The sequence below is a fragment of the Xiphophorus hellerii genome, chromosome 17 (assembly GCF_003331165.1).
Source record: "Xiphophorus hellerii strain 12219 chromosome 17, Xiphophorus_hellerii-4.1, whole genome shotgun sequence".
In the NCBI taxonomy this organism is placed as follows: Eukaryota; Metazoa; Chordata; class Actinopteri; order Cyprinodontiformes; family Poeciliidae; genus Xiphophorus; species Xiphophorus hellerii.
This window is the reverse complement of record NC_045688.1, coordinates 13,040,342-13,184,520: the sequence shown is the minus strand read 5'-3', so window position 1 is coordinate 13,184,520 and position 144,179 is coordinate 13,040,342. Positions and strand designations below refer to the sequence as shown.

General features: G+C 38.2%; 5 protein-coding genes across 16 annotated transcripts in view; 2 read left to right on the top strand and 3 right to left on the bottom strand.

The window, feature by feature from the left end:
- smkr1 (small lysine rich protein 1) overlaps positions 1-53 on the top strand; it is a 795-nt gene extending 742 nt beyond the window's left edge. Inside the window, exon 2 of the mRNA XM_032589144.1 lies at positions 1-53. This exon is cut by the window's left edge and continues 443 nt beyond it. The gene's annotated coding sequence lies outside the window, so the exon portion shown is untranslated.
- stmp1 (short transmembrane mitochondrial protein 1) overlaps positions 1-1,621 on the bottom strand; it is a 1,734-nt gene extending 113 nt beyond the window's left edge. Inside the window, exons 1-3 of the mRNA XM_032589145.1 lie at positions 1,453-1,621; positions 767-820; positions 1-426 (exon numbers count right to left, since the gene is read on the bottom strand). The exon at positions 1-426 is cut by the window's left edge and continues 113 nt beyond it. Of these exons, the coding sequence (XP_032445036.1) occupies positions 355-426; positions 767-820; positions 1,453-1,467 (141 nt within the window). The 5' untranslated portion in view covers positions 1,468-1,621 and the 3' untranslated portion in view covers positions 1-354. The remainder of the gene's footprint in view (positions 427-766; positions 821-1,452) is intronic.
- Positions 1,622-1,673: 52 nt separating this feature from the next.
- On the top strand, positions 1,674-12,807 carry LOC116736594 (dynamin-1-like protein). 3 transcript variants are annotated; one of them, XR_004342624.1, is made up of 20 exons: positions 1,674-1,896; positions 2,249-2,390; positions 3,008-3,048; positions 3,138-3,209; positions 4,980-5,066; positions 5,169-5,331; positions 5,409-5,529; positions 5,963-6,094; positions 7,043-7,249; positions 8,360-8,480; positions 9,055-9,210; positions 9,291-9,380; positions 9,454-9,546; positions 9,632-9,685; positions 9,989-10,069; positions 11,421-11,552; positions 11,653-11,762; positions 12,051-12,210; positions 12,296-12,491; positions 12,526-12,807. XR_004342624.1 is itself a non-coding variant. In XM_032589142.1 (19 exons), exons 1-19 carry the CDS (start codon positions 1,795-1,797, stop codon positions 12,350-12,352), a joined length of 2,121 nt encoding a protein of 706 aa, XP_032445033.1. In that variant the 5' UTR covers positions 1,674-1,794; the 3' UTR covers positions 12,353-12,807. The 3 variants fall into 3 exon arrangements, 2 of the variants coding, with proteins under 2 accessions (XP_032445033.1, XP_032445034.1); XM_032589142.1 differs by having other exon boundaries at positions 12,296-12,807; XM_032589143.1 differs by lacking the exon at positions 9,989-10,069 and having other exon boundaries at positions 1,675-1,896; positions 12,296-12,807.
- Positions 12,808-34,917: 22,110 nt separating this feature from the next.
- On the bottom strand, positions 34,918-47,250 carry tnnt2e (troponin T2e, cardiac). 2 transcript variants are annotated; one of them, XM_032590114.1, is made up of 17 exons: positions 47,118-47,250; positions 43,711-43,811; positions 43,603-43,610; positions 42,736-42,759; positions 42,223-42,246; positions 40,732-40,746; positions 40,227-40,247; positions 39,489-39,509; positions 39,021-39,042; positions 38,863-38,923; positions 38,574-38,690; positions 38,383-38,460; positions 37,466-37,576; positions 37,262-37,374; positions 37,063-37,153; positions 35,659-35,696; positions 34,918-35,049 (listed from the first exon to the last, which is right to left on the bottom strand). In XM_032590114.1, exons 2-17 carry the CDS (start codon positions 43,794-43,796, stop codon positions 35,010-35,012), a joined length of 870 nt encoding a protein of 289 aa, XP_032446005.1. In that variant the 5' UTR covers positions 43,797-43,811; positions 47,118-47,250; the 3' UTR covers positions 34,918-35,009. The 2 variants fall into 2 exon arrangements, with proteins under 2 accessions (XP_032446005.1, XP_032446006.1); XM_032590115.1 differs by lacking the exon at positions 40,732-40,746 and having other exon boundaries at positions 34,920-35,049.
- Positions 47,251-49,009: 1,759 nt separating this feature from the next.
- On the bottom strand, positions 49,010-111,592 carry cald1a (caldesmon 1a). Of its 9 annotated transcripts, none has more exons than XR_004342611.1 (18): positions 82,172-82,308; positions 81,061-81,146; positions 70,311-70,448; positions 68,119-68,524; positions 67,896-67,937; positions 67,712-67,744; positions 67,493-67,603; positions 66,859-66,962; positions 63,401-63,668; positions 61,362-61,499; positions 57,805-57,848; positions 57,613-57,688; positions 57,328-57,465; positions 56,482-56,577; positions 55,175-55,243; positions 54,781-54,832; positions 53,832-53,879; positions 49,010-51,232 (listed from the first exon to the last, which is right to left on the bottom strand). XR_004342611.1 is itself a non-coding variant. In XM_032589065.1 (17 exons), exons 2-17 carry the CDS (start codon positions 81,135-81,137, stop codon positions 51,219-51,221), a joined length of 1,791 nt encoding a protein of 596 aa, XP_032444956.1. In that variant the 5' UTR covers positions 81,138-81,146; positions 111,437-111,592; the 3' UTR covers positions 49,010-51,218. The 9 variants fall into 9 exon arrangements, 7 of the variants coding, with proteins under 7 accessions (XP_032444956.1, XP_032444951.1, XP_032444950.1 ...); XR_004342610.1 differs by having other exon boundaries at positions 53,843-53,879; XM_032589065.1 differs by lacking the exons at positions 54,781-54,832; positions 82,172-82,308 and adding an exon at positions 111,437-111,592 and having other exon boundaries at positions 53,843-53,879.
- Between the last annotated feature and the right edge of the window lie 32,587 nt (positions 111,593-144,179).

Genomic DNA, 144,179 nt, shown 5'->3' with positions numbered 1-144,179 from the left:
TACATCTCAATGCACTTTAAACATTATCATCACACTGCATTATAAAAAAAAAACAAACAAAAAAACCAGACGACCAGTGCCAGTAAACTTTAAAGTGATCCCACCAGTTAGCTGCATTATTTGTTAAATCGAGTTTCTAGGCAATTTACCCAAGGAGGAAAACTCCAATGGAAACAAGGATTTATTACAGAGAAGGGAAACGAATACTGCTCCTGGATCTGCTTATGCTTTTACTCATGTCAAATAATCCTGTAGCGAATGCACACCCCCGTCCCCTTGAGGCAACATAACCCTGTGGATAAATAATCTCTGCAGAAGATGTCTCCTCTTCCTTGAAGCACAGTCCAGCTTTGCTCACTCAGGGGGCTTCTTCTTGGCCTCCACGTCCTTTTTAAAAGCTTCAATTTTCTTGGCTATGTTGGGTACCTAACCGGGTCAGAATCTAGGTTAATATTGGCAACAGAACATTTAAATAGAAATAGCAATTGGCAAATAAGAGAAACAGCATTTGTCCTTTTTCTTTCAGTATGAGCAGGGTTTCACATTTATAGGGCAGGGGTGTCAAACTCTTAAAGAGCTGCTTGTGCCAGAATGTATTTATAAACCCGTTAAAAATATTACTGAATTCTTATAATTAAATAAAGGCCCACGTAAAAAGCTATGGCGGGCCAGATTTGGCCCTCGGGCCTTGAGTTTGACACATGTGGGATAGGGAATAAAGTCTAGAAATATTACACTTTTAATGAAACAAATAAACAAAACTTACTTCATAATTTTGAGCAAGGTACATTCCCACTACATTCCCCAAAGTGAAGCCAGCCTGCAAACAAAGAAGTAGAGCTGTTATTCATCCCACATCTTTTTGGAGGGTCTCTGCTCACTTTACTGTGTACAGCAGAAAAATAAAAGGTATGACAGAAAACTGTTTTTACACAGAAACACTTTGTTACAGAGCAAACTGTCTTGTAATTGTAGCTTTCTTTTCTTTAGATCAAGGACATTCACCCAGCGTTGACAAAATTACCAACTGATTAATAAACTGACAATATATCCACTCAACTAGACCTTATTCACAAATCATAATTTATCTTCAAACGAAAATTAAGTTGTATTAATGGGGTGTCAATTTTTCACATTTTCAATGTTTTTTGCTCTTAATCTTTTACAATACATACCTAACTTGCTGCCATCTTAGTTAATTTACTTTCAGATTAAATTGTTTATCTAATCTAAATATGGCATAAATATTGCTAGTAGCATACATATTTTGATGTGCCAAAAAATTGTAACAAACTCATTCAATCCTATAAAGACAGAATCTCTCAGGTATTTTCTCATGATTAACTTTTAACAGATATTTTATCAGCATGTAGCGCTAACAGTTAGCATTTAAGCTACTCCGGACTTGGCAAAACTACGGCTGTCAGGCGTCGACGTGGAAGAATAACTCACCAAAAACTGCAACATGACGACGTAAATAAACTTATCAAAGTTCTGCTCCTGTTACATAAACTTTGTAGCTAAAAGCAGGTCGGTGCGTCAAAGTTAAATGATCCAAACCAGCTAGCTAACGAAGCTAGCCGTCCACCAATACGCATGCGCGTGACAGCGAGCTGTTTCCGTCCTGAGCGTCTGACTTGTAGTCTTTTTCCTTTCAGCTGCTCCCGGTGGAAGAAACTGCAACTCCCAGCTCCACGCGGTCTCCGTTGTCGCAATGGTGGTTCCGGGGGGACATTGAATGACTTTGGCTCCATCTCGACATAGAGCCTCTTTAAAACCCGTTGACCAGCAAACATGGAGGCTCTTATCCCCGTGATAAACAAGCTGCAGGATGTGTTCAACACCGTGGGGGCCGATATCATCCAGCTGCCGCAGATTGCAGTGGTGGGGACTCAGGTAAAAAGCTGCGCCTGTGAGCATTTTGGTGATAGCAGCTGTCATGCTAGTCCTATAACCTTGCTTCAAACATGCACGAATGAAGCGGAAGCACTAATATTACAGTGTTTGATTTAATTGCACTTTATTATATCCTTGAAATAAGTGAGATTTGACCAAATAGTTATGACGAAACAGTTTTTACTGGAGCTGATGCACATGATAAAATCTGCACACTGGTGAATGTTATCAGCCCACATTCTTAAATTAGCCCCAGTTGTCTAAAAGCAGGTCGGTTCCTGAGTGCAAACACCCCAGCTGGCTGAATATGTTTCCATATCAGGCTGTGTTTATATTGTCTTCGTGCCTCCAGAGCAGTGGAAAGAGCTCTGTGCTGGAGAGCCTGGTGGGCAGGGACCTGCTGCCCCGTGGGACTGGCATTGTAACCAGGCGGCCCCTCATCCTTCAGCTGGTCCACGTAGATCCTGGAGACCGCCGGAAAAATGAGGACGGAGGTGGGTGCCTGCAAGAAATTCACTTCTTTCCTTGACATATGTGGTGTTCGGTCAATAGAAAAAAATATCCAATGCAGTAATGAACATGAATAAACACACCATTTTGAATTTTATAGAGATTTATATATCAGGATGCACTTTACTGCTACTTTTTCCATTAAATCCAACAAATACAGTAAGGATACACAATAAATGTGGAATCCTGATCCTGTAGAATTAAATAGGGTGGACTTTTTTTTAAATTATCTTTACCTTTAGATAGTTTCCCACATGATTGGAGTAAAGCAATCAGTTTTCTCTCTGTCTGTCACTCTTTTCCGAACCACATGCAGAAGCAAAGCAGAGCGCCTCAGAGTTACAGCGTTCCAGGTGTCTGTATTTTTAATAGCTGAATTTAGCGTCTTGTAGCTCGGCCATGATTCCTCCTCCTCTCCCATATTCTTAGCTGCTTAGATAAACCACAACATTACCTGTGGCCAGATGCTGATCCTTGCATTAGTTGTGTTTGATTTGCCTCTTGTACACAGCAGTTTCTTTCTAGCTTTAATAAGTTGTTACTGTTTTGTTTTTTTAAAAAAATATATGTTTATGACTCAATTTCTCACTGTGTCTCACAGATGTGGAGGAGTGGGGGAAGTTTCTACACACTAAAAATAAGGTATTCCTCCACATAATCCTGAACAGTGTGGTTATCTTGGTCATGACTTGTTGTGAAGCTTTCCTCCTCTTTTTCTTTTCATTTTGCAGATCTACTCAGATTTTGATGAAATCCGACAGGAAATTGAAAACGAAACGGAGCGAGTGTCGGGGAATAACAAGGTGAGATGGAGAGCTACGAGCGAGGTGGTGTGTTTGTGTGTTTCCTGACGGCCAAAAAGTTACTGCGATTGGAAAAACAAAATGAAAAGCAAAATGTTTTAGCCTTTTGTTTGGGTTTAATAAATCCTTGGCTTTGTGATCTTGTACTATTCTACCACGAAGCCTCATTCATCAAAACTTAAATACACCAAACCCTCAGTCTCTTGTGAATTGTTTGTTGTGTCCATCTGTATTTATTAAGTGAGAGAGTAACTTCTTCTCTATGTCGTCAGCATGAATATTGCCATTTGGGGCAACAAAATTAGTGATTTTTGAATCAGTTGTTTAGTCATTATTTTTTGTGAGTCAGGGGGGGAAAAAAAAGATGCTTTAAGTTTCAGGATTAAAACTATAACAGTGAGTGTTTCTCCGCAGGTAGACGTTATAACTCCTGTAAAGTCAGTCCAAACTCTGCAAAGGTTTAACTGTGACCCTTCGTACGTCATGGACGCAGACTCTCGTCTTTACTGGATTTATACCTGAGACGCTAATTTCTGATCGCCAGCTCTTACATTTTGAAATAGAGTTAGAGTTCCTCCTAGCTCCAACAAAATAGGGCATTGACGTAGCAAGCTAGGACTGTGCTAATAATAATAAATAAAACAACAGTATTTTATAACCGGCAAGGGTCGGGAACATGGCAACAAAAAAAAAAGAAAAAATGCAGAGGTACGAAAGATTGAAATAACGACGACGGGGGTGACGGCACCTTTTAGCAAACAAACAGCTAACAAGCCGTATAATTAGTTTTGTTAAATATAAATTTCTTGTCTTATTTATTATTTATGTTTCCACTGTTTTTAAATATTATTTTCTGTTTACATTTCCCACAGTATTTTAAAGGGCATTAATTTGATTTATTTATTTATTTTTTACAAACTAACCTATGGTGTTCATTTTTTTTAATCACATAGGCAAAAAGCATCTATTTAAGAGTACTCATAGGCCAAAGAATTGTTTTTATTTTAAATTATAAAATTTTAAATCCTTAATTCTATTGATTTATTTATTTTTTTTACATATTTTCAACTGCTTAGTAGATGTTTGTTATTAATATTGTTGGACAGGGTGTAGCTCTCTAGCCTTAACAGAAGAAAGAACGGTTTTAAACAGTTTTGGGCTCGGTTGAAAAATGTACTTTGTCCGCCGCAATAATAACAGGATGTGGATCATTTACTATTTTTAACAAAGTCTCTAAAAGCCGCCTTGGCTGCACCAAAGTGCTGCTGTGTAAAAGTCACTGGGTTGTTAAAATACTGAATACTTTGCTTTCTGTGTCGCATTTTGCCCGGTAAAAATATTATTTGTCAGTAATGATTAAATTAACTGATTAAAAGAAGTAAAAGTCCCCATCCGAATTAACCACTGCTTGCTTATGTATCATTCTTGAGTCGCTGTCTGGAGTTTTGTGTCTAAAGTTGATTCTGACGTTTATTTAGTTATTTTAGAGCTGATTAATCTCAGGCATCTCAATGATACGACTGTTTGGGATGTTGTCAGGAGCTGGCTGTCTTTTGGAAATCCATTATTCAAGTGCAGACTCAAATTATTAAGTTATAAATATACTGCTGGAGAGAAAAACAAAGATCTTCTAGAGAGTGGTATCTGCTGCCTGGCGAACAGCAATATACTCCTCATCTGATCGCAGCCTGCAGGAGAATCTAAACGTATCTCGCTGCTTCTGATTCTGTGACGGACGACGCGCTGAGCTAACTTCCTGTTCCTCTGCAGGGAATCAGCGACGATCCCATTCACCTGAAGATCTTCTCCCCTCACGTCGTCAACCTCACACTGGTGGATCTGCCAGGAATCACCAAGGTAACCCATCCCGTTTCCGTCTCCCGCAGGACGAGCCTTTCGAGTGCTCTGTGAAGAAATCTGACACCAGCTCCTCTACCTTCTGGACCCGCTCCTCTCCAGGTGCCTGTGGGTGATCAGCCCAAAGACATCGAGATCCAGATAAGAGATCTGATCCTTAAGCACATCTCCAACCCCAACTGCATCATCCTGGCGGTCACGGCGGCCAACACGGACATGGCCACCTCGGAAGCCCTTAAGGTGGCCCGGGAGGTGGATCCAGACGGTACGAAAGCAAAACCTGATCTTTAAATGGCAGCGATCTTCGCCGAGCTTTCGTTTTGAATGGATGTGAATCTTCAGGCAGGAGGACGCTGGCCGTGGTGACCAAGTTGGACCTGATGGACGCCGGTACGGACGCTATGGACGTGCTGATGGGCAGAGTCATTCCTGTTAAGCTGGGGATCATTGGAGTTGTGAACAGGTGTGAGCAGCATTTTATTATCAAACATGAAAGTGGCCATGATGCCTCGTAGTTATGGGTAGGCATTAGGGCAAAAAAAGAGAAATTTATAAGTTTTCTTTTTTTCTCATAAAATCCCGATTTGATAAAAAATAATATTTGTTTGTGTAATTTTACTAACTTGAGTCAAACACAACTGAGGTTTAAAAAACGTGACTAAATGAAAAATTGTGTATGATGATTATCATATTCATTATTTAACTTCAGCTTCAGATGATGCATATCAGAAGTGACGTGTTTAATGTACAATCAAAACAACTCCAACCTTTTATCACTGCGGCAACTAAATATGGCTTTAATGTTAATTATATATTAAGAGTTGAATGCCAACTAAATAATAGTAACTGTTTATGGTTTTATCATTAAAGTAAATGTTTCTGGTCTGAACCCTCAGGAGTCAGCTGGACATCAACAATAAGAAGTCTGTGGCCGACGCCATCCGCGACGAGTACGCCTTCCTGCAGAAGAAATACCCGTCGCTGGCCAACAGAAACGGAACCAAATACCTGGCCCGGACCCTTAACAGGCGAGCTCACCTCTGGGGGAAATGGTTCAGCAATAATGCAGTGCATGAAATGATAAAAGTCCGTTTTTAAAAGTTCATAGCAGTAAAAAGATCAGAATTTGAATTCCCACATCAAGCTGCTCCCACTGCCGTGCTTTATGTCTGTTAACCTTTTGCCCACTGTGCCTTTACTGCTATTCTTCAAATATAACGACGAAATAAACACACATTTCATCAAACCAAAGACATTTAAAAAAAAAAGAGCTTAAACTGCAGATATTTTTGCTATTTTAAAACTTTGATTTTTTTTTTTTTTTAAGACATTAGTTCTATAATCTAGGAAATATTCTAAGGTGATGGAAGTCTGACTTTGTAACTGCTCCTTTGTGTCTCTGACCGAGGTAAAAAAAATATGTTTACATAAATTAAGTATTTTTTTTCCAAGCTAAACATCAATTACAAAACAACAATGCAGTTTTTTTTCTTCATTTCTGATATACAAAATATTGACTTATTATCTGCACCTCCTATGACGTTTCTAGCTCTGAAGCAGCTGATGGTGCTGCAGGCAGCTCTGAGTCACCTCAGTGAAAATAAATTCTCATAATTTCAGCTCAATTTTTTCAATTTCTTCAAGCGTGCAGCAGCCTCTCACATCCCCCACAACAACAAATTACACCCAGGCAGGAGTCCTGCTGAATGATGTTTGTTGTTTTGTTCGTATTATGTGGCTCTCCTTTTTTTATTTATTTACTTTTTATAGACCAAAGAACTTGTAAAACAACTCTCTGACATTCAGCTCTCATATTTTGTATTTGTGCTTGCGCTCCCATATTTACCGTCCCTGTTATCAGAGGACATGATGTAAAGCCGCGTCGCTCCTCCTGGAGCAGCAGGCGTCTTCCCGGAGAATTGCTAATGTCTGTCATTTAAAGCCAAGCGCTCTGCCCTTTCCTCTGCTAATGTCAGGCTACTGATGCATCACATCCGAGACTGCCTCCCGGAGCTGAAGACGCGGATCAACGTCCTGGCGGCCCAGTACCAGTCCCTGCTCAGCAGCTACGGCGAGCCCGTGGAAGACCAGAGCGCCACCTTGCTGCAGCTTATCACCAAGTTCGCCACGGAGTACTGCAACACCATCGAGGGCACGGCCAAGTACATCGAGACGGCAGAGCTGTAAGTAGCGGCTCCGCCACACGGTGGCGCTGTTGAGCCGGTGAGGAAAGAGGAGCGGATCAGCCGCTCTCGGTTTCTGATTTAATGTATTTATTTAACCTTTAAGACAAGATAAGATGACTGAGAACAAATTCTTATTTTGAACAATGACCTGTTCAGAAAACGTTAAAATGTCACACAGCTGAAAACTGAAGAATGTCATGAAATGGAGAAAAAACAACAACAACTGAATACACATGAGTGAGCAGTTTTTAAAAATAGCTACGTTTAGGCCTGTCACCATTACACATTTTTCTGGTCGATCATTTTTGTTCCAGAAGTTACTATGACAAACGAGTAATGTTGTTGTTTTGAGGCCATTTTTTAAAGTAATATAATGGTAATGGCAAAATAAAGAACACATTCTCAAAGATCAGTCAGCTTTAAATTCTGATGAATATTTAACACTACAACTGGAAGAGATTTTAAATATCCAAAGTAAATGAATAAGACAACAAATAAAATGAATTTTGAAGGCTTTGTAAGCAAAATTGTTGAGACCAAAACACCAAACTGAAGACTGTTATCATCCAGTTTTTGGTAGAAAGAGAGGGGAAAAAAGAGAAACAATAAATCATGTTAATGGAAATTATTGAGTTTGTTTTAATTGATTTATTGATTATAGTGACAGGCCTACGTAAGGTACTATGATTTTTATTAAGTTGATAAATGTCAATATTGAACGTATTTGAGCTTTAGTGTTTGGGGTTTTTTGCAAGTTGTTTCCATCATTGCTAGCAGCAAAATGAAATGAGGATTGGTCTAATGATGTCCGTCTGGGACCATCAGAGTGATGAACTTATTACAGCGAAAAGTGCAAGTACTGTTGGAAATGCTGAGTGAGTGATATCTATAGTTTTATAAATGAATTTGTACCAATTTATTAATCTGTGTGATGGCCAGTTTACAAGGCACCAGTAGCAAAACGGACTGCAGAGCAAACAGATGACATCTAGCTCATGGAGTTGAGTTGTGGACAGATTTTTCATCTTTTAACATGCTGGAAGTTGTGAGTCGGATGCCGCAGCGTTGACATGACGACCGTCTCCATCTCCGGCCGCTGCGTTTCAGGTGCGGCGGGGCCCGGATCTGCTACATATTCCACGAGACGTTCGGCCGGACGCTGGAGTCCGTGGATCCCCTCGGAGGACTCAGCACCATCGACATCCTGACGGCCATCAGGAACGCGACGGTGCGTTCACGTCCTTCCGTTCAAACAGGAAATAACAAATAATAATAATAAACGGGGCCGAAAGCACGAATCGCCATCGATTATTGGAGTAATCACCTCAATTAGTAATCGATTAATCATCAACTGGAGTATACAGACTCTGAAACATGCAGTTTGCAGAGCTGTAATTAAGCAAAAACTGTCTTTAAAAAAACAACTCCTTTGTCTATAAATATATTCTAATCAAAACTCAAGTGGCAGTTTCTGCTGCCACTTCTTAAATTCTTTTTATTCCTGCCATTTTTCCTTTCCAATTATTAATCGCTTAATAAAAAAAAAAGTTTTTAAAAATCAACAGATCAGCTCCACACTGTCGATAAGTAAAGCTAAAGGAATCCTATGCTGTTTGCATTTTAGACAATAAAATTAATTAGTTGTTTATTTGCATTTTTATACTGCATAAAAAAGACTGAAGTGGTTGAATGAAAAATCTACAGAATGCGCCACTTTTTAAAAAAAATGTTTATTTAATTAATCTTCAGAGTAGTTGACTTATTAGTCGTAGCCCTGATAATAAAGCCGTCCCCTCCACCAGGGCCCGCGGCCGTCCCTGTTCGTGCCTGAGGTTTCCTTCGAGCTGCTGGTGAAGAAGCAGGTGAAGCGTTTGGAGGAGCCCAGCCTGCGCTGCGTGGAGCTGGTTCACGAGGAGATGCAGCGGATCATCCAGCACTGCAGCAACTACAGCACCCAGGTAGAAAAAAAACACTCATTCTGTGTCCTCATCTTCTCCAGACACACACACGTTCATGGTCACACCGTTTTATCTGTCAGGAGCTGCAGAGATTCCCAAAGCTTCATGAAGCCATCGTTGAAGTGGTCACCTCCCTCCTGAGGAAGAGACTCCCCATCACCAACGAGATGGTACAAACGTCTAGCCGCACGCCTGCGTCTGATTGGCCGCAGAGTTTAGGACGAGTTATTCTCCTCGTTGCAGGTTCACAACTTGGTTGCAATCGAGCTGGCCTACATCAACACCAAGCACCCAGACTTTGCCGACGCCTGCGGAGTCATGAATAACAACATAGAGGTGCGCGCCCGCTTCACTAATTTCATCTGACCGGAAATTTATTTTTACCGTTTCATTTATTTATTTTTATTATTTTAATTTCTAGGAGCAGAGGAGAAACAGGATGAGAGAGCTGCCCGCCGCAGTACCGAGGGATAAGGTAAACGTTTGAGTCGGGTTTCTGAAGTCTCAGTCTCATTTGCTCTAATATTGGAGTTGGAATCTGCAGCGTCTGCTCACAGCGAGACGACCGGCAAACGCAAACTGCTCCGGATAGTTTCCGTCCAGGAATCTAATCCTAAATCTCCAGGCTCATTCTCTGAGAGTCTTCTCAACTTTCCACTGCCAGCCTCGCCTTTTTTTTTTTTTTTTTTTTCTTCTGTCTTCTCAGAGCCTTTTTTTTTTTTTTTCCTCCCTCCCCCTCCTCTCCTCTTCCACATTTCTGCCCTCATATTCCTGCTAGTCTGTTGGCAAAGGCCCGGCAGGCCCAGCTGCGGTTTCTGGCGAGCCCTCTGCGTCCGGAACAGACGTGGACAGTGCCAAGGTGGGCACAAACTGCAGCCTGCTGGCTCCGCGCCCAGCCGGCTGTGGGTCTGATGGTGCTGCACGGACGGACGGACGGATGGATGGATGGATGGATGGATGCTTAGATGGATGGATGTGCATGAGCTGCTGGCATGCACTGTGATCTTTGTCCTCTGATGTGTTGCTGTCCCTCAGACTGATGGAACTTGCTCTAACAGCTGTGTGCGCGTTTTTCTTCAACCAAAGCTCGTCCCACAGGAATCCCTCCAAAAATAATAATCTCCCTCTCTTCCCTGTTTCTCCAACTCAACACTTTTCAATGCTTCTTTGATCTTAGGAAGATCTTGCGAGGTTCAGATCCCGTTTCGGGTTTTATTGGTGAATTTGAACAGTTTTGTTTTTTCTAATAGGGACGCACAGATCTGATTTTGATATCTGACGTTTCGTATCGGCCGATGCCGATCGGATACACGATCGGAAAAACGTTTCTTTTGTTTACATGCAGACTTTATTACAAATTTCACTAATAACTGCACCAGTACGTCACTGGCATGTGCATCACAGATATCAATATCAGATTGGTGCATCTCTAATGAAAATTACAGACTTCCCCATTCTTTGTAAAAGGGAAAACTTGAAAAGTCGACTGTGCATCAAATGCAAATTTTACCCCACTGTTCCTTCTGGATTTCAACCTACATGTCTCTCGGATCAGGAACCTGTGGTACTGATGAAACTTTTTAACTTCAAACGCCAGACTTCTACAGTTGAAGGACAAACGTTGGGTTTCGTTTGCTTTTCTTTAAAACCCATTTCGAGTCGGGTTTATGTGGCTCCCAGCTGTTATTTTAGCTTTGCTTACAAATGTCAGAAAGCTGCTTGGATTCCTTTTTATAATCTCTCAGCAGTAAATTTGATCCCCATTTAAAGCAGCCAGGTTCCCCCACAGCATGACTTTGCTATTGCCCTGCTTCACACCTTTTAGTAGTTTTGACTTCCAGTGCTGGATTGCCCAGTTTCATTTCACTTAAAGACTTTTTGATCTCTGTACTTTTATCTCAAGCGTTTGTGCAGTAGATCCCCACGTCGTGGCTGTGGTGCTGCTTTGCTTCACACCATTTAATCTTTGGTTCATTCTTGAGAGTGTTTTAATGCATAAATTCAAACCTGCAACAAAGCGTCCCACATCATGAACCTGCCACTGCACCAACCACAAACCAATATGATATGTAGGATTAAATCAGAGACAAATAAATTAGATGCAGGCCAACTTGTTTATCTGCTTGTTCCACCAGAAACAATTTTTGTGAATCCTTGTTATCCTAACTATTTTGCTTTTAACCCTTGGTTTGTGTGTGTGTGTGTGTTAGGGAGCGGCTGCAGGGCCTCAAGGTGAGCAGGACGGCACCGGGAACTGGAGAGGGATGCTGAAGAAGGGGGAGGAAACGGCCGGCTCCGGACCAGGAAGTCCACTGAAAGGAGTTGTTAACTTGCTTGACGTGGTAACCAAACCTCACCCTGCAAAGTGCATTGTTGGATTTCTTTCAACTTTTTATAAATGAACTCCTTTCATTGTCTGGACCTTTTGGTTTGCTTCCCCAGCCCGTCCCGGTTGCCAGGAAGCTGTCGTCACGGGAGCAGAGGGACTGCGAGGTCATCGAGCGCCTCATCAAGTCGTATTTCCTCATCGTCCGAAAGAACATCCAGGACAGGTGGGCCCAGGGGTCTCCTGCTAAACCTTTATACCCTGATAAAAATCCACAGTGTGCTTCTAGAAGTTTATTTCAATGGCATGCTCTCCTGGCCTTCTGATTTTGAAAAGTGGTGTACAAAATGGAGCCTTTTGACATGTCAAACAGGAATTGCTTAACTTTTTATACTCAAAAGTGAAGCATAAAAAAAACAAAGCTTTCTACTGTTATAGGATTTTTTAAGGGTGACACCGATGACGTCATGTTGGTTGAGGATCTCCATCCGTTTACTTTGCCCCCCTTCCGCAGTGTGCCAAAGGCGGTGATGCACTTCCTGGTGAACCACGTGAAGGACAGCCTGCAGAGCGAACTCGTCGGACAGCTGTACAAGTCAGGCCTCCTCAACGACTTGCTGACGGAGTCTGAAGACATGGCCCAGCGGCGCAAGGAGGCTGCCGACATGCTGCAGGTAACATGCGCCGCCCCTCCAGTGTAGGAATCTAGTTCTTCCTATTTTGACTTTTATTATTAATTAGTACATTTTTATCCTACAGGCATTACAGAGGGCCAGTCAGGTGATCGCTGAGATCAGGGAAACACATCTTTGGTGAAAAAGTCACGGTATGACCAGAGGATAATTGTTCAATTCATCATCTCTGAACTTGATCAAATTGTACAATAGTTAGCATACAAACATCTAAGAAATGCTTTTTAAAAAACCCCAGAAAGCTTGCACTGAATTTGTGGGACATTGTAAGGAAGGTTACCCAGAATGCTACTGGACATGTGTGTGATGGTGTTCCCACTGAAAGTTAGAAAATAATCATTTCCAGCCTTTTTCCTTTAAGAAGTAGCACTTGTCAAATAAGAACACTGAACTTCTGTTTATTTTGTTTTTTTGCACTATTGTCAAACTGTATTGTAAAGCAGGTCACAGTTACCATCAGGTTTATTTATTGTGTCATTTAAGTTTACATTTGCTGCCTAGATGTGAAATTTCTGTAAGGCTTCTAAAACGATGAATAAATAAGTATTTTATTGCCATTAAATGCAACGAAACAAGGTATTCTAAAATGTGTTTGATTTCTGTCGACTTGTTTTTTGGTGCAACTCGTGCAAGCCTTTCCTATACTAAGAAAGGCTTGCAGGTGAAAATGAGCTGGTTAATTTATCTACTGCCTTTTTTTTTTTTTTTTTTTTTACACACATGATCAAATTCTTAATCGTATTTATAGATTCTAGGGCCAGGTTGACTTGAACAGCTTTTTTCCCCTAATAAAAGGGGAAACTCCTGTTTAGGATTTTAAATCTGTATTAATTAAATACAGATTTGTTTTTTGTCCAGCGTGACAAAAAAGCGAAACAAGAAAATTACAGGGCTATTTCTTCATTTTCTCCTTTTTTCACATTTAGGAGCTACATTTCACATTTAACTACATGAAAATCAGGACAGAAAAAAGCAAACACCAGACTATTAGTAAAGGATGCTGCTGGCAGACCATCACTTTTGCACTGATGTGCAAAAGCTTTTTTTTTTTAGCTTTTTCAGGAGTCGAGTGTTATTTGTTATATTGATGGATGTCTAAATAATTCTTCACTGAGCTCCGTCATCAAGAAAAATCAGACAGGAAAAGGCAACATGATCTCAGAAAAGAAATGCCGCTACAGCTGAGGAATAAAGCGCCGTCTGACAAAATGATTTCACCTCAAAGCCTGCATGTCGAAATGGCAGAATGTTTCCAAAATATAAAGGTGAACAAAAGTAGTAACTTAAAAGTTGCCATGACGTGTCAGAGACATTTTCGACGTCATAGTATAGTATGTCATTTTTTTGGACATTTTCGACGTCATAGTATAGTATGTCTTTTTTTTTAAATTTTCGACATCATAGTATAGTATGTCATTTTTTGGACATTTTTGACATAGTATACTATGTCAAAAATGACATACTATAGTATGTCATTTTGTGCCCATTTTCGACGTCATAGTATACATGTCATTTTTTTTTACATTTTCGACGTCATAGTATAGTATGTCATTTTTTTGGACATTTTCGACGTCATAGTATAGTATGTCATTTTTTTGGATATTTTCGACGTCATAGTATAGTATGTCATTTTTTGGACATTTTCGACGACATAGTATAGTATGTCATTTTTTTGGATATTTTCGACATAGTATAGTATGTCATTTTTTTGACATTTTCGACGTCATACGTATGTCATTTTTTTTTTACATTTTCGACGTCATAGTATAGTATGTCATTTTCTTGGATATTTTCGACGTCATACTATAGTATGTAATTTTTTTGGATATTTTCGAAGTCATAGTATAGTATGTCATTTTTTTGGATATTTTCGACGTCATAGTATAGTATGTCATTTTTTTTTACATTTTCGAAGTCATAGTATAGTATGTCATTTTTCTGACATTTTCGACGTCATACTATAGTATGTCATTTTTTTGGATATTTTCGACGTCATAGTATAGTATGTGATTTTTTGGATATTTTCGACGTCATAGTATAGTATGTCATTTTGTTTGACATTTTCGACATAGTATAGTATGTCATTTTTTTGGATATTTTCGACGTCATACTATAGTACGTCATTTTTTTGGATATTTTCGAAGTCATAGTATAGTATGTCATTTTTTTTTACATTTTCGACGTCATAGTATAGTATGTCATTTTCTTGGATATTTTCGACGTCATAGTATAGCATGTCATTTTGTTTGACATTTTCGACGTCATAGTATAGTATGTCATTTTTTTGACATTTTCGACGTCATACTATAGTATGTCATTTTTTTGGATATTTTCGACGTCATAGTATAGTATGTCATTTTTTTGACATTTTCGACGTCATACTATAGTATGTGATTTTTTGGACATTTTCGACGTCATACTATATATGTCATTTTTTTGGATATTTTCGAAGTCATAGTATAGTATGTCATTTTTTTTACATTTTCGACGTCATAGTATACTATGTCATTTTTTTGGATATTTTCGACGTCATACTATAGTATGTCATTTTTTTGGATATTTTCGAAGTCATAGTAAGTATGTCATTTTTTTTGGATATTTTCGACGTCATAGTATACTTTGTCATTTTTTGGACATTTTCGACGTCATACTATAGTATTTCATTTTTTTGGATATTTTCGACGTCATAGTATAGTATGTCATTTTCTTTTTACATTTTCGACATAGTATAGTATGTCATTTTTTGGATATTTTCGAAGTCAAAGTATAGTATGTCATTTTGTTTGACATTTTCGACATCATAGTATAGTATGTCATTTTTTTGACATTTTCGACGTCATAGTATAGTATGTCATTTTTTTACATTTACAAAGTCATAGTATAGTATGTCATTTTTTTTTACATTTTCGACGTCATACTATAGTATGTCATTTTTTGGACATTTTCGACATCATACTATAGTATGTCATTTTTTTGGATATTTTCGACGTCATACTATAGTACGTCATTTTTTTGGATATTTTCGAAGTCATAGTATAGTATGTCATTTTTTTTTTACATTTTCGACGTCAGTGTAGTATGTCATTTTCTTGGATATTTTCGACGTCATAGTATAGCATGTCATTTTGTTTGACATTTTCGACGTCATAGTATAGTATGTCATTTTTTTGACATTTTCGACGTCATACTATAGTATGTCATTTTTTTGGATATTTTCGACGTCATAGTATAGTATGTGATTTTTTGGACATTTTCGACGTCATACTATATATGTCATTTTTTTGGATATTTTCGAAGTCATAGTATAGTATGTCATTTTTTTTACATTTTCGACGTCATAGTATACTATGTCATTTTTCTGACATTTTCGACGTCATACTATAGTATGTCATTTTTTTGGATATTTTCGACGTCATACTATAGTATGTCATTTTTTTGGATATTTTCGAAGTCATAGTAAGTATGTCATTTTTTTTGGATATTTTCGACGTCATAGTATACTTTGTCATTTTTTTGGATATTTTCGACGTCAAAGTATAGTATGTCATTTTGTTTGACATTTTCGACATCATAGTATAGTATGTCATTTTTTTGACATTTTCGACGTCATAGTATAGTATGTCATTTTTTTACATTTACAAAGTCATAGTATAGTATGTCAAAAAGAAAATGACATACTATAGTATGTCATTTTCTTTTTACATTTTCGACATAGTATAGTATGTCATTTTTTGGATATTTTCGAAGTCAAAGTATAGTATGTCATTTTGTTTGACATTTTCGACATCATAGTATAGTATGTCATTTTTTTGACATTTTCGACGTCATAGTATAGTATGTCATTTTTTTACATTTACAAAGTCATAGTATAGTATGTCATTTTTTTTTACATTTTCGACGTCATACTATAGTATGTCATTTTTCTGACATTTGCGACGACATACTATAGTATGTCATTTTTACGACATTTTCGGCGTCATAGTATAGTATGTCATTTTTTGGACATTTTTGACATAGTATACTATGTCAAAAATGACATACTATAGTATGTCATTTTGTGCCCATTTTCGACGTCATAGTATACATGTCATTTTTTTTTACATTTTCGACGTCATAGTATAGTATGTCATTTTTTGGACATTTTCGACGTCATAGTATAGTACGTCATTTTTTTGGATATTTTCGAAGTCATAGTATAGTATGTCATTTTTTTTTACATTTTCGACGTCATAGTATAGTATGTCATTTTCTTGGATATTTTCGACGTCATAGTATAGTATGTCATTTTGTTTGACATTTTCGACGTCATACTATAGTATGTCATTTTTTTGACATTTTCGACGTCATAGTATAGTATGTCATTTTTTTGACATTTTCGACGTCATAGTATAGTATGTCATTTTTTGGACATTTTCGACATCATACTATGTCATTTTTCTGACATTTTCGACGTCATAGTATAGTATGTCATTTTTTGGACATTTTCGACGTCATACTATAGTAAGTCATTTTTTTGGATATTTTCGACGTCATACTATAGTATGTCATTTTTTTGACATTTTCGACGTCATAGTATAGTATGTCATTTTTTGGACATTTTCGACATCATACTATGTCATTTTTCTGACATTTTCGACGTCATAGTATAGTATGTCATTTTTTGGACATTTTTGACATAGTATACTATGTCAAAAATGACATACTATAGTATGTCATTTTGTGCCCATTTTCGACGTCATAGTATACATGTCATTTTTTTTTACATTTTCGACGTCATAGTATAGTATGTCATTTTTCTGACATTTTCGACGTCATACTATAGTAAGTCATTTTTTTGGATATTTTCGACGTCATACTATAGTATGTCATTTTTTTAGATATTTTCGAAGTCATAGTAAGTATGTCATTTTTTTTGGATATTTTCGACGTCATAGTATAATACTTTGTCATTTTTTGGACATTTTCGACGTCATACTATAGTATGTCATTTTTTTGGATATTTTCGAAGTCATAGTATAGTATGTCATTTTTTTTTACATTTTCGACGTCATAGTATAGTATGTCATTTTCTTGGATATTTTCGACGTCATAGTATAGTATGTCATTTTGTTTGACATTTTCGACGTCATACTATAGTATGTCATTTTTTTGACATTTTCGACGTCATAGTATAGTATGTCATTTTTTTGACATTTTCGACGTCATAGTATAGTATGTCATTTTTTGGACATTTTCGACATCATACTATGTCATTTTTCTGACATTTTCGACGTCATAGTATAGTATGTCATTTTTTGGACATTTTCGACGTCATACTATAGTAAGTCATTTTTTTGGATATTTTCGACGTCATACTATAGTATGTCATTTTTTTGACATTTTCGACGTCATAGTATAGTATGTCATTTTTTGGACATTTTCGACATCATACTATGTCATTTTTCTGACATTTTCGACGTCATAGTATAGTATGTCATTTTTTGGACATTTTTGACATAGTATACTATGTCAAAAATGACATACTATAGTATGTCATTTTGTGCCCATTTTCGACGTCATAGTATACATGTCATTTTTTTTTACATTTTCGACGTCATAGTATAGTATGTCATTTTTCTGACATTTTCGACGTCATACTATAGTAAGTCATTTTTTTGGATATTTTCGACGTCATACTATAGTATGTCATTTTTTTAGATATTTTCGAAGTCATAGTAAGTATGTCATTTTTTTTGGATATTTTCGACGTCATAGTATAATACTTTGTCATTTTTTGGACATTTTCGACGTCATACTATAGTATGTCATTTTTTTGGATATTTTCGACGTCAAAGTATAGTATGTCATTTTTTGGACATTTTCGACATCATACTATGTCATTTTTCTGACATTTTCGACGTCATAGTATAGTATGTCATTTTTTGGACATTTTTGACATAGTATACTATGTCAAAAATGACATACTATAGTATGTCATTTTGTGCCCATTTTCGACGTCATAGTATACATGTCATTTTTTTTTACATTTTCGACGTCATAGTATAGTATGTCATTTTTCTGACATTTTCGACGTCATACTATAGTAAGTCATTTTTTTGGATATTTTCGACGTCATACTATAGTATGTCATTTTTTTAGATATTTTCGAAGTCATAGTAAGTATGTCATTTTTTTTGGATATTTTCGACGTCATAGTATAATACTTTGTCATTTTTTGGACATTTTCGACGTCATACTATAGTATGTCATTTTTTTGGATATTTTCGACGTCAAAGTATAGTATGTCATTTTGTTTGACATTTTCGACATCATAGTATAGTATGTCATTTTCTTTTTACATTTTCGACATAGTATAGTATGTCATTTTTTGGATATTTTCGAAGTCAAAGTATAGTATGTCATTTTGTTTGACATTTTCGACATCATAGTATAGTATGTCATTTTTTTACATTTACAAAGTCATAGTATAGTATGTCATTTTTTTTTACATTTTCGACGTCATACTATAGTATGTCATTTTTCTGACATTCTCGACGACATACTATAGTATGTCATTTTTACGACATTTTCGGCGTCATAGTATAGTATGTCATTTTTTGGACATTTTTGACATAGTATACTATGTCAAAAATGACATACTATAGTATGTCATTTTGTGCCCATTTTCGACGTCATAGTATACATGTCATTTTTTTTTACATTTTCGACGTCATAGTATAGTATGTCATTTTTTGGACATTTTCGACGTCATAGTATAGTACGTCATTTTTTTGGATATTTTCGAAGTCATACTATAGTATGTCATTTTTTTTTACATTTTCGACATAGTATAGTATGTCATTTTTTGGATATTTTCGAAGTCAAAGTATAGTATGTCATTTTGTTTGACATTTTCGACATCATAGTATAGTATGACATTTTTTGGACATTTTCGACGTCATAGTATAGTATGTCATTTTTTTACATTTACAAAGTCATAGTATAGTATGTCTTTTTTTTTTACATTTTCGACGTCATAGTATACTATGTCATTTTTTGGACATTTTCGACGTCATACTATAGTATGTCATTTTTCTGACATTTTCGACGACATACTATAGTATGTCATTTTTACGACATTTTCGGCGTCATAGTATATAGTATGTCTTTTTTTTTACATTTTCGACATAGTATAGTATGTCATTTTTTGGACATTTTTGACATAGTATACTATGTCAAAAATGACATACTATAGTATGTCATTTTGTGCCCATTTTCGACGTCATAGTATACATGTCATTTTTTTTTACATTTTCGACGTCATAGTATAGTATGTCATTTTTTGGACATTTTCGACGTCATACTATAGTATGTGATTTTTTGGATATTTTCGACGTCATACTATAGTATGTCATTTTTTGGACATTTTCGACGAAATAGTATAGTATGTCATTTTTTGGACATTTTCGACGTCATACTATAGTATGTCATTTTTTTGACATTTTCGACGTCATAGTATAGTATGTCATTTTTTTGGATATTTTCGACGTCATAGTATAGTATGTCATTTTTTTTTACATTTTCGAAGTCATAGTATAGTATGTCATTTTTCTGACATTTTCGACGTCATACTATAGTATGTCATTTTTTTGGATATTTTCGACGTCATAGTATAGTATGTGATTTTTTGGATATTTTCGACGTCATAGTATAGTATGTCATTTTGTTTGACATTTTCGACATAGTATAGTATGTCATTTTTTTTACATTTTCGACGTCATAGTATAGTATGTCATTTTTTGGACATTTTCGACATCATACTATGTCATTTTTCTGACATTTTCGACGTCATAGTATAGTATGTCATTTTTTGGACATTTTCGACGTCATACTATAGTATGTCATTTTTTTGGATATTTTCGACGTCATAGTATAGTATTTCATTTCGTTTGACATTTTCGACGTCATACTATAGTATGTCATTTTTTTGGATATTTTCGACGTCATAGTATAGTATGTGATTTTTTGGACATTTTCGACGTCATACTATAGTATGTCATTTTTTTGGATATTTTCGAAGTCATAGTAAGTATGTCATTTTTTGGATATTTTCGAAGTCAAAGTATAGTATGTCATTTTGTTTGACATTTTCGACATAGTATGACGTCGAAAATGTCCAAAAAATGACATAGTATACTATGACTTTGTAAATGTAAAAAAAAATGACATACTATACTATGACGTCGAAAATGTCAAAAAAATGACATACTATACTTTGACTTCGAAAATATCCAAAAAATGACATACTATACTATGTCGAAAATGTCAGAAAAATGACATACTATAGTATGTCGAAATGACGTCGAAAATGTCCAAAAAATGACGTTTTCGACTTCATTTTTGGACGTCGAAAATGTAAAAAAAAATGACATACTATATACTATGACTTCGTAAATGTAAAAAAATGACATACTATACTATGACTTCGAAAATATCCAAAAAAATGACATACTATACTATGACATCGAAAATGTCCAAAAAATGACATAGTATACTATGACGTCGAAAATGTCCAAAAAATGACATACTATAGTATGATGTCGAAAATGTCCAAAAAAAGACATACTATAGTATGACGTCGAAAATATCCAAAAAATGACATAGTACTATGACGTCGAAAATGTCAAACAAAATGACATACTATACTATGACTTCGAAAATGTCCAAAAAAATGACATACTATACTATGACATCGAAAATGTCCAAAAAATGACATAGTATACTATGACGTCGAAAATGTCCAAAAAATGACATACTATAGTATGTCGAAATGACGTCGAAAATGTCCAAAAAATGACGTTTTCGACTTCATTTTTGGACGTCGAAAATGTAAAAAAAAATGACATACTATACTATGACTTCGTAAATGTAAAAAAATGACATACTATACTATGACTTCGAAAATATCCAAAAAAATGACATACTATACTATGACATCGAAAATGTCCAAAAAATGACATAGTATACTATGACGTCGAAAATGTCCAAAAAATGACATACTATAGTATGATGTCGAAAATGTCCAAAAAAAGACATACTATAGTATGACGTCGAAAATATCCAAAAAAATGACATACTATACTATGACGTCGAAAATGTCAAAAAAAATGACATACTATACTATGACGTCGAAAATGTAAAAAAAAATGACATGTATACTATGACGTCGAAAATGGGCACAAAATGACATACTATAGTATGTCATTTTTGACATAGTATACTATGTCAAAAATGTCCAAAAAATGACATAGTACTATGACGTCGAAAATGTCAAACAAAATGACATACTATACTATGACTTCGAAAATGTCCAAAAAAAGACATACTATAGTATGACGTCGAAAATATCCAAAAAAATGACATACTATACTATGACGTCGAAAATGTCCGAAAAATGACATAGTACTATGACTTCGAAAATGTCCGAAAAATGACATAGTACTATGACGTCGAAAATGTCCAAAAAATGACATACTATACTATGACGTCGAAAATGCCCGAAAAATGACATAGTACTATGACGTCGAAAATATCCAAAAAAATGACATACTATAGTATGACGTCGAAAATATCCAAAAAAATGACATACGTCGAAAATATCCAAAAAAATGACATACTATAGTATGACGTCGAAAATATCCAAAAAACATGACATACTATATACTATGACGTCGAAAATGTCAGAAAAATGACATACTATACTATGACTTCGTAAATGTAAAAAAATGACATACTATACTATGACTTTGAAAATATCCAAAAAAATGACATACTATGTACTATGACGTCGAAAATGTCAAACAAAATGACATTCTATACTATGACGTCGAAAATGTCCAAAAAATGACATACTATACTATGATGTCGAAAATGTCAAACAAAATGACATACTATACTATGACGTCGAAAATATCCAAAAAATCACATACTATACTATGACGTCGAAAATATCCAAAAAAATGACATACTATAGTATGACGTCGAAAATGTCCAAAAAATGACATACTATACTATGATGTCGAAAATGTCAAACAAAATGACATACTATACTATGACGTCGAAAATATCCAAAAAATCACATACTATACTATGACGTCGAAAATATCCAAAAAAATGACATACTATAGTATGACGTCGAAAATGTCCAAAAAATGACATACTATACTGACGTCGAAAATGTCCAAAAAATGACATAGTATACTATGACGTCGAAAATGTAAAAAAAAATGACATACTATATTATGACGTCGAAAATATCTAAAAAAATGACATACTATAGTATGTCATTTTGTCATCGAAAATGTCAGAAAAATGACATACTATAGTATGACGTCGAAAATATCCAAAAAATGACATACTATACTATGACGTCGAAAATATCCAAAAAAATGACATACTATACTATGACATCGAAAATGTCAGAAAAATGACATACTATAGTATGTCGAAAATATCCAAAAAAATAACATACTATATATACTATGACATCGAAAATGTCAAACAAAATGACATTCTATACTATGACGTCGAAAATGTCCAAAAAATGACATACTATAGTATGACTTCGAAAATATCCAAAAAAATGACATACTATGTACTATGACGTCGAAAATGTCAAACAAAATGACATTCCTATGACGTCGAAAATGTCCAAAAAATGACATACTATACTATGACGTCGAAAATATCCAAAAAATCACATACTATACTATGACGTCGAAAATATCCAAAAAAATGACATACTATAGTATGACGTCGAAAATGTCCAAAAAATGACATACTATACTGACGTCGAAAATGTCCAAAAAATGACATAGTATACTATGACGTCGAAAATGTCAGAAAAATGACATACTATACTATGACTTCGTAAATGTAAAAAAATGACATACTATACTATGACTTCGAAAGTATCCAAAAAAATGACATACTATGTACTATGACGTCGAAAATGTCAAACAAAATGACATTCTATACTATGACGTCGAAAATGTCAAACAAAATGACATACTATACTATGATGTCGAAAATGTCAAACAAAATGACATACTATACTATGACGTCGAAAATATCCAAAAAATCACATACTATACTATGACGTCGAAAATCTTTTTAAAAAATGACATACTATAATATGACGTCGAAAATGTCCAAAAAATGACATACTATAGTCTGACGTCGAAAATGTCCAAAAAATGACATAGTATACTATGACGTCGAAAATGTAAAAAAAAATGACATACTATATTATGACGTCGATAATATCCAAAAAAATGACATACTATACTATGACGTCAAAAATGTAAAAAAAAATGACATACTATAGTATGACGTCGAAAATATCCAAAAAACATGACATACTATACTATGACGTCGAAAATGTCAGAAAAATGACATACTATACTATGACTTCGTAAATGTAAAAAAATGACATACTATACTATGACTTCGAAAGTATCCAAAAAAATGACATACTATGTACTATGACGTCGAAAATGTCAAACAAAATGACATTCCTATGACGTCGAAAATGTCCAAAAAATGACATACTATACTATGATGTCGAAAATGTCAAACAAAATGACATACTATACTATGACGTCGAAAATATCCAAAAAATCACATACTATACTATGACGTCGAAAATGTCCAAAAAATGACATACTATACTGACGTCGAAAATGTCCAAAAAATGACATAGTATACTATGACGTCGAAAATGTAAAAAAAAATGACATACTATAGTATGTCATGTTGTCATCGAAAATGTCAGAAAAATGACATACTATAGTATGACTTCGAAAATATCCAAAAAATGACATACTATACTATGACGTCGAAAATATCCAAAAAAATGACATACTATACTATGACATCGAAAATGTCAGAAAAATGACATATAGTATGTCGAAAGTATCCAAAAAAATAACATACTATATATACTATGACATCGAAAATGTCAAACAAAATGACATTCTATACTATGACGTCGAAAATGTCCAAAAAATGATATACTATACTATGTCGTCGAAAATGTCAGAAAAATGACATACTATACTATGACGTCGAAAATATCCAAAAAATCACATACTATACTATGACGTCGAAAATATCCAAAAAAATGACATACTATACTATGACTTCGAAAATGTCAGAAAAATGACATACTATAGTATGACGTCGAAAATATCCAAAAAAATGACATACGTCGAAAATATCAAAAAAAATGACATACTATACTATGACGTAGAAAATATCCAAAAAAATGACATACTATAGTATGATGTCAAAAATGTCCAAAAAATGACATAGTATACTATGACGTCGAAAATGTAAAAAAAATGACATACTATAGTATGACGTCGAAAATATCCAAAAAATCACATACTATACTATGGCGTCGAAATTGTCCAAAAAATGACATACTATAGTATGACGTCGAAAATATCCAAAAAACATGACATACTATATACTATGACGTCGAAAATGTCAGAAAAATGACATACTATACTATGACTTCGTAAATGTAAAAAAATGACATACTATACTATGACGTAGAAAATATCCAAAAAAATGACATACTATAGTATGACGTCGAAAATGTCCAAAAAATGACATACTATACTGACGTCGAAATTGTCCAAAAAATGACATAGTATACTATGACGTCGAAAATGTAAAAAAAAATGACATACTATATTATGACGTCGAAAATATCTAAAAAAATGACATACTATAGTATGTCATTTTGTCATCAAAAATGTCAGAAAAATGACATACTATAGTATGACGTCGAAAATATCCAAAAAATGACATACTATACTATGACTTCGAAAATATCCAAAAAAATGACATACTATACTATGACATCGAAAATGTCAGAAAAATGACATACTATAGTATGTCGAAAATATCCAAAAAAATAACATACTATATATACTATGACATCGAAAATGTCAAACAAAATGACATTCTATACTATGACGTCGAAAATGTCCAAAAAATGATATACTATACTATGTCGTCGAAAATGTCCAAAAAATGATATACTATACTATGTCGTCGAAAATGTCAGAAAAATGACATACTATACTATGTCGTCGAAAATATCCAAAAAATCACATACTATACTATGACGTCGAAAATATCCAAAAAATGACATACTATAGTATGACGTCGAAAATATCCAAAAAAATGACATACTATACTATGACGTCGAAAATGTAAAAAAAAATGACATACTATAGTATGACGTCGAAAATATCCAAAAAACATGACATACTATACTATGACGTCGAAAATGTCAAACAAAATGACATTCTATACTATGACGTCGAAAATGTCCAAAAAATGACATACTATACTATGATGTCGAAAATGTCAAACAAAATGACATACTATACTATGACGTCGAAAATATCCAAAAAATGACATACTATACTATGACGTCGAAAATATCCAAAAAAATGACATACTATAGTATGACGTCGAAAATGTCCAAAAAATGACATACTATACTGACGTCGAAAATGTCCAAAAAATGACATAGTATACTATGACGTCGAAAATGTCAGAAAAATGACATACTATACTATGACTTCGTAAATGTAAAAAAATGACATACTATACTATGACTTCGAAAGTATCCAAAAAAATGACATACTATGTACTATGACGTCGAAAATGTCAAACAAAATGACATTCTATACTATGACGTCGAAAATGTCAAACAAAATGACATACTATACTATGATGTCGAAAATGTCAAACAAAATGACATACTATACTATGACGTCGAAAATATCCAAAAAATCACATACTATACTATGACGTCGAAAATATCCAAAAAAATGACATACTATAGTATGACGTCGAAAATGTCCAAAAAATGACATACTATACTGACGTCGAAAATGTCCAAAAAATGACATAGTATACTATGACGTCGAAAATGTAAAAAAAAATGACATACTATATTATGACGTCGATAATATCCAAAAAAATGACATACTATACTATGACGTCAAAAATGTAAAAAAAAATGACATACTATAGTATGACGTCGAAAATATCCAAAAAACATGACATACTATACTATGACGTCGAAAATGTCAGAAAAATGACATACTATACTATGACTTCGTAAATGTAAAAAAATGACATACTATACTATGACTTCGAAAGTATCCAAAAAAATGACATACTATGTACTATGACGTCGAAAATGTCAAACAAAATGACATTCCTATGACGTCGAAAATGTCCAAAAAATGACATACTATACTATGATGTCGAAAATGTCAAACAAAATGACATACTATACTATGACGTCGAAAATATCCAAAAAATCACATACTATACTATGACGTCGAAAATGTCCAAAAAATGACATACTATACTGACGTCGAAAATGTCCAAAAAATGACATAGTATACTATGACGTCGAAAATGTAAAAAAAAATGACATACTATAGTATGTCATGTTGTCATCGAAAATGTCAGAAAAATGACATACTATAGTATGACTTCGAAAATATCCAAAAAATGACATACTATACTATGACGTCGAAAATATCCAAAAAAATGACATACTATACTATGACATCGAAAATGTCAGAAAAATGACATATAGTATGTCGAAAGTATCCAAAAAAATAACATACTATATATACTATGACATCGAAAATGTCAAACAAAATGACATTCTATACTATGACGTCGAAAATGTCCAAAAAATGATATACTATACTATGACGTCGAAAATATCCAAAAAAATGACATACTATACTATGACGTCGAAAATGTCCGAAAAATGACATACTATACTATGACGTCGAAAATATCCAAAAAAATGACATACTATACTATGACTTCGAAAATGTCAGAAAAATGACATACTATAGTATGACGTCGAAAATATCCAAAAAAATGACATACGTCGAAAATATCAAAAAAAATGACATACTATACTATGACGTAGAAAATATCCAAAAAAATGACATACTATAGTATGATGTCAAAAATGTCCAAAAAATGACATAGTATACTATGACGTCGAAAATGTAAAAAAAATGACATACTATAGTATGACGTCGAAAATATCCAAAAAATCACATACTATACTATGGCGTCGAAATTGTCCAAAAAATGACATACTATAGTATGACGTCGAAAATATCCAAAAAACATGACATACTATATACTATGACGTCGAAAATGTCAGAAAAATGACATACTATACTATGACTTCGTAAATGTAAAAAAATGACATACTATACTATGACGTAGAAAATATCCAAAAAAATGACATACTATAGTATGACGTCGAAAATGTCCAAAAAATGACATACTATACTGACGTCGAAATTGTCCAAAAAATGACATAGTATACTATGACGTCGAAAATGTAAAAAAAAATGACATACTATATTATGACGTCGAAAATATCTAAAAAAATGACATACTATAGTATGTCATTTTGTCATCAAAAATGTCAGAAAAATGACATACTATAGTATGACGTCGAAAATATCCAAAAAATGACATACTATACTATGACTTCGAAAATATCCAAAAAAATGACATACTATACTATGACATCGAAAATGTCAGAAAAATGACATACTATAGTATGTCGAAAATATCCAAAAAAATAACATACTATATATACTATGACATCGAAAATGTCAAACAAAATGACATTCTATACTATGACGTCGAAAATGTCCAAAAAATGATATACTATACTATGTCGTCGAAAATGTCCAAAAAATGATATACTATACTATGTCGTCGAAAATGTCAGAAAAATGACATACTATACTATGTCGTCGAAAATATCCAAAAAATCACATACTATACTATGACGTCGAAAATATCCAAAAAATGACATACTATAGTATGACGTCGAAAATATCCAAAAAAATGACATACTATACTATGACGTCGAAAATGTCCAAAAAATGACATACTATACTATGACGTCGAAAATATCCAAAAAAATGACATACTATACTATGACTTCGAAAATGTCAGAAAAATGACATACTATAGTATGACGTCGAAAATATCCAAAAAAATGACATACGTCGAAAATATCCCAAAAAATGACATACGTCGAAAATATCCAAAAAAATGACATACTATACTATGACGTAGAAAATATCCAAAAAAATGACATACTATAGTATGATGTCAAAAATGTCCAAAAAATGACATAGTATACTATGACGTCGAAAATGTAAAAAAAATGACATACTATAGTATGACGTCGAAAATATCCAAAAAATCACATACTATACTATGAGGTCGAAATTATCCAAAAAAATGACATACTATATACTATGACGTCGAAAATGTCAAACAAAATGACATACTATAGTATGACGTCGAAAATATCCAAAAAAATGACATACTATAGTATGACGTCGAAAATGTCCAAAAAATGACATACTATACTATGACTACGTAAATGTAAAAAAATGACATACTATACTATGACTTCGAAAATCTCAAAAAAATGACATACTATAGTATGACGTCGAAAATATCCAAAAAAATGACATACTATAGTATGACGTCGAAAATATCCAAAAAAATGACATACTATACTATGACGTCGAAAATGTCCAAAAAATGACATACTATACTATGACGTCGAAAATGTCACAAAAATGACATACTATAGTATGACGTCGAAAATATCCAAAAAAATGACATACTATAGTATGATGTCGAAAATATCCAAAAAAATAACATACTATACTATGACGTCGAAAATGTCCAAAAAATGACATACTATGACGTCGAAAATGTCCAAAAAATGACATACTATACTGACGTCGAAAATGTCCAAAAAATGACATAGTATACTATGACGTCGAAAATGTAAAAAAAAATGACATATTATATTATGACGTCGAAAATATCTAAAAAAATGACATACTATAGTATGTCATTTTGTCATCAAAAATGTCAGAAAAATGACATACTATAGTATGACGTCGAAAATATCCAAAAAATGACATACTATACTATGACTTCGAAAATATCCAAAAAAATGACATACTATACTATGACATCGAAAACGTCAGAAAAATGACATACTATAGTATGTCGAAAATATCCAAAAAAATAACATACTATATATACTATGACATCGAAAATGTCAAACAAAATGACATTCTATACTATGACGTCGAAAATGTCCAAAAAATGATATACTATACTATGTCGTCGAAAATGTCCAAAAAATGATATACTATACTATGTCGTCGAAAATGTCAGAAAAATGACATACTATACTATGTCGCCGAAAATATCCAAAAAATCACATACTATACTATGACGTCGAAAATATCCAAAAAATGACATACTATAGTATGACGTCGAAAATATCCAAAAAAATGACATACTATACTATGACGTCGAAAATGTCCAAAAAATGACATACTATACTATGACGTCGAAAATATCCAAAAAAATGACATACTATACTATGACTTCGAAAATGTCAGAAAAATGACATACTATAGTATGACGTCGAAAATATCCAAAAAAATGACATACGTCGAAAATATCCAAAAAAATGACATACGTCGAAAATATCCAAAAAAATGACATACTATACTATGACGTAGAAAATATCCAAAAAAATGACATACTATAGTATGATGTCAAAAATGTCCAAAAAATGACATAGTATACTATGACGTCGAAAATGTAAAAAAAATGACATACTATACTATGACGTCGAAAATGTCCAAAAAATGACATACTATACTATGACGTCGAAAATGTCACAAAAATGACATACTATAGTATGATGTCGAAAATATCCAAAAAAACTAACATACTATATACTATGACGTCGAAAATGTCAAACAAAATGACATACTATGGTATGACGTCGAAAATGTCCAAAAAATGACATAGTATACTATGACGTCGCAAATGTCCAAAAAATGACATACTATAGTATGACGTCGAAAATATCCAAAAAAATGACATACTATAGTATGATGTCGAAAATATCCAAAAAAATAACATACTATACTATGACGTCGAAAATGTCAAACCAAATGACATACTATGACGTCGAAAATATCCAAAAAAATGACATACTATAGTATGACGTCGAAAATATCCAAAAAAATGACATACTATACTATGACATCGAAAATGTCCAAAAAGTGACATAGTATACTATGATGTCGAAAATGTAAAAAAGGACATACTATATTATGACTTCGAAAATGTCCGAAAAATGACATAGTACTATGACGTCGAAAATGTCCAAAAAATGACATACTATACTATGACGTCGAAAATGTCCGAAAAATGACATAGTACTATGACGTCGAAAATGTCCAATAAATGACATACTATACTATGACGTCGAAAATGTCCGAAAAATGACATAGTACTATGACTTCGAAAATGTCCGAAAAATGACATAGTACTATGACGTCGAAAATGTCCAAAAAATGACATACTATACTATGACGTCGAAAATGTCCGAAAAATGACATAGTACTATGACGTCGAAAATATCCAAAAAAATGACATACTATACTATGACGTCGAAAATGTCCGAAAAATGACATACTATACTATGATGTCGAAAATATCCAAAAAAATGACATACTATAGTATGACGTCGAAAATGTCCAAAAAATGACATACTATAGTATGACGTCGAAAATATCCAAAAAAATGACATACGTCGAAAATATCCAAAAAAATGACATACTATACTATGACGTAGAAAATATCCAAAAAAATGACATACTATATACTATGACGTCGAAAATGTCAAACAAAATGACATACTATACTATGACGTCGAAAAGGTGCAAAAAATGACATAGTATACTATGACGTCGAAAATGTAAAAAAAAATGACATACTATACTATGACGTCGAAAATGTCCAAAAAATGACATACTATACTATGGCGTCGAAAATGTCCAAAAAATGACATACTATAGTATGACGTCGAAAATATCCAAAAAACATGACATACTATATACTATGACGTCGAAAAAGTCAGAAAAATGACATACTATACTATGACTTCGTAAATGTAAAAAAATGACATACTATACTATGACTTCGAAAATATCCAAAAAAATGACATACTATGTACTATGACGTCGAAAATGTCAAACAAAATGACATTCTATACTATGACGTCGAAAATGTCCAAAAAATGACATACTATACTATGATGTCGAAAATGTCAAACAAAATGACATACTATACTATGACGTCGAAAATATCCAAAAAATCACATACTATACTATGACGTCGAAAATATCCAAAAAAATGACATACTATAGTATGACGTCGAAAATGTCCAAAAAATGACATACTATACTATGACTTCGAAAATGTCCGAAAAATGACATAGTATACTATGACTTCGAAAATGTCCGAAAAATTACATACTATATTTTGATGTCGAAAATGTCCAAAAAATGACATACTATACTATGACGTCGAAAATGTCCAAAAAATGACATAGTATACTATGACTTCGAAAATGTCCGAAAAATGACATAGTACTATGACGTCGAAAATGTCCAAAAAATGACATAGTATACTATGACTTCGAAAATGTCCAAAAAATAACATACTATACTATGACGTCGAAAATGTCCAAAAAATGACATACTATGACGTCGAAAATATCCAAAAAAATGACATACTATACTATGACGTCGAAAATGTCCAAAAAAATGTCATTCTATAGTATGACATCGAAAATGTCCAAAAAGTGACATAGTATACTATGATGTCGAAAATGTAAAAAAGGACATACTATATTATGACTTCGAAAATGTCCGAAAAATGACATAGTACTATGACGTCGAAAATGTCCAAAAAATGACATACTATACTATGACGTCGAAAATGTCCGAAAAATGACATAGTACTATGACGTCGAAAATGTCCAATAAATGACATACTATACTATGACGTCGAAAATGTCCGAAAAATGACATAGTACTATGACGTCGAAAATGTCCAAAAAATGACATAGTACTATGACGTCGAAAATGTAAAAATGGACATACTATACTATGACTTCGAAAATGTCCGAAAAATTACATAGTATACTATGACTTCGAAAATGTCCGAAAAATGACATACTATATTTTGATGTCGAAAATGTCCAAAAAATGACATACTATACTATGACGTCAAAAATGTCCAAAAAATGACATAGTACTATGACGTCGAAAATGTCCAAAAAATGACATACTGTATTTTGATGTCGAAAATGTCCAAAAAATGACATACTATACTATGACGTCGAAAATGTCCGAAAAATGACATAGTACTATGACGTCGAAAATGTCCAAAAAATGACATACTATATTTTGATGTCCAAAAAATGTCGAAAATGTCAAAAAAATAACATAGTATACTATGACGTCGAAAATGTCAAAAAAATGACATAGTATACTACGATGTCGAACATGTCAAAAAAATGACATAGAATATTATGACGTAGAAAAGGTCCAAAATATGACATACTATATACTATGACGTAGAAAATATCCAAAAAGTGACATAGCATGCTATGATGTCGAAAATGTCTGAAAAATGACAAACGAGGTAAAATGACACTGTATAGTATGATGTCAAAAATGACATAAAAATGCACATATTATATACTCTTACCTTGAAAATTATGTAAAAAGGCACATAGTGTCTTACCTTGAAAACGATGTGAAATAACAGTATAGTACAATGTCAAAAATGAGGTAAAATTACACATAGTGTAATTTCATTTAAAAAATGAAGTAAAATGACAGTATAGTATGATGTCAAAATGATGTAAAAATATACATACACGAAACCTCGAAAATGAGGTACAAAGAAAGATGTCTTACCTTGACAATGAGGTTAAATGACACATAGTATAGTATGACATCAGAATCGAGGTAAAAAGACACATACTAAAGTCTTACCTCAAAAACGAGGTGAAATGACATGTATGATGTCAAAAATTAGGTAAAAGACATATTATAGTCTTACCTCATAAACAAGTTAAAATGACACATAGTATAGTATGATGTCAAAAACAAGGTAAAAAGTATGATGTTAAAAACGAGGTCGAATGACAGTATTGTTTTACCTCAAATTGAAGCAAAATTACATCATATAGGATGATGTCAAAATAGATGCAAAATGACACATAGTATGATGTCATACATGAGGTAAAATGACGATATCAAAAGGAGGTCAAATGACATAGTATAGTACAATGTCAAAAACGAGATAAAAAGACACAATACATTCCATCCATTTTCTAACACCCTTGTCCCTAGTGGGGTTAAGAGGGGGGGCTGGCGCCTATCTCCAGCTAACGTTCCAGGAGAGAGGCGGGGTTCACCCTGAACAGGTCGCCAGTCTGTCACAGGGCAACACAGAAACAGACAGGACAAACACACACACACACACACTCACACCTAGGGAGAATTTAGAGACCAATTAACCTGACAGTCATGTTTTTCGTGTTTTTGGACTGTGGGAGGAAGCTGGAGTACCCGGAGAGAACCCATGCATGCACAGGGAGAACCTGCAAACTCCGTGCAGAAAGACCCTGGGCCGGGAATCGAACCCAGGACCTTTTTGCTGCAAGGCAACAGTGCTACCAACGGCACCACTGTGCAGCCCACATACTATATTCTAACCTCAAAAATTAGGTAAAATAACACATAGTATAGTATGATGTCGAAAACTAGGGAAAAAGACATGGTATAGTCTTACCTCAAAAACGAGGTAAACTGACACATAGCATAGAGTAATGTCAAAAATTAGGTAAAATCACATACTATATAGTCTTACCTCAAATCGATGCAACATGACATCATATATAGTATGTCAAAAACGATGCAATAATCTTATCTCGAGAAGGAGGTAAAATGACAATGTAGTGTGACGTTGAGTAGAACATTGAAAATTCAGTGTAAAAATGACGTCATTTGACCTGCTGGAACAGCCTCAGCAGGTTATACCATTTTTGCAAGGGGAGGGGAAATTTGTTTTAGTTTTCCTTCTATTTTGTGCAGCTAGTTCTGTTCTAATAGTATTTCTTTTAACTAAAAATTACTTAGAAATTATTTTGACCAGTATTTGTTTGTATTTTAGTTATTTGTCCTTTGTGTGTCAGCAGTGGCCTGATCAGCCACTATTGAAATGTACCTCGTCATGTTCGTTAGGTCAGTTTGTGCTCGAGTTCTTTGTATTACCACCTGAGTTGAAGTGACATAATACATACATGTGTGTATGTATGTATGCAAAAATAATATATGCGGCCCAATTTCATTTTAACCCCCCAGCCTCCAAAAACCCCCACATATTTGTCATCAAGATTTGCTGTGTGAACGTAGCTGAAAGTGTTCCCAAGTACACTTGCTTTATTTTGAGTAAATCTTGCTAAAATCTCACCTGTTTCATCAGACCTTTACTAGCATCCTTGGGTAATTGTTGGTACAAATCCTGAAATGTATATTTTATTGCAGCAACAATCTCACAATGAAAAAAAACCCAACCATTTATTTTGACATATATTCAGTTGGTGAAATTAAACTAGGTTTTTTTCAGGATTTTTAATAAATACAACAAAACACACTACCCTCTAAAACCCAGAAATGGTGCTTTATTTCTGTCAACTTGTTTTTTGCGGCGACGCAGACTTCTGCTCAGGCGTCTTGTCTGGTTGGGGCCGTCTATCTCACCCTGCCTTTGGCCTTGCCTCTTCCTTTGGCGCTGCAAATTAGACAGAAATGTTAGCACAAATTAGCATCACAGTTAGCATTGACACTCAGGGATTACATGAAAGAAAAACAAAACGTTAGTTGATATATTAATTTAGTAGTCAAACGTGGATAAAAATGAATGAAGGCAAACCTTGCAGATTCTTACCAATAATCTTATTTACAGATTCTAGGGGCAGGTTAGTTTGGAACAGCTTTCACCCCTAATAAATGACTCAAATTTAGCATTTAAACCTTCATTCATTCCAGCATGAAAAAACCAAACCAGGAAATTCTTAAGAGGGCAATATTTCTTCATTATATAATGCGGCCTATTCCATGCAGACTGGCTCTATTTTACTGATGTTAATCTTGCATTTAGGAGCTCTGTATTACATGCTACATGAGAATCATGGGAGGGGAGAGCTGGACCAGGTCAAAAGAAAGGGCAAACACCAGACTATTAGTAAAGGATGCCACTGGCAGACCATGACTGTTCTAAATAGAGAACCCAAACTTTGTTTTTATTTTTTAAAGCTTTAAGTCTATTAAAAAAAATGCTCCCGTAGAATTCGTTTTTTCAAGAGACGAGTGTGTGAGTTTACAGACGGCTACTGCTTACCTCTGGGTGGCCTGAACCCGATTCAGGAGCAAGTTGATCTGTTGTGGAGGACAAACGGACTAGTTAAAGTCACACCGAATGCCAGACGGAATCTGGTGGTGCTGAAGAAGAACTGAGACGTTGTTTGTTTCACTGATGGACGTCTAACTAATTCCTGACTGAGCTCGATCATCAAGAAAGATCAGAGAGGAAAAGGCAACATGATCTCAGAAATGAAATGCTTATCATCACTGGCTGTCAAAATGCCGCTACAGCTGAGGAATGAAGAGCCATCTGACAAAATGATTTCAGCTCAAAGTGAACGAGAGAGACAGCATGCCTTCAAGATATAAAAAGGTGAACAAAAAACACATTAAAAGCAAGTGACTTGTTAAATGGCAACTATGATATTTGCATAAAGGATATCTTTAAAGATCTATGATATTAGTCAGCAATGCTGATATTGTTAGCATATGTATTCGGAAAATAGGAATTTCCATTAAGAGTGATTTAAATACCCTGCTTGGCCAAAAAAAAGAAATTATACTTATGTGCTCCTCACCAATGTCAATATTTAGCTAATTATGCTCATGCTAACATTAACCATCATATGCATATCCACTCCACTTATCTAAATGACAACCTTTTAACAACCGTCTCAAGACCCAATTCCAACACTAAGTAGCTAAATAACAAAAATTATTTTTTGAAATTATTTTATTCTTTACTCTGCAACTTAAATATTGCGTTTTAGACCTCTGCTGGATTCTCAGAAGTGTTACCTTAATTATAACCAGAACCAGTCACACAGGAACCTTGCAGTTCCAGTGATGTATTCAGTTCATTTTGGTGATTTTCGAGCAGCTGTCTCAAAAATGCGCCCATTGGCTTTAATACCGTTAGCATAATTAGCACTAATGCTAATGTCATGGTTGGAACACAGACAAATTTATTAATCATGAGAAAGACTATTTACTTTGGCTCAGAAAGTCCAGTGTAGGCATTTAAACTAGAGTCAAGTAAATTTGTTGGAAAAATGGTAACGTAAACGAAAAGCGTTTGCAAAGAGGTACAATGTAAATTACTGGAAAAATTTGTGGTATATGTTGATTTTGTCACAACTGCATTTCCAGATAATGTCAAAACCAAAAGTTGATTATATAAAAATATTATATGAAATATTACTAATATTATTAATAGTATTTCCATCTGTGGGACAATAAAAGCCCCGCAGATGGAAAATATATTATGTTCTTCTGTATGTAATTAATTATTTAGCAAATAATCTTTGCTGTATTAACCAATAATAACATGGTTTAAGCAACACATCTACTTCTCTGATGCTAGCTAATTAGGCACTGAGTATTTATACTTAAACTTAAACATAATGTGTTATTTACTTTAGGTTTTCAGGTCAGCACTCACGTCATATTTCTGTCTCTTGAGCTTCTCGGTGTAGTCGAATTTCTCCGCTTCCAGCATCATCAGCCACTGCCACAGCTCACCGGCCTTCTCCCTTTTAAGCATAAGGCAGAAAAATCAGCGGCTGAAAACCAAAACCTGCTACAAACTCACACGACAGATGGCTTTTGATTAATGAACCGATGTCCTGCCTCAGACTCACTTCAGCTTGTCCTCGTTCAGATGGTCAACGCTGAGCGGTTTCCTCCGCTCTGCCAGGATCTTTCTCTTCTTTTCCCTCTCCGTTTGCTTCTTTGCTCCCTTCCTTCCATCTTGCTGCAAAATCAAAAAAGGCGCAGGACGTTGATTTTGATTTTAAAAAAATTATTAGATTAAAATCAAACAAAAATCCTGAACGGTGACCGACCCTTTGCTGGCCACCATATTGTTGAGTCATGTTAGTCAGGGCCTTTTTCTTCTTGGCGTCCTCATCTTGCTTCTTACGAGCCTCCTCTTGTTCCTTCCTCTCTTTTTCTTCCTGTGAAGCAAATAGTGCAAAAATCCGCCATCTATACACCTGTTGACTGTACTGTACTACAAACCTGCTTTTTTTCATCTAAAAAAGCCCAGGACTAAGTAAAAGAAAAACAAACAGAAAAAACTAAGCTACAATGACAAAGACGTTTTTGTTTTTTTGTAAGAAATCTGACTATATATTTAAAAAAAAATTCAGTTTTCCTTCTCCTCTCAAAGTGTTAAACAAATCCTTGACCACATAACAAGAATCACCTGCACTGTGCCACATTTGACAAAGGCAAGCTAGTCTTAAAGAGACAGTAGCCAAAAATTGAGCATTTCACACATAAAATACCAACAGGCAGAAACATTGTTCAATTTGAAAAAACATGAAGGAATTTAAATTAAAAGCGTGTCAACGAGCACGACGCATTGAAATACCATGCTAATACTTTTCCTAACAAACATGCTCATGCCTTTTGAGGTTGAACTTTTCCACCCTTTTTGTGTTGCAACCACAAACTTCAAGGTATTTCATTGACAATTTACGATACAGACCAATGCAAGGAAAAATACATAGCTTTTGTTTATTTATTTATTTTGTAGTACAAGTGAAAGGGGAATTTTGTTTTACCAGTCTAAAAGTCACCTGATTATTCAGACTCGTCTCTAACAACAATCGATTTCCTCCTGCCGATTAAAGGTGGTATAAAACGCTAGGTTTTCTTTGGTTCCATCCAGAACTTTCTATGAGTAACTTTGGACCTATTTGAGATTCCTCTCCTGTCTACAAAAATCCCTTTAACCGCAGCTTCAAAAGGTACTCACAACCAAACGATTCTGCCTCTCTTTCTCCTGCTCGGTGCGGATCCTCTGCTGTTCAGCCCTCTCAGTACGACGCTTCTCCTAATCATCCGCGTCCACACACACACACACACACGCGCGCACAAACAAAACGTAATTGTTTGCTGGGTGGTACATCACTTTGGCAGTGGTGCGTGCTTTCATGGAAGACTTACAATCCTGTTAACAAGAGCGATGAGCTCCTCCTCGTCCTTCTTTCTCTGGATAAAGTGGGCCTCGATCAGAGACTGCAGCTCAGACAGATCTTTCTCCTGACGCTTCCTGTGGATGTCCTACAAGGAGGTCACACACACACACACTCAAATGGGCCTCCACTCAAAACGTCCACTCCTGATACAACTTCATTGACACTTGGGTAGCTTACGCCCTAAAACTTTGGCTTTAAACATCAGCAGCATTCACCAGATGCTTATATTTTTTCCAACCTTAGACAGTTTGACTCACATCAAAGTCAACTTTTTCCCCCTCCGGTATCTTAGGAACGGCGATCGTCGGAGCGAACGCCCTGCAAAGGAACACATCTGTTAGAATAATAATAATAATAATAATAATAATAATTTGTGCACTGATTAATTAGATTTCGGAAGGTGGTAAAAACTTACTTTGGTTTGGGCCTGGACTCGTCTGTTATAGCAGAAAAAGAAAAAAGTATCTGTTTTGTTACTTTTTTAACAGATTTACTGTGAATTAATTGCTGTTTATACATTAGCATAACATGCTAATACATTATTCTTTGATAGTACTCATTATTTAGAGTCAATAATAAAAGGCCCATATACCATGCAAAATAAATTGGTTTATAAATGATATAAATGGGTAAAAATGGTTAATTTATGCATCATTTTTCCTTTCCTTTCTAATCTCTTGCTTCATACACTCACATGTAAAAACACTGCTCAGCTGTCATGACGTGAGTTTTGCTACCAAAACTCAATCTAGCCCTTAATTTATGACGTTCAATTAATTTAATAAAGCGCAGCAGCGTTAATCTTTTTAATAATTTGTGGGGTTTTTTTTAACAGTGTGAATTTGCAGTTATGTAATGGGGAATTCGTTGTCATACTTCATACCTTCATCTGCAGCTGGATGCTCTAAAGGAAAGAACAGAGGAAAAGTAAGTGTGTCAAAAAGCAAAACACAGAGGGATTTTTGGTGTCTGCATCCATCAACGACTAGAAACATTTCTGACATTTTCTTCAAAGTTTCCGCGTGATTTTTTAAAATTACAGTCCTAATTATAATAAGTGCAACATGTAGGCCATCCTGGACCCCAATCATGACACTACCGCCACTATGCAAACAAGTAGGTAGCAGGTTTTTATACTCCAATGTGGGAGAGTAAAATAATTTGCTAAGTTAACCAATATGAACCAAAAATTATGCTTATTTTTTTAACATAATTATGTGACTATAAACATAACTGGTCTCCAAGAGTTATTTAAGTAAAAATTGGTAGAAATACTTTTGCACTCTTTACTAGAAAATACAAAGTACATAACATTATTTTTAAAATGTCCTCCCACATCTGAGGAGTTTAAATTTAAAGCCAGATTTTTTTTTTTGTTTAGATAAAATCACATACACTTGGAAAAAATGTAAAATGATGTGACATTATTATAAGTTCTTATTAATCTACTCAATTGTAAAATCTCATACATAAAACGCCATCAGTGATCCTTAATAGCAAATATATTTTCCACCCATAAAGTTAAACAGCAAGTCCCAGAACAGCCACCATTAAGAGTAGATTGTTAAAACCGGTTCATTTGACAGCGTGTTTTTGAGAGTTTATAATATTGTAAACGTACCTTCATCCGCAGCTGGAGCCTCTAACAAGAAAGGACAGAGGGAAATGTTATAGCATCGACAGGCAGAATATAAATGGATTTCCTTTTATTACTTCCAAACCCTGCATTACCGAGGTCTGATATTTACTTTATATATTCTGATGTGAAAACCTTTCTTGCATGTCAGAGGGTGAAATAGAAAGCCTGAACTCATTCTGCATGCCATGTCACACCAGGGTTTCAAGGCACAAAAATCGTTTATTTATTTATTTTTTTCGGATAAAGGAAGGCAGCTCTTCTATTAAAGTGTGTTATCAGAATGAATCTGAAGCCAAGAGTGGAAAATAACAAGCTATTTGCATTAGGAGTAAATCCTTCCATATCACAACATAGAGAAGATTGGAAAATTAGTATTTGAGATATCAACAAGCAGCTCAGCTCTTAATGTATTTTTGTCCAAACTGCATAACAGAAAGAAGAAAAAAACAACAACATTGCAGGTCTGCACAACACAATTTCAAAGTACCTTCTTCTGCAGGCTCTTTGTAACGTAATCGGAGGAGACAGCATGAAATGGAAAACACATCATCAATAAAAGTGGCTCAGCTCAAGTCAGATAGCTTAGAAAATGATTTCTACTACGTTGGGATTCAAGAAAACAAGGGCGTGTATAACAAGATATTAAATTCAAGTTTCACATAAGGATAAATGAAGCTAGATGCAGTAAAACAGCCCCAGATCATGACACTGCCACCCCTTTATAAGGGGTTTTGTCCTCTCAGGTGTTTAAAAGTTGCCTTGTTTATCTTCCTGACCTTTACCAGCATTGATGAATTGTTCCCCATCCGCTCAGTCCAGATGGTGCTGCTGATTAAAGACTGTAGCCTCGACCGGCGCGGAATAAATAAACACAAAAGTTAATAAATAAATGGTTTTCTCACTTTAAAGGTTTCAGTTCCTTTTTCATGACTTTGATTGTTTAGTTATATTGGGGTAAACATCACAATATTGAGTCGGTGTAATAAGAATAATTTTGGAATTATGGAAGCAGAGTGGATTTTGGTCCTTTAAAGATTAAACATGGAATGGGACAATTTTCTTGAGAAATGGTTTTAATAACAGAGAAATGTATCTTTGTTTTTGCAGGAGCACACAAATATACTGCAGTAATAAATGTTATTAGTTGGGGGAAAAAAACGGTCATAATCTGCACAGATTCTCTGAAGTTTCTTACAAACGCACAAAAATTAAGGTGAAAGGCAGAAAACAAATCTCCATTCAGGTCTTTGATTTTTATGTCTGGGGAGGTCAGACTAAAATAACTACAGAACATCCAAATAAAAATGTTTATGTATTTGTAGTGCCTATACAAATCTCTGGCACTCTCAGCACATTAATTTGATGTAATTTGGTTTATTGATTTCTCTTTCATGCCTTATTATACATTTCAGGACATGTTGGTTGAAACTTTTTACCAATATTTGAGGTTTTTAGACTGATTGAGCTCCCAGTATCCCGGCAAGAAAACTTCTAATCTGTAGACAGGGCCGGCCAAAGGTTTTATGGGGCCCAGAGGATATTTCAGTTTTGGGGGGCCCATTTACAGTTAATCTTATTTTGCTTGACCATCCACAGTTTGTGTATTGTTTGCTTGGCTAAGTGGACATAAATGCATGGAAGGATTTATCTAGGTTTGTTTGTAAACAGCTCAGATATAAGCCTGTTGTTTTAAAGAACAAGAAGATTAAAACCGGCACATCCATCAAATCTGATACATGATTTATTTTTTTTAAAATTTGTATCCCAGAAAATCTCAAAGCGATTTTAGAAATCAGCTCATTCTTCTTATAATAGATTACAAATCAAACGTTTTGAGATTATTTGTGTAGAAATTCAAGTGCTCTTGGGGGCCCCCTGTGGTGTGGAGGTCTTCAAGTAACTGCTTATAGTTTTGGCTGGCTCTCTGTGCAGTTCAAGAAAAACAAAAAGAAAAGTAAAAAGAGGGTTCTTGTTTTACCTTCAGTAGTGGAGACAGGGGGCTCTGAGGGAAAAAGACGTAACACAAACATTAGATAAAAAAAAAGTTGACATTTTATATAATAACTACTCTGACTCCAATCAGAGTAAAGGATGTGAAAAGTGGAAATAAATGAACCTGGTCTTAAAGTTATTCCTGCACATAGACAGCAAATGTCTCTTAAGTGGATTCAGCGACACAAACAAATGGATATCTCATTTAGAGTAAATTCATCTGATCCTAACTGCAGGCAGCGGCTGAGCAGCCAAACAAAGCAGTGATTACTGATGACTGGACTCAAAACGGCTAATGGGACTAAAACGAATGAGCAGCTATGAAAAGACAACATCGTTTACAGTAATCTGCAGGTGGAGGCTGCTTCTCACAGATTTCAAGTAAAGGCCATAAATTAGGCCGTTATAATATCAAATGAAGCCGTCGTCGCCATAAATGTTATTGCAGTTTGTAAAAACGAGAGACGAAACCACAAAGTATTTAAAAGATGAGAATTACCTTCTACTCCAGGTGGAGCTTCTTCTAAAAACAAGAATAAAAACAGAAAGAAAGAAAAAAACAGTCAAAGCTCTGTCATTGCAGACATGACAAAAGACTTGCAGCAACACACACACAAACACACTTTGCTGAGATTATACGACCCCGAGGAGGCAAGCACAGAGCAGAATGAAAAGGCTGTGTTCACAGACAAAAAGAAAAAAAAAAGCCCTTTTTTTTCCTCTTTTCTTTGAGCCTTTATGACTGAATGAACCAAATATGGATTAGTGGATCAATGGGACTCGGCAAACAGCTCCCAGCAGGAATCTGGTCACTCTGCACACTGTCATATCACCGTCTCTTGGGATGCATAAAAAAACATTTATCATGAGCAAAGGTACAAACACGGAGCGATGAGCTTAGATCACCGACTGAGCCGTCTGTAATGCGCCCCAATAGATACTTGTAGCCTCAGATGGTAAAGCAGCTCTGTGCTGTCGTGTAGGATAGACTTGGAAAAAGTGCACGCACATTTGTTTGGAAAGATGTGCAAAAAAAAAAAAAAAAAAAAAACTCGCCTAAAATAAATTAGTTGTTAATTTTCCACACTTTAAAAGCATGCACCCATCACTGCGCTTGACAGGCGAGGTGTTAGCATTCCGAATCCTGCTGTCTGTGCTTTTCCTCGCTGACAGCAGGCATGTAACTCCAACAAAGAGGCTGCACACGTGAAGCCTTCGCCTTCCCGTTGCTTCGTCTTCCACCTGAGCTGACATAATCAGGTCAGCCGCGTCTAAGAATGGAGGCTAGAAGTGACGAGTTCTTTTTTTTTTCTTTTTTTTTTTAACAAAAAAGAAGCATCAAACCACTTCAGAAGTCGTCACTTACCTTCCTCCCTGAAAAGAAATTAGGCAAAGATTTGAAATGATCAGAGAGCATCTGATTGTTGTTGTTTTTTTATTGTGATAAAAAGCTTTAGAAGTGGATTTTACTTACCCCGCCTCCTCCACTAGAACTTCTTCAATTACTTCTTCCTCCACAACTTCTTCCTCGACGACGTCCTCCGCTGCTTCCTCAGACATTTTAGCTTATAGTTTCTTTAATCAAACAGAAGAAAAACAAGCAATTATATTACAGGGTTTCTTCAGGTTTCACTAACTCAGATTTAAAACTTTTTATTTTTAAAGACGGCAAAAACGTACCAAAGAATTTGCATATCTCATATAGTAGTAGAACCAAGGTTTTATTGCGCAGATTAAACGCAGCATCGTACGGGTTAGCAAGAGAGGTGGAGATAGTGGCAAAGATGAACGTCCGTCCAGCAAACTGACGATAAATTTACATTTACCCATGATAAAAACGCAAAAAGGTATGTAGCTAGCTAGCCAGCTAGCAAGGGTATGTTAGCAGCTAGTTAGCAGTAGCGTCGACCACCTCGAGTCACAGATGATGTCCGAGTATGACTCAAATGTTTGCCTGACAGAAAAAGTCCCTTTAGAAAAGAAAAGTAGAATATACAAGATGAAATTAGCCCTGTCACAACAAAATTTAATCAGTGATTAATTAAGGCCAACTTACATGTTTTGGAATGATTTTAAGACATTTCAAGGCCATCATTTTAGAGACATTGATTCAAGACTTTTTAAGGATGTGCGAACGCCCTGTGTTCATAGAAACTGCTCACATTTATCACATTTTGTTTTTGTTTTTTAGACGGCTTAAGTTTTCCACGAATCTGATTAGTCACAATAAGCTCATTTCTCAGATGTTTCCCTTCTGTGATTATTTACCTGGTTCCCTGTTTTTAATCACTCTAATGTTACAACAAGCCCTCGACAGATGGCTCATTTCTTCCCCAGCGTTCGGAGCCTTTTATCATTTGTGCAAACAATAAAAACAACGGGAAAAAAAAGAGAGAGAGAGAGAGCGAGAGAGAAAGAGAAAATATCTTGGCGGTAGGGCTGTGAAGTTGGAACAGTAGTAGAGGGAGAAATGATTCTGCAGGCTGAGGCCCAGGGTGTTAAACAGCTCCAGGCCTAATCCGCAGTCATTTCCTCTTGGCGCTGATCAAGGCTGCAGGCAGCCGACGGAGGCCTGAGTTGCGCTCAAACTGCAGTGAACCCATGAATTTTTTAATGACCCACTGACGCATCTGAAGACGAGATGTGTGTGTGTGTGTGTGTGTTTTTTAAAATCCTCACACTGGTTGATCAGGTAGCAGAGACTGCTTTGAAGCAGTTTGTTGCAAGGGATGCACCTAATTTTCAGATTTCCCGTCATCAAATCGAACAGGAAGTGCACAATGATTATTAGACTAGGGGTTTAAATCACGATTTAAGGAATGAATGAAAAGTAGAGGCTAAACTTTTTCTCTTCTTTACAAAACAGCTAAAGAACAATAAAAGTTGACAATAGTAATTTTATTTTGTTGCCTACATGTTCTGTAGGTGAACCTCAAACCGGCTTAATGTTTTTTTGCAGCACCTTACAGGATTGTCTTGTATTTACCTCCTTCCATCAACTCCAACCAGCTATGCTAGATTTGTATGTAGGTGAAGACGTTTCAACTTATAAATTTACTAATAAGGTAATTTAAAAAAATGAATTGGTCATGCTGGTCTTTCATTTGGATGCATCACCTTAACAAGGACTACATTCTAAATGAAACCGATTTCCGCCACCCCAATAAAAAACACAATTTGTATCTTATAATTATGAGAAAGCCTTAAAAATGAGATACATGTTTTTCCCCAATGGAGTGAGCTTCCATAGATTTGGAAAACATGGATGAACCCCCCCCCAATTCACAATTTAGCAAAACAATGAAGTTTGAGACTTTAAAAGTGACAAAATGAGTTAAAGTTCACTCTATATAATGTTGATTATACAGGAAAAGATTAACAGTTCCCTGCTATTGAATAAACTATTTTTTCACAAAACATTTGCATTTATTTTTTTTTGCCTAGCATGCATAATATTGTACACTTTTTTCCTCATTCTTCTCTTTATATCATAACTAAAGTACGCTAACATTAGCTGGTTAAATAGTCGGGCTATTTGCTGCTCCTCTATGGCTACGGTAAAGTGACTGTATAAACAAATCAAGTCAGTCACAATTTGGGTCCAATTGTGAATACGGACCAAGATTTAACAATGACCAGAGGTCGCGAAGTCCTGAAAGGTAAAAGAAAATGAACTTTATAAATCAATGTGCTTTTCACGACTTCCACCTTGTCCTACCTCTAACCGCTCTGTTTTATATACAGCCTCTATGTTACTTTTTAGCAGAGGTGCTTCAAACATTGATCCAAGCACAGCAGTGACCTCTGACTGCTGGAGATCAAGGTGAACAGGAGCAGACTGCATCAGAGTGCCATGTCATTGGATTAGATGTCAAGATTTGATTGCACACACTTCCTTCAGAGTTTTTTTTTTCCTATTTTTTTTCCCTACAGGCTTATAAATCACACGATCATAAAATCCAATGTCAGAATGGCTGAAGAGCGAAGGGGAGAGCGAGGGTCTATTTTTAAGAATAATAGGACGAGCTCTTGAACAGGTGCGGAGCAGCACCTCCAGACAATGGCTCTGGCTCACCTCGTCTGTACTCCAGTAAATCAGTGGGCCGAGTCCAAACATTCAGAGGGCTATTTATGTTGCTGCAGGTTCGACAGCCAGCTGCCAGTAATGGGGAGAGAGGACATTTTTACAACAATAGAGCTGAGGAGAAGCGGATCTCGACTTTGAAACGAGCCAGATTTCTTCTAATACTGTGAAAGTTTGAACGTTGAAGGTCTAAATGCACATTTGAATCTAATTGGGTATTTCTTCTCGAGACTTGGTGTTTCTCACCATTTAGTTTCTCAAAGTCAAACACTGTGGTATTTGATAGGGGCCGGTAGAGATTAGTGTGGGGGAAGTCAAAGGTCGAGGAAGTGAGGGAAAAAAGCAGTGGGATACGGAAAAACAGAAGATGCTTTAAATGCATCAGAGTGGGACACACGAAAGCGTGGAACTGTGGAACGGCACACCGACTGACGGTGGCGGGAATGTTGCTGGTGCTGCTTTCAGCGTTAAGGAGCATTAAGTCAAAGCCTGCAAAGCATGCCACCAACACAGCGGTCTCAGGGGCGAGCTTAGCACCTTCTTCATCCTCATATGCAGAACTCTGAACAAAAAGCAGGAAGAAAGTCCCCCTAAAGCCAACTTAGGCCACGTAGGATCTAGTTATATCTCCATTTCTGGCTTTTTAATACTGCATGTAAAATCACTTGGTACATCATGCCAGTATCAGATATTACACCAATGTCTTTCATGTTTAAAACCACGCCGAAAGCTGTCTTTTAAGTTCTCTTTTACAGTCATGTTCATTTAGTTGTCCCTGAGGTCAAGGCCACTCTTACCTCTTACGCTACGCGTCCCCTGAAGAAGCGATGGGATTTAGGGCAAGTGTTGTTCTTCCTCTTCTACATCCAACCAAATACAAACTCGGTCATCCTCTCTTCCAGCCAAACGGCACAACTTAAAACAGCCCAGGGGGTCTTGTGACCGCATGTCTTTGCTATGACTGGTTGGGACGGTCCCTTCTATTGTTGGAGACACAAAGTCAGATGAGACGTACCTGGACCTAAATACAGCCTTCACATGCTGGTCATGAATTGCACCGGGGGGCAAAAGGAGGAGGAAGGGAGGGTGGAGAATTGTAGCAAAATAAGACAGAAGAGATAATATAGATAGATTGGATCTTTGGAATCCGACTTTTCTTGTGATTGTGTGCTATACAATTATAGAATTTAATATATTTAACTAAAAAGTAAAAAAAAAAAAAAATCTCGCATTTTTTTTCAAACAATAAATGACAAACATTCTGACACCATGTGAAAACACGAAAAATCTAGGCTAGCTAGCAAAGGACTTCAGTTTTCAACACCACCAAGCTAGCAGAATACGACAAATAAAAATTCCACTTACATTAATCTTGTTTTAATAGTGTAAAATGAAGTTCATGATGCAATCAGGGAATAAATAAAATAATAAATGTATCTTTATCTATGATGAGTAAGTTAGCTAGCTAGTGAGTAAGCCAGCTAACTAGCTAGCTAACTATAAAGCAAGCTAAGTAGCTTCAATGGCTAGAATATAATTTTGGTCAATAAAATGATTCCATAATGCACATCAAACAACATTTCAAAATTTGTTCAAATTGTATAGTTCAAAATTACTTTTCAAATTATAATAAGCGTCGTCATATTTAGAACTTGGTAATCATTTTTTATCCAATATTTTAACCATATTTTATCATGGATATTGAGACATTAGATGATGACACTTAAATATTGACTGTTCTGTGGTAATTTTGGGATGACTTTGTGAAAATGATAAAATGGTGCCTTAAAATTTGCTTAAAAGAAGATATCCCTACATGACAGAAAGAGGCTTCCAGAAGAAACACAAGATGCTTTCCTGTTAAGAAAAATGTGAGAAAAAATGACAAAACAGATATTACATCTTTTTCATACTTATTTTTTAAACATGGAAATGGAGGCTGAAAGGTGAACATGGATGGAAGGGAGGTTAGACATAAATAAAGGAAACAATGTAGAGCGTATAGAGCACAAAGAAGAAAAGGAAACAAAGAAGAAAGAATGGAAGGAATTGGGAAAAGAAATAGAGGTTTTACATGAGTGGCTGGATGGGAAAAAAGGAAGTAGGTCACAACAGAAGAAGGAAGGCACAATCAAAAAATAAAAGACAGAAGATGGGACTAAAAGAAGGGAGGAAATAAAGGAAAGAAAACTCAAGGAAGAGAAAGACAGAGGAAGAAAGGAACTGAACATAAAAACTTGAAAAATGTCAAGGACAAGACAAGAAAAGACAACAAAAACAAACTAGGTATGGATAAATGGCAAAAGGGAGGTACAAGGAAAGAATTAAAGAGAGGGAGAAGAAAATTTAAGAAATGTTAGAATGATAGGACAAAAAAAGATGTTAGAAGACAGCAAGGACTTGATGAACCTGAACCTCTTCAGGTTCATCAAGTCCTGAAATGGAAAATGTTGTATACTAATTGTCAATACCTGGAAAAAACAAAGAAAATTCCAGACTTTTCCTGACAGTGAAGGAATCCTGGCTTTACAATCCATTTCATCCACAGAATATTTCACAATCTTGGTAAACACACTGTAAAAACAGCTTACAGGTAAATCAAAGGGGGAAAAAATGCCGCTATGAACAAAAGAGAAGCTTAAATACATAATGTGGAAGACGTATGTGAGGCATGAAAAGAGACTTCAACTGGAATACCTCAATGTCTTTATTGTTGCAGTTGAGTTGCAGTACAATGTTACAAACATCCATCCACGTTCATGACACCGAGATACAGAATAAGATACAAGTACAGATGTGTGTGTGTTGCATAGGCTTGGCGCTACACAAACAAGTGCCTGGTTAAAAATTGAAAAAGCATAAAAAACATCAAAAAAGGACACAAGATTGTAAAAAAAAAAAAAAAAAAAAATACAGCACAATAAAACCACTGTATTAAAAAAAAAAAATGTCACATTAATTCACTCTTTATAAAATATTTTGGTCAAGCTCCCTGCTTTTTTGAGGAGCCAAAGGAATGTGATTGTCAGACTGTTGAGCAGTAACATTAATCGATTTAATGCCCTGACAAACCGTTCATGTACTAATCAAAGCTTGTGCCACGCTGACGATATGAGCTACATAACAACATGTTCGGAGAGAAAAATGAAAAAAATAATCACAGAATCTTTGTTGCGATTCTTTCATCTTCTGTTGCGCCGGAAACGTTCTCGTTGCAATCGTAAGGCGAGAGGCTCTACATAGTGGTAAATATCCATAAACTGCTAACTCGTTACATTGCTCGAGCAGAAGAGGCGTGGAAGAGATTACTGTAAAAGACAGAATACAAAACTTGGTCTTCTTTGCACATTTTCCGTACACAGCACAGCTTCAAAGCAGCGAAGGCACCACGAGCATTTCAAACAGGAATGTAAGAAGATTTTTTTGTTTTATTTTTTATTTTTTTCACAGCACTGAGGTGATGGATTTCCCCCCTTAGAGACTTGCTCCATTTTTTTTCTCTCTTTGTCGCGCTTAAATGTTTTAATATCAACGATAACCTGAGTACATTTTAAAAAACAGTTTTCAAAAGATGATTTCATGTGTTAAGGGGAAAAAGCTTTCCACACCAACCAGCTAACAGACACCCTGTAGTAACTGGTAATGAGTATTCAAACACAATTGGTCCTGAATTTCTTTTCATCAGTTTTTTAAACTTTATTTTGACATCTTTAAGCCTACTTCATGTTGTCAAACAGGTTCTTTTTAGGCGATTTCCTGATTCTAGACTTCAGACAGTAAAAACAGAATAAAAAAAAATTGGATTAATCACTGTAAATTAAGGAAATAAAAATGGGAAAATAAAATTTTTGCACAGGGACAATTGGGTTTGAATGAGGTTATTTACCCCCAAATTAAAAAAAAAAAGAAAAATAAAATAAAATCACTGGAAAATTCATTTTGTACCTTTATTTAAGTTATCTTTGTCTGATATTAAATTTGTGTTTGATGTGAGGAATTTAAGTGGGACAACAACAATAATAATAAAAAAACAGGAGAAATCAGTAAGGAGGCAAACACTTTTCCCAGTGCTGTATAAACTGATCTCAAAAGCTTTAAAAAAAAAAAAACCCAAAACAACAACAGCCAGATACAATAAACCACATTAAAACTTAAATTAAAATTACATAAAGGATAATAATAAGTCATAATGACCTTCTGAATATTCAGCACTCCTTTCACCTTCACAATTAACCGTCTGTTGGTGAAGAGTTTTCCATCGTAAATAAAAAAAAAAAGAAGCAAAAAATACCTTCTATGAGCATAGAGATGTTATACATGATACAATGATACTCAAAACGTCACATGTGCTAACTTATATTACTCAGACCTTTCCTCTGCTATTATTAAGACATAATTAATACAAGTGAAATCTGCTAAAATCTAGAAGTGCTTACATTTCTATCCTGAACAGGTGGCTGCCGAGTATAAAATAGCGATGTGTGAAGCCGTCTCTTTAAATATAAATTAAAAAAGAAAAAAAAAAGAATTAAGGAGATATGGAAAGTAATCTGTAAGAGGGAGAGGTCTGGTTTCACTCGTCTATTTGGAAAGGGGGAACTTAAAAAGTGGAGGAATCTAAAAATCTAAAATGCTGATTGGGAACTCATTCGGGTCTAAAAATGTCCAAATTTCACAGCGTTTTTTTTCTTTCTTTTTTCTCCTCCTCTGTTATTTTCGGAACCTAACCCATTGTGCAAAAAGTACTACACTTGGCAAAAATGCAGGAGGTGTTTCATTACAGTGTGGTGTCGTTCCTCCTAGGGATCTGGTCGTCATTTGGTTCTTAGGAAAAAATTGTTCAAAAGGTAGAATCTTGGATTGTCGTGGTCCCCAGCTTTAGTGGCTCCTTTAAGACATTAGTGCCCCATACCTGGTGAAAGACACGATACAAGTCCATCAGTGGCAGACAGGTGTGGGTTAATGGCCGATCGTCAGACACGCGGGGTCAAAGTAAATAAAGAGCACAGCGAGGAGCTGGAGTCACGTAGTTACATGCAGTCAATGTGCCATTCAGAGGGCAGCATTACGCAAGCAGCGGCTTGAAAAAAGGAGTCATTTGGTCAAACTTCAGCGTATTTTGTTGCGATTTAGACAGCTTAACCCATAACTTTGAAATAGAAAGACAATAATATATGTATTTTAAAATTTTTTTTGCCAAGTAAAATCTGGAGAATGTGGCGTGGATTTATATCCAGAGCAAGCATTCCTCTTTTTAATGTGCTTTGATTTTTATTTTGATATATTTGGAACAGATTTTAGCCATACAATTTTGAGAATATACACTTGTCACTGTGATTGCATGAGAAGAATTATGCAAAAACTGCACATCAACCTGAACACAATGCACGGGGATGGTGATGGCAGCATCATGCTTTCCTTTACACAAGTTAGTCGTTTTTCCCCCCTAAAATCTGAAAACAGAACTAAAATGTAGTCTAACTGCACTAGCTTTCAAAATCAAAAACATCTAATTTGGTATACATTTACAGAATCTATCTTTTTAGACAAATGTTTCTCATAGTTAGTGAGGGTAAAAGTGTCTCTTTGAATTGAAAAGGTTGCTGATCCCTGGTATAGATCAATGCATTTTCACTTGTTAGAGTGGCCCAGTCAAAGTCTGGACCTAAATTCCAATGAGAACATATTCCAAGTCTTTAAAAACAATCCTTTGCATTGAACATGTCTACTCTTTAGTTATTTTGAATAGTATCTAGATATGCTAATATGGCAGAGACACAATAGAAGTAGTTTTGAGTGAGGGTGAATACAAAGACACTTTAATTTTTTCCAAAATATGTGCTACTTTGTTTTAATCGCTTTAAAGGCTCTACAAAATACACAGATGTTTGTGGATGTAACATGATAAAATGTGAAAACGTTAAAAGGTTACCATTAGATACCATTAGATGAGCAATGTTAACCGCGACGAGCTAGCAATATTTTCAAAATGAAACCATTTCAAGTAAAGCTTATTTTTCCACATATGCTGCCAACGTGTGCGTGTTTTGCAGCGTCAAACGTCCACCAAGGTCCTGCAGCCAGCTCTGGATGAGAAATCCGAAATCTGTACAAATCCTCTGTCATCCTCTAAGTCGGCCTGAAATGGTTGCACTAATCTGCAACATACCAGCCATTAATGTGACAAAACCGGCCTGGCAGGAGCTCCGCTTCTAACACTCATCGGGTCTAGAGCAGCAAAAGTGGAGCCGTGCGTGAGTGAAAAAGCTAAAAGGTTTGAGTGGCGTCACAATGGCTGCTGAGTGTGTTTATAGAAGCAGGAGGAAGGAGGGGAGCATGCATGTGTGTTGTCCCCCGTGCAATGAACAAGCGGCGCATTACATCGACATGTACAGAATCCATCAAGGCCAAAGTTCTCGCCTGCCTGACTGCCGGAGGGGAGCGGAGGTGGTGTTGGAGTGAAGAGAGGAAAGTGAGGGGGGGGGAAGAGGGGCTGCGATCCGATTTTAAAATAGCAAGCAATGTTTAGGTGGCATCCTAAAAGGCTGTGGAGTCAAACAAATGGCACCCTGGAAAAAGACAGCAGGGAGGGCAGTGGTGTGGCCAGTTTTCGGTTTAAGGACACGGTGCTGTGTAAACCAGAGCTCTGTCGACAATTTAACACGTGTCGCAAAAAGGTCACGTCTCTAATCTTCACGTGAACATTCGAGGGTAAGAAAACTGGGAAAAGGTGGTACTTTTAAAAAAACGTCAATGCACTTTGCAACCCTCTTTGGTTGGAGAGGGTAAAGTGACAGCTTGCCCACTCTGCAAATGCTCTTCACAAATCTGGTGCTCTCTGACCAGATTGGTCAGGTCTAAGGACTAAAATGTATTAGTCCTTTGTGAGGCACGAAATTTTAGGTAATAGAGATAAAACTGCTCTAAATTTAACTATTAATTTTAAGGTGACATGTGGATAAACGTCTTTTATTTTGGGTGTTAACTTCCAGAAAATCTCTTTCAGACCCTCCCATAAATACTTTTTTGCTAAATGGTTGATATATCAATATAAATACATATTTTCACTTATATTTAGGCACTAATATAAGCTACTTTTTTAACTTTCTGTAACAGCAGATCAATTTCAGCTGTATCATTTTTTTCTTTCCTCCTGTAGAAAAATGCTACAGCTAACAACGTTTTGCTAGCATCTCATTTTATCAACAAAGACTTTACACTTATTTTCTTTAGCTTATTTAGATGCTTATATTGCTTATATGTCAAGAGGATGTCATTTCAAACTCACATTAATCTGCACTATAATTTTTTTCAGCTAGCCATGCTGTAAATGCTAATGATAGCTACTTTAACAAGATAACTGGACGTCAATTTCCAAAACAGCCATAAAAACGATAAAATTCTTGCTAAAAGCTCTTACAAAAAATAAAAATCTTTTAAAGAAACTACTAATTGTTTTGTTCAAAAACGCTTTAGGCTTGTAATAACAAGCTGACACTTATATAGCCTACCTAAGACTCACCGTTGGCGACTGATTTGGTCTCTCCTCTGCCTGCCATCTGGAAAAATCACAACAAAATTACGGTTATAAAGAAGCAAAGACATGGAAATTTAATAAAACATACCTAACCCTAATTACAAAAATACATCCACCTCTCCTGTCGAATCATGCGATGAGCTCGCTAACCACTACCCCGTTTCCCCACAACCCAGACCACGGCGTAGGACCACCAGACCACAGAACTCATTACAGCAGATGGGTCTGCTGTTGCCCAAGTATGAAAAACTGACCGAGACACTTTGCAGAATATCCTTGAGACACACTCTTTTCTTTCTGCAGTAAAAGTTTTAAACAAAATGCTGGGACAGTATTTGCAGTCTTGCAGATTTTTTTCTGTAAGACTGCAGAAAAAAGTCTTACAGAATTTGTTTCTGTATGTTTCAGATCATCGTAGAAGGAAGTCTGTAAGGGTGCAAATAAAAATGTAAAAATTCACCAACATTCTCAACAAAACATTCAGTGAAGCTGAGTGTAGAGCTGTCTGTGATTTGTGGCCAACAGAAGCTGGAGCAGTGTGACGTGACAAAGCCACCCATGAAAAGTGTAAACATCCTGCGTTTGGACACCAGTCACCCAGTCATAGTGGCGATCTGGACCTGCAGAAATCTGCTTCGTTACGGGTGTTAAGATGACCGGACTTGGGCTTGATTTATGCGTTTGTCTTTTTCAATGAGCCCGACTCTTGTTTATTGCTCTAAATTCCAATCACGCCCGTAATAAATACCTGAAACTCATGGGCTCCTTATTGTTACTACAAGTATAATAAGCACTAGTGTCCAAACAAAGCAGAACAGAATGCAGCTGTGTCTGTGACAAGAGAGCAAAACAGCGTGACAGCAGAGCGTGGGGTCATTCTAGGACAGGCGTGTTAAGGAAACGCAGATTAATTACTCCTTTACCTCTCCAGGCTTATTCCAGATTGCATGCCGAGGTCAACTAGCTGTGAGAGTTCTTTAAAACAAAAACAAACACGAGTGATTGTTACTTCCATTCCTACTACGGCGGGGTCAAAATAACGTGAGATTCCGGCTCCTTCCTCCTCCGCCTCCTCTTTAGCGAAACATTCTCTTGAGTAGCAACAACTGGACACCGAGGACAAGCCTGGAAAGCTTTCCAAGACCACAAACCACTTCATGGCATAGTTAAGACTTCATCTGGATGTTGTAATGCTCTGTTAGCCTTATTTTTCTTCCAACCCCCACACTATCCCCTTCCCTTTTCCGATCTGGTCCTCTAATCACCCGGCTCATGTTAGAAGAAGACACAGAGTGAGCGGAGATCAATAGGAGCTACCTTTGTCGGAGTGGCGCCTTTGTTTTCCCATAGACTCCTCTTGTTGGTGACATCAACGGGTTTCAGGTCCTGTCGGAGTGAATCGGAGAACAAAAGGCAGAGACAGAGCGATTTATCTGTGGCGCTCGGCAACTGTAGATCTGTTTGATTTAGACTGAAGCAACAGGGCACAGATAGCTGGGAGAGCGAGGAGGAAGGGAAAGCTGGAGGAGTGTTTGTTTGTTCAGAGGAAGTGGAAAAACGGAAACCTCATTCCAAACCCAACACATCTTACTTGAATCTGCTGTGAGGTTCGAACTCTGTTCTCGGTTTTAGACGAAGATATTTAAGTGCACTAAGATATTTGCAAGAGAAACTAGACAAAAGAAAATACCTGGTAAGATTTTGTGTTTTTGCAGTGTGGTAAGCGCGTACATTTTCAGACCATTAAGCAAATTCTAATAACCAACAAAGAAAATAGCCAATGAGTCTTTTACATCACGGTTTATTAAATTTCGCCCACTATTTTTTTTGCAGAACTGTTTATTTCAGCCACACTGACGGTTTTTGGATTGGATGGATGATTAATCAACCTTGAGGTAATCACAGATAACTCTGAATTTAATGAAAGGGGCAATTTTTTCACATATGATCAACTTGTTTTTCACATCTTTTACTCTCAATACATAAAATCATCCTTTTAAAACCAATTTTTTTAATCTGCTACATTTTAGTGGGACAAAAAAGCAGGAGGAGAAAAAATCTGGAAGGGGTCATTTAATTTTTCCGAGCGTGTTTAACAACAAACCGCATAATGAAAATTGAATTCTCCACTGAATCATCATAAACTTTTAAAACTGCATGACAGAGTGCACCCGACTGCTGTCGACAATTTCCATCTGTATGTTGAAATTACAACTATATCTGTGGCCACCAGGTGGCGCCAACTAGATGACAAGACGACCCGGTTCTGCTCCCTGAAACAAAGTCTGTTCTGCAGGGAAGAGGGGAGAGTCAGATACTTTTTTATTGGAAGGGATTAGATGTTGCAAGATGAAAGCTCTCTTGCAAAACAAGATTAAAAAAAAGAAAAAGGGATCGACCAAAAGAAGAGAAAAAAAATCGTTCCGATTAAAATCTTTTGTTATATAATGTAACCGATGCCAAGAAACTAGAGGAGTCCCTCTTGAATGAATATGTGGGTTATCATAACCCACAGCAGGTAGCTGATTAGAACATTTCTCTCTTAACATACTTGTGTAAATTATGCGGTTTATAAACCACTGAGCTGGGCTGGAGATGCAGGATATTTCCTGGCAGTGACCTACCGTTGGCTTCCCTCCTGACGTCTTGCCGCTCTCTGGGGTTTTATTCAGCCAGTCGTTGATGCGGCCTGCCACGCCCGTCTTTATAACAGCTGCTTCCTGTTTGAGCAAGGTCAAAGGTCAGCCAAATTTGCAGCACTCACTAGTCATTCAACAGTATTCACACTCCTTCGACTTGGCGTTTTATCATGTTACTAATGCAAGTTTGACAGATGGGGAAGTGAAATGTTCCTGCCTTTTACAATCACCCAATAAGTAATTTGTCCAGTTATAGCTCTTAGTCATCAAGCAAAATGCAAAGTTTGGTAGAAAACTAAAAAACACTGCACAACACCCTGAACACACCATCTCTACAGTGAAATATGCTTTGGACATATTGTACTTCAAGAACAGGAAAGCAGATTTATTGAAATAATACTTGAAATGTGACGCTTGCAGATGGACTTCATTCAATCTAATTGAGTTTGAGGAATCATACAAAAATAAATCAATTAATTAAAGATAAAATTAAGTCTCTAAAGTCAGGTTTTGACTAGGAGGTCTGAAACATCTTCCTTTAATTTTCCCAGAATTCCTTGTTTCATATAAAAAAAATGGTTACTTTAGGGTAAAAGGGATTTACATAGCTGATAAGAGTAATATCCCATAAATTTCTTTTAGCTGTAACTGCATCAAAACCTGGCTCTATAAAGTGTTGATACATGGAAACTCAAGAATAATTTTGCACCTACTTTGTCCAGGCTTTCAATTGAGGTGGCAAAATTAAAAGGTTCATTGGTAACAAATGGATATCACAATTGTGCAGCTTACCCTATACATACAATTTTTTTGCAGTTTTCTTTCTTTTACCTTAAAAGTGCTTCCAGCACTTCCAGGTGAGCTGAACACATTGCCTTTCTCCCACATGCTCTTAATGTTTCGTACGTCAGTGACCACGGGAAGATCCAACACGGTGGAGCGAGGGGATTTGGACTCCTTGTTCTCTCGCTGCGAAGACGAATAGCGACCGGGTTAAACAGGGATGACAGCTGTAGCTGTGGCTGAACCATGTTTTATTAAAAAGACAAGATTTCGTACCCACCCAGTGCCATTTTGTCCCTGTAAATAATGAATAAATAGCCTTAAACAACTGACCTGAGCAGCTGAGGTGTACTGCTCCAGCCGGTTGTCTATCTTGGACACCACAGGAGAATGAGACGCCTTCACAGAGCTGCAGAGACAATATACCTTCACATTAACATGTCACACCTAAACATTTCACATCAAGCTAATTTTAATATCAAACAAAGATAACCAAAAGGCAATTTTTAGATGAAGAAGTTCTACCTTTTCTGTGCTGATTTGTTCAGGAATTCTGCTCTTTCTCCAATCTGGAAAACAAAATCCAAACCAGTTAGAAATATTGCTTTTGTACCTAATTTGGGCATTATTCTCTACTAAGTGTGGATTTTTCTCACGTAAACATTGAGGACCAATCTAAAACCCCAAACTTGATTGAACTCATCACAAAAGTCCCTCATTGTTCCCTCTGTGTGCAAAAGTTGCTCTCCAAACAAGCACACGCATGCAGAAAACACAAGACAAACAGAGCAGGCTCTTTCCTTTCCCTGCTGTAGAACTGTGGGAATCTCAGAGGGTTGTTTATGATATACACAACATGAAGACTTAAAGAGGGGGCCGCATTCCTCAGTCACATCGTTCTGTAGATGGAAAAAAGACAAAACGCTCAGAAAAAGCTCTCGTTTTTCCCTTCTTTTTCTTCCCCCCCCCATCTCTCTGAAAACAGACCTTTTGCTCGGCTGCTACCGAATGCTGAAGTTCCAAAAATAGTCTCCCGACAGGAAATTCCCCATTCTCAGACGCGTTTTTTTTTTTTTTTTAAAGAGCTGCATCCACCCGAACGCAGTTAAAGTAATCCTGTTAACCCTAATCGCTTTCCTGCACATCCCTGCAGCCTGTCCTTCATTTGGCCTGCTGTCCCTCTGATTTATCTACAATACAAACCAGGGTTATGCCGGTTGACGGCTGATAACGGAAATGCGAGCACTTGGAGATGTGGGTTGCACTGTGAGCTTTTTCCAAGCAGTGAGGCATAATTATCTTTGCTTTTAATGTAACAGGATGCATAAAAATTGCTGTTGTCAACAACAACAAAAAAAGAATCGTGTACAGGGGAAAAAAAGACAAAACAAAAAAACGGGGAAAAAGTGTATATTCTCAATTGCATGCTTGTATTTTTTGAAATCTGAAATAGGCTTTTGACAGGTCTCACTGAGGCATGAAATTCACTCAGCACATAAATTGAGCAGGAAATTGCTCAATTTCTGGATGGAATACAAAACAAAACAAAACAAAAAAAAGCCAATATATCCCAGCTTGTGCAATTTTACATGGTACAACCACAGCTACATGAAATTGATTCAATTCTTTTTAATACAATACCTCCATTTATAGGACTGGTACACCCAGAAGAGAAAACAAGACATCACAAAGGCCATAAAAAAGTATAAAGCTGTATTAGTCAATCTTTACACATTACTGTAGGTGTTTTAGCTACACTGCTAACTCTCCAGTTGTTTCTTACCTGGCTAGCTCCTTAACGCAAATATTACCAACCATGTCACAACTGAACTGTTCTTTTGTTGCTGTTGAAATTCTCACACAAACTCCTCCTCTGCTACTCTTAGAGTGAGACATATTGTTAAGTCTCTCTTTTCAGCTGGCTAGCTACAGTAAATAGTCTGCTTTTGTTAGCTAGCTGGTCAGCTACCTAGATAGCAGATTTGCCACTGAAGGAAGCTGCATCTTGTGGATCTGTTTACCATTCATAATCTTAAAAGTACAGGACACTGCTGGTATGTGATCAAATTTATGTCTCAATTTTTTTTTAAGGCGACAACAACTGTACTCTATTTTTTTTTTTCAAAAGATATTTGTTTGCCTGGCGTTAAACAAAAAAAAACTGTTTAGCGTTTCAGTTAAAACGACTGTTTCTGTGGTACACAACAGCATTAACATTATATTTAAGAAGAAGAAGCCCCTCTGCTAATACTGAATACATTTTTTGAAAACTTTTACACTGAAGTCAGATTCCTGAGTGGGAATGTTTGGGGCTGCTGAGTAGCCTTGTAGTGAAAGTTGCAGGAATAAACTTTTTATTAGCCATTATGATGGTTAGAACAGTGACAATGTCTCGCTCTATTCACATTTCTGTGATGTCCAATACTAACATTAACCAAATTTTAATATTAACCGTATAGATGTTTAGACTGCTGGAAGCCATCATTTCTAAGTGCAGTTGTGTAAAAATGCACACATTTCAAACAAAATCACAACCTTAAGTTCCTTCATTAGCAATCTTGTATGACATGCAAACACACATGCATAAAAACAACCCCCTACACACATGCACAACAGTACCTACAGTGAACATGATGACAAAGTAAGGCTGTGTCTGAAAGGTGGAGAATTGAAATTTATTTACAAACCCGGAAACATTCAGGACTCCGGTGTTATCAGAGCTCACCATCAGAGCCCTCATTTAGTCTGGGGGTCTCTCTGGGCCAGCACCATATTACCGCTAAATGTCCCTAATTAGATTTTCTCCACGTGCTGAAAATCCCCCTCGATTTTCAGCATGTGGGAGTTGACTTCTGGCAACACTGGAGACATTTATTCACATTTAAGTTATTTAAACCTTCTTTATCTGTGACAGTTTTATGAAGAAGAAAGGAAGTGCAGGACACAGACTGGTGATCTTTTTTACACAAGTTTATTTGTCCTTAACAGGATAATGTATCTGCAGACTTTTAAAGACTCACTGAACCTCTCTTCATTTGTGCGTAATGCTTGATCTTAGTGAGATAACTCTTCATAAATAAGACCTAAAGAAGACGAGAGGTGCAGTGAAGTCTTCATCTTTTAGCATTTTGGATAATGAGTAGAAGCTTTGAAGTACTGCCAAATGAGTGAGAGTTTAGGCAAAAGATGTAATGCTAATTTACCTGTGAAAATCGACCAATAACTTCCTGTTCACTATATGTCTATGCAGAGCAGTGATTGTAACCAAAAAGGTTTAGCATGAGTTTTAAAGCTGTACCTTTGTATCAGAGGCTGTGTCAGGCTATTAGCTTTGCTAGCCTGCCTGAAAAGTACAGCCAGTGTCCAAGGATTAAAAATTAAAACTTCTCACTTTTGGCCACCAGGAGCACCGTTTCAACAACGGCTTAGGATCTTTGGCATGTACAAAAAAAAAAAAAGTTTAAAGACATTACAAAACAAATTGTGCTCAGAGTAAGTATTTGTTGTGAATTTTGTTATAAAATGTTTCCCAACACTTCCTTTTCGACCTGCTGCAACAAGAAAAACTATTTTATATCCGACCAGAAATCATAATTCTACTTTAATATAGCACCAACAACTGAATAAAAGATCCCAGGACAAATTTTTAATTCCAGCATTTCAAAATCTTCATGTTTTTCGCCTTGCTTGGCTTCTTAGTAACGTGTCATCATTATTCATAAAGGAATGAGCCTGTAGTCTGAATGCAGGGTAATTAGGCCATGCTCACACTCGATTAGACTGTGATATGATGGTATTTTCCCTGCAGGTTAACAACATACCGTGAGAATCTTGTACCGGTCCGTTCCTAATAGAGACAGATTTAGAAGCCAAAAACAAAAGCAACAAAGTTTTAGATTTAAAGATAAATTTCTGCTCTCCCCCCCCAGAGTTGTCTTTACTTTAACCAGATCGGTTTGGTGGTTGGAGGACTTTTACTCCTGAATTCATCATCATGGAATGAGAGGTTTGAAGGAATGGAGCTGATTTAAAAAGAATAATTAATGTGAGCTTGAAGTGACAGCTTGAGAAGGTGAGCTTACCTTGAGAGAAGAGCCTCGAGGACTGACGCACTTGAACGGTTTCCCCTCCCCGTCCACGATGTCGTCCACTTTCTGCCTCTTCTCTGCAGCCTCGGCCCGTCTCCTTTCAATCTCCTCTTTCATCTTCCTCTTCTCCTCCTGCGGCAGACAGACAGAGGGAGGCTTGATCGGGGCTTTACTTTTACCTTTTTTTTTTATTGCTGAAGCTGCTGGACACTGTTGAACCTGCAATCCACTAAAACTCTTCATAAATAAGACTTGTAGGAGAGGAGAGGTTCCAGTGTTGTGAAAAAAAATAACAACCGTACAGATTTCTTCTGTTTCTGCACTTCTTTTTGTCTTTGTCTGTTGTAAGTGATTATTTAATTTATTTAGGGAAATAAACTTTCAAAACCAATCCCAAATTTACATATTATTTTCATTAGCCGCAATCTAAAGAAATATAAGAATGCTTCAGAAACAAAGTCATAAACATCTATCAGTCTGGGAAATGATGCCAGGCCATTTCTAAGGCTTTGTGACTTCAGTGAACCACAGTAAGAGCCATTATCTACAAATGGAGAAAACATGGAGCGGTGTTTTACCGTCCCACAAGTGGCCGAGCTACCAAACGTTCTCACTGAGCCAATCAAATTCTCAGCCAGGAGGTCGCAAAGGAACCCAAAACAACTGAAGACCTCAAGAAAGTCTAAGACTCAGTGAGCAACAACAAGAAATTGGGCAAAAATAGCCTCAGTGGGAGCGTTCCAAGGCCAAAGCCAACACTGATTAAAGCGCCTACCCCAAAGACTACTTGGAAATCATTCCGAGAACTGACGAGACAGAAGAGGAATTTTCAAAAAGGTGAGAATCCCTTCATATATACCACAAAACACCAATTCAGAAAACTGGCTGCGTCATGATGTGGGGTTTTTAATGTAATTAATGGAACCAAGAATTCTGCTCTATAGAATAAAATCCTTAAGGAGAATGTTATGAGTTTGTGACCGCTACCAAGTCTGAATCTGAATGACTCAAATTAAAAAGAGCAACAAAATGAGATTCTAGAATGGTCTAGTCAAAGTCTAGACGAAAATCTGATTGAGATGCTTTGGTATTACCCTGGGCAGGCCATTCATGCAAAAGAAAAAAACAAATAAGGAAAATAGGCTCAAACAACAGGTTTACGTTTTCTCATAGGGCCAGGTTGGTTTGGATACATCTTTACCAAAGTAAACGCTTATAAAAATGATTTTGGATTTATTTCGGATAAATTTTGTTGTGTGATGAAAAAGCAAAAACAAAAGTAAGCTGGAAATGCATTTTCACAGAACCGTATATTCTTGAAATATATTCATATCCAAGGACGGTGCAAGGAAAATGAAACAATGTGTCAGACAATCAGGGCCAGCAGAACCAATTAAAGACGAATCAAACCGATTTAGTTCATCAACTGCAGCAGGTTACGGACCTGCTAAACCCCTCAGAAGATATTCTTAATTACAGTTTTGTCCCCTCCGTCAAACAACGGCCCATTTTGGACAACAACCCAACAAACTGCTACGAAAACCAATTAGCGTACGAGGCGTTTGTAGTAAATTCAGACAATGGCTGGTGCTTGGCAGAGTGTCAACCCTCTCCAGCTTCCTTGTCTTGGTTAATTAGTCTCTCTGTATCTCTGGGCCATCTTTTAATTACCAACCAAAAGGCCTCATTAACATCACACAAGAGGAAGAGAGCGGGGGCTGATGGCGGGAGACGGGCCGCCACGTTCGGTGCCAAGATCAACAAAGACGACCCGGCCCGGGTGAAGGCGAGACAGCGGGGGCGAGCGGGTTGAAGGAAAAGTGTTGACACCTCCGTTTAGGCGAACACGACGACACTAAGGAAGATTCTTAGAAAGACATCGGGGTGAAGCTGTTTGTGAGGGGAAGAGGAAAGAGCAACAGACGGCGGTGAGGAGTTACAAATAGGGCGAGGACTTCAGTGTGAAGCGTTGATCTAGAGTCTGGCATTGTTGAAAAAGAAAACGGTGAAAGCGCCGTCGGTGAAGTTATTACCTCCTCTCTGGCTTTCCGTTCCGCCTCCTCCTGCTTCCGCTGCCTCTCCTCCTCCTCCAGGACCTTCTTCCTCTCCTCCCGCTTCCTCTTCAGCTCCTCCAGCTCGGCTTCGGCCTCCTGCTGCTTCTGCCTCATCCTCTCGAACTCCTCGCTCTCTGCGTCATCGCGCCGGCGCTTCAGCTCCTCCAGCTTGCGCTCTGCCTCCAGGCGGGCGTCGTCGTCCTGCTCGTCGCCGGCGGACACCTCCGGGGAACGGACGCTGCCGCGGCTGAGTCGGACACGAAAACACCGACTAGGGTTACCCGCTTGACATTTGATCTGAGCTTAATATTTAAACACAGACACTGAGGGATTTGCTCTCTGAGAACATAAAAATACACACAGCACAAGCTGGGGCTTGCGAAAAGTTTCTGGCTAGAGTCGCAAAGCCGATCGAGTCGTTGCCCCAAAAGACCTGTAGCTTAAATTGCAACAAAGTGTTGACTAATATACAATGGAGAACTAGATTGTTTTTTAAATTATCAGAATAAAGTCATGCTAGCAGAATAAAGTCGCAAAATTACAGGAAAGAAGCAAAGATTTGTGACTTGCTCATCAAGTCCGTGATTCTTTCTTCGAAACATACAATTGTTTTAAAGTCCTGCTGCTGGTAATAATTTGATGCTGATGTGTTTAAAGATTAAACACATCTTTACTAAAGTATCACTTCACAAGATGCTCAACATTTAAATTTAAATTTTTTGTTATTTTTGGTGTGGAAGTTATAAAATTACTATTTCATTCTACTAATCTTATGACCTCATTCTGGTAATATTGAGACTTTACTCTGGTAATAAGACGAATTTCACATCAATACGACTTTTCTCATATTACTACGACTATTTTCATATTCTGACCTTATTGTCATGCAACTTTTTTCTCATTATTATGACTATACTCTGGTAATAAGACTCATTTCATTTCAATATGACTTTCCTTTTATTATTACAATCTAATAAAAACTAGATTCTCTTACATTACAATGTTTTTTCTTGTATTATTACAATTTTACTATTGTAATGTAACTTCATTCTAGTATTATTTCAACTTAATGTACAATTTTAATTTCAGAATACTACTACTTTATTATCATGATATTATGACTTTGAGTACAACTTTTCTCTCACAATTGTAATATGACTTTATTCTGAATACTAATACCCTTGTTTTATTAATAAAAGGCCACACTTCTGAGACATTTATGTGCAAATAATGTATTTAGGCAGATAGTCAATGAGGATCAGCTCAACAGATGGTTGGATGTAAAAAAAAACGTCTGAATGGATGAATGAACTGATGGATGGAAGTAAAGTTGGATGGCCAGACAGAGAAATGGATGCAGAGACGACCAGATAAATTAGCGTTTCTCAATGGGGGCGTTCAGAGGACGCCCACCAGGGGGCGCTGGAGGAAATTTTTACAAAAGGGGGGGGGCTGCGATTCCTTTGGGGGGCGTTTGCTCAAAGGTAAACTTTACACCTTAACAATACCAGTTTAGACTTTGAGCAACTTGTTAAACTTGTATTGTGTAACATTAAAACATGCTTGGCTCCAACTGTATCGATGGCAGCTCTTCTTCTCTTCAGTGTTTGTAGCTTCCTGGCGCGGCTCCGCGGTCCTGCTGCTTGTAGCTTCACCGCATCAGTTCAGCGTTACACCGGCTGGTGACGTTGCTGTGATTCACTTGTTTGGTGTCTGATTTTCAAATATTTTATGTTTTATTGAGGATTTTTGTACATATGTTTTGGCAGTAATGTGATCATGTCAAAGCAGCAACTTATATTAAAAAAGTGTTTTATTGTCCGTCGGGATGATGCCCGCTTCCATGGAAGGACAACATGTGATTACTAAAATTACGATACCCTCACTGTGTATCCCTCTGAAAAATTAACCCATTTAAATAATAATGTAAAAAATCCTTCCACGATAGACAGCGGTCATTTTATACAGTTAACATTGGTGATGTAAGTGATCCGGTATGAAATGGTAGTACCACAGCAGTTTTGAATTTCAATCAGAATATTTTTTCCGTTGTTTTAAAAAGCTTACGTTAATCTGCTTTTTTCCATCGATACGCTTCCCGACCGCTCCGCACCGTATGGGGGAAAAAAAAACCAAACAAACAAAAAAAAAAGATGCACACGTTGCAAAACTCAGAACCGGGTCGAGGAACGGAGCGACAAACTAGATGCGAATCATAAAAACAGAGAATCCGTCGCTCAATAGTGAAAAATCAATATGAGTGGCGAATCAACGCATGATGTGAAACGCATGACGATTAGGCGGCGCAGCAGGTGAATAGCATGATGAGTGAAGATTACTGGTGGTGAGCGTCAATAAAAGCAATAAAATAAAACTTAAAAGAAAGAAACTAAAGAGGACATAACCATAAACCAAGAGAGGATAATGCTAATCAAAGAAAACTAAATGGAAATGAATGAAGAACAAAATGCGAGAATAAATACAGAGGAATAAGCTGGTATGGCAAGACCTTTTGAGCAATAATTAATACAGAGGACTATACGGTAAGAATAAACAAACAAAAGATATAATCCATGTTCCTGTCTCATATTTGTATGGCATTAAAATGATCTGGAACTTTTGTTTTTCCACTGAAAGCTCTGTTGCACAGTTATGCCATGTGGGTGAAATTTTATGGATGATAAAAATGGATGTCCCATTCTCCTGAATGCAGCACAGAGCTGCTCCACCAGAAACTCACAGAAACACTGAAGAGAAGAAGAGTTATGATTAATATAGTTGCAGTTCTAGCCATGTTTTAATGTTGCAGAGCACTGTCGTTTTGCAAATAGATCAAAGTTTAAACTGGCATCACTGCACATCTTTTATCTGGTCATTTTGTGCAAAATTTAGCAACTAACATCAGAAAATTGCACAGAACAGGAATATTTTTTCCACTCTGATTGGCTGCTGTTAGGTCTGCCGATTTTATGAATGTCCATTGCATTTTTTGTAGACGCCTGTAAAAATTATTTCTATTCACATGGCTTTTTTGTTCTCTGGAAAATTACTTTTGATGATAAATACAAAAACAAGCGTAAAAATCAAAACATCAACAATGGCGATAGTAATATGAGTAATAAAATAATATTCAGTGCAAAGTAATCTACAATTTCTTTGGTGGGGGCACACTGAGATAGATGGATATATGGACAGATAAACAGATGATGGGTGGATGGATGTTAAAAACTAAAATGATAAATTGGTTAATAATGAAGTAATGAACTGACACTGGAAGATGAGTTTCATAAAGAAACATATTTTATACATTGTGAAGTCTTCACAAACGTCCCAAAATGGCTAATTAACCCAGTTTTAACTTGGTGAAAAGTTCAGAAATATTTAAGACGAGTGTAGTCTTGGCATGAGAAGCAGACAGTGACGCAGCAGGTGCGTACCTGAGGGTCCTCTCGGGTTTCCTGTGCTGTTTGAGAGCCGCCTCGTCATGCAGTCCTCCGTTATGCTTCCTCTGATCCTCCTCAGACTCTTCCCTCTCGTTCACCTGCCGCCACGCACACACACAAACAACAACAGCGACAGTGAGGGCGTGAGGTTAAAAAAAGGGGTGGAGACGCAGAAGGAAGGGGCGTGGTCGATTGTGAGCAAAATCCAAATAAAACGTGACTGAAACGTGACGAGTTGTCGAAGTGGAAGAGTTGCAGAAGGAACACAGTGACCACCACTCAGTGGAACGTAACAGAGTTGCCTCGGTTACGGTGCGGACCACGCCACAGACACGAGGTGCTCGGGTAATTTCAGCGTCCCGCTCGGTTAATCACACCACATTTTTTTCTTTTTCTTTTTTGCTCTTTACTGAACTCCTTAAGAAGTCTGATTATGACGCTGAAGTTACCCAGGAAGATCTTTCGTTTGAAGCGGTGCAGCACACCTATACTGGAGTTCTTACCGCATGTATGATACCTCATTATCCTCTGATTGCTGTATCTCAGATACCTCAAAGTCCTCTTCAATGTCATTTAGAAATAAACTCTTGCTCTCTGTTGGGATATCTACATAATCATCCTCAGGTACCTCTTCAGCCTCCCCTGATGCTACTGAATCCTCCTCAGCCTCGGAGTTTGCTGACTTGGCCTGACTTGAACTCTCACTGACTACCGAATGGGTTTCGTCTTCAATGTGATCCTAAGAAAAGGGATTACAGCAGTTCTTTGAAGCACAGATCTGGGATTCGCTCAAGGATTTGTGCTAAGAAAAAAAAAAAGAAATCTCCAAGGGACTTGGCAGGCATACCTTGTGTTGCATTACAGTCTCCTCTGCTGATGCCTGCAGAGACAAGCATCGTGTTTGCAGGTATTTGTCAGCAGAAAGTCATTTAACCCCTGAAATCTTCTGCATTTTCCACAAATTTCAATGTGTTTTATTGGGATTTTATATGATAGATGCTCATGATTTAAAAATAAAAAACCTGACAAACCTTAATCTGGCACCTCGAAATAGATCCAATGCCACCAGTTGTCTACAAGATTTGCCCAGTTAGTCAATAAAATCAACCTTTTCAGAGTTTAAAAAAAAGTCCTTCTGTTTCACAATTATGCACAACTATCACATAAAATCACAATAAAATATGTTGTAATGTTAAAAAGTTGGTGTTAATGCCTGAAAACTACAGTGACCGAAGAGAGATGAACATGACTGACCTGTTCTCTCAGATTAGACCTTCTTGGTTTGGTTTCCACAACTTGAACTTTTTCCTCCTCCTCCTCTTCATCCTCCTCTCCCTCAGGAGCAGGCTCCTCTTCCTCCTCTCTAGGTTCCTCTTGCTCTTTTTCCTCCCGCCTCGAGCTGCTGCTCTCAGTCTTCTCCTCGTCCTCCACGGTGTCACGGTAACGGCGGCTGCGCCAGGAGGACCGTTCCTCCTCTGTGCTGTTCTTCTCCGGGCCGACGCCGTCGCCGGCGGGTTCCAGCTGCTTCTGCCTCTCCAGCGCCTCCTTCATGCGTCTTTGCCGCCTCTCCTCGCGCTTGGCCATGCGCTCCTGCAAGGCCTGCTCCTCGTCGTCCCCGCCGCCGCCGTAGGGGCTGCTCACTGAGACGGACTCTGTCACGCTACGGGGAGAGCAAGAGGACAAACCATTTCACTGCGGGGATCTTTGCGTTGGGTCAGAGAAGGCGCCAGTGTTTATAGGACACTTTACAGTTTTTGTAATTGTTTTTGTTGTATTTATTTCACTGTGTTTATTAGTTATTAATGAAGATTACATTTAAGATACGTTATTTTCCGTATTTCAAGCATCTTGTACCAAAAATATAGACTCAAAAGTAAATATAAAAGTGCCTGTAATGGAGATCTGAAGAAACTATACAAAACCACATAAAGCACATCCAAATACTAAAGTACAACATTCTTAGCACAGCCGCCGAATAATGCAAAGTAAATGAAAAATATTTTTCATTGCACACTGTTTACAGTTTCCTTTCAGACCTTCAACCTTTCAGCAAAAGGTCAAAATCGAACAGTTAAGGGGTCAGAGCAAATCTGACAAGACGCACAAAAGTTGAGAGAAAATGCTTTGTTGAGTTTTTGTGGTGTGGTGTAGTCTGTTCTGTAAAAATGAGCAATAAAAGAAGCTTGTGCATCAGTGAAATAAACAGGGAAACGTTTTCAAAAGCAATTTTTTTGTTGCTGTTTTTATTATTCTTTTATTACCGTGTTTTAAAAATTAGTTAGGTTTTCAATACTGATATGGACAGTGACGGAAATCAAGATTTGCATCAGTATTTGACTTATGTAATTATTAATTATGAATCTGTCCCAAGACATCTTTGTAGTTACTTTTTTAAAATTGTAATTCTGAAGTAATACCAGATTTGTGGCAAGACGGATTAAATAGTAGTGTTTTAGTGAGTAAACATGGAAATACGGACACTGTTCAGTTAAACAGCAACTACAAGCATTTAAAATATTTAACATATAAATAATTAATAGAGCTAATGATTAAACTCAAACCTTTTTAAGGTTGCAAAGGAATTCCTGAATGCAAACCCTGCTCTGGTTAGCGCTTAGCTTCACTCCCCAGTGGGAATATAACATTTTTTTTTTTCCAAACTGAGATTGCCATCACTGCAGGTAGAGCACAATACATCACTACTTTACATTTACACACCTACGTCCAAAACATATATCTGCATCCACGTTATCAATCTTATGCCAACACACAAACAGACCATCTGAAAGTGTATATCCTCCGACCTCGCTCAAATCAGCGTGACTCAAACTGTTCTGACCTAAAACGTCTGGCAAACATTATCGCTCACTGCAAACAGTCAACAATGGTTTATTGCTTGGTCGCGTCTCCGCGTCCTCAGGCACAATCCCCTTGTTGTTTGACCAGCCCAGGATGTATCTCCAAGCCCAAAGGGAGGAAACATTCATGACCACAAAGCGACGTTTGTATTTCTGGATGTAAGTTCTTCCCACCACTTCCACTGTTGCAAAGACGATTCATCAAACAACCAATGGAACGCCATGGATTTTTTTTTTTTTTTTTTTGTTGCTCTTTGGCCATTTTTAAGATGAGATCATGCATTACTGAAACACCAAGCATGCATTTTTTTTCCTAGAAAGGAAGTCCTCCCAATTTGCTGCTTGCTTTATTCACTATCTAGGTCATCGACATTTCGTTTGAGATGAAGAAGCGCCATTTACTCAGCTACACTAGTTTGTGGCTTAAAAAGCTGAACTCTGTACCAGCAGGAAACTGCACAGCAAGTCCCCCTGCTGAGGGAGAGCTGAACCGTTCGCTATAATTTGCATTTTCGTTTCCAGCTCTATTTTAACAGCGACACTGGGAGGTAAGAAGTTCATACAGTGGCTTTTCAGTGCGAGCATCACCTGTGGCTGTTGGTCATGACGGTGCCGTCCGGCTGGCTGCTGGGCTCCTCGCTCTCCCGGCTCCTCAGCCTCTCCTGACGCGCCCTGCGCCTCCTCTCCCGGGCGGCCTCCTCCTCGTCGTCATCGTTCCTGAGCATGCTGAGGGGAGCGAGAAGAAGAAAAGCCAAGTGAGAGGAAGAAAGGACATTTTCTTTTCTTTTCTTTTTTCCCCCTCTCTTAAGCCAACTTTTAACCCTTCTTCCCGTCCTCAATTAAACCTCCAAGTCAGAAACTTCAAAGTGAATGATTCTTTAAATTGGACTGTAATCACCACAGTGACCAGAGCTGATGGATTTGCTTCGGGGGTTTTTTTCCCTCACACCCCCGCTCCACTCCTTTTCTCTTATCACGCTGACCTGTCAGCTGTGAGACATCTAATACTTCTTATCGAGGCTGCAGTTTTCACGAGCTGATAAAAAGTCAGCCCGAGACCTAGCTTGGCTGCGGATAAGAGAGAGCCATGAAAGTGTTTCGGGATTGTCCAGATCTGGTCTAAATTATAAGTGATCTTAACAGCTAATTCTTTGAGAAATACATTAAAACCAGGAATCGGGATTTTTTGAACATGAACAAAATTAAACGAAAAGTTGAAATAAAATCAAGTGAAAAGTTGTTCTTTTGTGCCAACATGACGGGAATGAGCCAGTAACTATAGACGTGTATGTCAAAGCTACATTAATTCAATTACAGCAGTGATAATCTTGTATATTTTTGCGAGGGGTGCAATTATCTGCATGCTTAAAGCATCACATTATTTAATCTTTAATTGAACTGGAATGGTGAGCCTGGGACTCAAAAGGAATACTGTCGGTTTCATCCAGGCCATGGAAAACTGAACCACCTCTACACCCTTAGTAGGACCCTAAAGATGCATGGGAGTTCACCCAACCAGTTCTCATGTGTTTTATGGACTTGGATGAGTCCATAAAACATGAAGCCCTTTATATGGGCTGTCAGGTTCCAGTATGAACCTGGAACTTGGTCCACATTGACGGCAGTAAGTCAGACTTGAAGTGGTTCAGGCATCTAGTTAGGATCACTCCCGGGTAATGTGTTCCAGAAAAAACAGCCAATCCTTCTGGAACAACTTCCGCACCGAAGAGTGTTGCACGACGTAGTAGGTCTTAGATATTCTGCATTCACTGATCAAAAAAAATATCTAATTTTTGGACTTATGATCAGCTGACCACCGGTAAAGATAGGAAGAAGTAAAAAAGAAGAAAAGTCAATTCTGATCACGAGGTGATGTCTTGGTGCATCTTTAACTTAAAACAATGCTTCAGTTGTACTTATTTTATTGAAACTTAAACAAAAGTGAAACTGATAATTTTGTAAAAAGGGGGAAAAAAATCAGTTTCTTTAAAAATGTGTCTTCTACTCTTAGATCGTTTTTTAAAATTTTATCTTGAATTTCTCCACATTTCACACCGTTTTTCTAAACGGCAATAAAAATCAAAGGCGTTTTACTGCTTCAAATAACAAAAAAAACCCAACAGCAGCAGCTCAAAAGCTGCTGTTGATTTTCCACCTGGAGGTATCTGGTCAAGCCTCCAGCAGACGGGATAACGGCCCGAGCAGGTTGCGTCTCAGACATGGGTAAACATCTGGTTTTTGAATTAGGTTTTACAACCTTCTTGCTCTACTTACTATAATGCCCAGACATTACCAAAGATGTACTGTTGTAAAAGAAAAAAAAAGGCAAAGAACCACACTGTGGTTACATCTATTTAATGCCCTGCATCAACAAGACATCATAAAAAGGTAATAAAAAAGTTCACAGTCTATTTCCCTTTAAAGCAACTTTAAATGTAACCTAGATGTGATGAAAAGCAACAAGTCTAGGCCTTCCTCTGGGGCCAGAGTCAGCTTGGGGAATGCAGGAAGGTGCAGCTGAACGTGAGCTACAATAAAGCAGTTTACATGGAAGATGCTGCAATTCCAAGTACATCTGATACCAAACTACTTCTTAAATATGGATGCCCGACATCAAAGTCATCATTTTGGTGGGTTTTTTCCCTTTAAACTCTAGGACTTCTGGTTGAAATCGGTTTGCTTGGGCCACCTCACATTTATGAACAGAGTTCCACACTTCGTCGCCGTTGCCCTGGCTGACCTTTACACTCCCACCGCTAACCACACGCTCCAGCTACCTCAGATCACAGTGCAGCTTTTTGAGGTCAGCCAGCGAAGCATGCCTCTGCATGTTAATTGCAACATGTGTGGTGAGCGGAGCCAAAGCTGCTCTGGTTTATGCAAAGTTTTACAGCTTGTGAACAACTTTTCCCTTCATTTAGCCCCATTCAGCTGCTACCCGTCTCTCCGGTTCTGGCTCCAATTTTGCTCCCACATGGACCGTGTTGTCATAACAGCACCGATAAATCTGCTGACGCCCATGCAAGGTCTATGGGACTGTGACGTCGGTGATGTCAGGCAGTGCTTTACGTGTGCAATTCCTTAAATCAGGGAACTTTGGGGTTTGAAAGTGACTTAATTAAAAGAATTTCCGGAAGTTAAAAAAAAATGCTAAATTTGTTGTCATTCTATCCTCTTTAGATCTCCGACGGTGTTTGAGCTGCATGCCGGGTTCAGGTTTCAGCCAATACGACAAACCGATTTGAAGCCAAACATCTCTACTAGATTGAGTCGAGAAGTCTTCTGGTTTGTTCAGATGCAGCTTGGTAAACCCCAAGTCGTGCAGTCATGTTCTTTTTCTCCCTTATCCAGAAAGCATTCTTTTTTTGTGTTAATACACATCTGTATCCCTTAGCCCAACAATCTGGGAATAATCTTTTTCACCAGCGAAGGAAAGACTTGAAATAACCTGGAAACAGCCCGACATTCTTCCCATATTGGTAGGGAGTAACACTTGCTTCTCTGAGGTCATTGCTGATGTCTTTCCAGCTTCACATTGTGTTAACAAGTATTTATGCTTCAGATCAGCAGAATACTATTTTCCCCCTGTAGGAAGACAACAGTTCGACTGTAAATGGATTTATAACCTATTCCTAGACTGACAGACAGCAGCAGTTGCATCTTTTGAGGTTACTGCTGATGTCTTCCTGCTTTGGCATTGTATTTACACAGAGGAATCCTCCATTTCATTACTGATTAGCAAGCTTCCAAAATGTGGTCACACTTGCTGCTGAGCCATAAATCAAGTGCGATTGATTAGCAACTCCTGGATGTTCCTTTTTTCGCTTAAATCCAAAAGTAGTAAACCTAAGCTTACTTATTTTTTTCCCCATGACTGTAAGGAAACCTATTTTCTCATGACATTAGGAATAAGTTACATCGGAAGAATTGAGGATAATAGGAAATATTTTACATTTTATTATTTTTCTCTGCAGGAAAAGCCTAACAAATTCATAAAACTGTCCAGTGCACTTACATCAGCCACAATTCAAGAGAGTAATGTATATGCTTTTCTAAATAACATCCTCTTTAACTATACTCCCCTTTAATAGAAAGCACATTAACCTTCATTTAAAATGCCATGGCAATGTAATGTTTTTACAGACAAAAAAAAGAAAAAAGTCGTGAAACAACTTGCGTAGCTCCCAGGGGACCGGTCCGCCCCAGAAACAGCACCGAATGTCATGAGAAAGAGGGAAAGACACAGGCTAAGTATGGAACAAAAGGGTCCTTGGTGGCTGCGATGACGACGACAATCTCAGGGTTAAAGATTCCCCCAGTAGGAGAGAAGAACAAACTCCTAAAAGCTGAATTAGCATTCCCGTCAATCATAGCCTTGGCTAGAGACGCATGCACTAAGCAAAGCTCTGATTTAATATCCCCCCCTTTCCACCGCCCCCTTCCGTACCTGGGCCCCAAACTCTATCAGCATACTGACAGAAATATGAGGTGGGAGCAGAGGACAAGAGAGAGCAGGCGAAACGGGGAGCAGGGACAAAAAGGAGAAGCGGGAAATGAAAAACGGGAAGGAAAGGGTGTGCACAATAATGGAAAAAGGAGTAATCTGCAGATTTTATCACGGCCAACTTTTCCTGTACAAAATGATGTGCAGCCACGGCTAGAAGCTGCAGCTAGGTGGGTTTGCCGGTGTATACCCTTCAACAGATGTCCGTTTCTAGGGTGAACAAACACAAAATTTAAAATAAACATTCGAGATCACAAGTTGACATCTTACATATTTATAGCAAGAAGTATTCACACCTCTTGAACTTTTCCTACATTCTGTCGACGTTACAACCGCGTTCTGTGAGTGGAACCTTTATGCTTTTATGATGCGTCAACACTTTGTAGCGTGATATTGTTACGTGGAAGGAAAAATGATTTTATTTCCCTTCCGCTCCACAAATATGCACAACTTTATGTTGGTCCATCACATGAAATCCTAAAAAAAAAAATGCATTAAATTTTTCTAACATAAAAAAAAAGTTGAAGACACAGCAGTTTGACATGAATTTACAGATCAAAATATAAGGCGATACAGCATAGGTCTGTGTGAGCTTTAAAAATCAACTGTCTGCAGACATAGCATCGCCATCAGTGAGCTTATTAGGGAGAAAAATGTCCAAATATTATCATTACTAGAAAATATCCCAGAAATGTCAGTGAAAATAATTTGGGAAATGCCCATGGGAAAGGGGTTCTTAAAGCCTCCGTGGCAACAGAGGGACAGAGCAATGCGAAGGAGGAAAGTGAAGAGAGAAAGGCTGCAGGGACGAGAGGGGTAGAGGAATTAAGGATGGTAAAGGGGGAGTGAAAGGCGGGGGCTTGGACTGGGCTGTCAGAAATGCTGACCCATTCCCACGCTGATCTCCCTGGATCATTTCCCTTCCTTCTGCCGGCCCACAGGACCACAGTCCACCCTCCCTGCGTTCCTCCAAGGATAGAGAACGTTAGCTGATACAAAGTCCCACCCAAATGCATTTATTCCTACTCGCAGATAAATGACAATAGATTCGCAATAAATTCCTGAATTGAAAGCTTTCAAAGGGATCCAGCAGGTTAAAATTTGACACGCGAGGGTCAAAAAGCAAGGTAGCAACCTCTCCGTCCATGGAAGGTTTCCATGTGTCCGTGTTCCTGTCAGAAGTCGAAGGTTTACGAAGCACGATCGGGTCATGTTTGGAGTGGTGTTCAGCCAGGGTGGGGACTGTTTGACATGGCTCATTCACAGGGGATGGGTGTTATTTCCTCAGCACTTCCTGGTCTCTCGAGGGGAGTGTCAGGAGAGGCGTAAAGAATGAAGAGGAAAGGGTAGGAGTAGGTCAGCAGAAAGAAAGCGACATCCGAATGGCGAGAAGATGAAGAAATAGTTCAGTGTTTTCTAATTTCAGAGTTATGGTCATTGAGACGCTTCACTAAAACTGTCTTGAGACAAGCTGCCTCATATTGCTAGAAAATGACTTTTCAAAAAGAAAAATGCTTGCTTATTGGAGTACGTTTTGGTCCCCCCTGCCCTTCTACGCATTGTTCTTCAGCAGAATTATGAGCAACTATGCTCCCTTGAATTTGAAGCAATCCAACATGTGGATTCCATCAGGATGCGTCTCTGTTAACACATTGTAGGACTCATGGTATCCCTAGTCTTTTATTCTCCAGAAAAAAAATAATTGTGCGTATTCTAAACCATTGGAAGGAAGATTTATCAGAGAGTATGACTATGCGCCACTCTTCTCCAGTACAAGTTTGCACATCCTTCAGGATTTCAAACAGTCTTTGACATCACAGTCCATGAAGAATAACATCTGGACTGTGGCAACACGACATCACTGGACATTTGTGAATATTATTAAACCTTTTCGCTATTTCATTAATCGTACTAGCAACGCGCTAGTACAATCCATCGTACAAATTTCTGCTCAATTTATACATCGTAAAAATTAAGTAGAAAGTTTCAATCTACCCTTCCTTTTAGCCTAGCATAAAGCTACCAGCCAGCTTTGTTTTAGCTTGAAATGTTTGAAAATTAAGCTAATGCTGATGAACTTCATTACAAAAACAAAACAAAAAAAAACACAACAGGTTTTATAAATAAGATAAATAAGATATGAAACATTTGTTGTAAATCAGTTATTTTTACTTTTAGCAGTTGCCAAATGTGCCACTATTTTGTAACATAGAACTCTACCAGGTTAAAAGCAAATAGCTAGCTAATGAAAAGCTAATATTTTTTCTTTGCTAAGGCAAAGAAAAAATAAAACACCAGACAACACCAGAGAAGTTTGAGAAAAAAATGACTTTCATATGCTATAAGAAAATTCTGCAAAGATGGATAACAACTAGCTGACTTGTTAGCACAAAGCTAACGGGTAGCTTTGCTTTAGTTTAACATGTTGAAAAATGAAAAGCAAGTTGTTTTGTCATTTTCACCTAAATTTCATTTAAAAGTCTCACTTGCAAACAACATAATATGTAATGCTAATTGCAAAATTAACTACTTTAATCAAGAAATTATATATCTAAACACACCACAAACTTGCTGTCTGTACAGCAAAGTTAAAATTCTACCAGACTCCAGAAAAAAATTGTAAACTTAATTTGACTTTTATTAACTTTTTATTGACTCGCGTATGCTTCTACACAAAGAAAGACCAGTTTCAGTCAAGGCAGCATGGTTTCAGAATCGACTGAGAAAATTCCATGTCTATGAGCTCTTTGGAGACATTCCTGTCCGAGTGTGTTTCGCTGAAGGAAAACATACTCCGGCACTGATGAGTAGCATTGATTGGGGAATTGAAGAACACGGGTGTGCGAGAAAGCTTTGAGGAATAATATGCGGACGTCTGTGGCTTTATTGAATAATAATAGTAAATCAAAGCCCTCCGTGCACCTCTGTCTCAGCAACAACTTCCATACGACCAACGGAGGCTGATGTGAAACAGAACAGGGAAGACTTGGCTGCCTGTCTCCCATGCCATACATAACAAAGCATGGATTAAACATAAAAAAAAATATTAAAAAAAGCTTGAATGGAGCTTGTCAAGCTTTCATCACCTCTGGAGGTGAAACACGCAGAGTGAAAATCTACTCCACGCAGGCACTCACCCCACACAAAGCATAACATGATCTAGTACAGCATGCAAACGCCCACTGACCACACTACTACTCACACTCTACCACACAGACAATAGCAGTGACCAAGCATGTAGTAAATGGAGAGCTGGCCAGTAAACACATAATAGCCAGGAATTTAGCATCCCTACAGGCACCATTACATGGCCCCACATTCTTCCTCAAACAAACTTGGAGTTGAAATGCCTCCTTACTGATTTGTTTTTACCTTTTGTCATCATCAAACCAATTTTATTACCAATTGCTACCAATTCCCTGAGTAAATAGAAAAAAAACACAGCTTTCAAATAATTATTTAATTTATTTCAGGTAAAAAGGCTAATAATTGTTTGTGCCATCCTTCAGAGCAACAACTGGCATCTAAGGTTTGGAAAAACTGGTAATATGCTGTTTAGATCTCTGTGGAGAAACTATGGCCCACTCTACCTTTTAAATCTGCCTGTTCAAGTTTCTGCTACAGCACCTCAATCGGATAAAAATCCGGCCTTCCACTGTTTGTGGTTCTTCGAAAGTGTGTATTTTCACACCAAATGCAACGGGGACACACACTTTCCAAAATGTTTCGCCAGTTCACTCAATATGTTCCTGAAAGCCTTGGAGCTCGTCAACACCAAGATGGGGGTTTACATTCTTTTTTTTTGTTTTGTTTTCAGGTGCGGTTATTTCCCTGCAAGTCTACCCACGAACACTGATCTTGCTCTAGACGTCGCTCTTGGTTCTGTTTGGACCTCCCGAATGAGTCCTTGATGTGCTCTGGGAATAATTTAAGCTGCCTAAGCATCTCCTTGGATGGTTCATCACTCGTTCATTTTTTTCCCCCATTCACGGCTCCTGCTGTGGTTTATTTCAGCCATAAAGCCTTAAAAAAAGGCTTTCTAACACTTTCCAGACACACAATAGATTTTATCTGCTCATGAATTCTTTAAATTGGGACCTGATGTGTTGCTTTTTGGTATCTCTTCGCCTTTATCAGGTTGCCATTTAATTTCCAGATTCCCTGATCTGACAGGTATAGCCTTAGCGTGTAGCTAAATTTTCACATAGGGCGAGTATAGCATTTTCCCCTTCTTAATAAATGAAATCATTTGATAACTGCATTTTTGTTAACACTGTGGAATAATAAGATTAGTTTGATGATCTAAGACAGGGGTGTCAAACTCCAGTCCTCAAGGGCCGCTGTCCTGCAACTTTTAGATGTGCCTCTGCTGCACCACACCTGAACAGAATAATTAGGTCATTAAGGCTCTGGAGAACTGATTTACACAAGGAGGAGGTAATTAAGCCATTTCATTCCAGTGTTTTGTACCTGTGGCACATCTAAAAACTGCAGGACACCGGCCCTCGAGGACTGGAGTTTGACACCTGTGATCTAAGACAAAACTGCTGAACAAAGTCAAAGGGAAATACTTCACAACAACACTATAAATATGACTTGCTTTAATGTATTGTCAGAAAAAACACCAATAAGAGATCAGTGTTGCCTGATGCATAAAATGATGGACGACGTATAAATTAACTCCCCAAAAGCTTCAACGTTTTCTCTCAGTTGACTCTTTTGATCTCTTCCGTTGCCTTTTCTTTAGTCTGCTTTTTCTGTCCAACTCCATGTCCTCTATAAACATAAACACTTGAAAAATGTATAAATAATTCTAAGCAGTGGACTGTGAAACCATTAAGCTTCACTTAAATCAGCTATTAAGAGTGCATTTGAGGAAATGAGGCATGAAAGTCTAAGAGGTGGAAATTAAAAAAGGCCCTCAAGACATCACTTCTGCATAACAGACAAAAATTGGTTGTAGAGATCTTGAATCTAAAAACCTATAATTGAATGAGGAGTGCTATCCTTGCCATCTTTTTGTCTTTCAGAGCAATCCCCGTTTACCTTAGCCTAGGAAAACCAAACACCAGCGCACTCCGTCTCTAGAAAATCCAATATCAACACATCTTGATTCAGACATATTTTATCCTATGTAACAACTAAATTAGGAATAGATGATCAAGCTTAAAACATCTGGCTTTTATTCACAGCTGTCCAAATGGAAACAGGCAGAATCCCTGACGACTATAATCATACATAGGATGCCCATCTTACCGCTACAACATGCTCCCCCAAGATGCACTGTTTGATATCTGATTGCTAAAGTTTACAAATGTTCAAGTAATTTTTAAAAAGAAATTTAAAATAGTAAGACATTTTTGGAGCATGTTTGTTATCGCTCTGTCTTTTATGTACTCCATGTTGGTAGGCAGAAAGTTAGCTGACACTTTTTGAAGAACCTCAAAGGTCGCATGAAACAGGCCTTTCCACCCACAGAAAGATTTTTAAAACCTAAATATGAAAAATTAGATTGGTATCAGATAATGGGCACAGTGTTAGCTACTAGCATGTCAGCAAAATAGTATTTAGTCTCTGTGGAGAAGTAAAAGTGTTGATCATGTGTTTTTGTTTAAGTGAAGTCCATCTTAAAGGCTTTAACTAGTAGTTGTTGTTGTTTCACAGAATTATTATACCCAGGATATAAGCTTTAACCTTGACATCTTTTAATCTGCGCTTGTGACTCTTATTTTGAAGCAACAAAGGAAGTAGTTCTTTTGCAGACTTAAAAGGCCAAAGACCATCGTTAAAGCAGTAAAGCAGCCTTTGGTCAGATTTAAATCTAGTTTTAAGAATCAGATAATATGCTTAGACCTAAATTCAAAATCAATACCAACAAATTACAACTATCCTTTTATCAGGTGCAAAGCAGAATTAATTTTAACACCAATTTGAAATAACTGTGCCTAACATACTGCAGATTTTCCTTTGCACATAAACAATTTCACCTTGAGCGACTGGCCTCACTCTTTACTAGAAAACACAACTCGCATATTCATAATGTCTTAGAACAAATTTTCAGAGAAAACCCATCCAAGCGTTCTGCAGAGTTCAACCCGGTGTCACTTTGTTTTCCATAAGTGATGCAGGTTCTAATATAAAGGCTTCTAAGCAGCAAGTGACCTTGGACGGTTATCTGCATCCAAATCAGACTCTTCCTTAGCGCTAAAGACTGCACCAAAGATGAAGAGACCTTTTAGAAAACTGAAAAAAAGAAGAAATAGTGAGTCTAAACGCTTTCTTGTCGCACTCTGTATAAAACCCTCGCAATAAAAATGCCTTTTAACTACCTTTTTGATTAGTCCACTTTAGCGTGTTGGGGCTGACTCAATTTGCAGAAGCCAACTTTAGTTTAATCAGTTTCTTCCACTAAGTAAAAGAGGGTTCAAAAGGCCATAGTATCTGGGAGAGAAAATTGGAAACAGGGAGGCAGGGCATGATTGAACATTAAAGGTCATCACAGAGCGTATCAGATTTCTTATCAAGCCTTTCTTCTTCCTGCCTGCTTTGGGGAAAGCCAATATCTGCTGAGTGATGTTTTTAAAAGACCTGGCTCCTGGCTAACGTCCTCCCCTAACTTGGCGTGAGCATCAGAGGTGGTGTGCAGAGAATTAACAACCAGGGAATAATCGCACAAAAGAAACTGCTTCCACATCCATACAAAAAATAAAAATAAAAAATCCTAAACGACAGCAGATTCACCTCTCTGAGGCGCAGGTGGGTTTTTTTAAGCACACAGAGAACGCCTGAATAAAAATACATATATCAAAAGGGACAGCCCAAGACGCGTCTCACCGTTCAGCCTCCAGGCGCATCTCCTCCCGCTTCTGCCTCCTCAGCTCCCGGCGCCGCTCAAAGTCCATGTCCTCCATGATGGTGCTCTGCGGAGACATCATCAAACACAGATATGTTCACTTTGCTCGCTTTCTGGCGAGGAAGCAGGACAGAAAGGTATTCATTTACAGCTCTGACCTCATTTACTGGCACCACTGGAAAAAGAAAAAAGATGTATAAAAACCTCAACAGCAGGAGGCCACAGCTCCAGTCAAGTGTCCCAAATGTTTTGGACGTGGTTCTGCTCCAACTATTGTTCTGTTGTAGTTACCCATGTAAAAAATGTCTGTTGTTATGGAAACTCAGAAAAAAAGATTGTAGATATTACTATGCCTGTTGCATTAAGCAACAAATCAATTAATGGCATTAAGTCACTGAGTCTGCTAGAAGCTAAGTTAAATTAGCATGTTTGCTATGCTAAGTTCATTTAAAGGAAAAAAAGAAGGAATCCATTAACAGTAATGCATTCCTAAAATAAAATATGGATATTTTATGTTTATGTGTTCATTTTAAAGGCTTTTTACACGTATTTGCCGCAGTTGTTTTCAATTCATGCGAGCGGCAGCCCAGACAGTGCTTCCTTTTTATGTTTAAATACTACACTGGACTTAAACAGCACGATGTGCAACTTTAATTGCTACCTCTCTCAATGGGGTTATAATTTTGCACACACAGCTCTCATTAGTTGTCAGCAAGCTGAGGAGCTAAAATTAAAAAAAAAGCATACAACTGAGCACAAAAACAAGGGGGGGAGAGAGAGAGAGAGAGAAGATGAAGCCAAGACAGGATGTTAACATCATCAGTTTGGAGTAAATCTAAAGAAAGAAAAAAAACCGACTTGGTACACGACTGGCTGTGAGGCCTGAGACCACCCAGGAGCTGTTGAGCTTTCCATCATATATCTATGATTCTCATGAAAAAACTAACAGGAATGGAGCGAACTATAACCGGCGGGCTACGTGTAAGCTGCGGCTTAACGCCTATTTTAATAATGTGTGGCAAAAAAGATGCAAACAGTGCTGAGAATAAGATTCTTAAAACAGACTTAAGCCATAAAGGAACTGCATCGTACCTTGAATTAGCCTCCAATGTCTTTTGTTTTTGTCCCTCACACCATACCAGTAACTTGTAACGGTTTGTCCGAGCAAAAATGCAAAGCAACGTCTCCCAAAGCTGGAATCATTTGTCAGAAAAAAGCAAATGCCTGCTTGTTCTTCCTTCCCTCCTAGTTGTCCCTCCCTCTTTCTGTCCTCCCATCTCTGCTCCAAAACTTTTCCCTGTGTTGTTTACAGACGTGTCAGAGCTTGGCTAAACTTTGTTTTCCTTCTCAGCTTCCTGTATGCTGCGAGTTATGCCTCCCTATCTTCCCATTTGTGGTCCCACATTGGACATTGCCACCCAGGTATATATGCAAACAGGCACGTAGGAGAGGCGTTATTGATTTTTTGTGCTTGCACATGCTAATGACCAGAAACGGATGCATGAATGTGAAAAGCACCTGCAGACTCTCGCCCACCCAACCCCCTTATTGCATCGTCAACCCTTCTTACGCGAGCCTGTAGAGTAAATAAAAACCATGCCTCCGTACAGCAATACCCTCGTCTTAAGAGACGCCCTAAATAGCGCGAGGAGTCTATGTTTAGCTCCGCATTTAAGAGTTATTTGTGAAAACGATGAGTGGGAAACGGCCGGTCACACCACAGTAATCAAGACGAGATGAGAGCAACAACAACCAAACCTGAAAAGACCTCGCACGCTTTCCAGAAACGGCCAAACGCCCAGGGGAGGGAGAACGTATTAGCAATGAGAGCATGCAAAGAATATAAATTTGGGCTTATTATTACACATAATGTTTAATTTATGCAGCTGAGGTGCAAGCCTGTTTGCTCAATGTGCACAGTTTTAAAAAATGATTTAAAGACCTGTCATTTAGCAACAGATGGATGCAACAAATACATCGTAAGTTGATTTGTGATTCACGTTGCAAAGTATTATTGAGTAATAAACAAGGGGGGAGGGAATAAAAGCATTTAAAAAACTTTTTATTGCTACAATATATGCATTGTTCTTAATTATTGCAGCTATTAACTTTGGGTTAGCTCTATTTTCTTCCCCATATAAAGTTCAGTGCTACCAAAAGTCACAATTCAGAGTAATTAGCTGGGCTTTATTGCATGACCAACTGAATTTGACCAAGTAATATGATCTGAACATTGAATATGGCAATGTGACTGGACTGTACTGAAGTCCCTTAGGATTAAATTTGCTCTAAAATAGAGCGATAAAATAAACTGTTATTAAAATAAGGAATCACCAGAGTCCCTAGAGAAAGGGTCTTTAGTGCAACCTAGAGGTGTAACTGTTGTTTGCGTCGCTGAAGGGACCACCCACACATTGCAAAAAGCTAACAAAGGCATAAAGTTGAGGCAGCCAGAGTAAACATTTTGTCACATTTTGAACCTGCCCATGCCTGCCAGCTGTAAAACATCTCCCTTCTCCATCTTTGTCCGTTTATTCCTGTTCAGCGCCATCTATCCACTCCTTGCCTACTCTTCTTTCACCCTGTCTGCCTTCTCTGTCTTACTATGAATAATGATATTTTTATCAGTCAAACTACTAGCCGTCGAGACCGCCAGACCCTGGCACATAACCCACCGTCTAAGTGCCAGTCTCTTGAAAGCCCTTAAGAACCAAGCTGATATGATCCTCACATTCACTAGGATTATACATCATGACTCCACACACCGAAAGTCTTGAGTTGAAACAATAGAACATTGTTGCTCGAATGAGGCACAACCAGACAAAAGGGAAGAGGTTGGATTGGGAAAGAAAAAATGGCTTCAGGTTCTGATGAAATGCTCCCAACATTGGATAACTTCTATCACAAGAGAGGACTTGCTATCCTCTTGCAATCTCTTCACAAACACATTAATCTTCACGGTAGAGTCATGAAGCTATGCGAGGAATGTTATTTCACCTTTGATTCTAATAGACAGACTTTAAAGAGACTTGATATTTCTTATTACACATGCCAGTTCAACAAAGCTCCTCTTCTTTGTGTGTGCAGGCCCTGTTTTGGTTATTGAGTAAAAGGGGGTTTACATTGAGACGAAGTGGATGAGCAAAAAACAGCATTACGCCTAGTTGTGGATTTTCCAGCTGTGCGGTTAGTTAATAAAAGGAACAAAGGTGACAAAGTGTATCAACAAGTCAGCGGTAAGTGGATGTAACATTTTTTAATTGCATTAAAAGGTGTTTTCACACCGGATAGTCTCATAGACTCAGTTCTATGTTAGAAATTGCAACCTTTCTAACATTTTCAGCTGGTGTGGTTCGCTTTCATATTGCATTGAGCCAAATGTTGCAAACTAATTGAAAAACCTGCATTTTCCACCCTCGCCTGTAGCGGCCCTGCACCAAGAACTACTGAAGAAAACAACACAAAAACCTCCATGAATACATGAACGCAGCTTCCTTCTTCACAAAGCACAAAAATGGAGCACAATCACAATTGAGCAGTTGTAGGATTTCTCTTTTGTCCCGCTAGCGCTAGACTCTCGCCTTTGTTTTGCTTCCATTGACCCAGAATACCCTGTGCTATAGTTTGCTTCGTGTTTTTGGAGCGGTCTCTGGTTCACTTGGCATTCACATATGAATCCAAACTGAGATAGAGTTCACTTTAATTAAACCAAAACCTAGGTTTTTAAGCGGACCAGTGTTCGCTTTTTTGGAAAGTGTCAGAGTTCGGTTACCCCTTCACAACTCCCCAAACAAACCAGACTGCTGCTCGATTAAAGTGGGCTAAACAGGACTGGTGTGAATGCACCCCAACATGCTGACAGGATACACATTCAGACAGTATTTTTACTTTAGGGGGGATTGTTCAACAGGGGTGCAGTTATGTACTTTCTGAGGTGTATGCAAACACATTAGGCAAGAGAGGAAAGAAAAGCTGTGGATGTTGTCCTGAGTTCCTTGGTGACCCTCTTGGGTTACTCCTTTGGACACTTTCTCTGTAATTTAAACTACAGAAACAATGATGGCAATTTCAGTTCAAATTGGAGTCCCAGTGCAGGAAAGCAAGAGTGCACTAATTACTAAAGTTAAATCTACAACCCTTCTCAAGAGAAAATGACCAAAGTATATATAAATTTTTTTTAAAAAGCCTAAGAGGAAGAGCAGGGGCAGGTGCTCTTTCTCATTTCAAGCTAAGAAAGTGTACTTTAGTAAAGAAAGAATGATCATTTTATGGTTATTTTATCACACAGATAAAGCCTCGGCAGTAAAATAAGGAAGACGAGGCGTAATGAGAGGAAGACACTTCATGTTAGAGGTAGTGCGCTCTAACAGCTGTTTTGGCCGAGGCTCCGGGGACAGTTTGAGTTGGGTAAATGTATCATTTCTCGCACAGGTAAGGAGTCTCCTGAGAGTAGTCTCAGAGCTGTTAAAATTAAAGTGTAAGGGGGTTTATATATTATAATGTGAAAAGTATTTTTTTAAAAGTATTTTATATATATATATATATATAAAGATCCAGTATGTGTAGTGACTGTGGGTCAGCGTTTGTGCATTAAACTAGAAGGTTTATGCTGTTTTTTGGTTGTTCCCATTACTTTATCATCTAGAATCTCCTCTTTATTTGAATGTTTCAGGACCAGAGTCATAAACTAATTTGATCAAATTATGTAGAACTATATCTTCTTAATTAAAAATAAAGATGCAACACTAAAGGGAATGTTGATCATTTTGAGTGAGAGTGTGTCTCTATGCTGCCCTTCAAAGGACTGTGGAAGGTGTACCCCGCCTGTCACTTAATGACGACGCAAAGATAAGTGGGTACAAATAATGGAAACATTTTAACCAATTAAATGACATTCACACTTTCTTAGCTTATATTGTAAATTTTCTTTCAAAAGACAGACTTTATTTCTTTATCAACACCTGAAATTATCCATATTCAAGAAATGTGTCCTATACTTTTTTCTTTCCAATTTGTTGTTTTGTTAGCTTGTTAGGTTTAGACCCTAATGGGTTTAAGTTGCTTTAGCTATTCAGACAGCTAATGCTATTCATCATGCGGCTTACTTCATTATAAAACTGTTGTTTCTGTGCGTTGTCTAAATTTCATTTTAAAAATGTATCACACCGTGTGACTTTCAATTATTTTGTAATGTCAAGCTCTACTTTTAGTCCAACAACTCAGATTGATATCTACATTATGTTAGCTTGAAATCCTTCTCAGTTTAAGTTTATTATAGCAACCATGCTAATTTTTTTTTACATAAAACTGAATGTTTTACCTTAATTTACACTCATCACATATTGTAAACTGCTGTGCTGTGGTTTAATCATTATGTCAAGTAGATCAATAATTTTTGTTTCAACATTCCAACCCACTGAGCTACATTCACAATCACCTTGTGTTAGGTTTTAAAATCTTTTATAGACATTTTTATCCCTGCATTGACATTTAAATAGTCAGTATTAACCACATGCCAGGTTCCAATATTTCTTATAAAACAGTAACTCGCACTACATTTTGTGTAAAAACTCTACTGCCTTTGCTCAGAGTACAACTCTAACTTTCCCACACGCACTTCTCTTACTGTCCTTCCTGCTTTGACCACAACGCCACAGCTAAACCAACAGCTGCACACTCGGCATAGCTAAAATATGAAGAGAGGCGGAGATGGTTGGCTATGAATTAACTCGAGTCCTCAGCTTAATTTACAGGGTTTAAGCCTTCGTTGGAGCCAAACTTCTTTCTTGATTTGTCATAGCAAATGTCAACCACAAACTTTTGCTCCCAACGCCAGGATCCTCAGCTGCAACCGTACTTTGTACGCAACATATGAGGCCAAGCATCAGCGCTCAGCTCGGCCTCACTGCCATCTGCTTTCCGCATACATTCGCTCTTCTTCCAAAACAAATTTCAGAAGCTTCAGCTGAAATGGGGAAAATTTTCACCAAGCGTGAGCCTACGGCAATTACAGGCAAACCTGAGAGGGTAATGCCAACGCAAAGTGAAATGCAACCATGAACGCCCGAGGCGAATTGTCATCAGGATCTAGTGATTAAACGCAATTATCCATTAAATCCTTCTTCGGTTTCCTTTGTGCTGACTTAAGCTGATAAAAAAAAAGAAAGAAAAAAAAAAGATCAACCAGTGAGGGAAAACTTCACATCAGGATGAGGAAAAGACCTGAAGGTTAAAGATGTCAAGTTTCCATTTGGTGAGGAAAAAGGAGACTCCTGCATTCCCAGACAATGGTTCACATTCCATAGCACCTCTCTGTGCCATGTGAATCATATGTGCTGAGACAGGCGGACTTAGGTTTATCTTCACACACACACACAGCCAAGAAAGTCTCAATGGAATACCGCGGAGGCATTATACGCTGGACAAAATTATCTGGGGTTAAATTCAACACTCAATCAGTGGCCTAAAAGACAAACAGCACCACGATCCTAACAATAATGTGGACAAGTTGGGGGAAATTTAGCTGATCTGATGTTCAAATGATGGGTTTGTTTGCACTGATCTGCTCTAAGCCAGATTGGGTTTCAAGTTTTATCATGTTTTCTTGTACAGACCTTCCAACCATGGCCTAAAATATTAAGACAAATTATGGTTAAAATTGTGCAAAGTGAGGTCCAACACACTGGAATTATCCTTAAAAGGACCATGAAAATCAGCTGTTCCTATTTTGGCGTCAACTTACTTTCCCAAAGCGAACGCTTTGATAAAACTGATGTTATGAGGAACATTTCTTCCAATGATCTGTCAAGTTAAGGAATTCTTCTTGGATGGAAATTTGTAGTTACATACCTACAAATTGACTGCCTTGATTGAAACAGATTATTAGTATGTAACACTTTAATCCTGTGTTTAAGTGCGGGAAATAATTCAACTTCACTTTACATGCTGTAATCTTCTGTATATTTAGATTGTGACTCACTTTTTTATATATATATTTTTTCCTCTACTCTTCAGTCTTTGTGTTCAGAGACATCATGTTTCTTTTTAAGATGAAAACACCTCATAAATAATACTCATACATAAAGAAACTTATTTACCTTTTCACATTTAGGCACGATAAAACCACAAACAATGCAGTTTACTGGAAATACAAAGTAGTGCATATTTGGAAAATGGAAAGAAACGGACACAGTTTTAAAATTTTTCATCAATAGAAAAAAGCATGGAATCTGAAGACATGGTCTGATGACAAAGGCCCTAAATTTACCCAGTATGCAGAGCTACAACGCAATGATTAATGCAATTAAATCACAGATGTCATTGCAATACCCTTATATCCCAGACTGTAGTTATGATAGACTGCTTGGATTCAATAATTCTTAGAATTATAGCTTTACAGCATTTATTACAATGATGCTAAAAGTTTTTCAAAGCTAACAAAAGTATTTTTTTTTTTTTTTGCAAAATCATCCATCATTGTTTACATCCAGAGGACAAACACTACTCAAAAATTAAAAGCTAGCCATTATCAAAAAGCACAGTCACATTAGTTAGTGAATTTATACTGCTAAACAGCATGCATTTATGGTTGAGACGCTAGCGTTGACATAGAGTGGTGGGGCAATAATGAAGGAAAAAAAAACAAAGAAAAATGCAAGTTAATTGTATGAAATCATTGGGTAGCTGATATTTATATAAAAAAAAATTGTATGTGTTCAAACAGCCCCGTCAAAACGTAGACTTAAATCTAAGTGGCAAACTGTGGCAAGACTAAAAGCCTCCCCACAGCATGATGCATCCTTTACACTAAGGAGTGTGTGTTTAGGGTGAGGTTTGGTGTCAGTTTTCAGATGGACCCAATTTACAAATCTGCTAACTTCCAATTTTCCAAGTTTTATTTTATGCTGAATTTGTGTTGGTTTATCACATAAAATCCCATAACAATTTGGGGTGAAACTATGACAATGTTACTGATATAAATACTATCATAAGCACTGTTTGTTGGTGTGTTCATAAGCACCACGCCTAAAGCTGTTACTCTTAAACTGCAATAACAATTCACTATTGCACCATATTCATCATCTGAATCTCAGAGTAGCTTCTTTATTTGAACTACTCAGAGCATCACCTCTTAACTAGATTAAACTGCAAAAAAAACAATGCCTTTAAAAACTAAAGCCAACTCTGAAACCTCATTTAAACTTCTCCAAAGTTTGCCACCGACCCAAAATGATAAATTCCTATTTGTCAGCTGCTGATCCGATTCTCTAAATAAAGTGACTGTCCGAGAGCAGACAATGTAGCCGCTGGCTGGAAAAAGCGGGTTATGAAACGCTGCCTCACTTTTAAATGCTGGTTTTAAGAGGGACATTTGCATTAGGAGTTGGATTCCTTCTGTCCGAATCATAAATAATCACGCAATGAGGAAAGTTCTCCGTAGAAGAGAAGCAAAATGCAATCCAATCTCCTTCTAGAGTGTTTGACTTTTAAAGGGTTTGTGTCCCTCTTAAAAAGTGCAGTTTCAGATGCTACACCCACAATCAGGCTAAATTGGAGTAAGAGCATTCCAAAAAGTACAGATCCCACACAAAATAGGGATGTTTGTACAGCATCAAAAGGCTACTGCTCACTGGCAGTGCTCCACATGACCAAATATGGAAGGAAAAAATGCTGCCTTTTCCCGTAACCAAACTGGGGAAAAAAGGGAAAAAAAAAAAGAAAGGAGGGAAGGTTTTCTTGCATGCTGCATGCACAGCAAGATAGAGCTCTCACATTCACTACGTAGTGGCCACAGCCTTGGCTTCCTCTCAAACACAGCGTGATTGATGGTGTTGTTGGACCCGCCGTGACACCTCTGTGTTCGGGCATGGTTGCGCACATGAACGCGAACACCTGCGCGACTCCGGGAGATGCGAGAGAGAGCCACGCCGATCTTTTCACGGCGCTGACATTTAATTTTTTCTATTTTTTTTTTTTTTAAAACACACACTCCAAAGCTGTTCTTTCTCTCTCTCTCACATATGAGCTCTCCACCCGAGTCTCTGCAGCCCCTCACATTCCTCTCAGTGAAAAAGCGGCCGTCTGCAACGCCACAGTCCTCTTCTTAAGTTGGAGACAGCTTGTTTATCGGACTTCCCCCATCCCCCTTACTCTTTTCCCCTCCCTGGCCTCGCTATGTGACATCCTCTTGCAACAAAATAAATGTCTGTGTGGGCATGCCATTTTACAAGAAACTTATCAAATTATCTGGAATTTTCTCTATTTTGTTGTTTAAGCCAGCAGAAAACAAAAGCATACTCAGGCAGCACAGAGCCTGGCAACGTAGAGAACAAATACTGCTAAACTTTTGTATTAAACGACTCCGAAAAGACTTTAAATGTTCAGGAAGAAACAATTTAAGCTAGTGTTCAGAAACACTTTAGAAGTGTGAAGGGGTTCCGACACACTTCTAAAATGCTTCCAGACTTTTCCACACTCAATTTCCCAGAGTTCTTAGTTTATACGGACCATGTCAACTGGAGTTCTCAGATCAGTTTTCAACATTAAAGTGCAAACTTCATGAGGTTTGGACAAGTAGGAGCCACATAAAGAAGGGACAAGTCTGACAGGCTAACGTTAGCTTGTTAGCATGTTTTTGGGTAAAACAAACAGACTTCTCTTAGCTAAAAGTCATGCTAACATAGCTTGTTTCCAATGGCTGTTTCTTACAAATGATGGCACTACCAGAAATGCTTCCAACCAGTCAACTTTGTCTTGACACAAAACTGACTGACGCCTCCACAACTTTTATGTACTGTATGTCATACAAACTGAGGAAACTCTTCACTCTACTCTTTGGCATCTTATTAAAACTACTTCATAGCGCTGCAGCTGTGTGACGCCACATTTTAGTTGTTTAAAACTGAGGTGTATTTTGAAAGCAGAAGCCAGCTCATGCCTGCTTGTAATAGTGATGCAACGAGGCTGCCATGAGAAAGAGCTCCAACAGCTACTCGCAAATAAGCTGGAGAAGTTAACTGAGGACAATGAAAGTAGAAAAGGGAAGAGAAGGGAAACAAAGAATGAAAGGAGAGACGAGGTATGAATATAATAATGAAGCAAAAAGACAGGGGGGAAGCTAGTGGGACAATGAAAAACAAACAGAGGACATAAGGAGTGCGATAAAGACAAGGAAAAGTAAAGACAGGAAGGAAGGACACATGGGAAGGAAGAAGAAAAAGGAAAGAGACATGAAGAAAAGAACAAAAGGAAACAAGGTATGTAAAAGGAAGAAGAGAAGCATGCAAGACATGGAAATAAAAAGGAAGGTAAAGGAAGAAAGGACAGGACAAGAAAAAGAGCAACTAAGGGAAATCAGAAGGAAAGGAGGGATGCAAGAAAGAAAGGCTAAAACAGGAACGCATGATAAGAATGGAAGAACAAAAGAAAGAAACGAAGGCAAGACAAGGTGGTAAAGAAGCAAAAGCTGCCAGGAGAAAGTAAGGGTTGAAAGAAGCACATGATAGAGTGATGAAGGAGGGTCATCACATTCAGATAGTAGGATAAACACTGGGGTAAAGTCTGGAAATAGAAACATTTTCCTCAGTTTTATTTCCATACTTATCCAGATCTGGAAAACCAGACTTTCCCCAGTCTACATAGGCACCCTTTCTACAGCAAAAGGCCCACTCTGGAAACTGAATCTAGTCATAGATCACATAAAAAAAAAGGCCAAACATTTTAAGCATTAACATCTTAAAGATGGACATTTAATGGTTTAATTTCCTCTTTCCTCTGAAACAAAAAAACCCCACGTTGGCACTTGTTGCGTCCCAGCTGTCACATCCCTTCCTCATGTCAATTTCCCGGAGAACGGAAGCCTCGGCTCGCCCCTCCGGGACGGCCGGCGTTGACACCTGCCTTCCGTCAGAGTAAATGAGCCCCGGCCAGAAGTCTGCATCTGCACAACAGGACATCAATCTGCTACAAGTGAGCTGACCGAGGAGACCGGCGGAGGAGACCAGAGTGCTGATATATGGCGAGTTTCACTGAAAGCACTGCTACTGCTGACACCGTGGCCAGAGAACAGATTATCCAGCTGATGGCAATAAAGCAAAACTAAACCGTAAGAGGGTGAAATCAGACTTTTTTCCTTGTTGTCCGCCGCTAAAAAGAACCCCCAGAGCGGGGGATCTACAGCAGCCCCACCGCCTCTGGTTTATTGGCAATAACATGACAGGCTGGAATCATTAAGTGGAACATAAAAATGTATTTCTCATAAAGCTTGAGAGGTTCCTTATGCGTTTCCCTACAGGAGAAAGTGAAACAAAATGGATCTGCTGAGCAACTGTGACACGCTTCCTATAAACGCCGCGCTCTGGTCGCGTCGGACAGAGAGGCGGCTCCCCCCGTCAGCCTGGAGAGAAATTACACTCCGGTGAGAGAGAAAAGAGAAAATCGGAAGGGCTGGGAGAGGGGGGGGAAGTATTGTAAGCAGTGAAGTGATTTATGAGGCTGACTCAAACCCACACAAAGGCAGAATGTCTTCCTATCATACCTTACATGGAAACATGCATGAGGCTGCAATGCATGATGCAATGCCCCCAAACTGTGAGAGTCTGCTGAAAACATGACAGCTGAGTGAAGACTCTGACACAGTATTGCCATTTTTGTGCATGCCCCTTTTTAAAAAGAAAGGAAAAAGAAAAATCACCAAACTAGAAGACTTTTTTATTTAAAAATTACCCTGAAATGCCATAAATCCTTATCTTCCCTGCCTTGTTTTAGCACACGAGTAAATCACGCGGTGGAATGCCTTTTTTTTTCTCTTTTTTTTGAGGTACTCTGCAAACTTTTTCAAGGGTATTACATGACAAGGTATTTTTCAAAATAAGGGTCTGCATTCCTGGAGAAAGATAGGAGGAGATTAAAGTGTGGGCTGGGTGGCGAGTGGGGTGGTGGACCATCAAGATGACCTGACTGAGAAGGCCTATTACTCACACTGGATGAGGAACAGTGGAGCAAGTACACAGTTCCGTCTTGCTACGAAAATTATTTATTTTTTTTTTAGGTGAAAAGCCTATTGTGCATGGATAACCGGATAGATTTAAGATCAAGACCCTTGCTCTAGTGAGAGACGGTGGTATTCATCCAAAACTGGATGTGAGTAAAGAGATTCGGGCCCAAGCTGCCACGTGGTGGATGTGCGCTGAAGGGTTGGGCGGCATCCAGTTTTAATTCCCTGCAGTCCCAACTCACATTACACCTCAGCATACAGGATTACCATCTGTCCACAGCTGCTTGTCATTTTGTCACATTCATTTTCAAACAGCTTTCGTACATTTATACGTTTCCATTTTTCTTTTTTTTAGATAGGAGAGCCAAATCACTTTTCATCAGCAGAACAGTCCAACAAGTAAAAAGAAATAGGACTAATAATATATTTGCCTTATAAGAGTTAAGCAGAGGACGGGAGGAGTTAGCAAATTTTCCACATAAGGACTAGAACCAAAAATGTGCAATGAGTACACTCTGAAGGGATGCATATTGCTCATTTTCAATCAAAAGACATGGCTGTCATTTATACTTTAACAACCGGAGCTCTGAAATGTCAGTCAGCTCTGCTTCTGCTCGTATTTCCATGTTGTGACCCGCCGCCTCTATGGAACTACTGAGGACAAAGTGGCTTGTTTGATTTTCACCACAAGAGGGGGCTTTCATCTGACCATGCTTTCAAAAAAATAACCTGTCAGCTGTGCTTCTGCCTTTCTTTTTTCTTTTTTTTTTTTTTAAATCTGACCTCTTGCCTTTAAGGCACATGTTTCTACTCAAAGCAAACCGTCAGCTTAAAAGCAGATAACTACAGGCTGCTGCCGTCAAAAACCGACTTTTCTGACTTGGCAGGCATTCTTCATCAACATCATCAGTGTTTCTGTCCGACTGAGCCCGATTTCAGCCCAAACTGAGTCCTGTTTTGATGGAGGTTTCTTCTTGTTTATGGTAGTTGTTCCTCTCCACTGTCCCCCTCCACTGTCCCCTCCCAATGAACGCAATCCCCTGGTTTCTACACGTAGAAACCTTAGAGCTAATATGTCTAAATCTGCTTGAATGCCTCTGTTGTATATATTTTGGGCTAAGATATTAATATTTAAATGTATTCCATACTTAAAACTATATCCAGTTGACATAAAAATTAAATACTTTGTGTGTTCTGCTCAATATAATTCTACTTCAGCACATTTTCCTTTTAGCCTGATTATAGTTGTCTGAATGTTGAGGTGCTTTAACAGCAGAAAGATTCACTGTGTATTATAGCGCGTACTTGTAAGATGTCGCATGATTTAAATCTAAGCAAATTCAGTTTAATTAAAAATACAACATTTACCTGTACTATATATTTCAGTATCACCTTGATCAAGTGGAAGGTCTATTCCACCAACTTCAGTTTTAAGGTGAGACTATTAACTATTAACCAACAGTCATCAAATCTTCAACACTAGAATCAGTGAAAGTACATTCTCTGAGTGGCAGTGAGCTCACTCCCTTCCCTTCCTCTGAGAGAGAAAAAAAAAACATTCCACTCTTCTCATACCACTGATCCTTTGGAGGCTCAACAAGGCTGAACTTCACTCACCGTACACGCTTTCGTTTTCGTGCATGGCTGTGCTGACTGTTATTAGAGCCAGCTTGGACACATACGGGTCTTCTGCCCCTGCTAAACCTCCCTTGAGGTGATACACTTAAGCCGGGCGTCTTAGGGCCTGGAACAAGCTCTGCACAGGTGTACCGACGCTTTAAGCTACAGAGGACAGATTTCACACATCGCTGCCAACTGCTGTGTGACGGCAGCGTGAAGCCACTAGACTGAGCCGATTTTTTTTTCCTACAGAGTTTTGCAAAAGTATCCAAACATCTCTAACTTTTTTTCACTTTTCACGTCGCAGTGATACAACAGCGGTCCAGCGGTGTTTAGAGGGGTGCACCTACTGCAGTTTTCTGGCCGAACACCGATCTTTAAAAAGCTCGACCTGCTCATTCAAATTCTTGGCTGATAGCGATTTTTATTTTTTTTAATCTGGAAAGACGCTAAATATAGCAACAAAGTCACGATGCGGGCAGATTGTTAACCACTGACATGCAGACGTGACCTGGTGTCAGCAAAAGGGGACAGTGGCTGATTTTCAGGCCTTTAGGAAATCGGATCAATTTGTCGACTGATTGGTGCACCCATAACTCTTTTTTATAAATATTTTTGCACTAAAATCTAAAATAATTCCAATGCATCTCAGGTGGTGGCACCATCATGCTGTGAAAACCCAAAGATTCTTAATTGGATTCAGGTTTTGAATGGGCCGTTTTCAGTGGTTATTAAACACTGCATTATGATTCTGGCATTACGTTTAGGGTTCAGTCTCAAGTCTTTCACAGCGTCCAAAAATATATTTTTGCTTCTCCACACGGATGGTGCTTACAGGTTGATGAGCAGAAGTTTTAAGACTTAGTGTTTAGAATCGAGGCAATTATTTTTTTATTTTTGTGCCATTTGTTGCAATTTATTTCATTCAGGGTTATCAGAGTGAAGTACACTTAATCTCACATCGTATACAAAACATAAAATCTTAATAAAATACGTGACCATTTGAGAGTTCAGTAGTTTTGAAAGCACACTACTATACTGCAGAACTTTAGACGGTTTTGCTGTTTTTCCTTTCTAAATGTAGGAACTAAAGCGTCAAGGAAAAAAACAAACAAACAAAAAAAAACACTCCACCAAATAGCATCCTGCATGTTGCACAGTTGCATCAGGTGGAGTTTGCATGACTAATTACCCTGGCCTTAATATGTCCGAACGCAATGCATTATGCATGTCATCTTAACACCTGCAAGGCACTCTACAGCTTTTGTCAGACTTTTCTACTGCCCGTATTTAAAAAAAAAAAAAAAAAGAGTTACCCCACATCGGCCTCATTCTTCTCTCTTTCAGCGGTTATGTGATTTTGGGATCCATTGCCAAAAATTCCAGGAAACCCTAGAGCTTCATGAGACATAACAAAGCTCCCTCTCTTCCTCAGTATGAGTCTCCTACAGCGAGTCTGCCTCAGCAGGCCTGAGAGCCGCAGCTTTACTCATCGCGACTGCCTCGCATCGGCCCGCTTCTCATTGCAACGCTAATTCTCCACCACGGACAATTCAGACGTTGGAAGTCGTAATCATCTTTCAATACTATTAGGCGCGATGTGGCATTTACCACTAAATTAGGGAGAAAATTCAGCTTCGGAGGGTTAATCTATGTGCGGCTCGCAAGTCTGCTTATATCCTAAATTTATTAGAATAACACATATCTCCGACAGGCATGAAATTGTAAATAATTGAGAGCTGCTCTTAGGGAGGATTCACCGGTCGCTCAGACGAGGTCGCGCCGAGCTTTTAATGGCAAAAGTGGAAATTAGATTTGGATCAGCAAGGCAGCGGCGCTAAATTGGAGAACATCCAAAACCACATCCAACCTCCCCAACCCTCCTCCTCTGCTTCCAGCACTAATCTCCCCATAAGAAGAGTGTAGGCGGAGAGGGGGGGGGGTCACCCATGTTTTCTGGTGGGGAAATTTCTCTCCTCCCCTCTCAAACGCACAGATAAATGCAAATACAGACGCACCTATTGAGCCCGCCACCCAACTCGTGTTTATGTTCGCTGCTTGAGTGACTGGTATTTCATTTCGTCGCTGCCCAAAGCCATTTTGCACAGTTTGGCTTGGCCAGGGTATCATTACTGGCCATTAAGTCTAACCTGAACTAATAGGGGCTTATTTTCCAGAGGTGGTCTCCCAGGTGGCTGTCGCAGGAGCGACTGGCACTGCAGGCACACGGAGTCCAATAAAAATTTTGTCTGACTCAACCCATACGTAGAATGCAGATTATTTGGTAACAAGAACCCATTGTTCCACTGGAATTGTGGGAGGAGGGTGGTTTTGCGTCGTTTCCAATTAAGGCGGGTGTAATGAGGGCAGTCAGAATGGCCGCCACGCCCACTTCTTCAGATAAACTCTACCAGGAGTACATTGGTCATCAGATTTGACACAAATGTTTATATTGCCTTCCAAATCAATTAATAACCTTTAAAAATATATATTTTTTTACTACCATCTTGTGTTTTATTGTTATTTAAATGGAGCAACACAAAGTGGTGCATAACTGTGAGGTGAAATACACGTCTTGAGCAGTTTTACATTTAGAAATCAGAAAATCAGGGGCGCACCAATTGCAGTTTTCTGGCCAATCAATGATCTTTAAATATAAAGATGGCAGCAAATTTGTCAAGTTGGAAACAGTGAGGCGACCATTGTTAACCGAATGGGTTATTATAACGGTTAATGGAGGTTTCACATGCAAGAATGAGCGAATTGCCAATCTCGCAAAATTAGGGAAATTTGGGACAATTTACTGGCGTATTCCAACAAAAAAAAAATTGCTGTAAACATCTGTATTTAGGTCCCTTGACTCTATTACCCCTAATAAATGAGAAAAAGCCTTTGTTGTATAAGAAGACCTATTTGCAGTTTGACATATCCCAAATAGAAGATTTCAGAAACAATTTGTCCTTTTCTTCAACTATGGTTTACTTTTTGTAATATGTTGCAGCATGACGACATATTAAATATACCGAGTCTCATATCCCACTCCGTTATAGGAAATCACCAAAGATTTAATTAATGCCTCTTTGTTTCAGCTCTCTCATTCCGGCATTGTGAAAAGTCTTGGTATGTTTTGGCCTCGCTCTGCTCCGTTGTGACATGTGTCATCATTAATCATGAAGAAAGGAGCCATTAGTCTGAATGCGGGGGTAATTAATCTGTGCTCACACTCCATTAGATGTCATGCTCAATTTGTGCACAGAGCTGTGTACTGTGTAAATAAGCCGAGATGATGGCACCCACGGCCTATTATCCCCGAACGGGGCTGCATCCGAGGCTCCGACATGTATGTACGACAGCTAGAGAACGAGGAATACAGCTGGATTAGCAAAGCTGTTTATAATAATGACATTAGATTTGTCTGATCAGAGGGTAATTACACACACATGGGTGTCTGTTTTACCAGAGCGGCTCGGCTGGACTTTAGCAGTTAAACCAAACCATAACCCTCCAACAAGGTTAAAACTGCAGCAGGGGCATGTAGTATGAATTAGCCCTTAGTTTAATAAGTACCATTTGGCTGTCACCTCGGCGGCTGTAGAGCTGCTCTATTACAGTAAAGCCCCTCTGGTATTGAGCCGGGGTTATTCAATAAAAACCTGACTGAGTGTTTCTCCCAATCACCGCTGGCAGAGCTCTGATGAGGTAAAGAGGCCTCCAATGCCAGCCGCTGTCCCCGCGGAGCGCCGTCTGATTAAAATGGTTTTCTGAGGCTATATTTTTGCTCTCCTTGTAACCTTGCCAGAACGAAGTTAAAGTATAGAAGGGAAAAATTGACAAATTACCCAATACATACCGAAATGAATCCGCAAAACCGATCTGATCTATAAAAGGGCCTCCGGATAGGTAGACGGATGGAGTTCTGCTTTTTAACAGAAATTTATTCTCAGTGTCCCCGTGCGCATTTGGTACCAAGTGTCAAGCTAGAAATGGCTTTGCATTAGCTATTCTGCACGTGCCATCTTCAACCTTAATCATTTTTATGCACATTTATTCTTTGAACACTCCTCCTCTCTTATCCGGACCGGACAGCAACATATGAAGTGGGAAGAAGGGCCAACAGTGGAGTAGTCCACCAGTGCCGGCTCTCCACTTCTCTCTTGTAATACATTCCTGAGCAATCCTCCGAGGCTCATATGTAAATGCCTCGGTATGCTTCTGATTAGGAGGCACAAAGAGTACACTCTATAAATGCACAGTTAAACAATTACCGCAACTCCGACACAGAATCCAGTCGGGGCTGCTGCCTGACTCGCCGACCAGGACGTGAAAAACTTAGTGCCGGTTCTTTGCTAAAATGTTTGAGTCTTGAACAACCAACAAAGTTCATATTAAGATGTAAAAGAAGCACCAGGGGAGTATGGACCAAGGGTTTGTGGATGAATTTCAATCACTTCAGAGTTTGGTTGTTTTTTTAAGCAAACACATCCTGTTTGAGGTAATGCCAGTGTATCTTAACCAAATTCAAGTTCAGACTGACTACGCCACTCCAGAAGCTTCAATCTGCCATTCACAGATTGACTTATTGGTGTGGTTAAAGCAAAATTCATGGGTCCATCAATTACGGAACATTCTAAAGATCTTCATACAGGAAATCAGCTCTCACACCATCATACTACCACCACCATGTTTCACTGTTGGTATATTCGTTTTCTAAAGCGATGCGTTCGTTTTACACCACATGCAACAATGGGAGCAGTGACTTTTGCACATAGGGTCAGCTTGATTTTGATAGTTTATTCCCCTTTTGTAATTTAATCCAAGATTTGAATACTGCATCTTTTCCATTTTCTCAGGTTTTCTTCGCACATCAATAAAATATACAAATAATCAAACATTGTGGATATTTTCTCTTTGTTCTTTTGGAAGCAACGCAAGCATGAACAGTTTTTATTATGGTAATTTCTGAGGAAATATTAGGACTGTTGTGTGATTGAAAACTTGGCCAAGATAACAAAGGAGTTGCTTCAGGAACAGCCTGTGAATATCCTTAAGTGGCCCTGTAAATTTCTGGAAAGACCAAGCGGACTGAGCGTTTGGGAGGTTCTACAAAGAAGAATAGGAGAATATAACCCCAAAACAGATGTACAAAGTTTGCAGAGACTTAACTAAAAAGATCTGAGGCTGCTCCTGCTGCCTAAGGTGCTTGGAGAAAATACTAAGCCTTGGCTGTGAAAAATTTGGACATATTTCTAAAAAATTGCTCTTGGCTAGTCATTTTGGGGCACTACTAGTTGACGCAGAAAAATACTACTCTACAGTAGCCCATTTTAAAATAACTCTGCAAAATAATAACATTGGTAAAATGTAAAGGGGTGTAAGTGCCTTCTGGTGGGACTGCAGGCCTTTGTTTTTCACATTAACATAGATAAACATTCCACAATTATACTGTTGACAGCAGATAACATTTGGCTAACCTCAGCACTTTTGTTTTATGCAAGTTAACGTGTTGAAAAATTAAGCTAAATACGGTTGCTACACTGTGGTAGTAGAAAATGAAAAGACTTCTGGCCTAAATGTCCATGTGACAGCAACTTCTCAGTTAAGGAAATTAAGGGTTTAGCGGCTAGCAAGCCAGATGTTTCCATAAGGAAACAGAATAATGTGAGGTGAAAGGAAGTCCCTCAGTCTCTAACTTTTGTCATGTTCACTATAAATAGTTATAGCTGGTGGATATGGATGTAAAGCTGAATTATGAGAACAGCCCAGTTGATAGTGTGGTGGTATTCCAGTTCATAATTAAGCGCTAAAAAAAGTCTATTTCTTCGTCACATAAAAACATGCCAACACAATACATTGTAATTGCAAACAAATCTCTGTGGTTAGGAACTGAATAATTGTGCCAACATGGTTTTTATAACCATGACATAACGTTTTGTCCGTCATATCCATGACAGATCGCTATTTTTCCTCAAGTCGTAGCAGGTTTGTACACTTTTTCCACTAATGTTTAGATGTAAAAACACAGTTTTTATTTATGGTTTCAGAAGACATTTTCAAAAATAATTTAGAATGGGGCTTAAGGAATTAGTGATTGTTATGATAAGCTTGGAAATCATGGTAATTAGCTGAGGATGCTAGCTCGCTAAAGACAGCTGAGCATACTAACAGTAATGCTACTCATAGCTTAACATTAAAAAGCTTCATATCAAAATAGACCACAATGAATCCCAGCCTTACTCAAGTGAACTCAATAATGGTAGCGTTACCATGGTAATTTTGCCAACACAAGGCTTGCCCTGCCTCCAACGTTGACCAGTTTGGAATTAGTGGTTATTGCTGGCTTACTAAAATTAGCAAGCATTTTTGAAAGGGAAAAAATAAAATAAAAAAGAACCTTAACTGTTGCAGGAGTTAGCCAAGAAAGAAAACCTTTAGCATACTTCCAAATCTAAAAACAATGAACTGGATTAATGTTTATTTTGTTTAATAGAAAGTCACAACTCATGAAAACCACTTTGTTAGTATCACATGAAAAACCTTCAGCAAAGGTTTTAAACGTGGGCTCATGTTTAAAACGTGTAGTAGTAATAACGCTGGAATACATGCCACTATTAGCTTGTTTAGCTAAGGCCAGTCACCCTTATGGTATATCTAATGTACTATTTGTGCATATAGTAAACTTTGTGTTTACTATGTGAACAGTTAATATTTAAAGCACCAATAAGAAAAGGCTAACTTACTACAAGGAATTTAAAACAACAATGTACGTTATTTGCACTCACCAGAGGTTTTAGGGTTTGCAAACACAATCAATTAGAGGTAAAATTTATTACTCAAGTATTTTTCAAGGTATCTGATCAATCAAACAATACTCCATATGCCTTACTAGCAACACTAAACCAGTCAAAAACCATAAGTACAAATGTAAATGTCTTCTGTCTTGCTGTTTTCACAAATGCTAAATGGCCTGCACTTATATAGCACTTTATCATGTATGACGATTTCATAGCACTCAACACTAAACTGAGCTATTAACCCATTCATACCCAAATTCACACACTGATGGTGGTAAGCTACATTGTAGCTACAGCTACCCTGTGGCAGACGGACAGAAGGAACATTGTCAATCAGCACCACCAGGCCCTCTGAGCACCAGAAGTAGGCAAGGGGGGTGAAGTGTGTTGCCCAAGGACACAACTACTAAGATGGCCAACCTCTAATAAATGTAATGCCAATTACCTGCTGTTGTTTGAGAACATGTTACAACACTCCATTTTACTCCAAGACCTAAAATAAACAATTTCTTACAACATAAACCATACTCATCTAAAGGTTAAATCCGGGAAGAATTAGAGGGCCGACAAATGTGAATACCCATTTAAGGACACAATGATTGTTTTATGTGGATGAGGTAAGTCCTCACTTTCATCATTACTACATACTAGTCCAATTTCACTGTTGCCAGTTCTCACTCCCATGGTGGCAGCCACCCAACATGGCCTCTCTGCGTTGTCCCTCACAATCACCATGCACACTTCAACACATTAGGAAAAGCCACAAGTATAAATCCTGCAGGCCTTTAACAGACCTGCAAACCGGCGGTCTGTTTCAGCACCCCCTCCCCAACTCCTGCTCCATTCATTGAATGGTTAAACTTCCAAACTCTGTAAACGCATGACCTCATTTAGTCATCTGCAAGGACACACTGAATGGTGTTTTTCACACACTCCTTTGGGGTTTACATGACCATATTACCCCATTACCCTAAAATACGAGCCTTTTAAACACCAATTTGATAGGCTCTTGATTATTCCTGTTTAGTTTTAGCAATGATTGGGGATAAGCAGAAAAATTAAAAGGAGATGTGGAAATGTATCAGAGAGGAGAGAGAGGCAAAGATGAAGTTGGAATAGCTGCTTGGAGAAAGACGTGTAAGGTGGTTTCTCTGCCACAGGGACACACTGTACACGTCTGAAGTCCCAGTGGGACGTCGGCGAATGAAAACACGAGGCCAATCAGCTAACAGAGACATTTCCTGTGCTTGTTTTATCAGATGAGAAGAAGCCTAAAGGCTAAATGTCCCCCTCTCAGCAAGGTTGCACATTTCTCAGGGTAACCCGCTTTGGGAAACAAAGGGTAGAAAACATGCATCTTTGAGGAATGACATCAGAAGTGCTGCTTAGGAGCACTGACCTCACTCGCTTGCAATCAATCATCCACTTGAAATCCGGGCTACGTGATTCTGAGTGGAGTTTTTACCTTTTAAGATAGAAACCAAGGCTGTCCGTGAATTAAATAATCTTCCAATAAAAGTACAGCTACAGTATTAGAATTGTCTGTTTCTTTTTCCAAAGCTATGAAACCTCTGGCAAAGCGGGCATCTGGCAACTAGCAGATGGTGGACCGATATGCCAATTACCAACACTGGCGTGCCATGCTGCCTATTAGGCAATCTGGCTCTGAATGATCACGCTTTAAAGTCAGAAAACCAAAGGAGCGAGTGGCTGATCTAACATACCCTCTCCATCAGAGTGTGACTAAAGCCCAGAGGAATTCAAACAAAGGTTTTCGGGTCCACATGACTGATTTAGCCAGTAGGATCAAAGTTGAAGAGTTTGTTAGGGGAAAGAAAGGAAACGGAGAGAGAGAGAGTGCGAGCACAGAGAAGGGATCATTATAAAGGCCTTCATGCTGTACAGTGTATTGAATTGTGGCTTGCAGAAGATTACTCTAAGTGTGGTTTGATTCAATAAGGCTGGATTTGGTGGTGAATGTATAATAGGCCAGGAAAAAAAGGAGACCATAGCAATCATTCCCTATCCCTCAAGAGACAACCAGAGTCTGAGAAAATACCAGCACATCCAATTGGACCATGCTTCCCGGTATGGCTGCTTCATGGTCAACTGCAAGGAAAATAAGAAGGGTGTACCAAAGTTAGTAAAAGTTAAGGTTTTAAAGCAACTCTAAATTTCTGTTTTACTGTTTCTACAGAGTCCTGGAGTAACCAGAGCTTTCCTGGGTTACATACGCTACAACTATAATGCTTCAATAAACATTTATGTTAGGCTACCAGAGGAGATGCACAAATAATTAACTAGACACATAGCAACCTATGTCTTACGCTATGCATCAGTTGCTTGTTTTAATCAAAGATAAATTACGAGAAAAGATCTTACAATATTCAAATACCAAGCCATTTCTTGATCTTCCTGATGTAGTTGCTGTTTGGTGAAAATACAGAGACCAGCTAAACTAATTAGGTCAAGATATTAACACAGCATGGGATAACGATGAATTGCAATACTCAAATATTGAACTCAGCAGGGTTGATATCTTTCTGTGTTCACTAATAAGGGGCGTAATGTAGTTTCTCAATGACTTTGCCAGCTTAAGTGTTTTTCTGTTAAAAAAAGAAAATAAAATCTATAAAAAGACTGACAAGGAGTATTTTGCTAGCTTTTAGAGACTGAATTTAAGGTACAAATAAAATTGATCTTTTTTGGAGTACATCCAGTTCTTTACAATACTGACAATTACTGCAACAATAATACATTTACAATCTTTCATACAGTTCTACTGGCAACATCGCTAAATTTGGCGGCTTTATTCCTGTTGTGTTAAACATATATTTAATATTTTTCAGGGACTCTGGACAACCTTTGTTCCAATCTAGTTCAAAATTTTAATATGAACTGGTAAATAGATAGACCAAATCAGGAGTGCTTCTTGTTATTCCTACTTCTAATGATGAGAATAACTAATATCTGTAATTTCTAAATAAAAACGTTTACAATGTGTTGTCTGTTTTGTTTTAAATTGCTGTATTAATATTAGAGCTGTTGTAAACAAATATTTTAGTAATCAAGTAATCTATCAATTATTCTTATGATTAATTGAGTAATCGAATAAAAAAAAAAGAAAAATAAAATATTGATAAATTTGGCATACCACCGGTGTTACTATCGGATATCAATATCAGTCCAATTTTTCATATTTGAGCATCCCTAACAGTTACATTTTTGTAGTTTAGAAAACTAACCTGTAACAATAATAGCTCACTTTCTAAGTTAACCTGAAGTAATACAAAAATCTGAAATTATATTCAATTTAATAATAAAGAGGCAGGCTCACAAATACGCTTATAAAAAATGTCTATACTCCAGCTTTGAGTTTATGTATTCATCTTCAGTCAAGCTTTGGGTTTGAGAATACGGGAAATTTTGTCAAGATGGGGAGTTTGGAGTGGTGGTGGTGGGGGGCAGGCAAACTAACGAACGTAAGATGGGGGTGAAGAGGAGGAAATAGACCAGGGGATAGACGAAAGTAAGTCCGGGGGGGAAAGACGAACGAACAAACGTAATGCACGACCGGCAGACCAGCGGACGAAAGTAAGAACGGGGGGGGGGGAGCAATACGGGATATTTACGGCACCTTTGTTCGTCACACTCAGAAACTCATCTACCAGCCATGTACCGCACCAACGATTTCTGCCACCCGTTTGTTGAGACTGGGATGATATGAAATTTATTGTGCGGTTCATCTGTAAAGCTACACTTACACTGTAACCATCAGCTACTCAGCCGCCCGCCGTGTTCAGTCTATCCGCTCACCTGTATAAATACTCCCGCAGCGCTCTTCCTGGCGTTCGCTTTCAACCAGCAGAGGAGAAAGGCTGCCGTACTACAGGCATCGCGTCAGTCATTTTAAGGATGCTTATTGGTCCCCCCAAAACGATGAAAACCCGGGCATTATCATCAATCAATAAAACCCCGACGGGCCGAACTTGAAACCTGGACGTTATGCCGCTAACTTTGCTTTCATCAACAACTCAGAGGCGGAAGTCAGAGCTACGCATAACGCAAATAATGTTCTGGCCAGAACACGGTGCACTAAATAATAAAACATAAATTAACGAAGCTTCGAGGCAGGTAAATTTTTCTCGAGGAATTTTAATAATCAAGGTACTCGAATCATTCAAAGAATCGTTTCAGCCCTAATTAATATCGTGGTGTTTTTACTCAACAGTGGCAGGCTGTGAGGATCTCATGGATCTAAGGTTACCAGCTTTTACCTACCAACCTTGCATTTGCTTACCGTTGCTCCCTGATGTACTCAAGTTGAATTTCCTAGTCGCCCCAACATCTGCTGGTACGTCCAAGCTCACCATATTACACAATTTAAGACTGCGGTTCTGGATGCTGCTCGTTCAAATTACATGGTATAGAATTCCAAGGCAGTTGGCCTCAAGTCTACTGCCAAGGTCCCACAAGCAGCTCGAGCGGCACGTCAGTTACGACTGAGCCAAAACCCTCTCCTCTTCTGTCTGTTGTCCAGAAAACACAACCCTAAAACCTTAAACAGACTTATTTCCCAAAACAACCACAGCTCATGGACGACAAGGACATGACTGATAAAATAAAAAAGCACACATTTGTTGCGTTTCTCGGTATACATGGTGGTGCCGAATATCACTTTCAAACTGTATCATTACGACAAACAAATCCTCCCGAAATTACACCGCAGCACGTAAAACATGCTTGACATTGCTTCACTTGTCTGTTGTGAGGAGAAACCAGAAAATAGCTTTGGCACCTGCTGTGTAGAAACAATGTGTGTTTGAACTGACATGTCAGCATGCAATCGCCGGGATACCAAGAGCCACATTTGGAAAGCTTTAATGCTGGATCTAGTTTACATTCACCATCCATTTTTTTAAAGAACAGGACTGAATGGTCCAGTCATTTGTGTTGGGGTAATTCCCTCTGCCAGTTTTCCAATATTTTTCAACTTCACTCTCTCTGCCGCTCGGTTGGCTGCTTTAGCTCAGCGGTGGTGAAACAACAACTGCTTCGCAAGAAAACGCCGGATTCTTGCTTTGGAACTTGATTCTGTATTGGATTCAATTAGTCATCAAACTATAACAAACCAACCACATGCACTTTACGCATGCAAAACATGCTTCATGCCGCTGCAACTTGCTGATTGTAATGAGAATGAGGCAAAACAACCCAGACTCTGACGTCTAATTTTAATTAAAGGAAAACATGGGATGGAAAATGCAGATTGGGAGAAAAATGAAAGCTACGTACAGTAAATGCAAGGCCTCACCGCACCGGGTAGTCCAGAGCCAGACTCCGGAAATGCATGGCTGTGTTCCCTACATCCTGCCCGCCCAGCCCTAACCCTGGCCCAGGCCCTCGCCCCCACACTGCCAAACCTCTGTTATCACTCCGTGCAATTACCTCCAGATTCCACGGCACCAAGATCATATTGGGCCAATTATACTGTACAATCCCATTCTGAGTACAAAGTAGAACACAGGTTTAAGCTTAAACCTTGCAGTTTAACACAAGCCTCTATAGAGCCAGTCTTATAGGTCTGTGCATGCAAAAAAAACCAAAAAAAACAATGTCTGGCTACAAGATGGTGCTTGTGCAAATAGGGTAGAATTTCTCAAGTTTTCTCAAAACAAAACTTCTTATTTAATGACGACACATACCGGATCTTGAAATATTGAGTGTCAGCTTTTTTAAAATTACATGTTACCATGGAGAAAATTATAAGCAATTTGGCAAGACAGTTTAGAAGAAAAATATAATTAAAAGTCACTTGTAAGCAACTGAAACCGTTTGCTCAAAGTAGCACTTGTTGAACTTACAACTGTGTTGTACATATAAGAGAAGTGGTGTGTGAAAAAAAAAAGAAGCAATGTGTGGAAAGTTTCTAGCTAGTTTAAAACTTTGCCGTGTTATTTTTGGTATATTATACAAATATATATATACAAAAATGCAACATAAGAAGCAAGACAAAGATTTTTGGGTTTGTTTAGTACTTAGCATTTACATATTCTTGTTAAAAAAAAATTTTAAAACCCAACATAATACTTATTTAAGTAGCTACACATTCCAAACAAATCTTAAGGGCTACAAAAGTTTACCTACTTCTTGTTTTTATTTAGACAGAAACACGTTAGCAACAGCCTGTCTTTTCAGCCAATATGCCCCGTCCATATTTAGCCTCGACAAAGACGTTCAAAGTTCATACCCTGATGTATCTATATTTGCAATTCTTATCATGACGCATGGTCACATTGTGTTGACTGACAAAAACTGCTCATCAGGCAAACTGACAACAAGAAGCCCCAACCACTTAAATATTATGTGTAGCAGCTGTGAAACTATCGGCTAAACGCTAGCTACTGACAATGCTAAAGTTAGCAACAGCCTTGAAACTTCTGAAACTAACTGTACAGTTTGTTTAATGGGTCTAGCCTGCATGGGATCCTCCCTTTTCTAAGGTCTTCACTACTCAACAGCTACGCATACTCTACAATAACAAAAATGTATTCTTTTCATTTGACAGAACTTTTCTCTCGCCTTGTGTCTTGACAATTATATACAAATGTTGCACTTCAGTTCTTGAGAAGTATGAAATGTCCTGGTCAGAAAGAACTTTGTTCTTGCCACCTCAAGTGAAAGAAGAAATTTCTCTTTTTGTGCACAGTATGTACCGTTAGGCTAATAAAATCTGAACTGAACTCCTTAACAGCCACTTTTCAGTTGCCTGTGGAGCAGTATTTGAGATACTTGGGTCAAAATAAAAAATAAAAAGCTGAGAGGGACAGACAAAATGTAATGCCACATAAATTAGACTACTTTCAATGGACATTAGAACTAGTGTAGCGTTAGAGAGGCATAAATATTACATATGGAACATTCTGCAATGATTACAGCTTTTTATGTTGAGCCTTACGTATTTGTGAAAATGAACAAGAGGGAGGTTCCTAGCTTTCTCAAAAAAAAGTTCTTTAAACCTTCTCTCATTCTCTTGACCTAAATACTGTGCATCACCTCATCTCGTAAACTTAATCAATTGTTACACTACTTCCCAACAACTTTTGATCTGGGGGAACAGATGAAAATGTACTAAATGTACAAACCTCAAGTTGGTTTACGAGTAATGATAATTATTTTATCAAGAACTTGGAGTCTTCTTTCACACAGTAAAGTCTGCAAAATTGGTCTTAATGACCAATTCCTGGCACAGACTGTCGGGATATAAAATGTTGACCCACTCTAAAAAATTACTGAATTTCAGAGACGAATCCAATCATCTGTCACCAAGCTGGACCTTATAAGGAGCAGAGGGGCTTTCTCCACACATTCTCCAAAATCCAACTCAACTTATCAGATATAGTATCACAAAAAACCATCAGTACTCCGAGGCCAAAAAGCCTTCAGAAACATCTGACATGTCCGTGGTTTTCTAGCTCCATTCTTTTCACATTTCCCAGATACTAAAGCAACAATTGAGACTTTATGAAAGTCAATCGAATTCATTGTACAGTACACCTTTATACCTACAGAACAGCATTTTTTTTTATCTGATGCAACGTACTGTTAACAGTTAGATGAAAAAAATAACTTATTCAAAAATATTTCAATTATGTTTTTCTTGTTTTGTCCTTTCTATCTGCATGTTTTCAACAAAACAAAATTCCTTAACAGGTGTTCACTACCCTGCAATAACCGCACTGGAAGATTTTACATGGATTTCAGGAAAACTTGGGAAACTATAAAACACTCCTTGGTCTTTTTCACAAGTGTTTTGTGAAGAAGACCAAGTCAGACTGGAATAGGAAGATTTCAGAGATGTTCAGCAATCATTTCAAACCAAGTTGTTATAAAAACCTTGCAGACTAGTCGCAAGTACAAAGGCATATTCAGGCGTTCAGAAGGTCATCTTTTCATAACTGCAAAAGTGTTGTTCCATCACACTATTCCAACTTTTTAAAGGTCTTTCAGATACTGGGGAGTGACCAGTTTACCTAAAATTGCTTGGTAACCTAAAATTAAGGTTACCAAACATTTTAGACGACTTTCAAGTCACAACATTGTCTCCTACAGAGCTGTTGCAACTTGCTAAACTGTCTACAAGAGAAGTTGTTAATATAAAGATAGTGTGAGCTCAGGCTACATGCAGTGTAACTGTAGTGGCAAATCATGTAACTATTTTAGGTGACACAAGTTGAATACGGGAACTTGTTCACTTTATGAGTGATAAATATGCACAGATGGAACAATTCACAAAGTAATATTAACAAACTAATACCTTGTAAAAGTTCTGAAAACCATCATTTTTGCTGTTAACTATAGCTTTGCTACCTGTGACAGAGGTCATTAGGTCAATCCACACATTGGGTTGAAAAGCTTGCAAATCAATTTTAAAATTTTATAAAAAGTCTCTCATGTGCTATAATGTTTATTGGAAAAAAAACCATTCACAATTTGTAGTCTGTACAATTAGATTCCTTTAATAGAAATAAAATGGAGCAGTTTGCCAATCCTGCATCATTTTGTATTGCCTGAGGGATGTTGCAGTTACACAATTAAAAATAAATTGAAGCTCCAATCTATAAAAAAAACGGCAGTCGTTACTGCTGTGTCACTGTGAAGATAGTACAATAGCAAAGGACAAAACATCTGCTACGTTGTCATAGTTCAAATGTCAGAAACTTAAAAGTCTGCACAGTGATGATATATTTAGCCAGCTGGATGGATTCTGACTGCCCTTAAAACTCATATCTGATGTAAAGCTCTATTGGCTGAGAGGCTAAAGGTCACGGAGAGTGGTGGGGACATTGTGTGGTGGTAACAGAAGACAATGGTGAGGAAAATGTTTGTTAATCCCTACAATTTTTTTTTAACCAATGGCACTCCAGTTATATATTTTCCTGATACCATTCACCCTTATCCATTTTTAAGATCTACCAGCTAGAGGCTTTTTAAACTAATTTTGATTTGATCAATGATCATAGAGTTATTGTACATTAGAGCAGACTGATCACAACGTATAATAACCATTATAAATGGAAATAAGTTGTCCGAAAATAATATACAACAGAAAAGAGAAGTTGCAGAATCGATCTGAAATTGGTAGGAAACTGGCTAACAGTGGAATTAACCAGATGGTGCTTTTTTCCTTTTCTCCCCCCACCTCTGCCCCTTGTGATGTCATCAACCCCAAATACAAACAAAGCAATATCTGCCTCCTTTTCTTTTTACTTTGCATCTTTCTTGCGTTAATTTTGTGAAATCCTGTAATGGAAATTCACACATCAAAACACCCACCTGTGTTCTTATTGTGATTTTATTTTTTACAAATGACAAACAAGACTATCTTTTACAGTGGTTAAAAATGGTCCCTTTAACTACACTCAGTACTTTCCACACATTGACACTCCGCTGTAGGACAATAACCCTGGAAGGGGCTCAAACAAATCATTGTGCGACATTCTGCCAGGAATGTAGCAGTAGCTTAGCGTCATGTCGGCCACTAACTGTCCAGGGTTGGTCGGAGACAGCCCCCCTTCAGACCCTCCACCTCTCTTGCTTCGCCTTCATACTTTGCTCGATAAGAATCAGAAAGAGACGAGCGCGCATTAAAGGGGCGGACATTCGCCTTTCTTTGTGCGTTTTCGCTGCTTGGACGCGAAAAAGTTCCAACACTCCGCCGCCGCCACATGACTTTCCTTTGCCCGCGGTGGCGCAAGACAGCAAACAAAAGATGTTCTGGAAAGAAACGGTGGGATATAGTCTGACCTCGTTTTGCTGCTTTTTAAAAAAAAAAAAAAAAAAAGTTGTCGCATCATCTTTTCTCTGTTGTTGTTTGTTTATTTATTTTTTTTTTTTCCGCTAACAAAAAGGAGGTTTTGTATCGCTTGTAAAAGTGTTTTCGGGGCTTACCTGTGGATCTTTAACGGGATAAAAGTAGAGCTCTGGAGTTTGGTTGAGAGGAGAGGAAGGGGAGCCAGTCTGCAGTTGATCCTCTGCTACACTCAATGTTAAAACCGCACCGAATACCCCGTTCAAGCCCCTCCCTTTAAGAAGACATAATCGCCATCAACGTTTTGTTTTTTTTTTCCTTCTTTTTTGTCTGGGCCGAGCTATTCAGTCTGTTTTTAAAACGTGAAAAAAAAAAAAGTTGTCGAAATTCCTGCAAAGACTCGCTGTAGTCAAAATGAAAACATGAAATATAGCCACAGTCTGAAAACTTATGCAGAGCTCTTTAAATCTGAAAGTAGCTATAAAGTATGAGGGGCCGTTTAGGACAAAATTTACGTTTTGTCTCTCACACACTACCAAAAAGTCTCGCATACTCCAAAAAAGTAGCCACGCACACTCCAAAAAATTACGTTTTGTCTCTCACACACTACCAAAAACTCTCGCATACTCCAAAAAAGTAGCCACGCACACTCCAAAAAATTACGTTTTGTCTCTCACACACTACCAAAAACTCTCGCATACTCCAAAAAAATAGCCTCGCACACTCCAAAAAATTACGTTTTGTCCCTCACACACTACCAAAAACTCACGCATACTCCAAAAAAATAGCCTCGCATACTCAAAAAAATTACGTTTTGTCTCTCACACACTACCAAAAACTCTCGCATACTCAAAAAAATTACATTTTGTCTCTCACACACTACCAAAAACTCACGCATACTCAAAAAAATAGCCACGCACACTCAAAAATTACTCACGCACATTCAAAAAATACTCAAATTGCGTATACACACACTACTAAAATGTCACACACACACACACAAACGTTAACTTTCTCGCTCACATACACTACTATCAGCTCGCTCACATACACTGTACTAACAGCTCGCACATTCACAAACGTTAACTTTCTCGCTCACATACACTACTACCAGCTCGCGCACATACACACAAACGTTAACTTTCTCGCTCACATACACTGCTAACAGCTCGCACACACACAGACGTTTATCTCTCACATACACAAGACTAAAGTTGAACACACACACAGTACTAAGACTCGTTTTATGTATGTGTGAGAGCGAGACTTTTTATGAATGTGTGAGAGCGACACTCTTTATGAATGTGTGAGAGCGAGACTCTTTTTGAATGTGTGAGAGCGACACTCTTTTTGAATGTGTGAGAGTTGTCACGGAAGAGGCGGGGCATAATTTTTGGATCAAACTGCGCATGCGTAGATCCTAAACTATAAGCTTCGATTGTTGACTCACTGTATGTTCTATTACTTAGTATATTTGTGCTTTTAAATATATATAGAACGTTTAACTTTCTTGTAGATTAAATGTGCTATAGAAATAAATGAATCTGATTGATTGATTAAAAATAGCAAAATTGCTGTAGTACAATCTGTCCACTGGGTGCCAGTATTACAGGAATTATTAACCGGCGCCAACTAGTGCCGAAGAAGAAAGAGTTTGCTATACCGAACATGGCTAACTCTAATTCGAAACGAGAGAGAATTGGTCAGGCAGCTGCCATTTTAAACACCATTCTATCTTCTCCGGAGGCAACCAGCACTTTGACAGGCGCATTAAACGATTCAACGACTGCCCGCAGTGCTACAATCTGGCACCCAGTGGACAGATTGTACTACAGCAATTTTGCTATTTTTAATCAATCAATCAGATTCATTTATTTCTATAGCACATTTAATCTACAAGAAAGTTAAACGTTCTATATATATTTAAAAGCACAAATATACTAAGTAATAGAACATACAGTGAGTCAACAATCGAAACTTATAGTTTAGGATCTACGCATGCGCAGTTTGATCCAAAAATTATGCCCCGCCTCTTCCGTGACAACTCTCACACATTCAAAAAGAGTGTCGCTCTCACACATTCAAAAAGATTCTCGCTCTCACACATTCAAAAAGATTCTCGCTCTCACACATTCATAAAGAGTGTCGCTCTCACACATTCATAAAAAGTCTCGCTCTCACACATACATAAAACGAGTCTTAGTACTGTGTGTGTGTTCAACTTTAGTCTTGTGTATGTGAGAGATAAACGTCTGTGTGTGTGCGAGCTGTTAGCAGTGTATGTGAGCGAGAAAGTTAACGTTTGTGTGTATGTGCGCGAGCTGGTAATAGTGTATGTGAGCGAGAAAGTTAACGTTTGTGTGTATGTGCGCGAGCTGGTAATAGTGTATGTGAGCGAGAAAGTTAACGTTTGTGTGTATGTGCGCGAGCTGGTAATAGTGTATGTGAGCGAGAAAGTTAACGTTTGTGTGTATGTGCGCGAGCTGGTAGTAGTGTATGTGAGCGAGAAAGTTAACGTTTGTGAATGTGCGAGCTGTTAGTAGTGTGTATGTGAGCGAGCTGATAGTAGTGTATGTGAGCGAGAAAGTTAACGTTTGTGTGTGTGTGTGTGTGACATTTTAGTAGTGTGTGTATACGCAATTTGAGTATTTTTTGAATGTGCGTGAGTAATTTTTGAGTGTGCGTGGCTATTTTTTTGAGTATGCGTGAGTTTTTGGTAGTGTGTGAGAGACAAAATGTAATTTTTTTGAGTATGCGAGAGTTTTTGGTAGTGTGTGAGAGACAAAACTTAATTTTTTTGAGTATGCGAGGCTATTTTTTTGGAGTATGCGTGAGTTTTTGGTAGTGTGTGAGGGACAAAACGTAATTTTTTGGAGTGTGCGAGGCTATTTTTTTGGAGTATGCGAGAGTTTTTGGTAGTGTGTGAGGGACAAAACGTAATTTTTTGGAGTGTGCGAGGCTATTTTTTTGGAGTATGCGTGAGTTTTTGGTAGTGTGTGAGGGACAAAACGTAATTTTTTGGAGTGTGCGTGGCTACTTTTTTGGAGTATGCGAGAGTTTTTGGTAGTGTGTGAGGGACAAAACGTAATTTTTTGGAGTGTGCGTGGCTACTTTTTTGGAGTATGCGAGACTTTTTGGTAGTGTGTGAGAGACAAAACGTAAATTTTGTCCTAAACGGCCCCTCATAATAAAGAGTAAAATAAGGTCTTTGCTTTTTTTCATAAACATTTTGAGATTAAAAAAAAAAAAAGATATCCATCTAAGCAGATCACATACAGGCCTTGCGTGCATTTTACATTAAAATAACTCAATCAGAAAAAGGCCCAAGGCATAAGCAAACAAAGCAGCAGCTCAGATCAATTAGGATTACTGAATGAATGCTGTGAGGATTTTGTTGGATTATTTCAACCTTCATGAAGACAATCACAATTCCTTAAATTCAAAAGCCCATGTTCTTCCTTAGTATTTGATATAATCGCCTTTTAAAGTATGATCTTTTTGGTATCCTTTCACAAACTTCTCAGAGTAGTTTCCAAAAAAAAAAAAAAAAAGGTAGGCCCATTCCTCTAGAGCAGGGATGTCAAACTCCAGTCCTCAGGGGCCGCTGTCCTGCAGTTTTTAGATGTGCCACAGGTACAAAACACTGGAATGAAATGGCTGAATTACCTCCTCCCTGTGTAGATAATATTTCATCCCATTATCAATAAATACACTCGCTTCAGCTACTTTCAGTCGCCATCTTTACACAATTTGTATGTGCTATCACATGGGGGCGGTGTGTTTGAGGTGCTGTCTTACAATACATCCAGAAATACAACTAAAAAGTTGCACATTATTGTGGTCCGATCCCGTTTCTCTCAACAGACCTAAAGCAAAAAACTCACAGCAAAATTATGTTTTTTACGGCATATCTCATTACACCCCAACTATCAATTTTTCAACAAAACAACAATTGTTTGGGGAATTCCCATTAGCTAACAGGTTCTCCTTATTCTACACGGAATTGCAAGTATTTCCAAATACGACCTTTCATCCATCAGAAATGTTGCTGAGGTTGCAGGGAGTTATGAGGTGACTAACAATAGGCGCAATGTTCTACTTTTTTTTTTTGTAATGATGCATCGGCGCACAGACACTGCCCCGCTTTGTCTCGACCTTTAAAACAATGACACTCAGAACAAAGGGGGCGGGGAGAACTTAAGAGCATTAGTCCGCTGATGCAGAAATGAGCACCATATGCGCTCTCCTGATCTCTTTCTACACGTTTGCTTCTTTTTAAGGCGAGGCAAGAGAAATGTCGACCGCACAAATGTACTCGCGCGAAAGTGAACAAGACGTGTGCGAGGAGAGGAGTGAAGGGAGGCAAACAGAGCGCAGGTCGGCAGCCTGTTCAGCTCATCTGAAAATGTGTTCATCTCCCCCGGTCCTCTGAATGATGATGAATTTGGCGATAAAACCGCCACTCTTCATCTCGCTTGTTTACTTTCAGGCCTTTTATTGCCATTCCACTTTGCACGCCTTGGCCTCAGGAAGACCCATTAAACGTGTGCGATCCTTCAGCAGAACGGTCTGATTGCCCGACATGATGAAGAGGCTCGGGGAAAAGTTTACAGTCAGCACAATGCCCCTATTTGCTATATTTACATGGCGAGCTCAGGTGTTTACCTCAACCACACGCTTCGGTTTACTCCGCCTCCTCAGGGCTCTGGCCTTGCTGGAAAGTAAGGGAAAGGGGGAGGGGGAAACAGTTTTGCAGAAACTGGACAGAGAACTCCCCCCATAGTCCTGTTATAGTGGTACATATAGATGCTAACGAAGGGGCGGGGGGACTATGGCCTTTGGCTGTTTTGCTTTCTGCAAGCAGTTTGTAGCTTCTATCAAGATTTCTCAGATCTTTACAGCCTGAGGCCAAAAAAATCCACCATACTCTCATATTTATCAGTATTAGGCATCTTCGAAGTGTTACATCAGAGAAAACCCATCAGAAGTAATTATGACAGCTCTGACATCATACTGATGTTTTTAACAAAGCTGCGATGTTTTCTCGTTTCATCATATTGTTTCGAATCAGATAAAAGAGGCCACTGCCGTCTTGCGTGAAGCTAACGTTGCGAAGTTTTAGTCGTAGAATGTGCAGCCGGCGTCGTCCTGATAAGGTTTATTAACGCCATGTTGAAATGGATTAATGGCTGCTGCAGCCTGACTCCGGTGCATTTATGATTGATGAGTGGTATCTCAGATTTTCAGCTGGTTGGGTTGCATACCAAATACCCGAGGCATCCTGGGTAAAGAATCCTGCTTGAATCCTCCGAATCGCTCTCCCCTTCCCTTTAGGTGTCTCTAAAAAAAAGCACCTGCAAAGGAGGCATTCTGGTAGGGGAAATAAAGAGGAATTATTGCTTTCTCTTTAAGTTTTCCTTTCATGCAACAGCTTTCTTACCACGTCAACTGTTACAGTTTACAATGACTCAAAGCTTTCTGCTGTTATAGTTTGGATCCACAGTTTTATTGGCACTCCTGGTAAAGATGTGTACAATAACAAAATAAATTCTGCTTTTATAACAGGAGCAACATCTGTAAGAATTACAGAAGTCCAGTTTAGATTAAACAAAAGTAAGGACTGGCTTTTATATATATATATATGTATATGTAATATTGTACAGGTGAAAAAATCTCATTTTAATTTAAAGACAGTAAAATAAGAAACTTTTTAATGTCTTTAAATAAAGTTTGGAGAGTCAAATTACTTTATTTGATTCATCCTGCATGAATATTTATGCACGTATAACAAAAATTGCATCAAATGATGCAAATTATCTGACAGAACTTCATATTATACACGGAATATACATGAAAATAAGAAAATTGTGGGGAAACCTAAGTATAGTCTACATAAGATTGTCACAGAAAAACTGTGTTCAATCAGAAGCTTCTTGATATTCACTGTAACACTGACTGCTACAGGAGATTCTGTCCAGAGCTCTCAGCCTCTACAGATACTCTTAATCTGGAATAACAGAATTTACGACATTTCATTTCCATTTGGGATCAATGAAATGCATTTGATTATGAAGTAAAAAGTATAATATTTAAAGTCTAAACCTTTTTGTTTACCATTTAAAGTGGAATAAATTCAGTGCATATCTTGTAAATATGTGGTTTATGTCTTAATCAGATGCACAATATGTCTACATAAACATACATATTGATAGATTTATACATTATTACGTGATTATTTTGTTGCAGATTCATAAACAGGTCTCATATCCTTGCTTATTATTATTAGAATAACTGATCTGTCCTGAACTACATGATTATACCTAGTAATCAGCAATAGGAGAAAAATGGTTTTGACCTGGGTCTTCATAAAATTAGGAGTTTCATTAACTTGTTTTATAAACATCAACTTCATGTAAACACTGCGAGACAATTTCAATTGTGTAAAATTACGTCTTTCCATAATTCACTAGCAGCATTTGGAAGACTAGAAGTAACAAAGGAATAAAACTATCTAACATCTTCCTGTGGCTCACCAGGCTCAGGTTCTGATTGACATGTTCAGACTCCCGTAACCAGTACCCAGGTGAATCAGTCACATCAGCTTTGGGTCTAGCAAATCAAACACAGTTGATGTTTTTTGCTGCAAACTGCTGAAACGAGTCAAGAGTGTATGAAGCCTTGTCAAAAAGTCTGGCTTAGTGCGTTTGTGTGAAGAATTGTGGCTTAAAGGTAAAAATCTCTTTGACGTCAGGTTTTCGTGACTTCAAAGCAACTCTGAACTCGGCTCCTATGAAGAGAAATGTTTGTACATTCTTTCATCATTACTCTGAAATATAGCATTCGCTCTAACTTTAAAGATGCATCAGTGGAAATTATTTATTGCTCCGGGCTTGCATATTACAACCGAAATCCTTTGTCAGACGAGCAGGCTTTCCAAATACACAGAGTCTACAAAAGGAATAACTTGTCGAAAACAAAAAGAAAACAAAGCACTATACCTGAGCTATCAGAACTAGCTGTCGACATCAACTGCAAATACACTTTCATTCCACGGAAACCGAGACGGTAACTGGTCATAAAACATGATGTAATGCAGAAAATGAAGTGTTAAAACGCAATGTGTGAGCCCAGGAATGAAGCTTTGGGACACGGCAAAGAAAGATGTGTTAGAGATGGGCTTTCACTGGGAAATAATTGGCACCTCCCATTACAGATGTTCAGCCGAGCCGTTCCCATGATACCCGGCGCTGCCGCGTCAACAACCATAAAGACGCACATATATCAGGGGTCTGGACGGAGCCGAGACATTTACGACCAAATGATCTCCGTCACGGCTTACTTCCTGTTTGTTGGAGACGCAGGAGGCGGCGGTAGCGGCGGGCCGATAGATGTTCGATATGATTTCCACACGAGAGTCAAAGTCGGGGCAAACGCGACGCTGAGTGAAATGTTTGCGTCCGCTGACAGCAGGGCCATCTGTTCAGTATAAAAGCAACACAGAAATGACACGGAAGAAAATTTGTGTTTATGTGTGTATGTTCTCCGCATAATCTATACTTCACGTTGCCATAACTTAGCTATAATAGTTATGTTATGAACCAGATGTCTAAATACACTACTGAAAACCGCTTCTTGTCACTGTGAGACAAATCGGAGTACGTTTTTTGATATTTTGTGTCAGTTAGTTACCAAGATTGTTTCTAAACACCTGCCAAATGGCAATATAACCTCTTCATATTCAGAAGTTGACATAAATTTTGTTAGTATTTTGGCAGAATTGACTAAGATGTTGAGTGACTTGGGTAAAATGTTTTGCCTCTTAAAAATTGGGAAAAGCCAAAGTCATGATGTCATGCTTTGTAAGCTTCTGATTGGTTAATTCATCCAGAGATGAAAATATTTTGGTACAAAATATTTCTAGTGAGAAATTGTACCCATTCCCAAAGAATAAAGTAAATAAAGTGTACTTTATATAAACTTTGTTTTAAAAAAACGTTTTTTTAAAAAGTTTCTTCTAGTTTTATTCAGACATTTAGCAAATAAAATTATTTTTTAAATCGATCTGGAGACGTTTAGTCTGATTTAATGTGAGAAAATAAGAAAAAAAGAGTTATGTTTATTTTTTATGTAGTGTGTGTAAATATCTGATTTCAAAAGTTTCTGCACATTCATTACAGGTTGCTGACAGAAAAGTGAGTAGAGACTCTTACTTAAAAACCAGGTTTTTTTTCTAAATTAGAGTGAAGCAACACGTGACGTCGTCGCTTCCCTTCTGTCCTGCGGCCTTTATTTATGCACCGGTGAATAATGAATGAGTGAATGGAGGGTGATACTTGGACAGCCCCTGGTGGAGATTAGAATAAAGTGAATATTTAAAATGTGACAGATATTTTTAGGGCTTTATACTAGATATTTTAAGCACCTTGACCTTTAATGCCTCTAGCAGGCCGAAATCGACTGAAACGAAGCAAAACCGAAGCAAAGGTGAGGTGATTACTTAACTATCTATTAAAATGTGAAAAAGTATAAGAAAAAAGTTCAAGGTATTTCGAAGTTCTAGATTTTCTGGATAGAAAATGAATACATGCTATCTAAAAGAAATTAATCTGTATTTCAGTGAGAAAAGTCTTCCAGAAAAAAATGTTTAAAATTTTAGTGGGAAAGTTGAAGAAGTCCTCTGAACAATTTCTTAAAAAATAACATTTACATATATATATATTTTTTGTTCTTAATTAAAGCTTAAATAAACCAACTTTTAACTGACGACCTATTTCTTTTTGCTGGTAAAAATGAAATGATTTGTATAAGCCGTTCTTCAAATTAGGAAACACAAGTGAACATACCACTCTGGTTTGCACACATATGTTTTACCTGCCATTTTCAGAGCACTTTGAGAAAAAAAAAAAATCGATAGCTTTTCATGAGTCTTTTATCCCACTCTTAAAAATGGGAAAAATAAGAGAAAGTGCCATTGGAAAATGTGTCCTTTTTAAGAGCCCACGGCATCATTAACTCTTTAAAATACAAGAAAACTTTAGCTAAAAAATCCTGGTGGACTTTACCGTAAAACGTCCACCGAGTCTTCCAACAGGATGATGAGATTCTGGGAACAAACAAAAGAAAAACAACATCAGGGCTTTTAGTAATAAGAGGCATGATGCATTGAAAACAAACACTTGCCCTGTGTTTCCTCTACATATTAGGGTAGATCACAAAGTCTTGCAGAACGCCACCTGACGTGACGCGCAGGTTTTCTCGCCGATTTTTGCGATTCACAAAGAGTTCAGCCAGTACGTGAGGGATCCTAGTTTCGCTTTGGTGTGACTGCAGATGTAAATAGATATGTCAGAAGGAGGATTAGAATGGGAGCGCTGCATTTGATCTTCAAAGAGTCGGTGGGTTTCTTGGTGTTTGGGGTAAAGAAAAGTGTAGCCGGGCTCAGAAGAGAGAGAGAAAAAAAAATTAAGTTAAACTTCTATTCATTTCCATTACAAAGACAAGCTCCTTGTTCTCATTCTCGGTCATCTTCACCTCTATATCATAACCCTCGTCATCCACCGTGTCGGCCCCTTAGTGTAAATCCTTACAGAACGCCTCTGACAGCTCGGACTCCTTTAAACTGCTGCAGGCTAGAAATAAAAAGGAAGAAGGAAATTATTCTTCATCAAATGGCATGTAAAAGCCTCGGCTTTCGCATTTCACCCAGCCTTAAAGCAGACAGGTTGCAGCGCATTTTTGGAGATGACTTTTAAGAGAGTGATATTTAAAGCAGGAGGAGATGTTGTTTATCTGTGCGACACGTGCAGCAGCTAATCCTGATGCTACATGCAATACAAGGCCTGCATGAAGTTTGTGAAAACATGGAGCAGTAGTGAATAGCAGGCAAAAGTAGGAGGATGAAAATGACGCATCCGGGAAGTTACTAAAGAACTCAAAGCAACATGTAAATTACTGCAGACCTCATCTACCTCAGTGAGGGTCAGTGTCGATGCATGTAAAAGGCTTTATCTCTAATTAGAACAAAATTATTATTCGTAAATGTTGGACTGGAAAATACTGTATACTCTTTGTTTTGTTTTTTAATTAACTAAGCTCTTTGCTTTGGTGCAGTAAAATGTTAATTTACTGAATTTGGTTAAAGAAAGCTTTTTTTAATGAAAGAGTGATCTGAATCCTGTTCTTAATGCTGAGAATGCACCTGTATTTCAGTCACACCCTTCAAAAATGTTTTTCCTTCAATTAGTCAACTGAGAATCTAGATATCCCTTTCTAATCCAAAATTCGTAAACTAATTTACATCTATATTGCAGATTTAATTTTAAAAAATCACAATTTCTGTTTTTTGACTCGACAATATTGACCCAAGTGGCAGCAGGTTTGGACCCGACAGCCCGAGACTTTTCAGATAATATTCAGTGGACTAATGAGACCAAAGTGGAACTTTTTTGAATATTGTGCATCTCACGTTACACGCAATTGCGGGTTTAAAGTTCATATTTCTTCTTTTTGGAAGTAACATTAATATTTGAGCTAAAAGATTATGACCCCAAAGACCAAACACCAAAGGTAAATCATCAAAATATTAATGGAAACATGCAAAAAGCTAGTCAACAACGATAAGGAGGGTTGGATTTCTGCAATGCCCATTGATATGCAATAAAAAAAGTAAACAAGAACAGATTATTCTTTTCAAAACGGATAGGCATTTTACATTGTTTTATTATTTTGGGAGGACTGTCTAATTTTCTATCAAAAACAAACTTCTTGGTGGAATGAAAATCTTTTTTATCCAAATTCTCCCAAGTGTAAGCGACATACATTTACATTACTTGGATTATGCAGTTGAACAGCTATTCAAATTAATGTTCTGGCATGGCCTAGCCAAATTTGAACCCAATACATGACATTAGCATAACCTTTAGCCCTTCCCAAAAATACAATAAAATGGCAAACATGCCTAGAACTAATGACAGTTATCATCAACAGTTGATGACAGCTGTCACGTCCAGTTATTAAGGCGTATTTGTGTTTACCTTTTCATTTTCCCTGTAAAATTTCATTTCAAAACGATATTTTCTGCAAGTAAAATTTGAAAAATAAAAATAAAATCTGCACAGCACCGTAGTTGAGGTCAGGGCTTTTCAAACACCTTGTATTATTACACTCCTACCTGTTCAAAATGTGTTTAGGATCAACATTTTGCTGGAATACCAAACCTTTGTGCACGTGGCACAAAAGTTCTTTACAAGTACCTGAGAGTAGTTTGGGTCAAGAAGGTTTAGTATCGCAAATGAACAGGTGCTGTGTGACCAAACAAGAATAACACCTGCGAGGTTCAGAGCACCACCAAGACCAATACCGTACCTCCTGGTTTTAAAAGCAACTGATCCATGATTCATTGGGTTCTTCCCTTTCTTCTGCTCGACCTCTCTTTCAAGTTTTATGAAGTTCAGCCAGAGAACACTTGCACAACCTTTCACAGTGCTGAGAAATCAGCAGTTAAAATCATCACCTCCTTAAAAAAAACCCAAAACAAAAGTAACACAGCGTGAACTACATACAGCAACCCACGAGGCAAAAATTGACTTTTGTCCTTCAGCATGCAGTGTTTACATGACTTGTTGCTCTTCTTTGTTCAGTCAGTGTTATGAAAAGGTATTCGCCCGGCTTACAAATTTCTTTTGCTGGTGGCTGTTATTGAAAATGTCTCCGATCGATAACCAGAGTGAATCTTAAATGCAGTTTTTCAAATTATGATTTCATTTACTAACAGAGAAAAAGCCATCCAAGAACCAAAGGTGAAGTTCCGCGTTCAGACTCCCTTTCTTCTCTGGAGGTCGCTGCATTGGACATAACACCTCACTTATTTCACATTACATCTTTTTCAACTTCCTTTTTACTCTGTTAGGGTTATTCTAGTTAAAGCAGACATCAGTTAGATCCTCACCTATTTATAGCTTATAGCACTGTGGCTGTATCTACAATCTTCTTTTTTCCTGTCACTTTTGACATCAGAAATATTTCTTTGTGGTCTAATTTCAACACAATAAATGCCAGACAATATGCTTCTTGTGTGTGAAGAAGTCATTGTATGTGTCGGAGCTTTCTGCAACCCTGGAGACCAATCAGAATTGGATAAACTTTCATCAATATCAAATCTAATACTAATATATTACATTTGATATGCTTACTAATATCAAATCCATGTATTCAGCAACCACATAAAAAAAATACTAATGTCAAAATAATTATTTGCCAAAATGGGTAGTGTGCAGCAAGAATACAGTAGAACTGGCACCATGAAAGAGAAATTTGCATGGTGCCTGCCACTAGTTATCAAAATTAGTGTTTTGAATAACACTAGTATGTTAGTTTAACATTAACTGAATCTACTATGGTAATAGTACATTACATTGCCGTGAAAAAGTACTTGCAACACTTTCTGATTTACTATTTTTGTGCATGTTTGTCACACTTCAGTGTTTCAGAACATCCAAACAATTTAAAAATTAAAGTCAATTTAAATATTATAGTAAACACAATATGCAGTATTTAAATGACGGTATTTATTATCTACCTTTTGAAACATAACCTTTAGCTACCCAGCTATAATGATTGCCACACCTGTTCTCAATCAAGACATGCTGAGATTCAAGGAAATTCAGGAACGACTGAGATCTATCGGTCTGGAAAGGATTACAGAGAGCAGTTATCCACAAATGGTGAAATCAGTTTAACAAAAAGACACAAACCAACTTTACTACCTAGCAAACAAACAACAAACTACGCTAACATTGACCAGTCAATACAACAGACCCACTAACTACCCCATAGGTCAACCAACCAACCAACCAACCAAGTATCCAAACAACACTATAACCAACAAACCAAATACGCGACTAAAATATGCCAAATAATTAAATAAATCTCTATTTCAGACCAAAAACTCCATTCATTTTGAAATATTTAATTTATGTGAGTACATTTCTATTCCCAAATACCAACATTATTTAAAACGCAACATTAGTGTTGCAGCTACAGAAAGCACACAACTTTCTGAATTCAGTAAAACGTTTACTCTACTTAAACAAATACATAAAATAGCTAATTCATATGAATTTGCGAAGATAAGAGCACCTGGGCGAGACACAATGTTTGATGATTTTAAGTTCTTAATGTGTCATTTTACAAAAAAGTATCAAAACATTGAAGAATTCAAAACCAAAAAACTTAAGAAAGTGTCACTTAAGACTAAAAATAAGCAGAAATTTGTAGAATGACAGCTCCACTATCACCATTGCCCAATGTCAACAACAAACAAAAACATCAAAAACCCTAGTGATGATTAACTCAACAACAAAAGCATTCCTTTTAATGAAATGCGTGATTCAAATACAGTGTAGTGTGAAGGGGGAAGCAGCGCCCCTAGTGGTGGTCTCCCACTAGAGGAGCGCCGACAGTGAGTTAAGGAACTGGCTGGCTTACAATACACAGCTGTTCCAATGCACCATATGGTTTTGATTACATGATCAAGAAATTTAATTATGTGATTAAATTACTTGAACGTTATTGCTGTTGTGATACATGATCGCATCTGCACGAGATAATTTTCAACAAGGTCATTAACAGACAAATATGTTAATCGCGTTGTGATGTCTCACAATTATCCAACCTTACCTTTTTATCATTGCCTTTTTATTATCCACAGACACACGAGCGAAAACGTCCGTGATCGGCTCTAATTCAGCTTTCCTTGCAACTAATTGAAGAAGCCAACCGTGCAGTGAGCACAGAATCTCAAAACGCCGCGGTCTTCGAGTCTCATTGGCAGACTAGTTGAAGATCCAACATGCTGACCTTGACCTGCCGGTTGCACCTCGCCCCATGATTTCTCCCTCAAAAACGCTATTACTGCCACCTCTCTGGGGACCAGCGTGACAAGATCCTCACTGAGCTCAGGATAAAAACACTTGACCCTTCCTCCCTCATCACACACAGAGATGAGGGGACCGGAGTGGGAAACGAAAGTTCATCCTGTGGGTTAATAGGGTCTGCGGATGAAATCACGTGTATGATGGAAACAAAAAAAAGAAGAAGAAGAAAAAATAGAGGTGAAGGCGTTTTATAGAAAACAGCCACCTCTCTTTGGGTTTCTCTCCCATCCCGTCTACTTGTGTGGCCGATTGCCCTTCAGATGTTTTGAAGGAGAGACTTGTGGAAGATAAGATTTCATGCTGTAATTGAGGCTTAGGGAGCATAATAAGCCGTCAGTCATGGTGTCTGCTGTACCAAAGAGTTGCACAACGCTGCTGAGTTAAGAGGCCATTTTCTTTAGTAGATGTCACCAGCGTGACATTTTACACTGAGACTGAACTTCTGACCTTCATGATTACACATTGTTCTGCTGGTTCTACTGACCTTATTATCTCTTCTGAGTTAAAACAGCCACATGCATACACCCACAGGCCTCGAGTATTCTCTCACAATGTCCAGATTTTCTCATAACGAAGATGACAGCTAGTCGCAGAAAAGACGCAAAACCCATTTCTTTCCCTTTGCAAAATAGACGTACAGCGATGTTTTATATTGCAAATGTATAAAGAACAAGAGGAGGAGGAGGAGCAGAGGGAGGGGTGATGAAGGCAACACACCATTTTACAAGCAGGCGATCTGACACCAATAAAATGCTGCATTATTGGGAGGATTACGAGCTCCGATAATGTAGGAGGATATGAGCCGCTGGACCACCCAGAGAGACCTGGAGAGATGCTGTGCCAGCAACGTGAAACTCAAATGCAAATTCAAAAAGCAATCAGGCGACTGCGACGACTTGACTTGTTTGTGGGCGTCACTGCTGATGCCTGAAATGAAGGGACTAATGGCTAAAATGATAACTCGATGATAACAGGTGAATTATCCAGTTGGTTAGTACAAAACCAGAAGTATAGCAACACACCAAAGAACAGTTTAATCAGCTTTAGGAGTCCCTGGAAACTTGATTTGGTTCTGCTTCTGGTGTTTACTTCTGAAACTGATTTCAGACAAATGTGAGAAATACATTTTAAAGATGATTTAGCTATACTAACCACTGTACCCTTGCTTCGGCTGCAGAAACAGCTGTTATGCTAAAACTCACAAGGATCCTGCAAAGGCAAGGTTAAAAGCAGACTGTTAAATAATTTTACATCTTGCCAATTTTTATTTTTCTATAATTAATTGGCATATTCTTGGTATTCAAAATGTCACAAACTATGATTTATATACTTAAATAAGTTCTAACCAGTCAATATCACATTAGTTATTAATGGAAGACCCTAAAACAGGCAGGAGTCGGGCCAAACCATAAGGAAAGTAACGGTTATAAAACAAAGTGTCCAAAATTGAGATAAACAAGTACTGGCAGCAGAGGAATCCAAAACAATTGGGTAAAAATAATAATGAATAATACGATGATGTACTAAAATGCAGAATACACCCAACATGACGAATTGGAAACTGGTGACAGAACAGAACCAAACTTAGCATAGCGTACTGAGGGTCAAGGTCAAAGATTCAATGCAAGCAACAGTTCACCATCACTACGTGCTCATCTAGGAGTCCGCTGAGTTTCTTTAGATAGAAAACCTTTTAACCAATTTGAATAAACTGAAATCGACTGCATTAATTAAATAAAAAAAAAGTCTGTCTATACGGTTGGACTGAATTGACTTTCTTTTCTAACGAGCCTTGAGACGCCATTCATCGTGAAGTTGCGCCATGTAAATAAACTGAATCGAATTGATAAGATATCCATGTCAGTGTAAATCTGATTTAGAAGTCTTTGTGTAATTGAAATGCCGGCTTTTGTGTCATTTTTTGAAGGATGCATTCAAATTTACGCCAGCACATGCTTAAGTATACACACCTTGAACCGACACGCCGCCTGGTTGAGAAATGCTTCATCTTTTTCATCCACTTTCAGCTTTGAGTACGACATGCTTTCATGTGCCGCTCACAACATCATCAACATAGAAGGCAACAAACTCAGAATGGGACATTTTATTGCCTTCATAGAGTTTTCCTTTTCACTTCAAGTTCTTTTCAATACCACCATCTTGTATTTGCGATGTCATCCTTTCAATCACCATCCAGAGTATCAAAGGATCAAGATAAAGACAGAAATTGGTAGGCTATATAGCTTGATTGTTTTTTCTTTTGGATCAGCTAGCTTTTCACCAAAACACACCACTACAAAACCTTCAATGCTGCACAGCTCCACATAAATAATACAATTTGTTCCATCTATACTAGGGAACAAAAACTCAAAAAGTGTGCACTTCTAAACTTTAGACAACTGCAGCACTTTATTCCCGATCAGAAGCAAGACATCAATCCTCAACGCCAGCTGCTCAGTTGGACTGGGGGCAAATTCTTATTCAGGATACCTCTCACCTACTCTATCATGCCAAGATGTTTCTTCTATCTGCAGAAGCTTCTCGAGTGCTTCATACAAAAGCAAAAATGCAATGGAAAGTTGAAGTGTGGAGTTTCTAGAAACTTGGAATTTTGCCACATGAATAAAATGAACAGAATCTGAGACCCGACCATGGTGATTCCAGCATTTGCAGGAAAAACTTTTGGTTTTTGGTTGTAAAGGGACAGATTTCCTGATGGAAAAGGTGACCGTTATCCCTTCAGCTGGTCTAGAACTATACACTAGGTAAAAATATGTTATGTCCCCTCCTTAATCTGGTACCAAACTTCTCTTTCCAACACCTTAATGCACAATGTGTTGAGGAGATGCAAAATGCTTCCATTTCATTGCTACTAGCAGGACGTCTAAGACGATGCATCCTGTCGCAGACAAACTGAAGCTCTCCCAGTTTTGTTGCTGATGAAAATAAGTCATGTCTGGTTTAATGTGGCAGTATGGGAATATGGCAAAACCCTAAATTCCTTTACGTGTATGGATGTATGGAAGGAATATTGTAGTGCAAATATATTTTTAAAATATATCTTCAAGTAATAGGGAGAAGTTATTAAATGATGTAGTTGCTTTATTTAAAAACTACCTACATGTTTAGAGTAGCTTTTAATTCATAATCACTGACAAAATGTTATATTTTTGTTGCTGATTTCTCAATTGGATGATGTTTTTATCATTTTTTTAATTTTTGTGTTTTTATGATCTACAAGCACTTTGAACTGCCTTGTTGCTGAAATGTCCTATACCAATAAACTTGCCTGGTTGACTAATATATTATTTCTTCTAACCTGTACAACTTCAGTATTTGCAAGCTGTCAATATTGGACAGCATCCAAGCTTTCTAGAGTTTCTCTAAACACCAAAAAGGAGATCCAGGAAGCACAGAGATTATGCGTCAATAATCCATTGGCAATAATCATCCCATGAGACGTAACCTATATGAAACCCAACCCCCTCCCCTCTCCATGTACCGTCCACCAAAGACGACAACGCCTGCAAATAGTGTTTTTGGTCCGGGGGGCGCACTCATAGAGCCTCATAATTGTTTAATGGTGCATTTTACGAGGCGACATTGTGAGTCAGTGCAGGCCCAGAGGCTCTGGATTCCACACGATAACACGTTGGGTTTGATAATGCAGGGTTAATCACAGGTGGATTTCAGCTCACTGCAGGGAAAAGCCCAGCTGCTCGACGTGTGTCGCTACCTTGAGGGAAGAGGCGCATCCGAAGCTTTGTGCCCGTGTGTCCGACCTCGTTGTTCTGAACGTGAGACATTAAAGAGGACGGGGGCGTGCCGTTCTTCCCCCCGCATATCCAATACACAGAGGATCGGCTTTAAAGGAGTGCTCTTATGCATGCAGGCTTGTTGAGAAACACACCGAAGAATGACGTGCTCAACGCTTTGGTGTGGCAGGAATCCATACACCTACAGGATATTTTGTTCTATGATCAAAAATAACTGTTCCGCAGCTGTCTGTGCGCTGTGACGCAGGGTAACCTGATACTGTCCCACAGCACTGCTCTGCATCAGCTGAACTGCTCCCTGTAGCCCGTCCTCCAACGTCCGTCAATGAGCTCTCTCTAAAGCCTTTCAGTGCGCACAAGACACAGAATCTTAATGCAAACCAATGAGCACAAGCTAAACCAAGTGTGCAAACTTTGTAAAAATATAGCATGCACCCCTTGCAGCTGTACAAAAAGCCTTTTAACCATCACATATGATTATGCTGCAGGTGCAGAAAGCTACACGCACCAGCAGCAGTCGGTTTAAAGCATGACTTTACCCACAAGAAATATCAGCTTATGAAAAAAGCCTTTGGAAGTGTCTTTTTCAGAGATTTCTGATAGATTTTTGCATGTGTATACATACAAGTACATGAATGGTTCAAGTATGCTTGAACCACTGCTAAATATGACAAAGAGGTACTCGTACCCATCTTTTCCATTAATGTTTGCTTGAGTTGGTTTCTTTTACGTCACAAGAGTCACTACTATAGAGGTATTCTTTAGTCACTATTTCTGTGCCCATTTTACACAAATGGATGCTGTCGTCATTCAGTGCCTTGTCCTCCTTAAGGTCTTTGTTCTGCTGAAAACATCAAGTAAGTTTGAGATTCAGGTAAACAGAATTCATGGCTCTATGGATTATGAATAGAAGAGGCAAAGCAGCCCCAGACCATCTTGTTAGTACCACTATGTTTGACTATTGTTATGCTAATTTGACACTAGCTGTAACAGGACACACACCTTCCAAACAGTTTCACTTTTTCCTATTCCATCCACAACGCTTTAATCAAACTCTAGTTCATTTGCCTACAAGGTCTGATTTGTCTGGCAAGATGTGGATTCGTAATCTCTGATGCAGACCAAAAAAGTGAACTCCGGTCTGCCTACAAACCTAAGTCTCGGTTGAAGTGAACTCTTGTGCGGTTCGAATGCATATGTGAATGCCAACCTCTCCAACAGCAGCAAACAAACTGTAACGAAGGTCACCCAAAATGTGCGAGTCTAGTGCTAACGTGCAAAAACGTTTGTGGTCTTTCACCAATGACAAAAGAGAAATCCTACAATCACTCAAATTTGACGCTACTCCATTTTTATTTACATTTTGTGAAGAAGAAAGTTGAAATCATGTCTTCTTCAGAGGTTTTTGTGTCGTTTCCTTCAGTGGTTCTTGGTCGTTCTTTTGACAGTGCAGTGTGAAAGCAAACCGCACCAACTGGAAATGTAGCAAATGTTGATAGACTTACCAAGTCTATCAATCTATCAGGTGTGAAAACACCCTAAATCACAGTTAATTTATGATTTAACAAGAAAAAGATTACTTTTTATATAGCAGGAGCTAGGTTTGGACAGGTTTATTGCTTATTAAATAAAATCATCATAATTTTTGTCTCAGGCATTGACCCTGTCTCTCACCCGACAATAACTGACATAGCCCCAAGCCATCCTGCAACCCTGAACAAGGGTAGTAGGAAAGTAAAATAAATCATTGAATATTTGGGTGATGAGGGAGTTATGCAGCCTCAGTGAATAATACCTTACTTCAGGGTATGCATACTTAATTCACACATTCATTACCCCCATTTGAAAAGACTGAAAGAGCTTGGAGTTTTATTTTTTAAAAAAAGATGACAAATTTATGTTGCCTTATTTACACCGTAACCTTACAGCAACGTTTAATGGGTTTTCTCAGAGAGAGCATCCCCGACTCGATCTATTTGTGACAAATAAGACGAAAAAACTATTTCGTCACCGGACTATTTTCTTTAAACTGCCTGTGAGATGAGCTCGTATTTCCTTTTCCAGTGACTGATACTGCATTGCTCTCTGATTAAAGCAGTGCGATTGCAACACCAGTGCCAAAGCACTCATTTTTATTTATAATTGTACAATATATCAGATACTTCGTCACTTTTTCAGTTGTGTTCAACATTTTTCTTCCTGACCCGGCAAAAAGTAACAACTTTGTGTGGATCTTTTCTCCATGCAGTAAAGCAAAAGAAATTCCATATTAATAGAACAAGTAAATATTTGCAGGAATTCTTAAATTAAAGAGCATAGATGATGACATAATGGTTGGATATGTGGGTTAGTGGTAGACAAACATTTAACACGGAAACAGATGAAAAGAAAAAGTCTGTTTCTTTCTTGTCTTCACACAAACACATACTGCACATTACACCTACACACAGTGTTGCTATGTATCAGAGTTAAGGTGTTGAGGCACCTAATCAGACGGCCCGCGATCTGCAAACACAAGACAATGGCGCTGTTGCTCTGAACAGAAGTTAAAAGCTAGAACATTTTAGAAAGAGTCCAAGAAAAGATTTGTTTTTTTGTTGGGATTCAGTCAGAAATGAGTATGAAGACAGAGTGACAGTGCATGATGCAAATAAATGTTAACATCTCCTCAACCATACCTTAGACTCGGCTTATTTGAATCTAATTTGTGTTTGCCTGGATTTATATAATGATTTTTCATTAACCTATCTCATGGTGCTAGCATATTGCCCCCCCCTCACGTCAATTTATAAAGACACGCATAAAACAAATGCACTCCATCTCATCTCTCTCTTTCTCTCTCCCTCACTTTGAAGTGTGGGTGGCGAGAAGAAGCAACACAGTGAATAACTCTGATAATGTAGCTGTAAAAAGTGCCGTCAAGAAGTGTTAAGTCATCTTGATGAAATGTCGGTTTTTTCTTTTTTTTTCTCCTATCAGAAACTCTCTCAATGACTCCATTTCATGAGAAATTCCAAGATTGAATCCGGTACAGCGGCTCCATCAAAGGACCGGTGAGATCAGCAATTTTGGGTGAAATGTGAACAATTGCTGCATTTTTATGGAAATTGGTCTACTACCTCTACAGTGTTAGCCCTTGTCTCGTCACCCGTGCAGTTCTCCCCTGGGACAACAGATTTCAGCATGGTAATGGTTTTTCCTTATACCAACATGATATGACTTACTGCCACATTGAGCGTCTTTGATAAAGCTTGTTACATATTTGCCAGCTTTTCTCTACCCTTCAGTAAAGGTGATGTAGCCGGTGTGTATCTCGTGGTCAGTGGGTTAGAGACAAGAGCGCCTCGCATAGATCACCTGTCCATCACAGGATGTATAAGATCATTTTTAAAAGTGCAGGTTGGAAATGACTGGAGAAAGATTAGAGAAAGTTCCCAGTCATGAGGAGCAGCCAAGGCGGGTGAAGTGTCTTGCCCAAGGACACAATGAAAGAGGCGCCAACATCATTCCTATGAGGAACTCACACAGGCTGCACCTTAGCAGAGGCCAACGCTCCAAGATGCCACACACATTTCTCTGATAAATCCATCCAAGGCTGGAGTCTCTTAAGCTGTCCAGCCTCTCTGCATTTCAGGGTGACGCATAAAAGACGTCAACTGACACGCAATATTTGGCAAGGCAGTCCATTGCATTACCCATAACAGTATAAATTGCACCTTACATGCCTGGTTTCTTGCTTTGTGGTTTTTCTGTCTGACCAGCTAGAACTAAATGCACTTGTGCAGCCCTACCCGTTCAGAAGTTCTGTTGCCCCTTCCATATTACTCATTCTGCACTAAATGCCTTCCAGGCACTATTACTCAAACTTCATAGATCCAACGTTCCAGCCTTCACTTCCTTCAGTGTTCACTCTCAAAGAGTGAACAGTTGCTTCACTCTTTGATATACTGTATATGGCTCTTCCCTTGCCTGGAAGATGTTGAGTCAAGTCTTTTGATAAGATTAGAGAAATTGGCACTTTTCAAGCTCATTGATGATCCAAGCAACTCAACAAGTTGTTTCTGACTCTCCATTCCAGATCTTAAATGGCATAGATTGCAAACCAAAGCAGGAACAAATGCTAGAAGATCATTGGTAATATTCAGTTCTGGTAAATGCAGGTTTCACATCTCATTACAAGAATTTCTCTTAGTGGTATTGAAATCCATATGATGCTGCTAAATATCGTCCAAACACTTCTAATAGATGTAAAAACAATATTTGATTGAAAACCAAATACTTGTCTTCCGTAGGGATCGTTTTTTCTAGAGACATCTTAATTCCTATCAGAAGAAATGTTGCTTCCAGGGAATAATTCAGTGCACACTGTCAAGCTGTCCCACTGAATTAAGGTTATTAGGCTCCTTAATTTAAATACAATATAAAAATGAGTGGAATTTGACATAGATGTACTGTTTAACTTCCTCCTTTAAACTAATGAGGTACACACTTTGTTTCTGCCTAGGGTCTGACAGGTAAACCCTAACAGATTGTAGCAAAACAAAGCCAATTTCTTGTCCTTCTTGCTCAGTGTCTCTCTGGCTTGCAGACACGGATTTCTCTCAGCTGGCCCTGAGGGATTGCCCGACCAAAGGGACTCTACACCTGTACACAGTGCTTCTAGAAGTACACCCATAGATTTTACTCTTCCCAACTGCAGACCTCATTCTTATATCTCGGCAAATTATTTAAAACCTGCATCAACCTGTGTCGCGTGTTAAAGGCAAGAAAAAATTAAGAAGCAACATTTTCCACTTTGCTGCATAATATCATTAACATCAGCCAAGATGAGCTTAGAAAGAGGGCAGATCAGTTCCTGCTTTTTTAATGTGTTTTCTACTGATTGATGAACTCCAGGATTGAAGCAGTTTTGAGCTTGCTTCTGTTTTACGGTGCACCTTATGTCCTCGGTACTTGACAGGCCGTGAAAGCGGTAACCTTAATACATCATCCTGGATATCTTTAGCGTTAATAAGGAAAGGTGGTTTTACAATGAGGTGGTGAGATGAACTAGCTTTTTCCTGGAAAAAATGTGGTCTGATTGGTTTCATTTCAGATGAAGTTGTCGTTGCACAGACGGAGGCTCACTTCTTCCATGTTTAATTAGTGGCTCAATTTTCCATAATTGAGCCATTAATATACCATCTTTAATACTCTTTCACATAGAAAGTAACTGTAGATTAGTGTTTGGGTGTTTATTCCCTAATTGTAGCTATTGCTGCCAAGAAATGTGAGTATGTCCTAGGCCTCTGTGGTTTTTCTTTACCGAATGAAGTGCTGGATGAAACGGTTGTTGCCATTGACGACGGGTAATCTCCTTGCTTTTTCTTTCCTGTACAAAGGAAGCACTTCTATGTGTTGCCTTCCTCAACAAAACCAATGATCAAAGTATTGATGTCATTAATTGCTGTATGTGTACTCTGTTTTCTTTGCTGTGGAAAGTACTCCAGGTGCAGTGCTTCTGTGTTTTGCTGTCTCTCCTTCCTAAACTAAATTATTTCAGCCATTAACTCTGTACTGCCTATAAATGTTATTTTCTGTAAGAAACAACTCAGACTCTGTCTCCTTTCTAGCGCTCATTCAAAGATGGCCGCTCATTCAGAGCCTGAGGATGTTTATTTCTGTTATAAAGGAATGCTTCTACTCCCCTGTCACCACATGCTTGCTTAGAATTGCTCCCCAAGTCATAAACTCTCTGCAATCAGCTGATCAGCCTCAAGGATAACTTTCTACTAATCGCTGGAAATTTACCATTTTATTAAAATGTGCTTTGGATTGTACTGTATTATGTGGGATTGCATATGAATCTGATGACCTAGAGGGACTGTTTTGGAATAAAATCACACTGGTTTAAACCAAATCTGGACACAACCGTATTTGAATTGAACCGCATTTGTTGTGAATTGAAAGTTGAACTGAACATTGCTTAAAATGTGCTCTGAAAGGAGAGTGAAAATAACTTGACTGAAATATGACTCTCTGTCAACTCTGAAGTGTTCTTTGTATTGCACACGTCATGCTTTGTAAATTGGTTTGGCACGTTTTTGAGTTTTTCAGTATCACACAACAACGTTACAACTTTTCAATGGATTTTCAGCTCCTTTCCCGCATTTGTCTCAAGGTTATCTCTACCTTCCTGCTTTATCACAGAGGTTGGCACACTGTTTAATGTGGAGATAGGAGGGGGGAAAAAAAAGCTCTGAATCAGTTGCATATCCTTTGAGAGGAAATGGAAAGGCAGGAGTCTTCCCCTCCGCTATCTCCCGACACACTTACAGACAACATGCTTGATTCCCTTTTCTCTGAACTGGGGCAAATTTCAAACAAATCTCCACCCGCCTATCACATCCTGTCCTTTTGCAGTTTTCACTGGGAGCAAGCTGAAAGACTGGAGAGAAGAAGAAGAAGAAGAAGAAGAAGAAGAAGAAGAAGAAGAAGAAAAAAAGCGAGGCGAGAAGAAGTAGAAGAGGAACGGCCTCGGAAATGACCTAAAAACAACTCCACGTGGACGATCTCTGCTTCTCAAATACGCCAGGCCAGGACCATCAAATATTTACCAAAAAAGCTGTACCCGATTAAGGCTCACGGGGGGGCGTGGGGGTGGTAAAGCAGCGGGTGGAGTGTTTGAAATGAAAAAAAAAAAGTCTTTGAAAATGATTCATAAGCATCTGTGCAGCAGTACACGGGGAGCACTTTCTTACCCCAGCTTTTGAATGATGATGGGGGAACGAAAGAAAAACACTTCCTTTCTTTCCGCTTGCCCTCAATTCAGCTGAGTGATTATATGGGCCGGTACAGTGTCTTTCAGTGTGACGGATGCTCGCTGTAATTCTTTCACTGTGCCAGGATCATGAGAGAGCATTTGCATATGTATGATCAGGCTGCACAATGAGTAATCTTGCCAACAAGTGTATTGATTCACTCCACACGAGTGACTTAAGCCCTCAAGCCCTATTTCACATAGTCTTTGCAAATTAAGGTACATTCTTGGATGTTTTGTTGTGCTGGATTACTGTTAGTGGGCACATGATGAAAAAGAAGTGTGGAAAAAAGAAAAAGAAAAAATAAAGAGAAGGAGCTGTATAATTCATAAGAATGAGAGTCAAAGTGCTCAGTGGTGCACAACGAAGCTTTTTACTGCAATTGGAAAGACGTTTCCTGCGCTGCAGTTCTCCCGCTGACCACCAGATGGCTCTGAGGGCCTCCAACACTTGTGGGAAGAGAAGGAAATGGATTATTTCAATTGAGCGGCCTTGTAAACACACTGCTGACAGTTGTTAAAGACGATTATAAAGAAGAGGCATTGTCCAAATGCGAGCGCCAAGGAGGGGGCTGCAGTCTCCGCCGCAGAGGTGAACATTTTTGATTTCCCATCATCAAGCAGGAGCCTTTACAAATTCCGCTGTCTTAAACCCTTCAAGCCGCTTGACAGCATAATAGCCTCGCTCACTCTCATGTAGGCAATTATTGTAGCTTTTAATTGCATTGTTGCGCGAGTGACGTCCCTGTCACTCAGCTGCGTCTGCTTGGTGTTCATGCGGAGCGTGCGGCTGTCACTCAGACCTGCCAGGTGTGCGTCTGTTCGCGTTGGAAAGCGGGAGTGGCAGCGACACGTCTGATCGGCTTGTAAGCGACGGCGTCTGCGAGGTGACAAGGTGTTGGTGGTAGAGGCTGATTCGCCTTTCTGGAAGTGACACGGTGCCGCCGATCACACAGTGGACATCATCCGGATATGGAAAGCACAAACATTGCTTCTCTTCTCCTGCTTTGGTGTCTTATAAGATTGCTTGATATGCCGGGCTTAAGGTCCCTAAACACTGATGGGGTCTCAATCAGAGACAGAGGAGTGAAGGAAAGAAAGCTTATGGATATCAGGTGAAGAAGAATAATAGTAAACCCGAAGGTTTTGTCCATTTCTTTTAGCAAAAACATCCTCTTTTGGCAAAAAAAAAAAAGGATGTTTGCCACAACTTTACAAAGGTGTTCAGGACAGGATGTTAACTAGGCCATGCTAACATATGAATATGCTGTAATTTCTTATCAAACTTACTTTTATTTTGGGCCATATCAAGATCATGAATGTCCTCAAAGGCTATGACAGAAAGTATTGATAAAACCCATTACCAAACTGTTAAAATATTAATAAGCAGCTGTCTCTGCATTTGATAGGTGCTAAAAATTAAATAACTTTTCACATTGATGTAATTTATGTGGCATAAAGATAAAACGGCTTTGATTTGATTGATAAAATAATGTTTAGGCACACAAGGGTTTTCTGACGGTTCTTTTTATTAAGCTGCAGCGTAAATATAGGGTCAGAAGATCCAAGTCTACTAAAGCTTTACATATGATATAGTAGTGGTGTGTCACTAAAATAATGAATCTTTAAAAATTATACATAATCTGTTGTACTGATAAATACCAGCATAAAAAATACAGACCAGTTACAAACATTGTCATTTTTCTGTTCCCTTGTTGCTCTCAGCCAATTAGGTTTGTTTATGGTGCTCAACAAAAATTTGAATGCACTTTTAGCACAGGACTAAACACCCCTTAAGGTGACCTGTGTGCAATAAATACGTAAATCAGCAGAGATTATAAACAATACAAACTATTTGCCTGCTTTTTAAAAACATATTGGTTAAAAAAAAAGAGAGCCTAAAACAGCTCTTTTACCTCAAACAAAGAAAAGTTATTAAAAAGTCACTTTATTGTCCTTGGGAATGTGTATTGCAGTGTCTGAAGAGGTTACTGAAATAAATATATATTACTTCAAAAGTCAGCATTTGTTTAGCTCCCTTTGGGTCCTAAAATATGTCATTCAAAGAGTCTTTCACATTTGCGCGGGAGTTGATTGTCACACTTTAGAAGTTGGGTAAAAAGATGCATTTAAATTCTTACTGAAATGAGGACGTTTGACCTGATTGGTTCTGCTACAGTTTATGTCCAACACCAGGTAGCAAACTGGGCACCCCACTAGCATCCCTGCAAAGTATTACATATCCACTTAGACACATTGATATGCCCATGCTGAGAAATTCAAGTAATGTAAATTTAAAGAATATCTGTAAAATTGAATTTAAGAATGCAATTTCTGGCTAGGAATACATTAGTACACCCCAGACAAAATGGCTCAAAGTACACAGAATGTCTTTACTCAACATTTTGAAGGACAATAAGTTTGGTGTCCCTGGCTGACGATGGAGTGAACATTATATTGAGGACCATGGAGGTGCTCTGCCCATTACAACAACTGTAGTAGCTCCTGAGTTTGGTAAATGATTTAAAGAGATGTCAAAAGAATTGAAATAGAGCTGGAGATTCAAAACCAGGGCCAACATGCCTGGGCCTGGTTGGTAAAGCAAGTTCACCCTGAAAGCTAAGAATACTAAGAGAAGTCTCCAAAAACAGTGAAATTGTCAAGACACAGAAATCGAAATAAACACACAGAAAAACTCAAATCCTCACAGAAATGTCATAATAGCCCCCAAAACAGGCTGTTGCTTCTTGACATGAAAGTTAACCAAACACAGCGTTTTAAAAATTAAAAGCTGAAGCAGCCCTGGACCCTGAAACATCACAATGACCTAAAACATAGCAGGGAGTCAGCCAAGGCCCGGCCGAGAAATAAGAAATAAAAAATAAGAAATGAAGTCCCGGGCTGACTCAAAGTTCACATCACTGACATGCTGTGGGGTGAGTAGAAAAGAGCTATACATCAAAAAAAAAAAAAGTTGAAACTCAAAGTTGAAAGTGAGCAGAAAGTGTACTTTCTTCAGACTTATGTCAGAGACTGGTAGATGTCTACAAGAGGCATCTCAATGAAGTTAATTCAACTAAAGATTGAATTAAGTAAGACTAGCTGTATGGCGGTAGGGAGTCGCAACTTCTTCCTTTGATTGAATAAATAAAACAGCAACAAAGTTTGACTGATTTTTATCTGTAATTAAATCACTGTCCTCGCTTTCATTTATATGAACTTTGATTTGTTTCAAACATAACATTTAGCAGGGTAGATATTATATTTGCTATGGGTACAGCAGACAGATTTAGTTCTTTAAGTATTGGTGTATCATTGGTTGTCCCTGTTGCTGTTTCCCTGGTTACCTCTGACTCCTGTAAGGGTTTTCCTCCCCCTCATCATCATCATCTTTGTCTCCTTTATGAATGTTGTGGCCTAAAGCACATTGGTCCCATCCTGCCAAAGCAAACTGGACCAAATCTGCCACTTACACTGCAAGGCAACCAGACCCACTGGTTTACTGTTTGTCTATGCTGCCAAAGTCATAGTTGCACACACAGCTGCCCTCCAACTACGTTATCGCTGCCACACACTTCCCCACATGGTGCCTACATTTCCAAGTATGACAGAGAAAAGGAACAGCTGAGTTATACACTTTGGAAAAAACACACCCACACTCTCTCCCTCTGTTATTGGTTTTGTCTTTGTGCAAACGACAGAATTTTGTCAGAGAGGAGCATCAGGCTGTTGTTGTAAGTATATAGTCTGAACACCACAAAGCAAAACCAGTTTAATGATGTCATAAACGTTGCATGCATACAGTCATTGTGTCTAGAGGAAAAATTTGTGCCCAAGCTGCACACAAGTGTGGGTGTTTGACAGTAAAATTACCAGTCAAGTGTTCTTCGCTCCGTCCTTTTCTCTTTCTTCTTCTTTTTTTTTATTGTGGGTTTTCTCAAACTTCCTTTGCCGTTCGCTCCTCGACTCGGCCCTTCATTCAATCTCCGCGCTGAGAGACAAATAGCGGGTTATTCTGTTTCCTCATAGAGTGATAACAGGCTTCGATGGGTAGAAAGTGTAATTTGTTTCCAAATTTAAGCTAGCGTTGCATTAGCGTCTCACAAGAGGCACAAGCCCTGCAGAGATGGAGGCAAGAAGTGGCGTAAAATGTCTCACTCTTGAACAACAAAAGAGCAAAAAAAAAACGATTGGTAAAGAGCGGGTAGAAATAGGGCAGCCAGTCCTGGCATATATTGAAGTATATTTTTAAGAAAACGTAGGATCACTTTGTTTTTCTTTGGTTTTCATAAATAGAAGGTGGCCCTCCACCCAAAAGAAGCATAAAAAATTCTCCAATTGCTCTTTCCCAAAAACATGATAGTAGTGTTTTGTTTTAAATCTCTGTCCAGTGTTGACAGTACTTTAGATCCTGAGTTGGTGATTAACAATCCAGTTTCAAATAAATGTAAAATAGCCCTTAAATTTGGTGCCAAATCAGAACCCTGATTCAGAAGCTAATCCAGTGCAGTTAAAAGCTCACATCCTAAACTCCCCATCAACTGGACAACACAATGAGCAATAATAAAATAGCTAGATACAACCAACATAACCTTTTTCCTATCCCGTAACACAATGGTGCTCCAGATGGTGAGACTTCTTACCAAAATCAATTTATTTTAGTCCCAGTTAGTGCAAACATGCAGTAAAAGTAATAGTTTAAATGCTGTAAAGTACTTTCTTACATCATGCATTTTTCTGTTTTTATGCATCACCAAACTCAAGAAAAAAACATGAATGTATCGCAGCTGCGGTTCAAGCTTCTGTTGAAACGGTGCATTTTATAACAAGTTTGAAATTTGTCTTTTCTTTCTCTTTTGCCCTGGTTTTCAGAGGTGCTGTTCAAATATGGTTCAGCGGAGTGGTTTATATTTTAATAATTCATGCAGAGAAGTTTGTCTTTAGTTTTTATTGTAATACCTAGTGTGGGGGAAGGGGCAGAATAAAAAAAGATCCTGAAAAGACTTTAGTGATTTCTCCTGGGAGAGGATGACTCCACCTCATTAAAAACAATTCCTGTCTCTTAGGCGTACGTTTTCATCATCAGCAGCCGCCGCTGGAGCAGCACAATGACGCCTCCTGTTACCGTAGCGCTTTTTAACTCTGCTGCAGTCAGTCTGACTCAGACAACCTAGACAGTGGAAGAAGAAACAACAACAAAAAACACATCTCCCGCCTGATGCTTAGGACCAGTATCTTACTGCTTTCCATCAGCCGTGTTTGCAGCTAGGTGTCAGAGCATTGCAAGCTTCGCATGAATATGCAAAGAACGGGGACTTGCCAAGCTGCCAAACGCACGAGCGGAGCAAAACTGGTACAGCACAGCCTGAGCTATTGTGGAGATCTGAGCCTATTCCACTGAAAAGCACACGTGATTCATTTTTTATAACAAGCCGAGTGCTCAGCCGCCTACAAATGGGGCGATCAAAGAAATTCTCCATTTACTGCATTCATGCTTCCGAACTGTTGTGAATTTCCTCCGTCCATTGCCTTCTTATGCTCCTAGCTAATAGGGGTCCATGGGGGCCTAAATGTGCCTGTGAAATGCAATTTTGCTCGGCCACATTTTGTTTTCAGCAAAATGGGTCTTAATACATTCATTTTTCTTTACCATGTTCAGAAGCGCTCGAGGCACATTAGCGTGGTAGTGAATTAATTTTTTCCGTTCTCCGTTTTTCTGATGCAATGATGGAACGTTTTTGCTTTAAATCTATATCAGATCACACAAACAATTACAGCAATACAACTAAACGACTTATCCATTTATGTCTGTGGGCATTTATTAATTTTTTTTTTTCCACAAACAAGAAGTAGATCATTCAGGCTTCAATTTGTGCGCTTCTAGACCCAAATGTTTACAAAGCTACTTACCAGCACTTCTCTGCAGGGAAATCCAAGCTTGTCTTGTTTATAAGAGAGGCAGAAACATAATTTGAATAAGCTTTTAATCTGTAGAAAAATGATCCAAAAGACTCAGCTGCCACTGCCTTCCATTGCAGGACACAATCTGCTAACAATGAGGGGGGGCTCTGTGTCACTTTGTGGCGAAACAAGAGAAAAGTCTGAGCAAGGAGAGGGAAGGCAGCGGGAGAGACGGCGAACCTGCGGCACTGCGTCGGTTTTGAAGTGCTTCAAGGAGATTAGAGGTTGCGCTACAAAGCGAGAGATACAACAATGAACGCCTCGGCTTTGACGCTTTTAACAAAGGCAGCCATCATTTACAAATGTCAAATATTCCCAGGGGTGGGAGTAATGAATTGCATGCACTCGTGACTTTTTCAGGTATTTTTAAATATCAGCAGGAGTGAAACTTGAGAAAACGAACACCAAGCTATGAAGCCATTCACAGTCTGCGGGATTAATGTGAAATTGAAGGCAGCACTGGATTTTCCCAATTAATACTGAAAACAAAGATTGACTGAAGATGAAGCATAGGTAGCATTAGATCCATCCGTCCATTAAATGAAGACCCACCAGGAAGTTCTAGCTATTTCCTGAGGACTCCTCCACGTCTGACTGGCCCTGCAATGAACCGCTATCCAATAACAAGTTTCACTCTAGCTGGATCATGTCTAGTTTAGTTTTAGCCAATTGGATTGTGGCCATTGGCAGTGAGCAGGAGCTGTGGTCAACACTCTGATGTAATTTTGTGCATCTACCCTTGAGTGGCCAGTTTCTTTGAAATTTCTCAGTGTAGTTGTTGGCTATGGGTTGTAAGTTGACACTGTGTCCTCACTTTTGCCACAATTGATAAAAAGGGTTTTACGTCAAGGTTTGACCATCATACAGCTCGCCATTTCGCCAACTTCTACAGTCCCCTCACAGATTCCACAGGCCAGCTGATGAATGCGGTCTTCTGCCAATCAAATTGCTTGCGCGCAACATCCATCTAGTCCGCCTTGTACCTCCCCTGAGGTGCTTCCAAAAAAGGAGAAGGAACTAAGCAGGATATGAAAATTGCGACAAATCTGAACAGGGTTGACTGGGAAAGAACCGGTTAAAGCCACACCATGGTGAAGGGTCCTTAGAGTAGGTACCCTGCACAAACGCTACTGATTCCTTTCAATTCTGAGAAACAAGGACTTTGTTCTTATCGTCTCACCCACTTGTTTATGTCCATAGCTTGTAGAAATGTCGGGATCTGGATTCTTTTTGTCCGGCTTGGAAGTTTACTTCCTGTCAGAGCCATACAGGCTGCACCTAGTTCACCTGTAACCACGTGCAACCCATCAGAACTGCTGCTTATAGAGACCAGTCATTCTGCACTTGAATGTAGACCCTAAGTGGAAGTCCCAAGCTCTCTGTAAGTCTTTGATTTATGTTTCCTCCCATCACAGTACGCTGTTTATTTGTCTCTTCCACGGTTCATTAGTGAAGCTCCTCTCATCAACTCTTGAAAGACAATCCCCTGGTGATCATCAAGAACACAAACAATTTTCTAACATGGATGACTCAACCAGTCATGTCCTTTGTAGCTCCTTCCCTCACTAAAGATCTAACAAAACTTAACATTTACTTGCATTTTGTTTTCCACCCCCCAACTCTCAGTTGACCCTCTAGAAATAACTCACCTCTCCACCACAACATGGACCAACACACTTTCCGATTCAATCTGCAGTTCTCTCTCCCTTGCAGATATTTAATTCATATATAAAAGACCCGTCCAGTACTTTTGAAAACAATTTGTAAAAACGTCTATGTGTTTTACGAGGGTTTTACTTTAAGTGGGTGAAAATTACTACGAAAACCATAACAGGTACACGCAATTTGGTAATAGGCATCGCCTGGCATGATTCACACGCCGATGATTCATTAAAATTAATAAACTTGAAGGCAATTTTACAGTGCAGTACGACGATGCACCACTTGTCATCGTTACACTCCAACTCACACTAATGATGTTCATTATTCTGCAGCCTCCTCTGTTTCTTGACAAGAACAGATATTTATTACCAATCAGCGTTTCTGCAGAGCGGACTAACAAAGCAGCTTCAACATGGGCTAACTTGGTTATAAAAGCTGCTCTGATGTTCTGACTATCCGTCACATAACAGGTTCATAGCTTCATCATTAGTTTTGAAAGACGCACCTAACTCTTCACTAAACACATTTCTTGCTCTTGCTGACAATCCTTCCATCCGGCAGTTAGCTGAAATGCTAGGCTAATGTTAGCATTTTTACTCTGACACATTTCTGTGCAGTTAAAGCTGATGGTGTGCACAGAAAACATGCAGCAAAGAACATATTTACAAACTTAGTGTTAATTTCTAAGTCATAAAAATTTTAAGACAAAAGCGTGTGCCTCTCCCCTGTGTGTGAGTGCAACTGGCGGGGC

What these genes read in the sequence shown, in the direction of transcription:
- LOC116736594 (XM_032589142.1), top strand. Translation starts at nt 1,795, where the DNA reads ATGGAGGCTCTTATCCCCGTGATAAACAAGCTGCAGGATGTGTTCAAC. An exon ending in TACATCGAGACGGCAGAGCT is followed by an intron (nt 7,250 to 8,359) that starts GTAAGTAGCGGC and finishes GCTGCGTTTCAG; the next exon opens with GTGCGGCGGGGCCCGGATCT. An exon ending in TTGTTAACTTGCTTGACGTG is followed by an intron (nt 11,553 to 11,652) that starts GTAACCAAACCT and finishes TTGCTTCCCCAG; the next exon opens with CCCGTCCCGGTTGCCAGGAA.
- tnnt2e (XM_032590114.1), bottom strand. Translation starts at nt 43,796, where the DNA reads ATGTCTGAGGAAGCAGCGGAGGACGTCGTCGAGGAAGAAGTTGTGGAG. An exon ending in GGCTCCAGCTGCGGATGAAG is followed by an intron (nt 39,510 to 40,226) that starts GTACGTTTACAA and finishes TCTTTCCTTTAG; the next exon opens with AGCATCCAGCTGCAGATGAA. An exon ending in TCAAGAGACAGAAATATGAC is followed by an intron (nt 35,697 to 37,062) that starts GTGAGTGCTGAC and finishes CCTCCACAACAG; the next exon opens with ATCAACTTGCTCCTGAATCG.
- cald1a (XM_032589065.1), bottom strand. Translation starts at nt 81,137, where the DNA reads ATGGAGGACATGGACTTTGAGCGGCGCCGGGAGCTGAGGAGGCAGAAG. An exon ending in AAACCCGAGAGGACCCTCAG is followed by an intron (nt 63,669 to 66,858) that starts GTACGCACCTGC and finishes TGTCCGACTCAG; the next exon opens with CCGCGGCAGCGTCCGTTCCC. An exon ending in CGTCAGGAGGGAAGCCAACG is followed by an intron (nt 55,244 to 56,481) that starts GTAGGTCACTGC and finishes TCACTCCGACAG; the next exon opens with GACCTGAAACCCGTTGATGT.